Source organism: Emys orbicularis, chromosome 3 (assembly GCF_028017835.1).
Source record: "Emys orbicularis isolate rEmyOrb1 chromosome 3, rEmyOrb1.hap1, whole genome shotgun sequence".
NCBI classification, from domain to species: domain Eukaryota; kingdom Metazoa; phylum Chordata; order Testudines; family Emydidae; genus Emys; species Emys orbicularis.
Genome location: NC_088685.1, coordinates 10736303 through 10878750, shown reverse-complemented (window position 1 = coordinate 10878750; position 142448 = coordinate 10736303). Strand labels below are relative to the sequence as shown.

At 48.6% G+C, this 142448-nt stretch overlaps 4 protein-coding genes across 6 annotated transcripts; 1 reads left to right on the top strand and 3 right to left on the bottom strand.

Moving 5' to 3' along the window:
• Positions 1-31436: 31436 nt before the first annotated feature.
• On the top strand, positions 31437-55993 carry CTSB (cathepsin B). Its single transcript, XM_065401294.1, has 10 exons — positions 31437-31494; positions 44264-44415; positions 45454-45539; positions 46548-46662; positions 47513-47631; positions 49346-49431; positions 50925-51071; positions 52757-52873; positions 53837-53965; positions 55108-55993. Exons 2-10 carry the CDS (start codon positions 44290-44292, stop codon positions 55203-55205), a joined length of 1023 nt encoding a protein of 340 aa, XP_065257366.1. The 5' UTR covers positions 31437-31494; positions 44264-44289; the 3' UTR covers positions 55206-55993.
• Positions 55994-58363: 2370 nt separating this feature from the next.
• LOC135876112 (squalene synthase-like) lies at positions 58364-86440 on the bottom strand. Of its 2 annotated transcripts, XM_065401292.1 has the most exons (8): positions 86295-86440; positions 81762-81859; positions 72557-72740; positions 67585-67713; positions 66152-66343; positions 65085-65261; positions 64658-64810; positions 58364-60948 (listed from the first exon to the last, which is right to left on the bottom strand). In XM_065401292.1, the coding sequence occupies exons 1-8, from the start codon at positions 86394-86396 to the stop codon at positions 60727-60729; spliced, it is 1257 nt and encodes a 418-aa protein (XP_065257364.1). In that variant the 5' UTR covers positions 86397-86440; the 3' UTR covers positions 58364-60726. The 2 variants fall into 2 exon arrangements, with proteins under 2 accessions (XP_065257364.1, XP_065257363.1); XM_065401291.1 differs by lacking the exon at positions 86295-86440 and having other exon boundaries at positions 81762-82081.
• Positions 86441-89375: 2935 nt separating this feature from the next.
• Positions 89376-98507, bottom strand: NEIL2 (nei like DNA glycosylase 2). Its single transcript, XM_065400676.1, has 4 exons — positions 98370-98507; positions 92720-93087; positions 90200-90396; positions 89376-89695 (listed from the first exon to the last, which is right to left on the bottom strand). The coding sequence occupies exons 1-4, from the start codon at positions 98505-98507 to the stop codon at positions 89376-89378; spliced, it is 1023 nt and encodes a 340-aa protein (XP_065256748.1).
• Positions 98508-103879: 5372 nt separating this feature from the next.
• On the bottom strand, positions 103880-123787 carry FDFT1 (farnesyl-diphosphate farnesyltransferase 1). 2 transcript variants are annotated; one of them, XM_065401227.1, is made up of 8 exons: positions 123686-123787; positions 119815-119912; positions 111346-111529; positions 109334-109462; positions 107891-108082; positions 106515-106691; positions 105806-105958; positions 103880-104101 (listed from the first exon to the last, which is right to left on the bottom strand). In XM_065401227.1, the coding sequence occupies exons 1-8, from the start codon at positions 123785-123787 to the stop codon at positions 103880-103882; spliced, it is 1257 nt and encodes a 418-aa protein (XP_065257299.1). The 2 variants fall into 2 exon arrangements, with proteins under 2 accessions (XP_065257299.1, XP_065257300.1); XM_065401228.1 differs by lacking the exon at positions 109334-109462.
• Between the last annotated feature and the right edge of the window lie 18661 nt (positions 123788-142448).

The window sequence follows — 142448 nt, the reverse complement described above, 5'->3', positions numbered from 1 at the left end:
CCGGCAGCACTGAAGGACCCGCTGCCGAAATGCTGCCGAAGACCCGGAGCGACTGAAGGGCCCCCCGCCACCGAAGACCCGGACCGCTGCTGGGTGAGTAGCCAAGGAAGGGATTCTCGGCCAGGGCTCACAGGGCCCCTGTGGGGCCCGGGGCCTGGGGCAAATTGCCCCACTTGCCCCCCCCTCTGGGAGGCCCTGTCCACATTTCCCCAAAAGTGCGGCATCCAGAATTGGACACAATACTCCAGCTGAGGCTTCCCCAGTGCCGAGTACAGCAGGACAGTTACCTTGTGTGTCGTCATTCTGCACTCCTGTTAATATACCCCAAAATGATATTAGCCTTTTTCACAACTGCATCGCATTGTTGGCTCATATTCCATTTGTGATCCACTAAGACCTGTCCAGTTATTCCCCATTTCATAGCTGTATATTTGATTTTTCCTTTAGTGAAGTACTTTACACTTGTCTTTATTGACTTTCATCGTGTCAATTTCAGACCGATTCTCCAATTTGTCAAGGTCATTTTGAATTCTAATCTTATCCTCCAACTAGCAACCCCTCCCAGCTTGGGGTCATCCTCACATTTTATACACATACTCTCCACTCCATTAGCCAAGTCATTAATGAAAATATTGAATAGTACCAAAGCCAGGACTGATCCCTGTGGGACCCCACTAGATCTGCCCTCCCAGTTTGACAGTGACCCATTGGGAACTGCTCTTTGAGTACGGTCTTTCAACCAGTCGTGTGCCCATCTTATAGTGATTTCATCTAGACCACAGTTCCCTGGTTTAATCATGAGACTGTCATGTGGGACTGTGTCAAAAGCCTGATTAAAATTAAGATATATCATGTCTACTGCTTCGCCCCTCTCCACAAGTCCAGTAACCCTGTCAAAGAAGGAAATTAGGTTGGTCTGTCATGATTTGTTCTTGACAAATCCATGTTGGCTATTATTTATTACCCTGTTCCATAGGCGCCGACTCCGTGGGTGCTCCGGGCACTGGCGGCTGGGGGAGCCACACCCCTTTCACCCAAGGCTCCACCCCTTCCATGCCCCCTGACCCCACCGTTGGATCCCAGAGCCCGCCCCACCGCAGCCGCTGGCCCCTACCCCAGGCTAATGCCCCCAGCCCTGGAGCGCCCCTAGCCTCCCCTCCCAGCCCTAGAATGGGTGGTGAGGCCACAGCCTCCCCAGCCCCGGAGCACCGGGAGAGCGGGCAGCGCGGCCCAAGCCAGGACCACCCCGGGACACTGGAGCCACACCAAGCGGAAGCGGGGGGGTGCTGTGGATGGAGTGTGGGCGTGGCCACGCCTGGCTGTTTGGGGAGGCACAGCCTCCCCCAGCCTATGATACCTGCCGCCCGTGACAGAGATGCTATAGAGTCACATGGCCCTACTTTAGAGAGTTTCCAGGATGTGATGTACAAGCTGGGATAAAATTCTCTTCAACACAAAGGAGCCGCTGAGCCATAACGCGACATCTACGTTAGGGAAACACAGAGTGAGAAAAAGGTGGTGAACCTGTGGACCCCATGTTTTGAGCCATTTTCCAGAAGTCCTAGATCATATGAAATTCACTGGAAAGTGTTTGTTGCATCCCTCTTCAGTGGTTTGGCTTCTAGAGGATAACAGCCTACTCCTACTTGTAGCTAACGAAATTATTCCTTTTGTGCAAGAATAAGGATCGATGCTGCAGTACTAAAGATCTCAGGTTCATATCTGATAATCCATCTCGTCTGGGATGTTACAAATGTACTAGAGACATGCTGTGGGGAGAGAAGTCTGGACTGCCCACAGGAGAATGGAATGGATGAGCTAAAAGGTCTTTCCCACCTCATGCTTCTGTTCCAACACAGAAAATTATGTTAAAGTGGAATTAAGATTGAGAGTGTGTATCAGTGACTTAAAGATAAAAATCATCCGAAAACCAATTATTATCACAAAACCAAGCATTACAAAGCCAGGGAATTCACAGCTAAGGTTACACTTAAATGAAATCAAAACATATTAAGGGATGGAAATGCAGAGATAAGGCATCCAAACAACCTTAACTCTGCCCTGTCGTGATACTATGCAATGACCATATATTTTGGATTATGGCATTCTAGTGTGTGGTCTTAGATTAGATTTCACTGATTTTGAAGGACCTTTTTACATACTTTTTCCCCTCTGAGCTTTCAGGGCTTCCCCTGTGCTCTTGTCTCAGTTCCCCTAGCAATGCTGACTTGGCGGGTTTTGGAACAATAGCAGAGTGCCACAAGTCTTTCAAGAACTGATGACCAAGATAGCAAGCACACACAGAACGTCTAAACACAGTGACAGCTGGGTCAAGTCATCTACCAGTGAGAACTCATGACATGTGTCCAGTCCCCCTCATCTCACTGACTCATCACAGCCAATAATATCATTGCATGCAAATTAGTTGTACAGGAGGTGTGGTGATTGGCTGAGTTGCCTCTCATATCAGAATTGCCTCACTTAAGAGTTACCTGAGCTGTTGACATGACCCTGTCTATAGCCTGTTTAAGACAATTAAAATAATTAGATACAACAATAACTTAATTGCAACTGTATTTCTTCAAATGTAGTCTGCGCACAAGATTTCAGTTAATTTTTGCTATGTGAAAAAATCTGAAGAGTTTGTGTTATTCCGTTATTGAGATCATTCTGGACAATGAAATGGCTGACACAGCTGCTCAATTTCTTAAAGGACCCGTTAGAGTGACCAGATGTCCAGATTTTATAGGGACAGTCCCAATTTTTGGGTCTTTTTCTTATATAGGCTCCTATTAGCCTTGACCCCCATCCCGATTTTTCACACTTGCTGTCTGGTCACCCTAGGACCAGTTAATATCATGAAAGGACCCACTAATATGAGCTCATGAGCTAAGTAACAGATTTATTTGTACATTTTCAGAAAATGCATTCTGTTCTCAGAGAGTACGTGCTGGAAGGTTGGGCAGGGGACCCTGTATTTTTCATGCATAACAAAGAGGTTGGATTCCTGGTGGGGTTCCAAAGTAGAACTCAACACTAGCTATGGAGCCGTGACCGGTGTCTCCCCTAATGTTTCTAGCACGAATGACAGGAGATGCCCTGTAGGTATTTTGTATTCTCGTGCCGCATAGATGTGAAGAAGGTGGGGGTCTCTCTTTATCCACCAGACTCCTTGGAACAGCAAAACTGTCCTCCTGTGTCCCAGAACAGTATTATTCATTATAATCAGGGCTTAAATTCAGCTGGAGCTGTCCAGATCAGAGCTCTGGTAAATATTTTCAACCCCCCTGGAGTTTTTATAGCATGTTGGGGAGGGGGCAGGGGCGCATGGAGTAGCACCTAGAGGCCCTGGGTGAGATCCAGCCCTAGAGACATGCCCTGCCCCTCACAATCTAAATAGACAGGATAGATAAAGGATGGGAGAAAGGAAGTATTATCCCCTCTTTACTAGGGGAAAACTGAGCGGTTAGGGCCCAGATCCTCACAAATATTTAGGCACCTAACTCCCACTGAAATCAGTAGGCGTTAGGTGCCTAAATACCTACAGGGAGTGTGCATCCTAGCTGAGAATCGAATCCAGATTGCCTAAATCCCAGGCCTTAATCACAAACACATCCCTTTGAAAATAGTCCCATCCATTCATTCCACCCTAGTGCAAACTAGCTGTGGATAATATGTGCTTTATACATAGGCCTTTCAGCTTTGGGAACACAATGGGTGACTTTACTGCATGAGCTGACCAGGAATACCCCAGTGTAATGCGTGTGGCCCAGAAAACGATCCTAACACTAGAGGCAGGTTTGCTCAGTTCATTTGTGCCTGGGCTGAGCCTGTCTGAGTGGACTGTGCGTAACAGGAACACAACGGGACAATCGGTGCCGGCTGTGTGATAGCAACGGTAAAGGATCAAACAGCCTGGGCAACTTTTTTTTAAATATACAACACGTATTCAGAATTATTTGCTAGTTGGGGGAGTAAAGATGTTCTTAAAGCACAGGGCCAGGAGTGACTCTATTCCAAGCTCTGTCACTGACCTGCAGCGTGAGCTTTGGCAAGCCACCTAATTACTCTGTGATTCCGCTCACCCATCTCTAAGACAAGGTTTCTGAGCTTCCACTCCACACAAAGATGAGGCAAAGCTAAATTCATGAATGTCTGGGGAAAGCTTTAAGATCCTCTGATGGAAGGTGCAACAAAAATGCCAAGTGTTTTTATTATTTGCGCTCAACAGTAGTTTGGCCTAATCTACCTTGATACGAGGAATTAGGCTGGTCGAAAAATTTGCTGTCAAAAGATTTTGTTACAGAAAACTGGGCTTTCAACCAAACAGAAGTCTCTGCTTTCGTCAGAAAACTAAAAACTGGAAGAAAAAAAACATTGGCTGAAAATTTGACAGCTTCTGGCCTAAAGTCAAAAAATTTCGGTTTTCATGGCAAAAAAAAAAGGGGGGGGGGTTGAGTTTTCATTTGCTACTGAAAATGTTAATGAAAATCGAATATTCGTTTACAGCAACATTTGCCAGTGGAATAAATACCCATTTTCTAAGCAGCCCTAACAAGGAGGTACCTCCCCTCCCCACCAGGCATGGAAGCCCTTAGGAAGATAAATAGGTAGACAAGAATTAGGCCAACACCGGTCTGGGACAGGATCTGTAATGACAGCGCCCATAGACTGGCTGCCTGGATCGCTCCCTCTCCTCTCCCTCATCTCTAATGGGCCTGAGCGATGCCTGAAGAGGCCGTGGGAGTTTGGCTACCGTTATCCGGCCCTTATCACCACTAATGTGCAGCTTGTCACTGATCCCACTTTGCTCAATGACCAAGATGCGACCCCGAGGTCAGGCCCGTCTCCAGAGAACCGGCGCTATCTCCGTGACCGGCTGAAACCTTGGCAGGAGCTCAAGTTTTCTGACGACAAAGAGCCCCCCTCCCCTTTATTCCCCCCAACTCCTCTCCGGTGTCTGGCACAGACCCGGGGAAGGCTCCACTCATACTTACTGAAATAGCAACACAGATAACTGCCCCAGACAGAAACACGCTGACAAATGTCCATTCAGAAAACAGCCCTCCCCCACCCCCGGTCTGCTCACACCAGAGTTTGACTCATCCCAGCTGTCTGTCAAGCTCCTGAAGAAAAACACGGCTGGCTGTGTGATGTGGATGTCACTGCCGACCCCCACCATTGACTCCAGTGAGGCAGGACCAAGCCCATGCTGCAGCCTTTTTTCATCATGAACAGCCACCCTTGGCACCCCTTCAGGGAAGGCTCATCGTCACATGGGGAAACTGAGGCACAGCAATTTCCCCAAGCTGGGAAGAAAACCATAGACTCCATGGTCCCCTGCTCTAACAATGAGGCCACCCAGCCTTGTGTGGCTTTCCGAAGGGCTAAGACGCTCTCCCGGAAAGCCAGCCTGCCATTCGCAATCCTTCCCTGCGGCAACTAGAGTCTGGTGACATTAAAGCAGAGGCAGTATTGAAAGAGAGAGGACGAAAGCCAACCTGCTTTAGTGAACAGGATGTTTCATCTGGGATACACCCCAGCACGGTGCCTGAGCTGGTTATTTCCTGCCTCTGGGTGACATTCACCCCTCTGCCAAGGGCCTGCTTGCACAAGGCTATGTACTACTTACATCCACGCGGAGGGATAGAAATCCCCCCTGCTTCAAGGCATTACACTTAGCAGTAAACTTTCCTGGGGGCAGTTTATCCCAACACTGCCCACTAGGGGGCATCTTGCACCTTCCTCTGAAGCCACCGGTGCTGGGGATGGGATACCGGACGAGATAGACCCCGGGTCCGAACTGGTCTGGCCAGGCCCGTGCTAGGAACGATTTGTCATTATAATCACAGTCACTTTTTTTTTTTATCATTAAGGTGAAATAAGCTTTTAAACTGTGCTTTCAAACAGGAGTTGTTTTGGGGATGTTTTCTGGCCTGTCTTATCCCGGAGATCCGACTAGACCATCCCAATGGGCCCTGCTGGTCTTAGAATCTATGACTCGATGAAACTACGAAATCAAGTTTAAATCCAACACCCAGCCCTGTGTCTAGCCAGGGCCCCTCCCCATCCATCCTGCTGAGAAGGCTGGGAAAATGCATGGGCACTGCAAAGCCAGAGGAAAAAGCAAAGATTTGGCCACAAACCAGCATGCCAGAACGACCAAACTAAGCAAGTGCAGGCGCCACCATTGGAGGCCAGGCTGGGGATGGGGTGTGGTGAAGGCTTCCTGTTTTTTGCTGTGCGTCAAGAGCTGGGTGCTAGGCCGAGCGGCCCCTCGGCAGACTGCTTCTCTGTCAAGCCGGAGGCCTTCTGTCAGCTCAAGGCCTCAGTGAGAGATCACTAAGAACGTGCTTGGTACGGCTACCCCATGCACAAACATATTGTACCTAAGCACTGAGGAGCCAGCTAGTCTGCCGGATTCACGGATCTCTGCTCTGCCGACTCCGCTGTCTGTGTTTGCCATATTGCCAACCCCAAATGTTCAAAAAATCATCGGGCCCTAAAACTCATGAGATTGCCTTAAAAATACTGGGATTTATTTACCACATGAAGGTTCCTTTCATTTGCCTTCTGGTTTTTCAGCTTTCAGGGTGCACTCTGGTCACATTTTCAAGCTTTTCTCCGTAGCCATGAGGAGCATAGGCGCCGACTCCATGGGTGCTCCGACCAGCTGTTTGGTAGCGGGTGGGAGGCACTGGTGGGAGGGGCAAAGCGGGGGCGGGAAGAGGCAGAGTGAGGCGGGGGGACTTGGGGGAAGGGCCTTGGGGCAAAGCGGGGCTGGGGCCTTGGGGCAAAGTGGGGGTGGAGCACCCCCCGGAAAGAAAAAAGTCAGCACCTGTGAGAGGAGTAGCAACTTTTTTTTTTTTTAATAATTAAAGCTTCTCACTTATTGACACGTCTGCAACAGCTGGGGCTTCGAGTAACACATCACATATCTTGAGTGTTGGCAATACGGTAACCACCACGAAGCTTGCCGATCTGTCACAGTTAGACAGCCAGCTCAGAGGGTGTTTCACAGCTCACTGTGTGGATCCTGGAGCACACAACTTCACTAGAGCACACCCTTCCTTCCTGACAGCCCTCTAGTTCTGAGCCGTGTATACTGCAGTGTACTTAAGGTGGGGATCCTGCCCTTCTGCAGCCAATAGGCGTGTTGCTAGTGTTTCAGTGTGTGCACAGGATCAAGCCCTTAGTATCCCTGCAGGATGTTATGTGGAGCCAGGGAGTCTGCATCCACCCCAATCCCCTCTATCATGAAACTGGGCAGCACTAGGTGTGATCACAATCCACTCAGGTAATAATGGGGGCCTCACTGGCACAGTGTTTGAGCACCTCATAAATTATAATTAAGTTTAAATACATGGGAAACTGAGGCACAGACCAACTTGTGTAGCTTGCCCAAGGTCACAAAGGAAGTTGCTGGTAGAGCTAGGAATTGAAACCAGGGTTTCTAAGTCCTAGGTCAGCACCCTAACCACCAGACCATCTGCCACAGGGTGACTGGCCCCTTTAAGGGGGAGATAAGGCCAGCCACACCTGTGCCATTATTAATTAGCTGCTTCCAGCCTGACGGGGCAGGACTAAGGAGGGTTAGGTGCTAGCTCTCAAAGGTAGCCCAGCACAGGCTAGGAACAGGACCCCAAGGATGGGCTGAAGAAAAGCTCTGAAGGGCAGAGGGACTGCTCTGTTTTTTTGAGATGCTTTAGTTGGGCATTTTCTACCCTGGAAGGGGTTATATTTTTTTATCAGTTGGCCAGAGGGGGACCAACTTCCTGGAGGGAAACTGAGTCAGGGGGCCACCTGTGCCACACCTGGCCTGCAAGAGGTGCTATGGGGCAGCCATGTCCTAGGACACCATCCTTCCTCTTCTCCAGAAAGCCTAGAGTAATGTCATGGCGGCTGGGTGGTGAAACAAGGTCCATTCACTCCTGGAGCTTCCAGTGTGATTCGGTTAAATTTTTGGACACTTATTAATCAGGATGGGCCCCTATCAAAATCTGGAATTGCAATACCCCAATTTGGAGAAAGTTCAGACCCGAAGCTGGGTCCAAACTTTGAGCGCCAGGCCCGTCTCCACTGGTTAAGCCAGGATTTGGATTTAGTATTAGTACTTTACAATTGCATACAGGTAAAGCTTGATTCTGGGTCTGACGTCTTTGAGAGCCTTTTACAAGCATCCCAGGGGAACCTCCAAAACCTCTGTAAAAGCCAGGTGTTGATTTTTCATATGAATTTTGGAGGATGTGGGTATTTGGGGTTCGTTGATCCATATTTACCAAACACCCATTGAGTGTGGTGGCTTCTATCCGTGTTTCCCATCCAGAAAGACACCAATGCACCTTTCAAACTAGCATCTGTGTACAGGAATTGCTGCCTCCACTGCTGGGGTGGCAGCTGGTTCTCAGGGCCCAGCATCCCTACACAACAGATCCTGAAAGACAGTGATGAAGAATATCATTGATTATGCTTATTACTATTATTATTTCTATTACCGCGGTGCTTAGGATCCCCAGTCATGAGCCAGGACCCCATTGTGCTTGGCGCTGTACAAACAGAACAAAAAAACGGTCCTTGCCCTAAAGAATTTACACTCTACGACAAGAGACGACAGAGGGATACAGACAGGCAGGAGGGGCACATGGAATCAGGCTGTGGTCTCGGCACACCGCCAGCTGTCCTCAAGGATTTTGTAGGCGTCTGGGCAAAGGAGAGTTTTAAGGAGGGATTTGGGGTGGCTGATTATGGGGAGGTCCCCCAAGCGTGAGGGGCAGCCTGGGAGAAAGCATAAAGATGGAGGCTGGCATCATGGGCCAGTTGGAGGTGGGCGTCGACATCTCAATAGTGAATGAGAGGTGGTAGCTAGGGTGGGCAGTGACTGTGAAGGGCCTTCAAAGTGACAATAAATAGCTTATGGTTGATGCAGGGGCAACGCCAGCTTCTTCCCGGTGGGGAGGCTTAGGTGGGTCAGACAGCAAAATGGGGGAGCTGTGCTCCCCCCTGGCCACGAGGCCCTGCCCCCTCCGTGGCCCCACTCCCTCCATGGCCAGGCCAGAAGCCAGAAGCTCAGCTGGGTAGTGCAGGGTGCTGGCTGCTCACAGTTGGTAAGAGCTGCCTAGGTGTAGGAACCTGGCTCTGGGGACGGCAGAGCCCTCAGGGAGCAGTGATTGTGAGGGATGGTGTCCAGGAGCCTGGGCCAAAGCGGGTCAGTCCGGGCTGCTGTGGGGAGCCCTGGACCTTCCACCTGCCCTGGGCAGGGCACCCCGGTGGACGGGAACACGGGCCAGGGACTAGTCTCAGGCCCCCCAGCCTCCCACCTGGTCTTATTTCTCTGCTGCTGCTGGAACTGGGCATCCAGCCAGCAGCCGCCTCTCTCCATTCTGCCTTCACAGCTGGGTGGCTGGAGAGCGGCAGTTGCTATGGGGTGGCTATGGGCAGGCGGGTAAGACAAATTTTGGGGTGGCTATAGCCCCTTCAATCCCCCCACAGCCACTGCTGGTTTGATGTGAGAGAGAAGGGAGAGCCTGTGGAGGGATGCAGAGAGAGGGGTGACATGGTCAGAGCAACGGGCTAGGAACACGATCTTGGCAGCACTATTCTGAAAGGCGATGAGCAGGGCAAGACTGCGTTTGTGGAGGCCAGAGAGAAGGACGTGGCAGTAACTGAGACGCAAGCTGACGCGGGCCTGGACGAGAGTTTTTGCTCTGTGGATGGACAGGAAAAGCCATAACTTAGAGAGGTCATGCAGCAAGAACCTTCAGGATTTAGTGAGAACTGGGTTGTGAAGACCTAGAGAGAGGTCCGGATTGAAAATGACGCCCAGCTTACAGGTCTGAGCAACAGGCAGGATGCTGGTGTTGCCCACGGTGATGGAGAAAGGAGGAAGGTAATTAAAATAATCTGGGGACTTGCAGCAGGAACTGTGGAAGGCAGAATAGCATTACCCAGGATGGAATCTGGCCGAGACACCAGGGCTAATGCCTGCCTACTCTTGTATAAAGAGCCATGGGATATTTAATTAGCACAAGCAGCGAGGCCCTTGGGTTTACACAAGGCCTCACGCACCCAATGGCACCTCCATGGAACGATGCCGTGCTGCGGCCATGGCTCGGTGCAAAGGGCGCCACCTACAGACTCACGACCACCATTTCACCCCAGGCTATTCTCTGAGGTCTCTTCTCCAGGCACCATGGGAGCTGACGAGATCCCAACCCGGGGCGGGGGAGGGGGAGGGGGAGGGGGAGAGGCTGCCTCAGCATCCCCAGACCCCCTCCCTTGCCATGTAAGTGGAGCCCTGAGCACTTTGTTGTTTGGGGCTTGTTGTTCTGACCCGCCAAGGAAGACGGTTTTGGAGCTGTCTTTGTCTTGGCTGCTTCCTCCAGCGGCACGATGTCTGCTGTGCAAGAAGCCAGCATTTCCATTGCCCCTTTTCCCCTTTATTCTTCTACATTCTCTTCCCGGCACTTTTCCTTATCTCCTGCCATTTTCCTGTTTTCCCTCCTGACCTGACACCCTCCGGTCTCCCAGGCAGCTCCGCCATTGGCTGCTGTCGAAATGCTTCCTCCTCGGACAAATGGCTTCCCTGATATAGCTACAAACGGCGTCTCAGGACAGGCGTTCAGGGAGAGCTCCGGCCCTCCAGTGCCAACCAGCCGGACCCCCTAGGAAGAAGTGACCCACCTCACTCAGAAGCCAAGACTGAGGAGGTCAAAGGCTTTTGAGTCCTAGAATATCTCCGCAAAGAGAGGCTACACTGGGTCTACATGTATACGGAGATCAGCAAAAATCCTAACATGTTGGGCAGGGTCAGGGCTGATCCTTTCAGATGTGTATTCATTTTCTGGCATAAACAACTTGCCTTTCTTTCCCAGCACGTCCCAGTGCCTTCGTCTGGTTGTCTCAAATTGTTTTGCAGTCTGCGATCACCTTTGGCCGGGAAGGTCAGTGGGGCGGAGCAGGGGAAAGATGCGAAAGGGAACTTTGCAAACACTCAGGGCTAAGATTCTGCAACCTTCCCTCCCACTAATTAGCACTTTGCCATACATATCAGTGGGACCACGTATGAAGTAAGGTACTCCTTGGTGGGAGTGAGGGATGCAGCAGAAATCTGGGCCTTAGGAGTTAATCTGACTCCACCTGGGAGGTAGGCAAGATTCATTTTACAAACAGGGAAATTGAGACATAAAACATGGATTTAAGTGACTTGGCCAAGGTCATGCAGCAAGCCAGTGGCGGAGTCATTAACAGAGCCAGGAGTCCTAACTTCCAGTCCCCGGTTTAACCACTAGACCACACTCCTCCCTTCCACAAGACCCTACACCTTTTCTTCTCAACATCAGTGGGTCACGGGCTGCGTGTGTCCTGGACCTGGGGAAAGATACCTCTGAACTTCCCAGTTCTGGCTGGTTTGGGAAGCAGAAACGCCAGACACCTTGTTAGAAAATCTGTCCTGTGAGATTCCCAGCACCCTTCTGCAGATTCATTAAGAGCCTGCTATTTTCACAAGCAAAAGGCTTTTGGGTGTGTATTGAACACATTCCAAACTCCATCCCTACTATAAGGAACGGTAATATGTTTTTGGCATGATTTGGAATTTACAATGGTAACACAAGAAGATTAGATATATAACTTGGCCCGAGTCACTTAAATGTTTTTCTGACTCAGTTTCCCTATCTGTAAAATGTATCTTACATACCTTGTAGTTAAACAAGATACATTTATATCTCTCACTCAAGCTGGCTATAAAGCTGTTGTCGGAGAATAAGCTGTTGTCTCTGCTTCCACACTGTCCAGCTCCAGATGTTACATTTCGCCTGAATCTCTATGCTTCACTGAGCCTTCAATACAGCAAATATTATGCTGTAAATATATGCTTAAATTTAACCATGTGACACTCCCATTGAAATCAATGGGTCTACTTGCGAAAGCTGAGCAGATCATTGATTTTTTTATTTCAGGGGCCAAACCTAAAAATCTGGGGGGGAAATCATTTCATTTTTACCTGAAACTGATTTTTTATTTTTTTTCTTGCCAAAATGAAAAACAAACAAAAGCCTCACTTCAAATTGGAAAAAAAAAAAAAATCCCACAAAATGAAAAACCAAAACTTTTTTTTTTTTCAGTTTTTGTTCATTTAGTCTTTGGGCAGTTTCACCTTTTAGGGTTTTTGGGGTTTTTTTTAAAGAAATATAGCTAAATTTCTAAACAAATCATCAATCTGAAATGAAAAGTCAAAACATTTCATTTCAAAAGGGTGGAAACAAACCTTTTTGACTTTTTCAGGGGAAAAAATCCATTTTTTGTCTGAAACTTTTCACCAAATTTAACCCGAATTCGCAAATTGTTTTGTTAGCCTGAAAAATGCATTTTTCAACTAATGTACTATTGCTGAAAAAAATTCACCCAGATCTACTTGCTACCCACATGCCTAAAGTTAAGCACGTGCTTGAGTGCTTTGCTGATCAGAGACTGATTCAGCCTTTCTTTTCAAGTCTCAGCTGAACGCCTCTTAATTTCTCTTTCCTTATCCTAATATTTAATGCTTAACAGAGTTGCAGAGTATTTAAGGTTTCAGAGTAGCAGCTGTGTTGGGAAACCACTACATAAAATCAAACCCATGAAACTACAGTATCTTGAACCAGCTCCCTCTGCTGACCAAATCTAGCTGTTGCAGACAGCCATTATTTCTTCCCAGCCAGTTCAACACGGAAGCAGAGTTTTTGGCTGTCCGCATTTACAATTATTCATTGAATGAATCGTTTTTACTTTGCAGGTGACGTTTAATTTTTTGGCGCCTAGGAAGGGGATGGGAGTATTTGCATGATTGGGATTGGCTATTTTTCTCTGTGCAAGTGACCTGCTCCACTATTAAGCCCGCAGATATCTTGGCACTGAGGGCCTACAAATGAAACAAGTCCCGTCAGGCTGAGTTGGTGCCACTCTTTCTGCTTGGTGGAATAGAATCCAGTTGCTCCTGGCATCTCAGAGTGCAGAAGTCAGAGTTAGACGTTCTTTCCCTGCACAAACATGCAGGCATCACACCTTCAGTTGCACTTGCAGGGGATCTCATAAGAACATTATCTCTACACTGCAAAGAAAAAACCCCAGCACCCAGTCTGAAAGCCCAAGTCAACTGACTCAGGTTTGCAGATCTCAGGCTGCGGGGCTAAGAATAGCAGTGTAGATGCTCAGGCTCTGGCTAGAGCCCGGTCTCCGAAACCCAGCAGTGGGGAGAGTCTTGTAGCCCAGGCTCCAGCCCAAGCCAAAATTTTAAAATTTTATTAAGATGATGTTAAAAAAAAATTGTGAACAGAGTTTGAGCATAGAAGTTTCTGGTTATCAGGGAATAACATACAGATTATCGAGGGTGCAAAGTTTGGTTTAAGATAAAGTGGCATGAGGAATACATAATCCGCAATATCCCCGATTGGGAGTAAAAGGTTGATGGGTCAAAGTACAGACATTGAGATATGAGGGTATGAAGTTCATAAAGTGGCTATGTTCGGGTGTGGAGTATAATGAGTGGATATGATGAGGAGGATGGATTGACCCTCATTTGGTGAGATTTAATGTTCAGGGAGTTTATGGTTCCAGTTCATATAATCCAACGGAGAAGGTCACTTGGTCCCTTTCTCGTAGTTGGAGAACGATGTCACTCTGGCTCACGCCTCCTGGTACTGTCGGTGGCCGGTGATGTGCTCGATGTAGATGTCCCTGGACCATCGGATCTACACTGCTATTTTTAGCCCTGCAGCCTGAGCCCTGCAAGCCCAAGTCAATTGCCCTGGGCTCTGAGACTCAGTGCTGCAGGGGGAGGGGGGCACGGAAAGTTCTTTGCAGTGTAGGCATACCCATAGAAACTGTGGTCCTTCTAGCCCAGCATCCTATCTCTGACAGTGACCAGCACTAGGTAGTAAAGACGAAGTCATACTTCCTCCCTATCCCATCCTCAAGTGCTCTGAATTGTGGAGTACTGGACTACAGGGGAAATTGGTTCCCGACCCCAGAAGGACTCCAGCTTGAGCCAAACAATGAAATGGATTGCCCTTGTAATGAAATTTCAGACGTTATTCTTGTTCATTTAAAGGTCTGATACTTTTTTGAAACTGCTTAATCGAGTTGCCTCCTGTGGCAATGAGTTCCACAGGTTAGTTACATAATAAATATATCACTAATTACACATATTTCTATGGAAGGAAGCCACCCTATGGGAGAAGGTAACCTGATGACCTCTTGCTGCAGGTGTTTCTCTGCTACCTCCACACAGATCTTTTCTCAGCAGAAAACCCTGATTTCATTGACTGACCGGTAACAGGAGCACCACTTGTCTGTTACTGATGCCTTACGCACCGTAACGGAAAGCGAACTGGCTTTGCAAGCAATTAGGTCTCCCACTCCACACTCCCTGGGACCATTGCTACCTCCAAGTAATGACCATGTGCAGCACCCCTGCAGGAACTCCCTCAGATACACGAGCTCTGGCACCATGCTCAGAGAGTGGCTGATCCTGTGAGTGGGAGGATGGTCCAATATTTAGAGCATTAGCCTGGGACTTGAGGGGACGCAGGAAAAGCTCCCTACTATGCCACAGACTTCCTGTGTGCCGCTGGGCAAGTCACCTAGGTCCAGATTGTCAAAGGTCATTAGGAAATCAGTGGGAGTTAGGCACCAACATCCCTTTGAGGGTCTGTGCCTCAGTTTCCCTTTAGTAAAATGGGAATAGTCACACTTCCCTACCTCCCTGGGGTGTTGTGAGGACAAATCCAGTACAGATTGTGAGCTGCTCAGATACGAGAGGGGAGGGATAGCTCAGGGGTTTGAGCATTGGCCTCCTAACCCCATAGTTGTGAGTTCAATCCTTGAGGGGGCCATTTAGGGAACTGGGGTAAATATCTGTCTTGGGGATTGGTCCTGCTTTGAGCAGGGGGTTGGACTAGATGACCTCCTGAGGTCCCTTCCAAGCCTGATATTCTAAGAGGGGCCATATTAGTACCTTAGGTTAAATCAAAACTCCATTCTTCCCCACACTCACAATGAGGGCTTTAACTCGGTCTGGCACGTGCTTACAGCACGGTTCCCCAAGCACGCTGGGTGAAATCCTGGCACCTCGGAACATCACGTGGCAACAAGCCAGGCTAGCTGGTTTCAAACCAGCCGGGCTGGATTCCGATTCCACTTACCCCAGTGTCAATCAGGAGTAACTACATGGCAGTCACTGGTATGAGAGGGGGGTGAATCTGCTCCAGTGAGGTCTGCAGCATAAACTAAGATTTCATTGGGATTTGTTTTCCATCCAGGCAACAGAGATTCATTCCATCATAGTACTGGAAATCCCCGCCTGGCCACCAGATGGTGCAATAGAGCAATATAATACCTGAGAGCTCTTTTCTGCAGTACTGGCTAGACACCTGCTGCAATCAGCACCAAGGAAAGGCTTCCAGGGCAGATGCTATCTTCCCTTTTACCCTGTGATATCCCAGTGGATGTCTGTCAGAGCAGAATCTGTCCCTGGATGTTTTTCTTTGTGCCTGCGGAAGATTTCTCATTCATTTCACCTCTATCAATGTCACTTACAAAAAATAGCCCTCTGGATAGTCCATGAAGCCTGCCTGGGGTATCCCACAGAGGGTGGAGCCTGGCCCACCTTTTTAAAGAGACAGGGAATTAATGCTTGGATGGACAGTGCTTTAGGATTGGAAATTGCTTGGCAAACAATTCCTGGCAGAGTAAAAGGATCAAGGGACAGGAGCAGGAGTTAGTTTCTGTTTATCACTCGCCTAACTCAGAGCACGGACAGGGGAGAACGTCCTTACCCCACCCTTGTCGCTGCATCGGTCTTTCGTTTCCTCTTTTCACTTGATTTTCTCCTCCAGCGCTGGCCTGAGGTTTTATTTGTAACCACAGCAGCTGACTTTCTGCACAGCTAGGCCTTTTGTGTTGTTTTCTCATTTTAGCACATGGTTTTTGTTGCACAACCTTGTCATCCGAGCAGGGGCTGACTGCGATGGAGCAAGAGGAGAAGATGCCAACTCAGAGCTTTTAACCACAAGTGCAGAGAAAAAGACAGAGATTTCAGGCTGCAGCACCTACTACACAACTAGAAGTTGAATGAACAAGGTCTATGGATGGGAAGGTGGGGGCCAGAGAGAAGGTGAACGATGCATTTGTCTCAGCTGTATCTCGGGCTCGGCAAATTATCATCACTATTCTCTGCTAAGGCGCAGGGCCTGATTTTCCTCTTACACTGGTGTAAATCAGGAGTACAAGTCAGTGGCGTAATGCTGGTGTTTGTGGAACTAATATCAGGCCCTGAGTCTCTGCCCCAAGGATTGTACTGCCAAACTCTGACATACAGAAACATGCCAGATGCAGAGGCCCAGATCCCCAGAGGTATTTAGGCATCTAACTCTCATGAGCATCGGAAAGGGAGATCCTGAAAGGTAGCTGGGCGTCTAACTCCCAGGGACATTGACGGGAGTTAGGCGCTTCAATGCCTTTGAGGATCTGGGCCAAATGGAGCGTGGGTGGCGCTGTGAACCGAGGCTGTGGGGGACGTCAGAGCAAGGTGACGGCTTTGTGGAAGGAGTGTGCTTTCATGAGAGGGAGGCGCTGCAGCTCCTGGATGGAGGAGTTGGGGATTGTCCTCAGAGTAAGCAGCAGCATGGGGACAGACGTGACGGGAGTAGGAGAAGGATACAAAGGGGGCTGGGGAGAGGGTGGCTTGGTTGGGGGGCGTATTTCAGGCCAAGTCCCTACCATTTCTTGAGTCACATAGGCCTTGGAGGTCCCGTCTGTTGTGGGAATGCAGCGTATGGAGTGAGGAGACCAAGAGAGGGAGCAGGCAGGGCCGAGAGCAGAGAAGGGGAGCCAGTGAAGGGGCTCCTGGTGGGTGGGATGTGGTGAGGGGGACGAAGGAGTCAGCAGCAGCATTTTGGACACTCCACAGGGGAGTGAGGTGGGTGTCTGGGAAGCCAGAGTGGAGGGGATGGACATCATCAAGGGGTGAGATGACCACATTGGGGACAGGACTTTTAGCCAGGGCAATGGGGAGGGAAGGACAGAAGATAGGGGGGTTGTCGTGGAAGAGCCAACAGGGTTTGGCACCAACCTGCTCTGGAGGGAGAAAGAGCGAGAGGAGCCCCCAGTGACAGGTGATGGGGGAGCGGGAGGGGAGAGCTGCTGTGAGCAGTGATGGAGATGGGAAGGCTGGGGAGGGCAGAGAAGGGGTCCCGGCTTTGCCCCGTTGAGTTCAAGCTGGCAGCAGGGCATCCATGGCTTGATGCCGCAGAGACAGTCAGAGGTGGGAGAAGGAACAGGCTGGAGTTGGAAGGGCGGATCTGGGATTCGCACTGAGGAGATGACAGCTGAAGGCCTGAGAACAGATGAGGTGACCTGTAGAGGAAAGAGAGAAGACGGCCCAGGAGAGATGCCAGCGGGAGAGAAGAGGATGAGCAGCCACTGAAGGAGCAGCTGGAGAGGAAGGAGAATGAAAAGAGACAGAACCAGGAAACCTCCAGGCGAGGGGAGATCAGAGGAAGAAGGAGCCATCCGAACATGGTTGGGAGACCTAGGAGAACGAGCCCCAGAGTTTGGCCAGGAGGAGATCACTGGTGACTCTGGCAAGAGCTGGTGTCCGTGAAGAGAAGGTGGGAGCAGAAACAGTACTGTAAGGGAGCACATCGAGCAGTGGAAGGAAGGCCGCCAACCCCCCAGGGAGAGCAGGTCTCAGGGAGGAAGGAAAGCGGAGCATGGTCCAGACTGACCACATCTGCAGGGCCCCACACCCACTCGTTGATGGAGTCTCAAGACACAGGGTCCCCACTGAGCAATGCACGGTCCCCGCTGGATAATTTGTGGGTCCTTTTGAAAAGCCGAGGTCCCTTACAGAAGACCGGGGAGCCCCTTTGAGAATATATGGCCCCTTTGGAGTGCATGGCCAAGCTCAGCTGATCTGTTCTCTCCTGTCCTGTTCCACCTGAGACACGTGCTGTCTGTTAAGCTGACAACATGTTCCCTGGCTCACTGCGCTTCGTAGCACTGGAAGAAAGAAGGCGTCCCCCTTTGGAAACAGACGGGGCGCTGCATTTCCTGGCTTAGGGACGCCAGTTCCATTACCCAGGCAACTTGTACTTAGAAGTAACTTGAAGCCAGTCTCTGCTGGCCACAATGCTCACTAAGCCAAGCCAAGCCAAGCCCTGAGAATCCAGCTAATCTGGCTGCCTGTCCGTGTATTTACATTGTGCTGTCAGTGCCGTATCAGAAGGCCTGATCCAATGCCCACTGAAATCCAATGACAGGCTCCCATTGATGGATCCAGCCCTGAGCAAGCACACGTAGGACTTCAAGAGAGGATCCTTTCAGATAAGGGCATGGATGGCGCTAGTGGAGACTCTCACTGCACCTGACCTGGAACAGGAAGCTTCCTCTGTGCGGCCAGCCCATAAAGCGTGTGAATGCATGTAACAAACACCCACCTATTTCACACACACGACTGCATAGAGAGAGCAGAGACTTTTAACGTACCTTTTTTCGCTTTTAATTTTCCAGGGAATGAGAAATGAGGGCATTTCCCTTCCAGAAGCTATTTCCAATCCGTGCCGATAGGGAACAGAGTTTCATATACAGTAGAATGTGGGTTCAGTGCTTGCCACCATCCGTTCCTTCAGCTATGGATCAGCCAGGTCTTGGATGGACTGATTAAATATGTCAAACAGTGACAATAAGACCGCACCATTAGCCTGTCTAATTTGATTCAGTTGCAGAACACATTGGCTTTCCCTTTCTTATGCTGACAGTGGAATTCTTGCTATAAGGACTGATTGGAGTAGCCTTGAGTTGATTATTCTGTGTGACCCCTTGTAACACCTCCCCCTGCACACACACACACACACACACACACACACACACACCATCTCCCCCTACCCCCACCCCACCCCATCTCCCCCTGCGCGCGCACACACACACACACACATATTAGGCACAGACTACATCTGAAGGGTGGCAAAATCTGCCCTTAAGTTATTTCTTGGGCATCTGCTCCAGAGTGAAGTTCTACCAATAACTGTTGAGCAACTTTGAACAGTGCTGTGGAGATGGCCCTGCAAAAGCAAGAAAGGGCTGAAAGGTTTCTGCCCCGGAGGAGAAAATAACGTTTGGACTTTGAGGCTTTAAAGTTATTTTTCAAACCAGAGGGGGCCAAATGGTGCTCCCAGCGGCACGGACGCAGCCCTTCGACTGTCCTTGGGGTTGCGCCAGCGGAGCTGAGAAGAGAATTTGGCTCGTGGACTTTTGTACAGCTCAGACACGGAGTAGCTGATTGCATTGGCTCTAAGTCTGAGATGCTCCAGAGAAGGGGAGTAGCCCACAAGGAAAATTAGATTGGATGGACCAAAAAGATCCCCCATCTGGTACAATGAATGATGCAAAGGTACTAAAAAGAGCTTTTATGGAAAAGACAGAAAATACCATCATGGATGGAAAGGAGCCAGACTGAAGCAAGCTGAGGCCCTGATTCCACAACCGATCCACATTTGTACTTGCACGGAAACCCCTGGACTTCGGTGATGCTCCGCACAGGTGCAGCGGTGTATCTGAGCAGATCAGACTGCAGGAGTGTGACCTTGAATGTTATTCCAGTAAAGAATTTGCATTGCCAACTGTTGTGTTTTTTCACTCACACAGAGCAAAGCATCTGCTTTCAGTTTGTTTTCCTTTTATTTTAGAGTCAGGAAAACAGCAAGGAAAGAAAGAACAAAAGTAAAGGCTCCAGGAGAGGGCATGAGGGATGTGTCTCCTCTGTGACAGGGCTGCAGTGACTGTAAGGACAAGATGGAAGCTGCCTGGGCACACAGGAAGAGCTGGTAGGAAAAGAGAGACTGTGATTTCAGAGCTGCACAGACTATCTGACGTGCATAAGGATAATTATAATAGTAATTAGAAATGGGCCTCAGTTTCCAGAGGCTGTATTGTATACATTTCCAGCACCCCCTTATACCTACTGAGGGGAGGCTGTGTGTGGTAGTGGATAGGACACTGGCCTGGAACTCAGGAGACCTGGTGCTATTCCCAGCTTGGCCACTAGCCTGCTGGGTGATGTTGGGCGAGTCACAACACTGCTCTGTGCCTCAGTTTCCCCATCTGTAAAATGGGAATGATGCAGCTGACCTCCTTTGTAAAGCACTTTCAGATCTCCTGATGAGCCCCTCTCTGAGGTAATGGAGTGGGAGCCAAAGGTTGGAACCAGAGCCAAAGGAAGCCAGAGGTACTGTGGAAGCACAGAGCCTGCACACAGCTGGCCCTGTGGATCCCGGTGGATATCCCAGGCTATCTGCAGGGCTTGTGGGCCACATCCTCACTTTCTCCTTCAGGGGGCAAACCCTGCCTTCTAACAGAAGAATGCAGGGGGACCTTGTGCCACCTTCCGCCCTAGGTAGTAGTCCCTTGTATAGGTATGATCTGCCCTCGCCTGGAGGGCCCATTAGAGACAAGGGGCCCTGGCTCTAAGGAGTGCGTGGCGAATGCAGGCTGATCTCGGGCTGAGCCCAGCGGCTGGTGGAGGGTGAAGTGTTGCCTCCTGTTGCTGAGGATAAAGGAGGGCTCTGGGCTGAGGTGCTGCAGGGAAGTTGCTGCTGTGAGCAGCCCCAAGAGGAGATCCCAGGAGACCATGTGGTACAGAGGCCGCTGGAGTGACAAGGTTAGTGCGTCACTGAGCGTTTTCCTCCTGTGCCCCCTTCCCAGTTGGTGATGCCATTGTCAACGTCACAACTCCACGACTAGTATTTTTGACCACCGGGGCTCTGCCCTCCCTGCCCTTCTGCTGATCTGAAGCCAGAGCCAACCGCTTAGCTGCACTTTTCCAGTCTGTGCTTGTGGGAACAGATTCTTGCTTCGGTCATCGATTCCTCATTCGTCTTCTCGTAAAATAGTCAACTTCCCTGAATCATGTGAGTGTCACCAGCGAGCTGCCCAGCCAGAGTTCCCTGTGAGCAGCAAATCAGGGGACAAAGGCAGCTGATCAGCTTCTTGAATTATGGAGGGGTCCCCAAATTACCCCGGGGGGGGGGGTCCCACTTGGCACCTGTCTACTAGTGATAGCAGGGATTTCCCTACACTCCCCTATGGGGGTGTATACCCCCCCTGAATTTCCCCAACCCCCCCCCCAGTTTTGTGAACTAGTTACGTGCCAACTTAGTGATTGTTTGGAAATTTGAATTGAAATTGAAACATTAATACACACTTTAAAAGCATATACAGTGTATGATAAGATATGTGTATCTGAAAAAGTAGAATAGATTTGAAAAGTATGAACATAGACCAGCTTCCTTATACAGCTGTTGTTTTTTATGACAGTGTCAGTGCATTCATTTTAGTGATATTGGCCAACCTAATAATTTCAAATTATGATTTGTAAGCAAAGTCAAAATGAGCTCTCCCTGACTAGTGATGAGCTGGGGGGAAAGGCTTCAGGACCAGAGTGTATTTACATTTACATTCACACCTAATCTACCTAGGTATCCAGCAAACAGAGCTGTGTTGCCCAAGTGATAGATTTTGGCTGGGGTTGGGTTACAAATCACTTGAATGCGGCGGGGCGGGGGGGAGAGGGGGATAATGAAGTGTTGTTGTTCTTATTGTATGAGTAAAGGGCAGTAGAACTGTACTTAACCTGTACTGATTGAGGGCATCAAGAGAGAGGGTGGGGACAGGTGTTTTGCTTGATGGTCTGCCTGAGTCACAAGTACTATTTGACCTGCTCCTCTCCACTGTTTAAAGACAGAGCTGATTAGGCTCCATAGATAGTCTTTTGTTTTGTTAAGTGACCACTACAGCTGAAATCACCGATAATCAGGTCTAAGTGCTTAGTCCTGCTGTGGGGACAGTGTTCCTGTGGGGACAGTGTTTTTGTGTAAGAGACAGCCCAGACTGCACTAGCAGCGAGGTTCCCCCACTGAGAGCTCAGCTGAAATCACTGAGATCTGGGTGGAACCTCAAGAGACCAACTCGCAGAGGTCAAAGTGGCAGGTGGCAGCAGAAGGTGACGGCGCAGAGCCATTGGCAACAGAGTGGTGGAGTGAACGGTGGCACAACGAACAGCAGTGGCCAGAGCGAACAGTGAGTAGCTGGAGGAACGAGCAAGGTGCCTTCTTGCCCCCCACCTGGGAGGTGTACTCACGTGAAAGCACCTCTGAACTCTGAGTCTCCACTGACCAAGGACAACACCGGTGAGTGGGGTGTGGTGGAGGGAAAAATGAGGGGCACGTTAAATAAACATTTGTTTGTTGGACTATATTTTAGTGACTTTGTTCCAGACTGCTAGATTTATGACTGGGAATGGAAACTTATATAAATGTGTTTCCTAGTAGGCCAAGATTTTTAAAATGCATTATTTGCCAAGATTGTTATCTCAACTCGTTGCTATCTTGAGAGGTCATTATGTTGGGGAGTTTCTGTACTAAACATTTTTATTATTATAATTAATTTTTACATAAGAATGGTCATACTGGGTCAGACCAGTGGTCCATATAGCCCGGTATCCTGTCTTCCGACAGTGGTCAAGGCCAGGTGCTTCAGAGGGAATGAACAAAACACGTAATCAAGTGATCCATCCCCTGTTGCCCATTCCCAGCTTCTGGCAACAGGCTAGGGACACTCAGAGCATGGTGTTGCATCCCTCCCCATCCTGGCTAATAGCACTGATGGACCTATTCTCCAGGAATGTATCTAGTTCTTTTTTTAATCCTGTTATAGTTTTGGTCTTCACAGCATCCCCTGGCAAAGAGTTCCACAGGTTGACTTTATGTTGTGTGAAGAAGTACTTCCTTTTGTTTTTTTAAAACCTGCTGCCTATTAATTTCATTGGGTGACTGCTAGTTCTTGTGTTATGTTAAGGATTAAATAACATTTCCTTTTTCACTTTCTTCATACCAGTCAAGATTTTATAGACCCCCCCATCATAATCCCCCCTTAGTCGTCTCTTTTCTAAACTGAAAATTCCCAGTCATTTTAATCTCTCCTCCTGTTTCATACCCCTAATCATTTTAGTTGCCCATCTCTGTACCTTTTCCAATTCCAATACACAGTAACTCCTCACTTAAAGTAGTCCCGGTTAACATTGTTTCGTTATTAGGTTGCTGATCTATTAGAGAACATACTCGTTTAAAATTGCGCAATGTTCCTTTTTACGGTTGTTTGGCTCGCTCCGCTCCGACCCGACCCCACTCCCCAGCAGGAGCGCCAGGCGGGCGGAATGGGGCAAGCCCCCATGCCCTGACCCCACTCTCTGGCAGGAGCGCCAGATGGGCGGAACGGGACAAGCCCCCTTGTCCCGACCCCACTACGCCCCTGCCTCAACCAAGCTTCACAATCATCATTGGTGAGTACAGTATCAAATTGTTTGTTTAAAATTATTTAAAACTATACTATATATGACAGGTTTCAGAGTAGCAGCCGTGTTAGTCTGTATCCGCAAAAATAACAGGAGTACTTGTGGCACCTTAGAGACTAACAAATTTATTAGAGCATAAGCTTTCGTGGGCTACAACCCACTTCATCCGAAGAAGTGGGTTGTAGCCCACGAAAGCTTATGCTCTAATAAATTTGTTAGTCTCTAAGGTGCCACAAGTACTCCTGTTATTTATACTATATATGTATATAATGTCTTTTGTCTGGAGAAAATTTTTTCCCTGGAACCTAACCCTCCCCCATTTACATTAATTCTTATGGGGAAATTGGATTCACTTAACATCGTTTCGCGTAAAGTAGCATTTTTCAGGAACATAACTACAACGTTAAGCGAGGAGTTACTGTATCTTTTGGGGGATGGGGTGACCAGATCTGCACACAGTATTCAAGGTGTGCACATACCATGGATTTATATAGAGGCAATATGATATTTTCTGTCTTATTATCTATCCCTTTCTTAATGATTCCCAACATTCTGTTTGCTTTGTTGACTGCCGCCGCACATTGAGTGGATATTTTCAGAGAACCAACCACAATGACTCCAACATCTCTTTCTTGAGTGTTAACAGCTAATTTAGACTCCATCATTTTGTATATGTAGTTGAGATTATGTTTTCCAATGTGCATTACTTTGCATTTATCAACATTGAATTTCATCTGCCATTTTGTTGCCCAGTCACCCAGTTTTGTGAGATCCCTTTGTAACTCTTCGCAGTCTGCTTTGGACTTAACTATCTTCAATAGTTTTGTATCATCTGCAAATTTTGACACCTCACTTTTACCCATTTTTCCAGATCATTTATGAATATGTTGAACAGTAATGGTCCCAGTACTGACCCTTCAGGGATACCACTATTTATCTCTCTGAATTCTGAAAACTGATAATTTATTCCTATCCTTTGTTTTCCATCTTTTAACCAGTTACTGATCCATAAGAGGACTTCCCTCTTATCCCATGATGTCTTACTTTTCAGAAGTCAATTTAAATTAAATACATTTTTCTTTAAATTATATATTTTTAAAAATCTAGAACTGTTATGTGTTTTGGTGTATTTTGCATTATCCTTGTGTTAAATTTGCATTATCCTAACAAAACATTTAATGTATTCATATCTCTTTTATATGTTGCAGGTCAAAGTGAAAATGAAAAGACAAAAAACAATACAACAATTTTTCCACTCAAAGGCCTCAAAAACTAACCAAGGTGAAGAACACATCAAGAACCAAGAATATATCAACATGTCATCTGAAGGGTCAAGTGGTGTATATACATTTGACCAGCCCGAAGCACAAATACAGCTACCTACTGAAAAAACAGTGTCTCCAAAACCTAAAGGCAGTTCCCGATGTTTGTTGATCAAAGTGTTCCCATTTATTGAAGTTACAAAAGATGGCTACTGGTGCACCTCTTGCAAAAAAGCTTACAAAGAAGGAAAGTTTTCCAATGCTATAACTGGTAAAAGTGGAGGAGCTTGGTTTGTCAGACCGATCAGCAAAGCCAATGCTGACAAACTACGTGAAAAGGCAGCAAAACACCAGGCCTCTGGACTGCATCAATATGCAGAAAGCCTTATAAGCCCACTTTCAAAGCCAATTTTAGAAGTACTTAATGAGGCTGTTAAGAATGCTGGAGACACAACACAGTTCATGTGAACAAACATGGCTGTGGCATCCTACTTTCTATTTAAGCAAGAGATACCACACACTACAAACTGGAGGCCAATGTTAAGTGCATTGTCACTTGTTCATCCTGAAGTTGAACACTGGTTCCAAACAAGACCAGCAAATGCTCACTATCTTTCTGCAAGAAACTCAACTTACTGGCTAGAAGCATGCGGTGCAACAGTGAAACACTCAACAGTTGAAAAAGTGAAGAACTCTCTCACCACATTCAAAAAATTTGCATACATGGCTGATGAATGCACCGATGCAAATGGGCATCAAGTATTAAGTCATTGTTTACCTTATCTTGATGTCAGGGGTAGGCCAGTAGATGCATTTCTAGATGTTCAAATTATAGAAAATACATCGGCTGCATCTGTGACAACCCACATCTTAGAAAAGTTAAATGCTTGTCAATTGGACCCCAAATAGGTGGCTACTTGTGCATCTGATGGAGCTGCAAACTTCTCTGGAAGACATGTTGGAGTACAAGCTTTGCTCAGAGAAAAGTGTAACCCTAATCTCTCCTATACACACTGCAGAGGCCATCTACTCCAACTAGCACTAGTACAAGCTGCAGAATCTTCAAAAGACATTAAAAAAGCTATAAATGTAATGTCTTCATTATATTCTTTTTTCAGCAGGAGTCCAAAAAGACTGATTGTCTTGGAAAATATAGAAGATACACTGGGACTGAAGTTCAAATTAGTCCAACCTGAGAAAACCCGCTGGCTTTCTCATGAGCGATCCTTGGCTGTTGTCTTAAAATTACTCCAGGTGTTATTACTGGTTTTGGAAAGTATCTACCAAGATGGGATGGATCTAAGTAGTGAGGATGGTGGATTACTTTTGCTACTACGTTCAGAGAAGACTACTGCCATTCTCTCTCTCGTAAATCTATTGTTGAAACCACTTGGGTCATTAAACAATGCCATCCAGGCATCTGCTGCAACAGTAGTAGATCTTTGTCCAGCAATAGAAGCTACATTTGGAACAATCAGAGAGCTAGCCATTGAAAAAGTACTGGAAGAAGCAAAGATTTCAGTCCAGAAGTTGACTAATTATATTGAATCCTTAAGTGAAGAGGACAAGAAGTGTTTGTTAAGACAACTGAAAAAGTACACAGACTTGATTCTTAAAAATCTACAACAGTGACTTCTAGATTCTACTCAACCTCTATGTAGCTTTTACAGATGCCTGTCCTATAAAACACCGACAGTTGAGTGGAGTGAGGCACTACCAGCAATGGGGCTGCCATGTGCTCAGGACAGAATAGAGAATTTGAACTCAGAGTAGAATATCATATGACGAATGAATGAAGATTTGTCTTCAACTTCTTTTTTATCTTCAGTAGTTGCTCGACAGGATCTTTGTGCTATGTTTCCTGGGATGAAAGAAGTAGGAATTCATCTCTTGCTACTCCCAATCACAACAGCTACAGTTGAGCGTTCTTTTTCATCATTGAATAGAATTTTGTGTTCTGAAAGAAGTCGCCTTCTGCCTGATCATGTGAATGAACTAATGAGCATATCAATTGAAGGAATGGAAGTACCGGACACATGAGAAGCCACCGAAGATGAACGCATTGCATTCGAGAAGTTCATTAACAGAGTTGTGCAAAATTATAACAAGAAACCAAGAAGGATGTAGACTTAGTGCTTCATAGAAGGCTTGAGTAGCCAACTTTAATTTGTGTGATTTTAAAACATGAGTTAAATCTAATAAAATGGTCATGAAACATTTTTCAGTTTTTACTATGGAATGAAGAAATTCACCCTCGCAAGATCCTGGTGAGGTATGGGAGTATTACTGTCCCAACTTTAAAGAGGGGGTAACTGAGGCACAGAAAGGCTAAGGCCAAAATGTCATGGTTCTGTTGAATTTGGACGCCCCAGTTTAGACACCAAAATCCAACACTTCAAAAACAGTCACTGGCTGTGGGTGTCCAAGTTGAAAATATGTGGGGTTGTGGTTCAGAGGCGCAGAGCCCCCACAGCTTCCAGTGACTTCAGCTGGAGATTGGGATGCTCAGTGGTTTTTAAAAGCAAACCAAGAGGTCTCAAAACTGAGGCATCCTGAACCAATGCCTACTTTTGACCTACATGACTTGTCCACAATTATATAGCAGCTCAGTGGCAGAGCTGGGAAGAGATCCCAGTTGTTTTGACCTACAAGACCGGTGACCTCTGTGGTGTCCAGCGATTGTACAGTGCTTAAGATGCTTGCAAGAGCTCTGCTTTATTCAATGTCTGATTCTAACTGGCTGGGCATAGCAACAAGAGCTTTACAGTATGTTGCCCAGACTCTCTCTCTGGGAAGCTCAGCCCTCAAAGGCAAGGACATCATTTGCTACTGAGCAGTTACTTCCCCCCAACTTTTCTGAGGTCTATATGCTCCATTATGTCTTCCACTCCTCTAGCCCCAACTTTGCAGGTTATGAGATGTAAGCAGAGTCAGAATGAGCTCTACCCTGACATCTGGTGATGAGCTGTGGAAAAGGACTTCAGGGGCTGATGTCGTTTGCATGGGCACACCCACCCTGCCTAACATGATGGACTGCCTGCCCAAATGGTCACTTTGGCTGCTTTGGGATCCCCAGTCTCTTTGTTATTGGGGCAGGAGATTGTAATAAAGGGTTGTTATCCTGGTTATGTGAATCAAGGACAGTAGAACTGTACTTGGCATTTTATGATGGAAGGACTCACCCTCAACTAAGCAGCACTTGCTAGGCAAGGGACATGGGTCCCAAAACCCAGTGAATGACAAGAGGCTAGGGATAGGTATGTGTACCTGTTAGTGTGGACCCTCTCTAAGGGCCCTAAACACAATTTTGACCCCCCCCCCCTTCTCTCTCTACTCTGTAATAACAGAGCTAATTTTTACTCCATTAGGTATCTTGTTACATGCTATAAAGCTGAAATCATGATACCCAGGTCTAAGCATTAGACCTAATTTGGGCTAATAGTGCACCAGCACTGAGGCTTCCCTACTATGAGCTGAAATCACTGAGAGCTGTGTTAAGTGGGGGGTGGGGCAGCCTGCGGGGTGGTGAGTGGCTAGCAGAGCAGCTAGTGGGGAGGAGCGCCTAGCAGGATGGCTAGTGGAGTGGTGAGCGGCTAGCAAGATGGCTAGCGGGGAGGAGCGGCTTTCAGTGAAGACTGTAGCAGAACCCCACGGAGAGGTGTGGCAACCGGCTGTCGACACAAGCGGAGCATGTAAGCTGCCCCCCATACCTCCCTCCACTTCCACCCAGGCTGGGGGGTAATCTCTGCAGATGAACTTCTGAACTCTGGGGCTGCACTGACCAAGGACAGAAACTGTAGGTGGGGTGACTGTTGGGTTGCTGGACTTAAGACCCTGAGGGGAAAAGGACACTGCCAAACTTACTTGGGGGTAGGTCTTTTGCTCATGGTTTGTGTTATGAATCCTGTTTGTGGTGTTTCCCCAATATAATGCCGCATTGTTTCCCTCCCTTATTAAAAGGCGTTTGCTACACTCAGACTCCATGCTTGCGAGAGGGGAAGTAGTGCCTCTTAGAGGTGCCCAGTGGGGTGGTATGTAATTGTCCCATGTCACTGGGTGGGGGCTTGAGCCGGTTTTGCATTGCGTTATTGAAATGGAACCCCTAGATACTTAACCCGGCCCTTGTTGCTGCCAACTCTGACGGTCAGAAGGATTACAGTATAATTACATATAATGTACATATGCTGATACATCCTTGCCTCGCGCACCCCCTCGATTTTTCCGTGCTTAAAGGCAGAGTCCCCACTACCACCTCTTCCCTGCTAAGCCAAAAATTAATAATAATAATAATAACACTTTAAAAACCACAACATTAATATAACACAATTACAAATACTTATAAACAAGACTGAGGGAAAACAAACATAAGAGGTAAATATCAGTTATGAGCAAACAGCTGTTACTGATTTTTGTATCTGGTAGGATTCCTGTTGCTTTATCCACACCAGATAAGCAATTGTCTAAATGGTTTCCTTCGTGGGCCCCTTTTCTCCCACTCCATCAGACCCTGCATTCTGCCTGGTGTGTGTAGAATTTTGAAGTGAATTATATACATTTAGAAGACCGACTTTGATTGTTTTACGTCTATAGATTGCTTTTCTTTTCTGGGTGTTTCTAACACACATACCTATACACATAATTACCTTTTTTAATAACTAAAAAAAGTTGAGTTAAAAATGTTAGTTTCAAAAGTGACATCCTTGCTTAGAGAGACAAGGGGGGCGAGGTAATATCTTTTATTGGCCCAGCTTCTGTTGGTGAAAGAGACAAGCACAGGCCCAGATCCTCCAAAGTATTTAGGTGCCTAAATCCATTTGAGTATCTGAGCCAGCTCCTAATACCGCATCCTACACATTGGGCGGCCTCAGGGGTGGGCCACCCGGGCGACCGCCCAGGGTGCCGTGATCAGGGGGCACCATGCAGCAGTGCAGAGGTGTATGCTGCCGGAGTCGTATCAGAAACTGCTCCCAGCTGCCAGGGCAGCACCGTGTGGTGGGGGGCCCAGACTTCTCCCTGCTTCCTCCTGGTGGAGGAACATGGGGCAAGGGACGAGCAGTGATGCATAGATACTGCTCGCTTCTCCCCGCCCCCCAATGTTCCTCTACGTCCCCGTACGGGGCTGTGAGGGCGGGATCAAGGAGCAATGCCAGGGCTCCCTGCATCCAGGTCACTTTCCCCACCTGGGCTGTGTTGTGAGGTGAGCATCAGGAGCTGCTGCTCTCCAGGCCTGCCCTCCCCTTACACAGCCCAGGTGGGGAAGTGACCTGGATGCAGGGAGCCCTGGCGTTGCCCCTCACTCCCTGCCTCACAGCCCTCTAGGATCCAGGTCAGTTTCCCCACATGGGTGCTGGAGGGGGGTGCAAGGTTGGAGCACAGGAGGGGAGTGCAGGGGTTGGGGCAAAGAGGGCACAGAGCAGGGGTTGGGGTGCAGGAGGAGAGTACAGGGGTTAGGAGCAAATGGGGCACAGTGCAGGAGTTAGGGACGAAGGGAGGGGGAAGCCTGGGGAGCCCGCCAGGGCCAGAGACAATGGAGGGGTACCCACAGGGGCCAGGGGCAATGGGTTGGCACTGTGCCCACAGGAGCCGGGGGCACCAAAATACAAGTTCGCCCAGGGTGTCATTTTCCCTAAGGCCAGCCCATTACTATAGTGGACTTTGGTAATAAACCAAACGACCTGATCAGTCTTTTCCACTTGGGAGTTGTGATTCCATGAATGTTCTATAGTGTTATTTCGGGGCATATAAACGGAAGGACAGGGCTCTGCGGGGCATGGGAGATAGGCTGTTGCTAGGAGCAACGGCTGCAAAAATAAACGGGGACTTTTGCCCAGCACAGCAAATGAATTTGGTCCAGGGGCCTGAGCAGTCCTCTGAAGCATGAGGTCATAGAGATTCTACACCTGCCTTTGCTCTGGGAGCTTAGGGAAAGCACTGTGCCTGGAAAATGAGGGTAATAGCTGGGATACTTTATCATTTAATAATGGTGACGCTGGCAATCACTATGCAGAGGACTGTACATTTTGTCTGTCACAGGGTTCCGTGTGATGCATCTTTGCAATGCCTGGCCGGGGGGGGGGGGGGGGGGAGGTGGCTTTGCAGGGATGCACCCTTGCAATGCCTGGTGGGGGGAAGGGGGGTGGCTTTGCAGGGATGCACCCTTGCAATGCCTGGAGAAGGGGGAGGGTGGCTTGCAATGCCTGGCCGGGGGGGGGGGGGGTGGCTTTGCAGGGATGCACCCTTGCAATGCCTGGAGAAGGGGGAGGGTGGCTTGCAATGCCTGGCCGGAGGGGGGGGGTGGCTTTGCAGGGATGCACCCTTGCAATGCCTGGAGAAGGGGGAGGGTGGCTTGCAATGCCTGGCCGGAGGGGGGTGGTGGCTTTGCAGGGATGCACCCTTGCAATGCCTGGTGGGGGGAAGGGGGGTGGCTTTGTAGGGATGCACCCTTGCAATGCCTGGGGAAGGGGGAGGGTGGCTTTGCAGGCCCCAGAAGGGACGCTGGGAGCTGGGGCTGTGCTGCCAGCTGGGGTGCACGATCCCCTAGATCCCAGGCCGGTGGTGCCCCTGGGAAAGGCCTAGCTGAGCTTGACAGTCCCAGGGCGGCGTGTGCCGGGGCGAGGGGAGGGGGAGTGACGTCATAGGGGTGGCCGCCCAAAGCAGTCACATGACGCGGGGGGGGGCGCAGTCACATGACACGTTAGCAGGGTCAGGCGCTGCTGTTGCGGGCTGCCTCGCGGGGGAGCCACGTGGGGTGAGTCAGCGCCGGGCGGGGGCCGCCTGCAGATAAGGAGGGAGGCGCCGCGGAGCTGCGGCGTTTGCACGCAGGGGCCGGTGGAGCGAGAGGTTCCTCCGGTAAGTGCGGGGTGGCGGCGGCGCCCTGGGGTGGGGCAGTTTGTCCGGAGCTGGGGCGGGACGGATGGGACAGTTTGTATGGGGGAGGGGAGCTGGGGCAGGATGGATGGGGGAGGGGAAGTTTGTATGGGGGGGATGATCTGGGGATGGATGGGGGAGGGGCAGTTTGTATGGGGGTGGGGAGCTGGGGCAGGATGGATGGGGGAGGGGAAGTTTGTATGGGGGGGATGATCTGGGGATGGATGGGGGAGGGGCAGTTTGTTTGGGGGTGGGGGGGATGATCTGGGGCAGGATGGATGGGGAGGGGCAGTTTGTATGGGGGTGGGGGGGATGATCTGGGGCAGGATGGATGGGGGAGGGGCAGTTTGGCATGGGGGGAACAGCTCGTTGAGGGAGGGTTTGCAGGGATTCCCATGCGCTCTGTGGATAGGATTTCTGGGTGGTGAGGGGAAGTCTCTGGGCAGGCGTGTATGCAGGACAGGAGGATGGGGGGCGCTGGAGGATGTGTGTGGGGGGAATGGTTGGCTGTTGTCCCATGCCACAGAGAGCTGTTGGGGGCTGGGAGGGGAGAGGAGCTGCGGAGGGTATGTGTGTGGGGGGGCATGTTTGGAAGGTGCAGGGGGATGGGTAAGGGATTTCCCCTGTCCCCGAGCAGGGGACTGTCCCTGGCTGCCCTTCCCGGGTGGGTAGGGGAAGTAAGGAGACTAGGGGGGTGTTGGTTCAAATTGTGCAACCATCCTGGAGTACCAGGAAATGTAAAGCAGGGGATTTTCTTGCCCTGTTTAACCTTTCCCGCAAGGCACAGGTCTAGCCTCTCAGAGGTGTCTGTATTCGCAAATGGACATTGTACCCCATGAACACACAGCCTCTGCTACTGCCTCTTCCCCTTCTGGCTTCTGATCTGTGAGTCCAGATTCCTGCTGGAGCCCCGGTAGTGACTGCAGAGCTGGGGTAACCACTCTACTCCGGAGCTTGCAGATGACATTGACAGCCATTTCCGTTTGCTGGCGCTGAGCTGCCTTCTGTGTGCTGAAGTATAGCCAAGGTCTGTGTTGTGTTGTTTACAGGAGATGACTTTCTAGCAGCAGGTTTGATCCCTCTGAGGATGTGTGAACAAATCATGGCTTCTAGGGAGCCCCAAATGAGTGATCTTGCTTCTGGGGAAGTCATTCCCCTTGTGAATTCTGTGTTGGCCTGTTGCAGGTTTGGGTTTTTTTTAGGTACAGCTGTCAGCAAAAAGAGAGAGTCTGTAGATTCGACCAGCTAACGGCAGAATTTAAGTATCTTCATCCTTGTCTGGAGGGGATGAGGAGCATACAGTTGCCAGGCAGCTACAATTCTGGGCAGCAGTAAGATCTCTGCTAATACTGGGGTTTTGCAGAAATTTTGCACTCTGTGGTATTGTTGGTAGTATCTCTGGTGTAGTGCATGGATAAACAGTCAATACACAGGGAGGAAAGGTGGTCTTGTGGTTGAGGTACTGAACTGGAATTCAGCAGATGTGGGTTTAATCCTTTTCTCTGCTGGGAGCATCTGGTGTGACCGTGGGCATGTCACTTTGAGCCTGATTTTTCAGAATTACTGAGCAGCCACAGTTCTCATTGAGTTCAGTAGGAACTTGAGCTGTTGAGCACCTCAGAACATCAAGCCCTTAATCTCTGGCCAGCATCTTCAAAGGTATTTAGGCACCTAACTGCCATTGATTTCAACATAAACACTTTTTGGGATCTTAGCCTCCACATCTCTGTGACCCACCACTAAAATGGGCATAATACTTCCCTAGTTTACAAGGTAATTGTGAAGGTTAACTAATGTTTGTAAGCCACTCTGATGGGGGGACCAGGGCCATGTGAATAAATTTTGGATGGGGCAGGGAAGGGTTCTGATCCCTCTAAGTTTGCAGAACAGGCAACCAAAGGAAGAGGAACTGCAAAGAGCAGAATCTGTGGTGTTTTTAATGGACTTAATTTAGGGCCATCTCTTACTGAATATTGTGTTTTGGCAGCAAGATGGTGGACACCAGCAGTTGACACTGGCCAAACTCCTTACTTATAAATACAACCAATTGGTTTTAGAGCTAAAATGTAGGGTTGTCCTTTTGTAAGGATTACTGAGTCAGGTGATTCCTGTGACAGCTGAACATGGGCCCTGGTTCTGCATGGTGGGGCTCTGTGCTAGCTGAGGAGGGTGCTGCTCCAGACCAAAGTCCCCTCTTGTTTGTGGTCACTTGATCTTGTGCTCCTTGCCCCTTATCCAGATCTACCTACCTGATTGAATTGGCTGGCTGCCTCCCCCATTGGTAAATATCAGTGCTGGTTGTAAAGAAGGTCTGAAGTCCACTTTCCAGTCTGGTGCAGTAAAATCAGATCCCAATTTGGAGACCGCCACTCTTGGAGAAGCTTCTTTCTCCTCGTTGGCTGTTCACCTTTTCTGACTTGCCTGTTTTTAATCTCATGCTGGATATTTTGTCACCTTGGTTTTAAGAGTTTCACTTAGCAGAGAAATCACACAGCGACAGCTGCTTCCCCCCACCCGCCCCTGTGGTTCATTACCTTTACATTCTCACAGCCTTTGCATTGCTTCTATCTGGTGTACAGGATGAAAACAGTGGCTGCTACCTTATGCTCTAAGAATGATTAGACACAAGCTTTCTGCAGCCAATGGGACATGCAACTTGAAGTCTTCAAATCATGATTTGGGGACTTCAACAGCTGAGTCAAAGGAGAGAATTATTCCAGGAGTGGGAGGGTCAGCTTTTGTGGCCTGCATCATGCGGGAGGTCAGACTAGATGATCATAATGGTCCCTTCTGACTTTAAAGTCTATGAGTCTATGCCCAAGAGTAGTCCTTGTACAGTTTATCTGCTCTGATGTTGGTCCCACCCTTCAGCAGGAATCCAGCTGTAAAAGGCGGGATAAGTTGAGGCCATGTCCATATGAGGGCTTCAGTCACTGGTGTAGTTACCCTGGTGCAAACCTCCTAGTGCATGTAGATGTGTTGCACCACACAGGCTACCCCACTGCAGTAGAGGTTAGCACTAATCCAGCTATCCCCTAATGTAGACAAGGCCTGAGGAAAGGGAGCGTTAACCCCTGAATGTGTGGTACGTTTTTAGATTGTGAAGGCATTTCAGAGGTGATTCAGTCTAACATAGGAGCTGCTAAGAAGGATCCTTGGGGCAGGGACTGTCTTCCTCTGCCTCATACAGTCCCAAATGGACTGTGCACAGCCAATCAGTAATGCAGCATATTTTAGGACTGGTGTATCCAAAACATGGGAACCTGATTGCACAGCTTTGGCTTGAAGTGCTGTTGAATGCATGAGACTGGGCTGCTCCAGGCTAACTTTGCCAAAAACGCCAATCAGTTTTTAAAGCTAAATCTACGTGAGGAGTGCTTCACTGATATAGGAATGCTGGTATATCCTACTGGCAGCATACTTCTAGTGTGCACACAGCTATACTGGTATAGCTGTGTCTAACACTAGGGGCTTTTACTGGCCCAGGTGTGTCTGTCAAGGCTCACGCCTGATTGACATGGCTATATCTGCAGAAATCTGTAGTGTAGACGCAGCCTAAGAACTGGGTCAGCGAATGATTTTGTAATTGGTTCCATGAAAACTGTTCAGACCACATGGAAGCCTCTTCTAGGCCAAGGCTTCAACTGCTTATGAAACCAGTTTAGCTGAACTGGCTTTGAAACTAGTTAATTCTTGAGAGGGAGCGGGGAAGGCAGGCACCAAGCATTTGGGACCCTGGCGATAACTGTTTAAGAGACTATCTTCAGGCTATTAACCACAACTAACCTAAATGCTGCAGCAGGGTGGAATTTCTAGAGTCACATGCTTCAGTGTTCAGGTTTTCTTAAGATGCACCTGAGATGTCTCTAATCAACAGACTGGAAAGGGCCAGTCTCCATTCTTACCTAAAGGACATCGCTTCACGTAGCCGTGAGTTACTGCATGAGTCTTTAATAGCAGTTCTTGTGTAAGCTTTCCAGTCTGTTCAACTGGAATCTAGGACTTGGGTAAGAATCTGGGATTTAATTTGGTTCGTACAAAGCCTGATTTCATTCACAAGGGTTAATTTTAAAGAGAAGCAGCTTTTTAACATCAAACAAAGTCTCACTCTGTTTAGACAAGATCTGAGAGTGGCATCCGGTTTTGCAAGGATAGAGTATTTTGCTAACTTTCTAACCTCCATAACAGATGGAGTTTCGCAAAGAATGATGGGGAGATATGGCTGATGTGAGTTTAAAGCTGTTAACCTTTGGTGATAATGCAGTAATGGATACAATAAATTGGGTCTGCTAGCCGCTTTATAACAGTATGAGTTACCAAGTTAAGCTGGCAGTTCATCAAGCAAAGGAATATTTCTTTGTGTATATGTTTGCTTTATCATGGCTTTAGTGTCCTGTAAAAAACATTGGCAACTAATGCAACAGCCTTAACTGAGGGACAAAGTTCAGATCTGCTTGTCAGTTGGGGAAATAGTTGAAATATGGTTAGGTGGGTGGGAAACACTACAGGGCTAGTCTCATGAGCTGAAGGCAAGTTTCTGGGTCCAAGTATCTGTTCCCGTTTTCAAAAGACCAGCTTCCTAGAGGCGTCTGGATTTCAAATTGGACGGTATGACACAAAATGAAACCATTGATCACATGTCTGAAGTGTCCTTCACACAGCTGGAAGTGAAATAACCACTTTGGAGGCTTCTGACACGCATTAAACGCGTGACCAGGGATGAGAGAGCTGGGGAAGTGTCTGCAGAGTTTCTGGGTTTTTTAAATATGTGGCTCCCACTGGGCCCTAATTGTGTCTTAATGTGAGATTATCACTTTGCCCCCTTCAAGCCAAGTGGCGAAATTCTCAACTCAGCATTATACTTTGACTCCCTTGCAGAATCAGACATCAGGGCATTGTTCTCCATTGTAAAGGTTACCTGTGCTATCAGAAGAGCTAGACAGTTTAAATCTATGGAGGAACTCTTCTATGTTCGTATTATAGTAGTTCATAGAGCTAGTAAAGCAGGGAGCATTGTGCTAGATGCTATATAGTAAAGCAGGGAGCATCTCCTATAGAGCTTACCATCTTAAGACAATGGGTAAAATGTTCAGAAGCACCAAGACATAGGGCTTGTCTACACTACCAGCCAGATCCACAGGTAGCGATCAATCCAGCATGGGTCGATTTATCGTGTCTAGTATAGACGTGGTAAATCGACTGCCGATCGCTCTGGTGTCGACTCCGGTACTCCACCTCAACGAGACGCGCAAGTGGAATCGACAGGAGAGCGTCTCCCGTCGACACACCGCAGCGAAGACGCCGCGGTAAGTAGATCTAAGTATGTCGACTTCAGCTGTTGTTCACATAGCTGAAGTTGTGTAATTTAGCTCAATTTCCCCTCTTCCCCCCCCCCTCCCTAGTGTAGACCAGCCCTTAGGAGCCTAAATACCATTTTCAAATGTGACTTAGGCGCTCTCGATGCTTTTATCCAAGATCTGTCTCTCTCTTCCCCCATCCTCGCTCTTGTGTGGGACATACGCAGTTGCATGGGGACTTGCAAGTGGTTGAACAGCCCGTCAATCACTTTCTCCTAACACTGTTTTGTTAGAAAGAAACTTGCAGGAAAATCAAATGCTGCCATGAGACTTGTGTTTGTAAAACCACAGGTGGGTTCTGCTTCCACTTGTGTTTGGCCTGAGCTAGGAGCATCCGCAAACTGCATAAAGGTTGGGTGCAACCTACTTTACCTGTTTACTTGGTCAAAGCATGATGTCTGCAGAGGTGCTCAGCTTGATTAAAGATGGTTCAGTCAATTATAGGACTGATTCTAGTGCCGAAGACTCTCTGTTGGGGTTTTAGCTTTTCTGTTTGACGTGACCCTGTCTGCATTGAAGTCTGTTGAAGATACTTACCTGTTCTGTGCCTCAGTTTCCCTATCTGTAAATATGGAGATAACACACTGCAGCCATGCCAAGAAGTACTGTATATACTCGTTCGTAAGCTGATTTTTTTTGGTAAAAAAGTGAAGCATCAAAGAGCAGGGGTCGGCTTATCAGCGGGTCTACACCAAAAGTTGACGATTTTAAGCTCTTTGAGTTGAATAACTTAGAGAATTTTTTCACTTCAAGGTCCCTGAAACAAAGGCAAGGTTTTCATCTCGAGGCCAAAAGACCAAAACATCAAGACACTTGATCACGGCCTTGGATAGACCAAGAGACTACCTACACTTGACCAGAGCTCAAAGAGCCGGGAAGCGATACATTGTCATTGTAGATCAGGGGTCGGCAAACTTTGGCTCCCGTCAGGGTAAGCCGCTGGCAGGCCAGGACGTTTAGTTTACCTGGAGCGTTCGCAGATATGGAGCCCTGCAGCTCCCACTGGCCACGGTTTGCCATTCCCAGCCAATGGGAGCTGCGGGAAGTGGCAGCCAGCATGTCCCTCAGCCCGTGCCGCTTCCCGCAGCTCCCATTGGCTGGGAACGGCAAACTGTTGCCAGTGGAAGCTGCGGGGCTCCCTGTCTGTGGACACTCCAGGTAAACTAAACGTCCCGGCCTGCCAGCGGCTTACCCTGATGGGCCGGGAGCCAAAGTTTGCCAAGCCTTGAACTATAGGGTCGGCTTATGAAAGGGTCATACAGTTTTTGCCTTTTTTACCTATCCATCTTGGGGGGTTGGCTTATAAACGAATGGGCTAATGAACGAGTATATACGGTAAGTATTTGTAGAACAGTCTAGTCCTGAGCGTTGTAACATGCAAGTCTCAATAGCACTGTGCTTGGGACACCCACAATCCTTCATCTAAGGGAGAAACCCTTCCAGGCTCTGCATTTCCTACTCTTTAGGGTGTGATATCAGCTGGTAAAAGAGAAACTGATCAACTGCAACTAAAAAAGAAAACTGTGCGGAGAGAAGAGGAAGTGGTGGGGGCAGGGCAGAATACTAACCAGTTACTTCAGTGTGTAATCCAACCACACCTGGGGTGGGGGGATTGGGCACAGAAACAGGTGCTTAGCTGAGTCCTCTTTTCTGCTTTGCCTCTCACCTTAAACAGACTTAAAGCCTCTTCAGAATCTTTATGCCCCCAGTGAGCGTGTGGAAAGCTGGCAGGAAGACTTCAGCGAACATTCAGCTATTTGATTCTTGTGAGAAACTTAGCAGCAGCTTCTCCTGCCAGACTCACTCACTGATACACTTGGGCTGTCTCTTAAAAATAAAAAAAATCGTGCAAAGTACTGAATTGCTTCGCTGAACAAATACAATAGAAGAATCGGGCTGCTTAAAATCTATACATCTCTCTGGCTGCGGCCCAAACTTAAACGCAGAGAACGTGTATTTGTTTTCAGTTTGGTTCTGGCTCACTGGAGAGCAACGTTCTCTCTACCTCAGTGTCTCAGATTGTGGAATCCGATACCAATTCACAAGCTTCTCTGTCTCAGATTTTGTACAAACAAAGTGTTGTCGACTAAACCTGAAACTCCGTAGAGCTGTCTTTGAGTCCCACCAGTTGCCCCACTATCTAAAAACAAAACCCCACAATTTACAAAGCGCTTTTATATCTTAAATGCTGGACAAATGCCAGTTACGTATTCTGATCTTTTTGAGGTAGGAAAGTACATGCAACCTCCTCTTACAGTAGCAGTTCAGTGACCCGCTCAAGACTGCGGAGGGAATATTCGATTAGAACGGAGTTTTAGGCTAACACGCATGCTTAGGGCTCTTGGAAAATCTGGCCCTCAGACACTGCCTCTCTCAACTAAGAATTTGGCAAAAGTTTGCCTGACCCAGCAGTTCTTCCATAGGATGGCACAACAGCCTGCAGCACCAGAACAGAAGTGTCTGGTAGTCTACATCTGAAATGATCGCCTGTAAGAGTCTAGCCCTTGTGGCTAAAGCCATCGGGATTTGACTCAATGCAGCGCTGGTTCGCTTGGATCTGCAGCCGCTCGGGGTCTGATTCAGCGTTACCCTGTGCGGCCTAGCCACTTACGTCAGTGGTGAGTGAGTAAAACTACTTGATAGTGAGTTACGCTAGCTTTCCACTGACATAAATGACTACTTGAGGCACAGGGTATTAGTGATTCAGCCCAGGCGTTGACTCTGAAACCTAATGACATTATTGCTGGCTTGCTGAATGTTTTTTGCTAAAATAAAAGCAGTGGAATGCTTATCCATTCTGTTGGCAGTGGCAGCAGATCTAGCATGTGAGGCAGCTTCTCGGTGCCTTCTGAACCCCCTTGCCCAACGGTGAGTGGAGGTGGGGAGAAATGAGCCCTGTCTCTCTCACTAGCGAGTGATGCTGAATGCAATAGCTAAGGGATAGTCTAGTTATACGATGGCCAACTCTGCCTCTGCAGGCTGGAGTGGTGGAAGGAGGAGGCGGTTGAAGTAGAGAAGGGGATCTGGAAAGTACAATGTAGATGAGGCATTGAATGACTTGTGCTTGTTATAGTTGGCATTGGTGGGCTCTGTAGTCAGGTGACCTTGGATCTGAATTAATGGAAGCTTACTGTTTGGGAAATAGCATCTAAGAAATCTATTAAAGATTTGGCCAAAGTATCCACCTGTAACTATCAGTGGCTTGACTATTTTGGATAAGGAGGCGCCAGGGGGTGTAATTAAGTAAGTGTTGCACCTTTAATGGCTACTGGGAGCTATGGTTGGGTGTCGAATTCCTGCAGTCTCTCCCCTGCAGCATAATCTAAAAGGGGATGATGAGGAGTGCTCCTTTCGGGGCATTGGGTAGGACCAGTACAGGCTGGCCCAGGGGTAGGCAACCCATGGCACGCGTGCCAAAGGCGGCACACGAGCTGATTTTCAGTGGCACTCACACTGCCCAGGTCCTGGCCACCGGTCCAGGGGGCTCTGCATTTTAATTTAATTTTAATTGAAGCTTCTTAAACATTTTAAAAACCTTATTTACTTTACATACAACAATAGTTTAGTTATATATTATAGATTTATAGAAAGAGACCTTCTAAAAACGTTAAAATGTATTACTGGCACGCGAAACCTTAAATTCGAGTGAATAAATGAAGACTCGGCACATCGCTTCTGAAAGGTTGCTGACCCCTGGGCTAGCCTATGTGTTGATCAGGTTGCCATGTGTAATTAGAGGATGTTTACAGTTTAAAAATCACACTAGTGTTTGAAATATTCCTACAAATAAATCCCAAGAGCTAAAAGTGACTAGCAGCAAATAGAATATTTTTTTTCTCGTCGATATTTGTGAGTTTGACAGTGTGTTGTGTATTGTCAGTTTCACAATCCATCCCCTCCCCCCCCTGCCATGTTGGTCAGTTTCCCCTATTTGTGTAGGTCTTCTCACAAAGCAACAGGGGAGAGAAACATCTTAACCATACAGGAAAATGTGACTAAAAACCACAAACTAGAAGGGGATCAGGGAACAGCATCTGAAACTACTAACTTCTTGTGAAACGGCACCTATATTTCAAGTTGTGTCCCACTGAAAGTGCTGATATAAGAAGGGTTAGGTTAAAAAGAAATAACATTTACAAGGTCAGAAACTTTTCTTCCAGGGGAGTTCTTGTGGTTTCCCCTCTCAAAGAAAAAAGTACATGCAAACTCTGGAAATGGCCAGAATGACGTTAGCAGTAAAGATCATCCAGAGATGTGCTCTGCACAATGATCAGTCTTTGGCAGAAAGCAGGGCGCTCCTGCTGGCACGTGTCTGGAATCTTACCTCTGAGTGGGAGGAGGTAGCCGATGGTCAGTGAGGGTACGTCTACACTTACCTCCGGGTCCGACGGCAGGCAATCGATGTTCTGGAATCGATTTATCGCGTCTTGCCTAGACGCAATAAATCGATCCCGGATCGATCCCGGAAGTGCTCGCCGTCGACGCCGGTACTCCAGCTCGGCGAGAGGAGTACGCGGCATCGACGGGGGAGCCTGCCTGCTGCGTCTGGACCCGCGGTAAGTTCGGACTAAGGTACTTCGAATTCGCATGAATTTGCGTACCTTAGTCCGAAGTGGGGGGGTAGTGTGGACCAGGCCTGAGTGCCCTTCACTTGAATCGATCTCTGCATACAGGACTCCATCAGCACCGCTAAAGCTACTGGCATTGGGTACTTGGCAGGCCAATGAGGGTGTGTCTACACCACGATTAAAAACCTGCAGCTGGCCCATGCCAACTGGCTCGGGCTAAGGGGCTGTTGAATTGCACTTAATTGGCCTCTCAGACTTGGTAAGACAACTCCCACCTGTTCATGCTCTCTGTATGTGTGTATATATATCTCCTCAATATATGTTTCACTCTATATGCATCCGAAGAAGTGGGTTGTAGCCCACGAAAGCTTATGCTCTAATAAATTTGTTAGTCTCTAAGGTGCCACAAGTACTCCTGTTATTTTAGTGTAGACGTTTGGACTTGAGCCTGGGGTCTAAGACCCTATGAGGTGGGAGGGTCCAACCGAGCTGCAACCTGATCCCAAATGTCTACACTGCAGGTAAACCGCCTCATAGCCTGAGCCCCTTGAGTCCAAGTCAGCTGGCACGGGCTAGCTGTGGGTATGTGATTGCCGTGTAAACGCAACTTTATGTGTAGTACTTGCCCCAAAGAGCTTTCTGATTGTCGTCTGTGCAGGGCTGTGTATAGTTGCAGGGTTCGAAGCATGTTCAGGCTGGGATAATCTGCTGTCTGGTTGGGATGGGAATCTGGCCTCTAGTGGATGGGGAGCTACACTTGGCGGTCTCTCTTCATCCCTTGTTAAAATGGCTCTCGTATGGCTTGAGGTGCATTTCCCTGGGCCAGGAACGGGGTTTGCCGAACAGCTCGGCAAACGGGGGTTCTGGCCCAGCATAGCTGAGTCTCTAAAACCTGGTTCAAAGCCCATTTGAAGATGGAGTATTTCCACTGACTACATGGGACCTCAAGTCAGGCACTCTGTGTTCAGCAAAGAACTGGTGCTTACCCTGTTAGAAGTCACTTCATGGGTTTGACACCTTTGGCACCCTTTCCCATCCTGAACGGTGGATGAATTAGGACCTCGGGCATAACTGAATCGATAGCCACTGCTAACTGCCCTGGGATTGAGTTCAGAATGGGGCTTTGCAGAAGTTCTGTTGTACCAAAAAGCCATAAAGAGAAGATACAGGTCACTTGTCTTCATTTTACATTTCCTCTTTGCAGTGGAGAATATTTTTGTTTTGTTTTAAGCCAGTTACTCCATGGCTTGGGTCAGGGGATTTATCTGGAGCCTTATCTATATTGGAAAAGTTGCATGAAGATAACTAGATCAGTCTTTAAAAGCAAACTTTTGAAAATTTGACCTTTTGTCTGTATTAGAAAAATGCCCGAGTGATTTAAGAGCCTGCGTTTCATTTTCAAGTTGCATTGACTCATTAGAAGTCGGCTCCTGAATCACTTCTGAAATTGGACGCTTCAGTGTATACCTGGCTTTGGTGTTTGTGTGCAAACCAGTTGAAGTGCCTGGATGAATTTGCTTTCGCTGGCTGCCCGCACTTTACCAACATGACGCGCTAGAAAAGTATTGCCAAAGTGGTAAAAAAGTGACAGACCTCTGAGTCTCTGTCCAAGGCCGGTCTGATCCATCCATAATGGGGGGTTTGATCACTGTGTCCATTTTATCAATGTGCCCCATGGTTGGTGGTTAGCAGGGGTTACCTCTGCGTCTTAAAGCATGAGCTTCTGTTGCCCATGCTAAAAGACCCAGCTCTTAGTCAAGGCCCGTCAACCTTTATCTGTGACTCAGTTGTCACTAGAGAGCAGCGGAGTTCCACACGGGGCACATGTGGGTTACATCAGCCATGCCCTTTCCTGACCTGGGGGACGGTTGCTACATGGTCTGAGATGATCTCTGCTGTCTGTCCCCTCTTCTGGAGTTAGGTATAGCTTTTCTGCATTGCTTGTTACCCCTGTGAGGTACCAAAAAGGCCAAGCTGGGATCACTGCAGCTCCCTCTGGGGTGGAACAGAAGAAGGTTCACCAGTGCACAGCAATGCTACACAGGAGGCAAATAATAATGTAGCTCGTTAAATGTTGCTTGTGGGGGAGGGGATGCTGGGTAAGCACAATGGAATTTCCTGAGCTCGAGCTTCCTAAGACGCACAGAGGTTGACTCTCTGTCTCTCATGAGAAGGCCTTTAAATCCTGTCTGTGCTAGGGGGGTTTTAGCAAAAGATTCCTGCTGCTGCTAAAATTCCCCAGTGTGGGCAGGGCTATGCTGACGGGCCATCTCCAGCAGTACAGTGAATCCTTACCCATCCTGCTGGGGCACTGATTCAAAGGGGAGAGCGCCACCTACTGATTTGCCATGAGCACTTTGGGTTGCAGTTTGGGATTGAAGTTTGGGGGGTGAGGGAGAAATTGGAGAGGGGGGGTAGTTCCTGTTAACTAATTTGCCTTGAAAACAGGAGGACAGTCCTTTCACAAAGATCCTTTGGCATTCTATAGAACAAATGAATGGCTTTGCACTGAGTTTTATTTAAGTTGTTGGCAGGGAAGAAGAATGAATGGGTGCAATTCTGGAGGTCTCTGCATGTGATCTTTCTGGCAACCAGGGAGGTACTGTGAATCTACCAAAGCAGCACAGCCTCCTCCCTCCAATATCCTTCTCTGCTCACTTGGAGTATGTAGTGTTACCCTGCTTGTAATCACGTGACCGGCTCTGCCTAACAATAGCTGGCATCTGTTTCTACAAGTCCTTGCCAGGAAGAATGCCAGTTAGGAAGGGGTTAGCTGTGCCTCTAGGCAGATACAGTGCGTGGATTGACGTGCGGATCTCTTTCCAGGTAACGAGTACTGCTTTGTGGCCAAGATGTGGCAGTCTGTGTCTGCCCTGTGTGTCCTGGTGACCCTCGTGAGTGCCCGCAGCGTCCCCTACTTTGCTCCCCTCTCGCACGATTTGGTCAACTACATCAACAAACTCAACACTACATGGCAGGTGAGTAGTGGTGCTTTTTCTCCTGTGCGCTCGGGGCCTGTGGCCACGTTGCCGATGGAGATCAGTGGCCCTGTGCGCTGGTAGTGCCTGCCTGGATGGATGGGATTACTGCCACGCAAGCGTGTTCCAGCCCTGACTCAGAGGGACCATCTCACACAGCCAGGATAGCTGTCTAGGCGAACTTTGCCTCTCCTAAGGTTGCCTGCCGTGGCTGGATTTTGCTGGCAGCTGTTCGCTGGGGTCCGAAATCCTCTTGCATATGTCACTAAGCAGCCATTAATGTACGTTTTCACATAGCACCTCTTCCTTGCCGAAGATCTCAAAGCACTTCGCAAACTGTATAAGAAACTCGGATCTGTGTCAGCTGTTCAACAGCCCCACAGCAAAGTAAGCAGGAAGTGACAAATCCTATAATGAACGTCCTGCTGGCAGTGCCAGTTAGGTAAACAGGATGTTAATAGCGCACCTGGAATTTGTCCAGGTCCGATGTATATTTGGGGAAACAGGAAGGGGGGCTTTAAGCACGTGGGCGCCGCTTGAGAATTCCCGTCCTGGGAGCAGCACAGTGCCTCCTTTCGCTGTGTTAGGGCACTGGCTCGCTGAACTGCTATCCCCACTCCCTGCAGCCCCTGGGTCGTCTGTGAAAGTCACCCAGCCAAACGCTGACCAGGCCTCTATATTCTTGGCTTACAAGATTTGATGCAGTCGCAGCCAAAAGTGGGTGTGATGGCAGATGGTAACTACTCTTGGTCACTGTCCTGGAATCCAGTGGCCTTTGGGAGGCTGTGTTGCCTAGTAGATAGAGCACTGGAGTAGGGGACCTGAGAGACTTGGGTTCTATTCTTGGCTTTCCCACTGGGTGATCTTGGAAAAGTCACTTCAGAAACTTGGCAATTGTGACTATAAAACCCACATGAATGGGCAGAGGGAGGCTCTAAGGGGCAGGCATTGCCCCTGAAAATGCTTTGGCGTTCCTCCTTGGAAAGCTCACTGCTGGTGCAGATCTTGGGGTTCAGGCCTCTCTCTCTCTCCACCCAGGCTGGGCACAATTTCCACAATACTGACATGAGTTATGTGAAGAAACTGTGTGGCACGTTCCTGCATGGGCCCAAACTGCCAGTGAGGTGAGTGCTGTGGGATGTAACACTTGGGGCTCTTTTGAAGGGTTGGAGAGGAGAGGTTTCCAGGCCAGGAAACACCTACAACGCTTCAGATCCTCCTCTTCCCCCTCCACTGTACCTCTGCCAGCCTTTCCCTGCACAAGAGCCTCGTGTTGTGGAGATCCCGTGCTGGGGTACTGAACAGAACTCCCTCCAGAACTTGGCTAATGCCCACTCGTGAGTTGCCAGCGTTTAGTGTTTTTTGAGGATGTGTGAAACTCAAACTTGGGGCCAACTTAGGACCGTCCTCTGTCCACGCCTCCACATCTTTCCTCGCCCTTTCCTGCACCTGTCTCTTAATACTGCAGTGGGCTTCGATAGCTCCTTCATCCAAAGATCTGTGCTGCGCTCCCAGACACCACCCTGTATCTTATAGACATGGGGTCGGAGGAGAACTGAAGCAAAGTGACACGTCCAGCATCCTACCGGAAGTTTGGAAGTGCTGGGAATGGAACCCAGACCTGACACCCAATCCTGCGCTTTCGGAATCCTGCTTATATTTACACAGCCAATGTCCATCTAGCTCGGCCCTGGATGCGGGAATCGCATGGTGGAATTTTCCAGCCTTATTTTGCAGCAGGCCAGATGAGAAGTGCAGTGGACCCTTCTGGCCTTAATCTGTGAATTGAACTACAGTAAAACCCCATTTATCCGACCATCCTGCTCTCTGTATTGACCGAACAACCACTGCACGCAGGTCCAGAAGTGGGCCATTTCAACTGTGGCCATTAGATGGCGCTGCAGCCTTGCACTTCCCGTTCTCTGGATTATCCGAGTTTTTGATTATCCGATCTGGCCCCGGTCCCAACTAGATCAGATAAAAGGGACTCTGCTGTACTGTAGAGTGTAATACTTGGGGCTCTTTTGAAGGGTGGCAGAGGAGAGGTTTCCAGGCCAGGAAACACCTACAAGTGAACTTGGCCTTACGACATTAATCCTCCATGTAACCTGGACGGCTGCCTTCCATTACAGGGCAGCGTTTGCTGGAGACGTGAACTTGCCGGACAGCTTTGACTCCCGGGAACAGTGGCCGCATTGTCCAACCATTAACGAGATCAGAGACCAGGGCTCCTGTGGTTCTTGCTGGGTAAGAGGCTCATACTGCTAGAGGGTCGGTCTACCCTGCAATCCGCTGGGGTTGCGGCAGTGTCGATGTACCTGAACGAGCGAGATCAAAGCTAGCTCCAGTAACAATAGCAGGGAAGCTGTAGCGGCATGGGCTTGCCACTCAACTCTGTACCCAGAGTCCTGGGCAGGCATGGCTAGCTTGGGCCACCGCCTGTGCGACTGCGGCTTCACTGCTGTTGTTTCTGCTGGTTTCATTAGCTCTGCATGCACAAAACATGCTGCTCAGAATTACTCCGGGGATGTGTGGGTTTGCCATTAAACTGCAGAGAAGCTGTCTCAACCCATGGCATAACCACTGGGGTGCAAGGTCTCATGTCTCACAAAAGGAGGGGACCTGTCAGTCTGTGTAGTGGGAGGTGAGTGTGTGTGATCTATGCTGCCTTATATTTCCAAGAGAATCCGAGCCTCCGTGGGCTGTGGTAGCGTCTCTATCTCCAAACGACTGGACTGAGACACACACTGATAAAAACTCCATCTTAGAATAGCCCTGCGCAGTGATCCATGGTCCACCTGTCGAGGAGGGACACAGTGCTGCTATTACCTAGTAGTGAATTTAACAGCCACCTGCAGTTGGCTCTCTAAAGATATGCGGCTCTATTTGTAGATTGGCTGAAATGTCCATCAGCCCAATATGTGCAGCCTTGCCCACACGCCCCTCCGGCCCAGCCAGCAATCACCACAGTCAGAACAAATTCCCTTGGGGCTAGAGCCACCTTAGTGCGTGGTCCAGTTGTGTCTCTCCTTGGTAGCAAACACCCCAGCCCCTTCCCTTGGAGGGTGTGTGATGCTCTTCCTCTTGTGTTTTGTAGGCGTTTGGTGCAGTGGAGGCCATTTCGGACAGAGTCTGTGTGCACACCAGCGGCAAGATAAACGTGGAAATCTCGGCGGAAGATCTGCTGTCTTGTTGTGGCTTCAAGTGTGGGATGGGGTGAGCAATTCTCATGCTTCAAAGAAATGGCCAATAGGACCTTTGTGCCACCCCAGAATATAAACCAATGAGCCAGACCATGCACTGCACTGACCTCCCCCTGACTTTCCAGTCTAGGATCAATAAACATGAACGTTCTGTGTAGTGCCTAGGGTGTAAAAGGGAGACCTTGTGTTCTCCACTCTGCTGCCGAGGACCTTTGGTAATGCTCATCAGGCATCTCTCTGGGTTCGAGGGGGAACAAATGGCAGCAAAACCTCCGTGGTGGTTGGATGCGTGCTCCCTCCAGCTTAAACAGCTCAAACCCCGCACCTCTGCAATGTTCCGGCTCGACTAGCTCCCTTCTATCCTCTGGTACTCACTGTGCCTCTGAACTGTGTCGACCCGTTGGCCCTAGTGTGTCAGCGCCATTCCTTCTTCTCCTTTCTGTGTTGTACTGACATGGAAGCAGGCACACAGGGGGATTTCAAACCAGCTGTAGCCAGACTTGCCAAGTGGCAAGGTTATTAGAACCTTGGAAGAATGCGGTATTGGAAAAAGACTCCCATCTTTTTTGATCCCTCTTAGTGCTGGTCATTGCAGATCTTACCACTGCGTAAAGTCCTAGCTCTAACTTGCGACCTCCAGGCCATCTCCCTAAATTGAGGCTTTGACAGAAATGGAATGAGTTGATACCCTCCCCTTTGAGTTGGGACTAGAAGCTTCAGTGTTACGGCCATGCTTTTCTGTGACTCCTCTCCAGACTGGAACGTTGGCAGAAATATTAAATCGTGCAAACTCCAGGGTGTCAGATTAGCTTCCCCGTTGCCTGGCTGGTGGAAGACCCTGCATGAGAGGGAGTTAGTGTAAAGCCTTGACCTGCAAGCAGATTGTGCCTGGTCTTAGCTGTGAGCACATGTGGACTCCCTTTTGCTGCAGGGGGACCGCTCCTGTTCTTTGAGTTAAGCGTGTGCGGAAGTGTCTGCAGGCTCGGGGTCTGTGACCACCTGGGCCCTGTGCTAACCCCAGTGTTGCTGTATTTCCCTGTCTCACGTCCCGCACAAACTGAAGCGTTACACTTGGAGAGTGCAGAGCAGGCCCTGCCTCTTAGACCAGGAGCTTGGGAGTCAGGACTCCTGGGTTCTCTTCCTGCTGCTACTGGCTGTATGGCCTTGGGCATGCCTAGTTCGTTAGCCTTCAGTCGAGTGGGCACGGTGTTCCTTGGGGGCAGAGGCATGCAAAGCAGCTGATGAAAAGGTGACGCAGGCAGCAAATGCTGCTTGTAACCGAAGAGGAGGCAGTGGCCAGCGTACTGACTGGGAGACCTAGACTCTGTCCTCAGCTCTGCCACTAGCCTGCTGCGGGACCACGAGCAAGTCCCTTCACCTCTGTGCCTCAGTTTCCCCATCTGTAAAGAGGAGCTGTGTATTGCTACCCTCCTTTAAGCACTGAGATCTAGAGAGGCAAAACAGCTTGGAATAAACCCTCTCACCCACCTGGCTACTCCAAGCTGTAACAGTTCTATTGTAGTGGGAGCCTGACCATCAGCGATCCGCTTCGATACTCACGGAGCATCTGAATTCTCTAGTGCGTGTGCTCGAGTGTTGCTAGATGAACTGGCTTGTGTCGAAAGCAGCCCGCTGGCTGTGCCAGACCCCTTCACTCAAAGCCCTATGTGGAAGCTAAGCGCTGTGCCTAGGATTCGTGACTGACATGCCTGTGGTGGTTCTTGCAGGTGTAATGGCGGCTATCCTTCTGGAGCTTGGGGATACTGGACTGAGGAAGGCCTGGTGTCCGGCGGGCTCTATGACTCCCACATGGGTAAGCCAGAAGCCATGCAGGCTGTTGGTGCTAATCAAGGGAGTTGGACTATGTGGGTGTCACGGTTACAGGGCTAGCCTCTGACCCTTTCTCTGGTCTGAAAGCACCCACCCACACACCCTGAAACAAGCATGAGGCCTTATGCCCTCTTCTTCCTTGGGGTAGAATCCCACAATCTTCCCACTCTTAGACAGGGTCCTGGGCTGCAGTCCCCTGTGCATGACCCCCACTTACCCCAGCAGCCCTTTGCCCTGGTGGTTCTTCCCTTTGTGACCTATGGTGAGCACAGTGACCCGAAACAACCATCTTGAAAACCCAAATATTGTTTGTGTAGCCACTGAACCAAGCATAAGAGAAGAGTTTTTAAACCAGAAGGTGTCTGTCTTACCTAGACCTGTTGGTCTTACTCCCACCCCTCCTGACCCCTCAAGGTCTGGGTTCAGCTTGGCTCTCTCCCTCTGCCCTTGAGGGACTGACTTTTAAATGCAGCCAGAGGCTTTCTCTCTCTCTTTCCTGAGCTTGGCTTTGCTGCCAGTTAGAGCTTGGCAGGATGTTGGAGGCAGCGCTAGTGTTTGTTTTTTAAAGCGTACTGGAAAGGATACATGTACACACTGACACCCACTCTTCCTTCCTCTTCGCATTATCAGACAATCGCCCCGCATATACACACACGGTAAGCATCCTTACAACACAGCCACAGCATTCATAAACGAGTGCAGGGCAGCTCCAGCTCTGTCTCGCTAGGGACCAGCTACTAGTTCATCTTTTAGAGATGACGACTGGCTCTGATGTAAGGAATGTAGGGGTGGAAGGTTTGGCTTTAACAGAGACATGTCTCTTAGGGTAGCACAGGCAAGTCGCCATGAGTCATTCTCTTCCCCACGCACTGGAAAGTTTGTGGTGCATAATTGCCAGACCCCCATGGTAAACTGGACCTAAATTCCTAAGGTCCCTGGATTCTGCAGCAGGCTGGGATCTCTGCAGCAGTGTTAAACATTTGAATTATGAAAGCTAATACATCAACTGTCATGCTAATATTTGTGTCAAGATTGATAATGCTGCAGACTCTTGTACTGACGACACAGACATTGGGGAGAGGGGATGGAAGCGCTAGTAACTGGGTTGGGGATGCTTGGCCCTAGGGAGGCATAAAGGAGGTTGTTTGAGAATGTGGGCGGAGTGCATTTGCTGGCTGTTCATTTCTATCCATCAGCAGTGGAGGTATCAGAGATGTGACTTGGTTTATCATTAGGTTTCAGAGTTAACACCCTGAGATGCATGGGTAGGTTACGTGTCTGCAGAAGGAGCTGTTTCAGGCAGACTCTGGAAGATATCCCTGCATCACTTTACACTTAGGGATTCGAGAGCGTTGGGGCAAGGGGCTGTGGAGTGGTGGGGTACGTGGGGCCCTGCAGCACTCTGGGAGAGCAGCCTCTGAAAGAGGTTGGTGGGGGGGGGAGAAGCTGTCTGACCTCTTCTGTCTAACCCAACAGGCTGCAGACCATACTCCATCCCTCCATGCGAGCACCACGTCAATGGGTCACGACCCTCGTGCACTGGGGAGCAAGGGGACACCCCGAGGTGCGACAGACACTGTGAAGCAGGCTACTCGCCTTCATATGAGAGTGACAAACACTTTGGTAAGAGGAAGCCACTTGCCCTGGCCTACACTAGACCAGTGCCCTTCTCTTGCCTTTAGATTCCGAAAGGCCTAAGGGCCTACCTGTGCCGGGTCAGTGCCGTGGCCTTGGCTCATAGCCTGTCGCTGGGAGTTGTGAGCATTACGTGAACAGGAGGACTCAGCCCCTAGCATGGCTGATACCTTAATGGAAAGTGTGTGTCGCACCCACCGGCCTTCCGGTGCAGGGGTGGAATGTCCCTCTGGCAACCACGGCACTTGGGTGTCCAGTGTAGTTTGAGCTGTTGCTTTTTAATGTGCTGCAGCAGCTAGAAACAAGAGCCAGCGCCCCGTGGGCCAACAGCAAGTGTCCCCAGACCAGCGTGAGACCCTCTGGCTGTGGGTGGACAGGTGACTGCGCTTAGAACCACAGTAAAAACGTGCCCCTGCTGAGAGAAGAGGAACCGCACGGGAGCCCTCTATTGCATCCCTTCACGGGAGAGCCATTCAGAGTGCACGGGCACTGCGCTCCGGAGCTCTGCCTCTGACGTCCGCAGGCACCGGACCAAGCCCCAGTAGTGCCCTAGCCGTGGTGCTGTGCTGGTCTAGAACCCAGCGCGGAGGGCACTCTGGCAAAACTTCCATTGGCTCTGGGGTGGTCTCTATTCCTGGGATCAGAGTAGCAGCCGTGTTAGTCTGTATCCGCAAAAATAACAGGAGTACTTGTGGCACCTTAGAGACTAACAAATTTATTAGAGCATAAGCTTTCGTGGGCTACAACCCACTTCTTCGGATGCATATAGAGTGAACCATATATTGAGGAGATATATATACACACACATACAGTTCATGCTCTCTGAATGTGTGTGTATATATATCTCCTCAATATATGGTTCACTCTATATGCATCCGAAGAAGTGGGTTGTAGCCCACGAAAGCTTATGCTCTAATAAATTTGTTAGTCTCTAAGGTGCCACAAGTACTCCTGTTATTCCTGGGATATTCACATTCCCAAGGAGCTCTTGCCTTGAAACCTCCTTCCCCAGCTGGATTAAAACACAGAAGGGGTTTGTTGTTTGTCAGCTGAGGTTAGTCCGTGCCAGAGTGAACCCCATATTGGAAGTTCCCTGAACTCTCCATGTGTGTCCCTGTACTTGGGCTTAGCCAGATGGTGAAACTGAGGCACGTTCTGCTCTCACTTGTACTGGGCACTCTAGGTTTTGCAGGAGGTTCTGTCTAGCTGCATCCCTGCAAAAAAGCCCAATATCCAACATCTCATAAGTGTCTGTAAACTGCACTGGCAAATCGGTACCTAGAGTGGCATGATGCTGTATGATGAGCCCTCTCCTGCTAGAGCAGACTGCCGCTTTCCTTTACTATGCAGGAAAGTTAGATCTGTAAGATGGAGGAAACTCATCCCCTGCCACGAGGGGTAGTGAAGCGTGGCTCAACCAGTTTGACTGACCATTGTCCTCTTTTGTTTTGTTTTTGACTGGGAGCAAAGTCAATGAGTGGCTTCTAATTTCACATCCTCCAGTGCTCAGGAGTACACTCACCCCTCAAAGGCAGGGTCCCGCATGGACCTCAGAGCAGACTGGCTCCCAGTGAAGCTACTAGAGGCTAACTGCTGCAGCTTGCACTGGCTCTGGGTGGGTTGATGTAGGTGCCCACAACTTCTGCTGAGGTATATCTGCTTCTGCTCTGCAGGAGCTACGTCTTACAACGTCCCTTCCAGCGAGGAGGAGATAAAGGCTGAGATCTACAAGAATGGCCCAGTAGAGGGAGCATTTGCCGTGTATGAAGACTTCCTCATGTACAAGTCTGGTAAGCATTACAACCAGGCCTTGGCGTGTTAGCTGAGCAAATGCTTCACTGACGGGGGTGAGTGTCGCTGGGTGAAGTTCTCTGGGTTGTGTTAGGAGGAATGTCAGACTGATCACAAGCACCCTCTCTTGGCCTTTAAAATCAACATGCTGGGCAAGTGTGACACTTCACACTGGGTAAGGCACATACTATTGTTTGGGTACATGCCTGGCGCTCATCATTGTAGTTTATCATGTATTTGGGGAAACTCAGGCAGAGGTTTAGCCAAATTTTAAAGGGCAGCCTTTGATTTTTGAGTGCCTAACGTGAGAACTTGGACACAGCTTCCAGAGGCTTTCAGCCATAGCTGCTAATCCCTATGGGAGTCTGGTTGGGCACCTCTGAAAACCAGGCCCAAGTCAGGCACCCAAAACAGGTCAGTATCTTCAAAAGAGTGACCAAGTGCCTTGCCTGAAGGCACCCAGTGAGTTAGTGCCCAAAGTGGGCACTGAGATCATGACTCCCAAGACTATGCTGCCTCTAGAATAATTCTTCCCCCCCCGCCCCCCAGTCATCTTTGAACATGGATTGAGGGTTTGCTGCTGCTTTCTTTAAGACTTGGCTGTACAGTGTGTTAAGAACACACAAAGCCCTAAGGCCTTTCTGGAGTTTGGCAATACTAGGAAAGTTATCTCTGGTTTTGTATTGTGAGAGAACTTTCATAACTTCAGGTGTGTGTTTGAATTAAGATTGCCTTTCCCAAAAATGTCCGTTGGTTGCTGAAGTTAAATGGAAATTGGTTTTAAAAAAAAAAAAAATCTTCCCCCTCATTTGTGCTTTCTTCATCTCTTGGTGATACCATAAGAATTTGAAATAGAACTGATGTCATTTCATTAGTTTTTTTAAGTCCCCCTAAGTGGAGTCCTTGGTAGGAAAACTGGGGCCTTTGACTAGGATCTCCTCGTTTCGTATCACCCCCTGCAGGTGTTTACCAGCATGTCTCCGGAGGAGAGGTTGGTGGCCATGCTATCAGAATCCTTGGCTGGGGTGTAGAAAATGGCACCCCCTACTGGCTGGCTGCAAACTCCTGGAACACTGACTGGGGTGACAATGGTAAGCAGCCGGGATGTACTTTGGAGCAGACCAGAATGGTGGATTTGTTTTTTCTTTCTAGCGGGTTAATCTCCCTATCTTTAAACCGTGGTATAACTGGAGCTCTCATAGGAAGCAGGAGTTTAGAGAAGACCCTCTCTTCCTTCTAGCAGGCTGGGTAGGAATAGCCAGATTCTGTATGTTTAGCAGGAAAGTACTGACCTAGCTGGCAGAGCCTGGAGCTAAACACTGCACAGTCCATGAGCTTGTGCAGTGGGCATTTCACGCGGTGCTGCTGATCTGGTTGTATGACCCTGTAGGACATGGGTGATTGGGTGTCTCCGGCAGGGCTCTCCAGATACTGACTGAGCCTGCCTGTGTAGGCCTTTCTATGGCTTTTCCTCACCCTGGTGCTCAGAGCATCTCCCATCTGTCCTCGCAACACCCCTTTGAAACAGGGAAGCCTTCTTCTCCACTCTGAGGGGGAACTGAGACTGAAAGGGACCTGCCCACGGTCAGCTAGGAAGTCCTTCCCAGTGGCATTTTGGACCCATGGGAAGTCCCTTGAGTTTGGGTTTTGGTGAGCCTTACCTGCCCCATGGCTTCAGACCAGGGGGCGAGATGAGATGGAAGTAGCTGATCAGTAGCCTTCATGCCCTTAATTGTGTGACTGACACCAGAGAGGAGAAACGGTGGCTGAAGCAACTCTGCTGGGGAAGGGAAGGGTGGTGTATTGGGTAGTTCACTGGGCAGGGGGTTCCTGGCTTAGCCAAACTCCCTGTGTGATCCTGGGCCAAGTCATTCTCTACCCTGTGCCTTAGTTCCCTCTGTCAGAGCTCCCTCCAGGGGTGGGGAGGGGATAAATCCAATGGTTGAGGCACTCTGTGGCCCTCATAAGCATAATAAAAGGACCTCATCTGGCCTGACCTGGGAGTATTTACACAGATGTTGTAATTGGGTGTAACAGGGAGCCTCAGCAGAAGTGCAGTCATCTAACAAGTCTAGAGGGGTGCCTGGGGCTCTCATGCCTAGAAGGAACTCGAGCCCTCCTGCCACAGGGAGTGTTTGATGCCAGTCTGGAAAGTAAGAATGCCCTAGGTTGTGAGTGACTTTTTTTGCTCTCCCATGTGGGATTAGTGACTCTCTCTTTAAAACCTCTCCAGGTTTCTTTAAAATCCTCCGAGGGCAGGACCACTGCGGAATCGAATCGGAGATAGTGGCTGGCATCCCCAAAACAGAACTGTACTGGAAGAGGATCTAACCCCTGGCTTGGGTGCAACTGAAGAGATCAAACTACAAATAATCACGCCTCTGTTTCTTATATCCAGGAGCAGGCTGGGCACAGAGCCTGCACTCTTGAGACTATGGTTGAAGCTACTTATTAAAGCCTTTTATCTTGTTTAGTTGTGTGATGGGGATGAAGGAGGTGGTTTCTGTATGGATGCGCTAGCTGCCTTTTCTACTGGAGCGCTCTGCTCCCAAGCCAGTTTGTGTGGCATCGCTACACACAAGCATTCCCTTCTCAAAGGACTGGGCTAGTAGTGACATAGCTAATCACTCACCACAATAGTGGGGTGACTGAGAAACTCTGGCTTTTACCAGCCTAGTTCAGTGAACCCTCTTGTCCAAGCTTGGGTGGAAACACAACAGGATAGGCCAAAGTACCTGCATGGTCTGGGTGGCAGGACTGGATGACCTAGGGGGTCTCTTCCATCTCTGAGATGCTGCAGCAGCAGCCTTGCTGGCTGCTGTCCCCAAGTTTGACTTCCGCACTGTCGTGTGCCCAGAGACCTAACGGCTCAGAAGTGGGTATGTGCAAACCCTTGTCTACGTTGTAAACATTGCACATGCACTTCTGAAAGCACGTGCCTAGGTTTATTTGCTAACCTTGTTTCCTGAGTGGGGGGGAGCCTATTAATGACATGATACTGATGGGGGCTGGCTCTGTATGGAGTAGAACATGGCTCTTCCACAACTTAAGCTTTTCATAAATATTTCCTCTGCTGTTCTGTTTAGTTTTTTTTTTAAATAAACCACTCAGCTCCTCAACCATTTGTTACAGATCTGGTGGGTGATGTGATCAACTAGCCTGTTACACTGGCACATGGATGCTAAGAACATCTAACTGAACTAAAGCAACTGTGGTGTTCAAACGAAGGTCAATGTGGGGCTTGCAGATAAAATAAATTGGGCAGGGTTGCTGCCTCTCTTCTTCTAGGCAGATGCTTATCTCAGAGTGTGGTTCATCTGGGTTCAGTAGATTGGTTGGAAGCAGACTTTGGGCAGTAGGCTGACGACTGCAATGGCAATTCTGTCCTATGGTGCTTTAGTGACTGCAAATTTGAATTCAGGCTGGGTAGGGGAAGAAGGTTCCGTATGACTCTAAAGGCTTGTCTGTATGGTAGGGGAATGTACACTACAGGGGTGAGACTTCTAAAGTCTACAAACCTAGAAATGGAACTAGGTTAAAGTGCCCAGGAGAACCTTGAGCATGCATCAGCAGGGTCTACATGGACAAATCAATGCACGTTAGAATCCTTTAGAAATCACACACCTGTGGTGCTACTTGCCTGTGTAGACCTAATTTCTTAACTCACTTGCGATGACTGATAATCTAGCTTTTTTGCACACAACCATCTTATTAGTTGAGGTTTTTTTAAATAGGGAATTGTGTTACTGCTAACATTTTAGCTGAGGATAGGAGGGGAAAAGGAGATGGATGTAGGAAGAATGGTGTGAGCGTGGGAGGTAGTGGCACTAATTCAGTTACCTGCTGCTAGTGTAACAAGCTGGAAGAGCCTGGGGGGTGTTTAAAGCACAGGGCAGGTTTTGCTTACTGGAGAGATCCCCTGCTCCTGCAGTGAGTAACACTGAAGCACCTGTGGAGTAGGACACTTGCAGTTTGTGTTTAAATATGGACTCTAACGTCTGTTGTAATCACTTACCCAATAGTAAAATGGCTTCCGTGTAGCTGAGTGGAACAATTGTGCCAATAAAAGATTTCTCCAAGCTCTTGTACTGTGTTCCTGGAGGCAGTAACAGGAGAGAGTTCACCATGGGCCTCGCTAGTTAGGCTTGAAGTGGGGCATGGGCAAAAAAATCTGATTTCATCTCTGCAGGTAGGTGATGCCTTTCACAAGGGAGTTCTCCTACCCTGTGCAAGTTGTAAGGTACTTGTGGTCCCTATTACTATAGTGAGCACCTCCAGTGTTTGTCCTCAGCACTCCTCTGCATCTCCCACAGCCATGGGGCTAGCTCCACCATGGGGATTTAGACTGCAGTACCTCAGTCTTGAATTAAGCAGCCAGGATCCCCCTCCAATGCCTGGTCAGAGTGAAGTAAGCCAATTGGATTTATCCAAGCCAGTGTGATGAGCTGGGGCAGTGCCGAACTAGCCTCTAGGAAATGAGGGGCAGGGCAGAGGCACACTGAGGGAGCTTTGGGCATACCCACCAGCAGGAATTTAGGTTCTGGCACGGTTAGGCACCAGCTGATTGGGTGGTTGAACCCTTAATGTTGGCTTTAGGTGCTTAAAGTGACAGTTGTCCAAGAGCCTGTAGTGCAGCATGGAACTGAAGTGAGATGTACAACCCCAGGCTCCTGCTCTAAGCATTGCCTCATCCTTCCCTACCTCCTAAACTCTTCTGGCATGAAACCGTCAGCAACTGGCACTACCCCCCCCCCCCCCATAACAGATCCCTCTCCACATCTTTAAATGCTTGGCCCAGGGCAGTGATGTATGATAGCTCAGGATTGAAGAAAGCAGCACCTATCAGTGCACAACTTGTTCTTCACTAGCCCAGCAGCTGCCTCATGGTTTTAACAAGCACAGTGAATAAACCACCTCAGCTGTTAATTGATTGAGAAGCTCAGAGTGAAGGGACCACAGACTGAAGCTGAATGTATAATACAGGCCATAAGACTGCCACATACTAATTCAAGCAGGAAGTCTCTTTTTGAAAAACATCCACTTGTTGATTTAAAAGTTGCCAGCACTAGAAAAACCATCACATCCTTAAGTAAGCTGTTGCAATGATTAATTACCCTCACTGTTAAAATTATACCTTAGATCTGGTCTGAGTTTATCTGACTTCAGCTTCCAGCCATTCTATTTTGCTCTGCCTTTGTCTGCTAGACTGAAGAGCTCATTACATATGTTCCCCCTACACCTACTGATTAAGTCACTGCTTAACATTTTGTAACTTAAATAGTTTGAGATCCTGCAGTCTACCACCATCAGGCGTATCTTCAATTTATTGTGCTGCTTTTGCTTTTTAAGTGTAGAAGTGTTCACACAGGAAGACTGATCTCTTACTGTGTTGTGCAAAGCTTTCCCAGGTAGAGTAACTTCTTCCCACCTGTCAACTAAGATTTCACTACATGGTGTCATTAGCCAGCTGAATAATAGTACCTGAGGACTTCTTGGTAAAGAAATTATTTATTGTTGATAAGGGAAGCTGAGAACTTAAGCCCAGACCTCTCTGCATCAAGAGCAAAACAACAATACTCACATCAACATTGAATTAAGCAAAGTATGTACACGGATCCCCATGGAGTAGAGCTTGCCATGTAATAGCATTGTTGTGCAGTACTGGTCTTGCACCCAACCACAAGACAGATCCTGGTAGAGATCCCAACTCCTAAACTTCAGTTACCTTTCCCACAATGGGTGCACATCTACAACTCCAGCTGCTTCTGCTGTTTAAAAGCAGCCACATCAAGCTTGCTTTGGGGAACAGAAGGTTTAACAGGGAGAGAGTTGCTTCCCAGAACAGCACTGATAATCGCTCCTCAGCCCCCTTCTCCAGGGCCGTACTCCACCAGATGTTAATGAAAAGCAGGGGAGTCACTCAGCACACTAGTCCACAATGTAACAGCAGGTGGGGTGAGTTAGAGCAGCAGCAAGCACCTGTCTTCCTTAAACACACTTACCTCTATTCAAAGACACGGCTTTAAAACTTGAGCTGTGCTAGCTAAAAGACGACTGGAGGGAGGGTTAATCTTGAAGACACCCGTCCCCTCTGAACTGAAAGCGAAGACGGCCGACCCACCTGCTTTTAAACAGACTTCCTGGTGCCAGCCCTACTACTTCTACAGTCATCGTAGGAAGAGCCTTTAAAAGTCTGTTTCAGAGCTGGTGGGAGGATTTTCTTGAGTCCAGAGAGACCAGTGTCTGTTTCCTTCATGAAGGTTCTTCAAGACCGATTTGTGAAGCCTGCCACCCGCTGAAACTGGCAGGACAAGGCTAAGTTCAGAGCTGCTGTAAGTGGAACTCTGCCAGCGCAGCCCATACGTCTCAGTCTGAAGAATTTCCATTCTTGTCTCCAGCACAGGCACTTTGAGTTTTACAGGAGCTGGAAGCAATCGACAACTAGCACAGATAACAGTATTCACTGTCGACTACTTCATCTGAACAGCCAGTGTCCCGAAGGACACAGCCACAAGGTGTCAAAACCAGCATTGTGTGCATCTTTATTGCTGACAGTCCTGCAGGCTGTATCTGCGCACCCCAAAGAGGGCATGGGTGAAAGGAACGCTGGTTTAGCCACAGAAAATAGTGGCATGTGAGGAGTCATGTTTCCAAAGGAAGTTTGAATGCACGGAGAGCAGGTATGCAATCACCCTCCTTCCAGAGCTGGTTAGTTACCGCTCCAAAGAGGATACCTGTGCCTCTAGGCCATACTGTCAGCCTGGGTGGGGGCACAAATACAGGAGAGGGACTGGGGGAGAAAGACTCCAACATTCCCCTTGTTCTCTCCAGGTCAGGAAGGTTTGCTGACTCAAGACCCACCTCCTTGGTTCCCTTACAGCTCAGCTAGCAGCTTTTCTGCCTCCCACTCACGACCACAGCTGTAGTCCCTTACTACAGTGCACCTCCTTTGCCCAGGCAGGGGCAAGGGGACCCTCACTGCATGGTTTGATGGGGAAAACCATCCCCAAGGGATGGATCAGGAGCTACCTTTTATATCTCAAGACCCCCATTGGATGGCTTGTTACTCACTAGCAGTACAGCTGTATCCTACCAGACTTAGCAGTCATCATCCAGCCTGCCCACACACATTCCCCACCTTCACTTTCGCTGAGAAATAAGCTTTGCATGTACTGCCATCTACTCGGCTTTCAGCATCTGAGCTCTAAACTGTACAAAGCGATCTCACTGGAAAGCTACATCCACGATATTACAGTAGCTCTACTATTTAAGGCTAGTATCTCTTCACAATTCTTTAGTACGAGGATGGGGAGGCCTAGAACTTATGCACTCATCTCTGTACTGTAAGATCCCCAGTGAATTGAAGATTTCATCCACCTGAGGGAATGGTGGCTTCCAAGATGGCTGACTTGCTGGAAACATTCAGTTGCTGAGCAATGAAGGTACTGAGGTCAGAACACACACAGGGCAGATGAGAGAACGTAAAGGCTCATGTCATGCAACTTTTTACAGGAAGGAAGTGTCAAAAATTACAAGTGACAGGCAATTTAAAAATATCCTGGCCAGAATTCAGGTAAAACAGTCTCCCACAAAGAGGAAAAGTGAGTCTCAACCAGTCTTATTTGTAACGTGTTCTTCCGGACAGTGAAAGCAGCCAAATCCAGCTGCTAGCTAGTGGCTGCAACACACAATACTGCGAGCCAACCGACACCTTCAAACTTGCCATTCCATTCACGGCTTTAAGGGCCCACACCAGTCTGGCATCCCGCAGGGCAGCAGATCCAACAGGGAAGAGAGAAGAACCTGTTCCCAACATTATCCATCCACTGACCTTTGCTCTCCCCACCAACCCTCAGTTCTCGCTGGCCTGTACATACTCCTCTGATGCCTTTGACATCGCACTCAGATACTGCCAGCTCAGTGCTGCCAGAAGCATGGCGCATGAAAGGTAGATGGGGGAGTAATGGTTACGGGATACCTCGACGCCATTGGGCAAACTCATTGTCCGGATTGAGACGATGATCTGCTGGGTCTTGTTAGAAGAAGGGTCTGTGCTTGGGACCTTCTGATAGATCTGGAGAGAGAAAAAAAACCCACACAAGGTTAGGGAGCAACCCTGAAAACCACACCCACAAGTCCTATGACAATATATGGCTTCTGTGGAGGAGGTGCTATGCATATTCCAATAGGATAACACTCGTTACCAGCAATCCAGCCAGTTTTTAAACCAAAGGGGGATCAGAACCGTGCTAACTTCGCTCTAGGCAGGGAAACTCGTTAAGAGGTAATATTTTACCTGAGCACTGTGCTAACTGAACTGAGTTTAGAGGATACACCCCCAGGGGTCAGTCTGCAAAGGAGTTCAAGCCACATTAGCCAGAACTTGGTTTAATGTTTATTAATCCTGCCGATTCTCTGTTAGGGTACCTACAGCCCTGTAGAGGAGTCTATTACATAAACAGGGCCCTACCAATTTCACATGAAAAATGGGTCATGGACTGTGAAATAAGCCCTTCCCCATGAAATCAGATCTCCCCAAAATCTGCTAGTCCAGCCAGGCTGGGGAGGACAGAACTAGTCCTTCCCCAGCACAGCCATTATCAGGGGGGGAGATCAGACCCACCTCCATAGGCAGTGCAGACGTAAGGGTGGTACACCCTCACGTCTGCGCTGCAACAGCCCCGGAGCTAGGGTCCGGGCTTCCACCCCCCACAGCTCCTGCCGGGGACTGGGATGCTCAGGGTCAGGGCTTCCTGCCCCCTGCGACTCTTGCTGGGGCTCCAGGCATCTGGACTCAGGACTTCTGTCCCCCGCAGCTTGTGCCCAGGCTCTGGGCTGGTGTCCTCCACACAGCCCCAGCTGGGGCTTGAGGCACCTGGGCTCAGGGCTTCCCTGCCCCCGCGGCTCCTGCCTGGGCTCAGGGCACCAAGGCTTGGGGCTTCAGTCCTGACGATTACTGCTGGTGCTCAGGGTTTCAACCACCCCCTGTGGCTCCTGACAGGGTTTGGGGCATCCATTTTTCAAATGGCCCTGGCCCCTGGGCACAGGCCCATAGGCCTGTGCGTTAATCCACCACTGGACATGACTAGCAACTAGGAGCCCCTGGCTGGGGCGCTCCCAGGAGCATGGGGGAGATCGGACCCACCTCCGGGAGCCCCCTCCAGCTGCAGGAAGCTCCGCGGTTGCTGCCTTCAGAGCCCAGCTCTGAAAGCAGCACAGAAGTGAGGGTGGCAATCCTGCAAACCCGCCCCTCCCCCCCCGGATCCCTTTTTGGGTCAGGACCCCGGCAGTTACAACACTCTGAAATTTCAGATGTAAACATCTGAAATCATGAAATTGACCAATTTTAAAACCCTCTGGTCATGAAATTGACCAAAATGGACCATGAATTTGGTAAGGCCCAATATATAAATCTAAGTAAAGAAACATTAAAATGGTTTTTGCTTTGAAACCTTTGCTAGCTGCTCCAAATCCCAATTAAGACAGGACCTAAACGTGTTGTCATAAGTCATGTTATTCCTATGGTTAGGTCAGGTTAGGCCAGAGCTGCTAGGAATCTGTACAGCCACTAGGAGCTGTCTGACTCAAGGATTTGGAAAAGTATTTGCACCTTGCTAGCAAGGTCTATTAGACAGCTAACTTTGATTGACAGAACCAAGGTACTCCCTGGCATGGACTGACAATACTGTTCTCAGACACACTGCAGACAAGATTTTCACACAATGCAGGGAAAATATGACAGAATGTTGTCAGTAGCAGCCACAGACACAACTGTAGTTGGCCCTGCCCGGGGGGGATGTGACGCCACCCTAAGCAGCTTCTTCCAAGAATCAACGTTGTGTAAACAGAATTCTCGGTTTCTGCCTTCAGATGGAGGATGACAAAGGGTGAAATCTGGGCCCCGGGGAGGCAGAGAGTTTTGCCCTGGACTGTAACGGAGACAAGATTCTCCCAAAGTCAGCAAATGTAAATACTAACAAAGGGATTGTTTAAAGAGAGATTCCCCAGCAGAGAAGGGGCTAATAACCCAGCTGATTTTGTCAGGCTTGTACCAGCCCTTCCTACACCTCCCTTTCCATCCAGCACGGAAAAGCCACAGAAGGCTTTATTCCAGCCTATTCTCTATTGAACTGCACAACAAAAGGTAACTCCAGGCACCGGAAAAGGCTGCTTGGCTTGTACAATAGACACTTTGGTTCTTCAGCCTAAATAAATATGTGAGGACCCCAGGGACATGGCATACAGCGTTTGTGATCGGTTCATTCAGACACTGCACAACCACATCAATGGCTTGGCGAGATTGGGGAGCTAGCCTATTTTTGTAACCCCTCCCCTACCTTCCCCTTTCACCATCTTCTCCCTACTCATCTTGCTTGGGACATGTCTAACTTCAGACAGTCAACTCCATGCCAGGGACAGCTGGCCTGATTTTCTACGGTAATGCAGCTCCCATTGATTCCAATGGGAGCTCTGCAATAAGTGCAGTGGTACCTATATTATTAGGTATGCACCACCCTGAAAAGACAGTTTTAGAAACAGGTCAATCAGATCACTAATGTTTGTCCCACAGACAGGGCAACTGACAGCCACAGCAATTAAAGGTCTTTATTTTACATAACATAAGAACATAAGAAAGGCCGTACTGGGTCAGACCAAAGGTCCATCTAGCCCAGAATCTGTCTACCGACAGTGGCCAATGCCAGGTGCCCCAGAGGGAGTGAACCTAACAGGCAATGATCAAGTGATCTCTCTCCTGCCATCCATCTCCATCCTCTGACGAACAGAGGCTAGGGACACCATTCTTACCCATCCTGGCTAATAGCCATTTATGGACTTAGCCACCATGAATTTATCCAGTCCCCTTTTAAACATTGTTATAGTCCTAGCCTTCACAACCTCCTCAGGTAAGGAGTTCCACAAGTTGACTGTGCGCTGCGTGAAGAAGAACTTCCTTTTATTTGTTTTAAACCTGCTGCCCATTAATTTCATTTGGTGACCCCTAGTTCTTGTATTATGGGAATAAGTAAATAACTTTTCCTTATCCACTTTCTCAACATCACTCATGATTTTATATACCTCTATCATGTCCCCCCTTAGTCTTCTCTTTTCCAAGCTGAAGAGTCCTAGCCTCTTTAATCTTTCCTCATATGGGACCCTCTCTAAACCCTTAATCATTTTAGTTGCTCTTTTCTGAGCATGCATGCATTTTCCATGATGCACTGGAAATATACGAACTTACCAGACTGGCATAAAGAAAATGAGAAATCCTCCATTACATTTGCTCAGTAGAATACTGTGCAACATCTATACAAACCAGTATGTGGGGTTAAACACCCATACATGTTACACAATTCCATAAAAAATCTGAAAATTAGGAGTGAGGCCACAGGTTTATACTGGCAGTTAGTCATCTCAACTGTAGTTTTCACTTTTGCAACAGCTATTATTATATTCCCTGAATTCAGAGGAGTGGCTTTCATAATAAATTCGGAAGTGCTAACACTTCTGGAGAATACACTTTAGACTATAAGGATTAACAGCACCAGAGTAGGAAAAAAAAAAAAAAAAAGCCACGTTTCAGACTTTACTATTTCAAGCTTTTTCATGCTAATGTCCTTGTTCCTAGAACATCTTCAACAATTTTAGCTAAAGCAAAATGGCAGTTGCTAAACTACTGGATATAGTGGAAACCCCAGCTTAGCCCTAACAGCAGAACACAGAGGATTAAAGAGGGAACAGCTACATTTGAATATGAGTCTTTCAAAGCAAGCCACCAAACCTACCTCTTCCACATACTGGTACATTATAGCCTTGACAGCTTGTATGTTTGTGGCGTCCATCATTAAAGTGACAGCTTGTCCTTTCCGAATCTTCACTAGACCTCTAAACACCTGTTTGTTATTGTAACAGGCCGCCAGAGTGGCGATGGCCATCACCTAGGGAGAAATGACAAACAGCACTGAATAGCATATCTATCCAAGAGTAGAGTCATTCCTCTGGGGAAAGACCCAATCTCTCAAAACGAGGCAACAACTCAAAATGCTTGGCGATCTCCATGTTGAATTTATTTAATATCAGAGAGAAAAAGAAGACTAGTATTAAATACTGTGTATAGAACTGAGAAGACATCCAGCCCCAAAGGGGGTGAAGGTGGGAGCGGGAAAAGACAATGAAAATATCTGGTTCAAACATCTGGAAACATTAACCTACCTGCGGAATAGCGCAGAAGTTGAAGACACTTTGGTTTTTCAGTTTAGATAAGTAGGTGAGGACATCGGGGACGTGGTGCAATGCATTTGTGATCAGTTCATTCATACACTGGACGGCCACGTCAATGTTCTCTGGCTTGGCGAGATCCGACAGCTTCTTAGCATACCTGCTCCAAACCTGGGAACGCCAACAGTACATAGTAACACCACTCAGCCGTTAGCACTTTTCAGACATTCATATTCATAAGAGGGCCCGTATCAAACTGTCAAATACAAAGATCTTATTTTACTGCACCTAATACTTGTAATCAGACTTTGTTACAGTCAGAAGCAAGATCCTTAACACACAGTTCACTCTGACCTACTATTCCATTCAGATAAGGCACCCTGGGAAAGAGAGAAGAATTGGATCCAGCTGGCAGCTCTGAAGTTAAGCATCCATGCCTCTGATTCAGAAAGGCACTTACACACACTTTAAAGCACGAGTAACTGCACCGACCTCGGTGGGACGTGCTTAGAGTTACACATGTGTGTAAATGCTTTTCTGGACTGGGGCTGGCACAGCAGAGTCCCCATGTTATGAAGATGGGTCTCCAAATCTGAGTTTGGCCAACTCTTCTTAGATTACAGGAACCCTGTCCCATCCTGCGAACAGGGCTGGTGCATGGAGCAGAGCGACGGCATCCAAGATTGTCTGGAGAAACCTCCGCTGTCACAGACACACTGCTGAACAGATTTTATCCATGGGACAGGCATGCTGACAATTGACCTTTCAGCTATACTACTAAGATCTCTCTGACAGAAGAGTTTTGCCTAACTCCCTACAGACAGATTTGTGCAACTTCATTTGAAAAAACCAGAAACCTTCTATATCCGAATAAGAACCAAAAGATAAATTCTGTGAAATGAGTCTCCTAACAAGTAGTCCTGCCTAACTCTGTATCAAAGCAGTAACAGTATCTCCAGAGCTCATCAGAAAGGAATAGGAGTCTGCATCACAGCGCTAACACTTCCTAACAAACCGTATTAGGCTGAAGTTGTCATGTGAAAAGTGCTGGTTTCCCTTACCTCTCTGGGCCAGAATTCTCTTCCCTCCACCTGGTCCTCCAGATAATCACGAATGATGTTGGTTTTCTGAAGAAAGAGGCCCATGGAATTTGCAAGCTCTGTGTCCTGTCCTACGATAGGGTCTTCTAGCTCTGATGCAGAGAACAGACGGGAAAGGCCAATGCCCACCAGCCCAGCAACATAGTGACAATACTGCAAGGTTTGGAAAGAACAAAATGAGTTGTGAAATGTCTCTCTCTCCATGTGGCTACATCAAAATTACTCCCCTAGGTTATTTATGGTTATTGGTGTCTTTCGGGGAACTTTCCCCAAGATAGTTCCCATGCAGTTCAACTTGCTGCATATCAAGCCCATTTTGATAGATGTGTCAGTGGTATTTGGGTTTGGGCTTGGAATACAGAGCGACACTGAGCGAGGGCTTCTGGCATGTGTCTTCGTGCCAGTGCTCAACAGCCAACATCCGCATACCAAGAATATGCTTCTACAGTGTGGATTCTACCACCGGAACCATTGCTCCACGCAGGAAAAATAGCAAGCGTGTCATTCACAGCTGTTAACAGCACTGGGCTTCCATGGAAGACCCAAATGAGAGCAGATGCTCATGTGGCCCATTTTATACAGTGCACGTTCCAGGAAAACTGCTCAAAACCAACATCAAGGCTTTATGGTGCGTACTTGCATTTCAATGAACAGTCTGGCAGCCAAAGCAGGGGACTGAGAGTACTTTGTGTTCGTAGTCAAGGAGTTAAGTGGGCAGGGGGTAAGACGGCCCACCTAAAATTCTGTACTACCTATCAATAATGCACACAGCCACCGTCATCCACAAGGTCAGTGATAAAAATAGCTAATCAATGCTTTGGGAAATTTACGCAGGGATCTCATCGCTCAGATAAATCTTTACATTCACATGGAAACGGGCTGCCCACCAAACAGCAAGACTCAGAGTTAACACTTTGTCCTTTACTCATCTTGGATACCTATGTATGGCCAGGGTGAGCATTACAATAAGCAATTGTAATCATCATGAGGGAGCGGCAAGTGCAGAATGCCAGGCCTCCAGCAGGGGCTATGTGCGTTGCCCTGAGCATAGAATCATAGGACTGGAAGGGACCTTGAGAAGTCATCTAGTCCAGTCCCCCGCACTCATGGCAGTACTAAGTATTATCTTGACCATTCCTGACAAGTGTTTGTCTAACCTGCTCCTAAAAATCTCCAGTGATGGAGATTCCACAACCTCCCTAGGCAATTTATTCCAGTGCTTAACCACGCTGACAGCTAGGAAGATTTTCCTAATTTCCAACCTAAACCTCCTTGCTGCAATTTAAGCCCATTGCTTCTTGTCCTGTCCTCAGAGATCAAGAACAATTTTTCTCCCTCCTCCTTGTAACAACCTTTTACGTACTTGAGAGCATGGGCTCTCAATGCTCGCTTACCTTATCCCACTCATGCTGGGTGTCAACCTTCTTTTCCAAGAACTCGGCCATTCCAGCTCCCATCTTGTGACAAATATCTACAATCACATCTCGATACACCTTTGCAAGGTTTCTGAACTCCAAGGAGATCTACAGAAACCACAAAGAAATATACATTGTGCTGAAAGTGGCATTTGTCACTAAACCAGGAAGGGGGGGGGGGCGAGAAGGTTATAGGCTACTGGGGTCTAATCCTGCTCCCACTGAAGGGGCTGACAAAATTCCCACTGGCTTCAATGGGAACAGATTCAAGCCCCTCAGCAGTAAACACAAATTCAGCATGTGCAGAAACAAAAATCCCTATGATCTCTGGCCACAGCTCAGATGCAGCTTGTAATTTCTTATAGGCAGTACGGCCTTGGACAGCATCACTTGGGAGCTGGTGCATGAAGGAGTTACAAAACAAACTCTGTACACCAAGTGTAACTTTATGAAAGAGTACCACCAAGTGAACAGCTAGTAGAATGATTCCCAGTGTTTTATTGCAGCTCTGTTCTCTATGGGTTCCCAAAGGCCCAGCTCTCCCAGACTTCAGCATGTGCAATATTTCACAGTTTAAATGCCACAAGGGACCATTATGATCGTCTAGGCCGGCGTCCTGCACAACACAGGCCAATTCCAACCAGTGATTCCTGCTGCCAGCCCAACCATTAGTGGTTGAACTAGGACACCTGTTTTAGAGCACCCAGTCTTGATTTAAAGGCTCCAAATGATGGAGAATCACTACATCACTGGGCAATCTATCCTCATTGTTAATAATGTGCATCTTATTTCCAGTTTGAACTTTGGTGACATCCACTTCCAGCCATTTCATTTATTTATTCCTTTGCTATGTTAAAGAGCACTCCAGCATCAGAACTCTTCTCCCTGTGTGGGTAATTATAGACAGCCTCCTAGCAGTCTTTTTAAAATAAATAAATTGAGAGATTAAAGAAGCTCAGAGGAACTCAACTGTGGACAGAAAGAACACTGGGCTGAGACTGAGGAAACCTGGACTCTATTCCCAACTCTGCCACTGGCCTGTTGAGTGACCTCGAGTAAGTCACTTCCCCTCCATGCCTCAGTTTCCCAGTCTGTAAAATGGGGATAATGATTCTGACCTCCTTTGTAAAGTGTTGTGAGATGTACTGATGAACAGTGCCATGTAACTGTCTGGGATTATTATTCAGCAGTTTGAGACCTTCTGTATCAAAGTTGTATTGTAATATAGTTTGAACGGGAGTGGGTGTGTTAGAAGAGCAGGCCAGTTACATGAACGCTGCAAACAAAGATACTTCACGGAACAATGCAGCCCCCGTAAATACCACTTACGAGGACAGATCTGCTAAATTAACAAGTTGTTTGTGTCCTAAGCCTACATATTAAACTCTTTTGTACTGTAGGAACATTTCTGAGCACTGCAGCAATTCTCCGACAAACAGCTATTAGCATCGATGCCTTCAGGCCATTCACAGCAATCACTGGACTTCCCAAATATTCCTTTGGGCTGGGATTATCAGAGGGGATTTACGGGAGTTAGGTGCTCAAATCGCACTGAAATTCAATGGGATTTGGGCACCGAACTACACTCAGGCTGCTATGAAAATCTGAGCCTTAATCTTAAATTACCATAAAATTAGCAACAACTCCCCCACCTAAAAACATCACCTCCCTCCCACCCTATGACTTCAATGGAAGTAGAATCCAACCTTTAACTGATCAATTAAAATTCAAAATATTTACAAATCCTGTAAATTAACTGAATTTCTTCAGAAACTGTACTGCTCCTGTTCTTGTGAGAATTACTACGCCATGGGTGAAGTGCACTCCTTGGAACGCTAACCTAAAATCTACCACAGAACAGCCCCATTCAGTGAGTGAATCCCAGCCTGGTCCCCGGCAATGGCTGCTCGCCAAATCCCAGCACGGCTCTCAGCTGGAGTACTGAAATCATGCTGCATCTAGAGGGCAACTACTCCAGTATGAAGCATGAGTCTTGTTCCCATGCGCATTCCCAGATGGTGTTTGGGTGGCAGAGCCGGGAGAAGAGGAATTTTACACCAACAGAAATAAGAAAAGGGAGGGTGAAGTTAACTAGACCCCAATAAAATATAAGAGTTAGTTTATTAAATTACATTTCAATTATGCACAAAGCTTTTTGTTAAATTATTGGTAAATGGTTCAGGAAACTTGTGCTACAGCTCTATTTATACAGCCCTTTCATCATCTGGCATCTGAATGCCGCAGCAGCATATAATGCAATGGAAGTGTAAATGTGTGCTGTTGCAAATCAGTTTAAAATTGTGATTACTTTCATATTAAGAAATCTTGCGTGAACATTTCAAAAGCACCTAAGTGACTTGGCATCTAAAAGATTTACTCTTTGTCAGGTTTTTGCATTTCTTGACTTTGCAGTTTTCATGATGCTTCGTGTTGAATACAACACAGCTTTTTGCATTTAATTCCCTAGGTTGTTTTATTATGCGCTGGTCAGGCAGATCATCAGAATTATAAACTCGTCCTTAAAAAGAAAAAGCAAGAGGCAGAAGCGGACAATGGAATATTAAACCATAGAGAATATAAATAAAGTTTGTAAGAGCTGCTGCCCTGTTCCTTTACTTTTAATGTATTCTGCATGATGCTCACTCAAAAAATTTTTCAGCTACTGTTTCTGCAATAGATCTAAGTGTTTAATAGTTAATACAGTAGAGCTGACCTCTTGCTGTCAGCCACATAGTGAAACATTCTGGGGCTAACATTTTCCCCTCTGTGCTTACACACTTTAGACTGAAACTATCAGTAAGTTCAACTGCTGGCTCAGCAAGGATTGAGGCCTTCATCAATTCTGAGGCCTGGGGGCACCACTATGATCATCTCATCTGACCTCCCGCATAGCACAGGCCCAAGAATTTCACTCAGGAATCCCACATCCAGCCCAGTAACTCTTGGTTGAACAAGATCATAAGACGTCCAGTCTCGACCTAGAGACTTCAAGTGACAGAGTCCACCACATCCCTGGTTAATTTGTTCCAAAGGTTAATTCCCCTCACTGTTAGAAGCGTGCACCTTATTTCCAGTCTAAATTTGTCGAGCTTTCCTTTTTAGTCATTGGGTTTTGTTATGCCTTTGTTTGCTAGATTGCCCTCCACAGTATCAGGCATCTTCTCTCTCTACAGGTACTTACAGACTGTGATCAAGTCACCTCTCAACCTTCTCTTTGAGAACGAGGTCATTCTATTTAGCTTAAGCCCCTCATAAGAAAGGAACAGATTCTCCAAAGCCACCACCCACATTACTCCCTCCATTAACTGAGCAGCTTGCTCTCTTATCTGCTGCCATCATCCCCCTTTTCTCCAGGGGGCAGGGCCAATCAATCCCATGACACACCTGAACTCTTCTGACATGGAAAACAAGAGTTTGCAAGTCTGCCATTTTGCTGTGTGAAGCTGATCTGCTTTTTCAAAACCCGAGGGAATATAGAATAGTTAGCGCCAGGTTTTCGGAGGGTGGCGCCTCATTTGCATACATGCAAAGTTTATCAACATTCAGTTTTCCCAATTGTGCATGCAGTCTCATACGCAAGTGAGTAGCCCTCTGAACACCTAGTGGGGCACAGAACTGCAGTGAAACATACACAAATGCAAGTGGGTGAATGCATAAGCTCTTAGGCCTCTGTTCTTTAAAATACAGCCCTCAGTGTCAAAACTGAGAAGTGCTGGAAATTCTGGGACAGTTTAGAGTTACAAATGAGTTGGTTTTCCACATCCCTTACTCATCTATTGGGCAATACAGTCAAACAGCAAACCCAGGGACACATCAGCAGCCGCCACCAATGACCGCATCCTCAGTCATCTCCAATGTACAACCAAAGTGAAGAACTATCAAACCAGGTGGGTTTTGGCATAGATGGCAAAAGCCATTTCTATCAGTACTGATCAGGATAGCACCACAGTGGATCATGCACAGTGATGAATCTGATCATGAAATATCCTCCTTTATACAGACAGTTTTCCATGTTTTGAGCTCTTCCAGTAAGACCGGTAATGGAAATTTGATTATGAGTTCCACAGTCTGCTGTTATTATTAACTATAAAAATTTTGAGACTGGGATATTAAGTCTTTGGCTTTGAGACTTGAATCAATCTCTAGCTGTTAAAGATCATGTTGGGTTGCCTCCTGGGCACAGATTATCCCACATCTACTTAATACTTAGTTCCTGCACATTCCTCTGAAACAGATTCATAGATTATAATGCCAAAAGGGCCATTGTGATCATTTAGTCTGACCTGCATAACATTGGCCATAGGACTTCCCTGAACTACTTCCTGTTTGAACTAGAGCAGATCTTTTAGAAAAACATCCAACCTAGATTTAAGAATTGCCAGTGATGGAGAATCCGCCACAAGCTTTGGTTAAGTTGGTTCCAATTAACTTCACTATTAAAAATGTACACCTTATTTCTAGTCTGACTTTGTCTAGCTTGGACTTCCAGCCATTGGATTTTGTTATACTGCTGCCTGTTAGGTTGACAAGCCCATTAACAAAGTTTTATTCCCCAAGCAGGTACTTACAGGCTGTAATCAAATTACCCCTTAGCTTTCTCTCTGTTAAGATGGATATAGACTCAAGAAGCTCAATCTATTAATATAAAGTATGTTTTCCAATCCTTTAATCATTCTCATGGCTCTTCTCTGCACCCTCTCCAATTTATCAACATCCTTCTTGAATTGTAGATACCAGAACTGGACAAAGTATACCAGGAGTGGTCGTACCAATGCCAAATATAGCATCTGGTACTGGCCACTGTTGAAGTCAGGTTACCGGACCAGGTGGACTTTGGGTCTGATCCAGTCTAGCAATTCTATGTATCAAGATGCAAAGAGGTTTAAAGTAGGTACCTATATAATCAGCAGGTTATAATTAATAGATTGAAACAAGAAATCTAACAGCTCACCGTTGGGAAGTCCTCAAGCACCTGCTTGTCCTTCTCCTTGCTCTCCATGTATCTCCAGTCCGGCTGATACAGATAGGAGTGGAAGTCATGCAACATTGGGACCTTGGTTTCTAAGTTGATGGTCATATCATCTTCTACAGTGTCCAGAGCTCGGAGAACCAGATAGAATATGCACACAGCATGACTATGGAGGGAAGGAAGGATTTCCTATTTATCAAGATTCGCTATGACACAGGCAAGTAGTTAAAAATCATCATGTGGCTTTTGTGAGAGACATTGTTTAATTTTCAAAAGGTCTTTCCAATTCTGCATCCTGGAAAGTATTTCTAGTTCTGCATACAAATCAGAGATGGGCTCAAGCCATAAAATTCATGTCAATATTTCGAACATCCCAAGCGTTTGAACATGTCAGAACCAGGGCTCTGATTCAGGCCCATATCTACCAGAAGGACATTTACAACTAAAAAAATCATGAGGCAAAAATGTAATTTCATACCATAATCTGTCTTTGTAGTAGCTATGCTAGTACCAGTGATCGCCATTAAAATGTGGATACCTTTTTAAACAATTTAGTGGCAACCACTGTAGATACAATTCAAACATATTTAGATACTACATGTGCCTAGACAGAAAATCAAGAAAGGATCCCCTACAGATGCTGGAAATTCCTGGCCCCCCGATACACCTGGGCTAGGCATTCAGATGCTAGAAACGAAGGACAGTCCAGTAGCTAGAGTGCCAGCCTGGACCATGGGAGACCCCGGTTTAATTTTCTGATCTGCCACAGGCTTCCTGTGTGACCTTGGGCCAGTCACTTAGGGAGCTGAAGCACAGAGAGACTATAAAATGGGGATAACAGCACTGTCCTACCTCACAGGGGTGTTTTAAGGATCACTACACTGAAGGTTGAGGTGCTCAGATGCTACAGTAAGGGAGGCCATGTAAGTATCTTGGATAGTCACAGGAAAATCCTCTCATGATGTGTGGGTGAGGCTGAGCAGTCCACTGCAAATCTATCATTCACCTCAGCACTAATCACAAAGGAAAGTGCCTTGAATCTTTATGCTGTGGGTTTTATGTGCTTACACGTGGAATCTTCGCGCTATGGGGCACAACTAAGTGACTTGCAATGTGCAACAGTTTCTTTAGACACCAGAGTAGTTTCTCCTTCAAACCGAGTTTTGTTGTTTTGGGGCTGGGTGGGGGGGAGGGGTATTCCTTTTTCTTTTTGCTGGGGTGGGAGGAGATGGAAAGCGGCGCTGTTTTTTAAAAATAGATTAGTAAAGATACTGTATCATTAACAGACTAATGTAATACTGATCCAAAGTGCCAAGAGCAGCATAATCCACTGCTGTACTGAGAGATCCAAATTTGCAACAAGTCTTGGGAGGGCTGGCCAGAATAGCGGTAAAAGAAAAGTTACTAAAACCCAGCGCCCACTAGGACCCAGGGGAAATAAGACTATGTGAGGGGAAGGATAAACTCTTATCTCTGTTCCCTTCTCTTCCAGCTGTCCCTCTGCTGAAGCAGCTTCTCTTTCCTCCCACTGTGTTGTAACCATGTATTAGGATCAAAGCAAGAAATCATGGCTGATTTGGGGGGCCCAAGCAGAAAAAGTCTGAGAAGACTGGAATAGTAGACTGATCCTGGGGCCAGGATCTAGGCAATCAAGGGGCCATATTCCGGGTGTGTTTTTAAGCACTAGAATCTATGAAAATAACAGGAGTACTTGTGGCACCTTAGAGACTAACAAATTTATTAGAGCATAAGCTTTCGTGGGCTACAACCCACTTCTTCGGATGCATATAGAGTGAAACAATATTGAGGAGATATATATACACACATACAGAGAGCATGAACAGGTGGGAGTTGTCTTACCAAGTCTGAGAGGCCAATTAAGTAAGAGAAAAAAAACTTTTGAAGTGATAATCAAGATAGCCCAGTACAGACAGTTTGATAAGAAGCAAGTGTGAGAATGCTTACAAGGGGAGATAGATTCAATGTTTGTAATGGCTCAGCCATTCCCAATCCCTATTTAGCCCTGAGTTGATTGTGTCTAGTTTGCATATCAATTCCAGCTCAGCAGTCTCTCTTTGGAGTCTGTTTTTGAAGTTTTTCTGTTTTAAGATAGCCACCCGCAGGTCTGTCAAAGAATGGCCAGACAGGTTAAAGTGTTCTCCCACTGGTTTTTGAGTATTATGATTCCTGATGTCAGATTTGTGTCCATTAATTCTTTTGCGTAGAGACTGTCCGGTTTGGCCAATGTACATGGCAGAGGGGCATTGCTGGCACATGATGGCATATATCACATTGGTAGATGTGCAGGTGAACGAGCCCCTGATGGTATGGCTAATGTGATTAGGCCCTATGATGGTGTCACTTGAATAGATATGTGGACAGAGTTGGCATCGGGCTTTGTTACAAGGATAGGTTCCTGGGTCAGTGTTTTTGTTCAGTGATGTGTGGTTGCTGGTGAGTATTTGCTTTAGGTTGGGGGGTTGTCTGTAAGCGAGGACAGGTCTGTCTCCCAAGATCTGTGAGAGTAAAGGATCATCTTTCAGGATAGGTTGTAGATCTCTGATGATGCGCTGGAGAGGTTTTAGTTGGGGGCTGAAGGTGACAGCTAGTGGTGTTCTGTTATTTTCTTTGTTTCCTCGTCCCCTAACGCCCCTACTCTACTTGCGCTACATTGATGACATCTTCATCATCTGGACCCATGGAAAAGAAGCCCTTGAGGAATTCCACCATGATTTCAATAATTTCCATCCCACCATCAACCTCAGCCTAGATCAATCCACACAAGCGGTCCATTTCCTGGACACAACTGTGCTAATAAGCGATGGTCACATAAATACCACCCTGTACCGGAAACCTACTGACCGCTACACTTACCTACATGCCTCCAGCTTCCATCCAGGACACACCACACGATCCATTGTCTACAGCCAAGCTCTAAGGTATAACCGCATTTGCTCCAATCCCTCAGATAGAGACAAGCACCTACAAGATCTCTATCAAGCATTCTTAAAACTACAATACCCACCTGCTGAAGTGAAAAAACAGATTGACAGAGCCAGACGAGTACCCAGAAGTCACCTCCTACAAGACAGGGCCAACAAAGAAAATAACAGAACACCACTAGCTGTCACCTTCAGCCCCCAACTAAAACCTCTCCAGCGCATCATCAGAGATCTACAATCTATCCTGAAAGATGATCCTTTACTCTCACAGATCTTGGGAGACAGACCTGTCCTCGCTTACAGACAACCCCCCAACCTAAAGCAAATACTCACCAGCAACCACACATCACTGAACAAAAACACTGACCCAGGAACCTATCCTTGTAACAAAGCCCGATGCCAACTCTGTCCACATATCTATTCAAGTGACACCATCATAGGGCCTAATCACATTAGCCATACCATCAGGGGCTCGTTCACCTGCACATCTACCAATGTGATATATGCCATCATGTGCCAGCAATGCCCCTCTGCCATGTACATTGGCCAAACCGGACAGTCTCTACGCAAAAGAATTAATGGACACAAATCTGACATCAGGAATCATAATACTCAAAAACCAGTGGGAGAACACTTTAACCTGTCTGGCCATTCTTTGACAGACCTGCGGGTGGCTATCTTAAAACAGAAAAACTTCAAAAACAGACTCCAAAGAGAGACTGCTGAGCTGGAATTGATATGCAAACTAGACACAATCAACTCAGGGCTAAATAGGGATTGGGAATGGCTGAGCCATTACAAACATTGAATCTATCTCCCCTTGTAAGCATTCTCACACTTGCTTCTTATCAAACTGTCTGTACTGGGCTATCTTGATTATCACTTCAAAAGTTTTTTTTCTCTTACTTAATTGGCCTCTCAGACTTGGTAAGACAACTCCCACCTGTTCATGCTCTCTGTATGTGTGTATATATATCTCCTCAATATTGTTTCACTCTATATGCATCCGAAGAAGTGGGTTGTAGCCCACGAAAGCTTATGCTCTAATAAATTTGTTAGTCTCTAAGGTGCCACAAGTACTCCTGTTATTTTTGCGGATACAGACTAACACGGCTGCTACTCTAGAATCTATGAAGAGTTCTGCTAAACATGGATGATGCAATACAGCTCCTGAATTTGAATCCTGTCTCTGCTCTGGCTTGCTGTGTGGTTTTGGTCAAGAAATCATCTCTCTGCTCTGCTCAAAACTCATAAATCCTAGTGCCTTCAATGGAAGTTTTGGGAGTGTGAGGAATGCAGGTTCCAGCCCTAGGATTATAAAAAAATCCCTAGCTGTAAAATTAGGATAACAACTATTTTAAAAAAAGGAGTTACTGCAAAAGCAAATTAGGTACTGTGTCTCTAACCATTTGGAAATGTTTAAATGCTAATTAATAAAGAACAGCATAAATGAGCTAGGACAACAATGAGTAATAAAAGATTATATTGTGACGTTGTGCAGTCTACATGGTTTTATAAAAACATGATAAGTGAATATAATGTAACTGGGATAGTTTTATAAAAAATTTGATAATAAGTGACTATAATGCAAATGGGATATGCTTTGTGCAAAAGGTCTCTTGTAAGGTATCATTACAAAGCTCATAATCTACTGAGTGTGATCATCCTATTTGTAGAAATGTACCACTCTTGTATCTAAAACTAGAAATATAAAATGTAACTCTGAGGGCCTATTGTAATTATGTAAAGTGTGGGCCATTAATGATGGTTTGGAATCTTGATGACTCCCATTGTCTGCAGATGGCTGTTTACCTGTGAGTCTCCCTGTATATGTGTGTGCTGGCAAGTGAGTAATGAAGTCTTGCAGTGACATGTGATCATGTCACCTGAACTGGAATCCATCTTTAACCTGGTGCTTTTCCAGTGAGGGGAGGGGGTGGAAACCCAAAGGGACAAAGGGTTCCCGCCTTATGCAAAAGATATATAAAGGGGTGGAAGAGAACTGAGAGGGGGAGAGGAGCCATCATGGAGAATCCCCCAGATAACACCTAAGCTGGAACAAAAGCTGTACCAGGGGAAAGAATTGTGCCCAGGCCTGGAAGGTGTCCAGTCTGAGAAAAACTTCCTGAAGCATCTCTGAGGGTGAGATGATCTGTATTTAGTTTGATTAGGCATAGATTTGCGCATTTTATTTTATTTTGCTTGTGACTTACTTTGTTCTGTCTGTTACTACTTTGAACCACTTAAATCCTACTGTCTGTATTTAATAAAATCACTTTTTATTTAGTAATTTACTCAGAGTATGTATTAATACCTGGGGGAGCAAACAGCCGTGCATATCTCTCTATCAGTGTTATAGAGGGCGAACAATTTATGAGTTTGCCCTGCATAAACTTTATAAAACGGATTTATCTGGCTTTAGACCCCATTGGGAGTTGGGCATCTGAGTGCTAAAGACAAGCACACTCCTGTGAGCTGGTTTCGGGTAAACTTGCAGCTTTGGGACTAGTGATTCAGACCCTGAGTCTTTGTTAGAGCAGACTGGAGTGTCTGGCTCAGCAAGACAGGGTGCTGGAATCCTGAGCTGGCAGGGAAAACAGAAGCAGGGGTAGTCTTTGCACATTGGGTGGCAGCTCCCAATGGGGTTTCTGTGATCCAACCCGTCACAGTTTGGATCACAGAAACTTGGAGGTGCCGCGGGTGCTCTGCGGTAGGGCCGGGGATGGCCCAGGGGTGCCGCAGGTGCTCGGGGGGGGGGGGGGGGAGAGGCGCGCGGAAGGGGGCACCGTGGGTGCTGGGGGGGGAGCAGCCTGGGGGCGCCATGGGTGCTCTGAGGGGGGATGGAGGGAGGGGGCAGCACATAGCCTGGGACCCCGCTGATGCTGGGGGAGGGGGAGTTGGCGGGGCTGGCAGACTCCCTACCCGGCTCCCGCACTGCTCCCAGAAGCAGCCAGCATGTCCCTGTGGCCCCTAGGTGGAGGCGTGCCCAGATGGGCTCCGCGAGCTGCCCCCACCCCAAGCGCCCGCTCCGCAGTTCCCATTGGCTGGGAACCATGGATGCATTTTTTTTTTTTTTAATTTTTCAGGCATGTTCTTATCACACTCCATTTTTACATAATCTCTCATATCACCTTTTATTCCCAAAAGGAGTATTGGGAGCTGGGGTTGTACATTAAGGAATGCTAAAAATATGTTTACAAACCTGTTACCAATTTAAGGGGTAATATTTAAGTGGTGCTTTAGCTCTGGGCTACTATAACCCACGTTGCAAAAATTCCAAGCAAAGCTTTCCAACATTGTTACGTGCTAGTTTCTAATGACAGTAATTGGAGACATTCAGAGTTAAAACTGGATCTCTGCCCTTGACACACCCAGGATGGGTGTCTATACTGCACCACAAGGAACATGAACACTTGTCCACTGTTCAAAAACTCCTGAGACAAATAGCTATTGGCTAAAGTTTTAAAAAAAACCAACCAAACACATCCCAGCGCACAAAGCTTAACTCTGAATTCCCAGGCTTATTATTAGTGGCTATAGTACCAGTACTACACAGCACCTATGAACCCCAGTCAAGGACCAGGACCCCTGGGGCTGCATGCTGTACAGACAGAACAAAAAGACTGGCCCTGCCCCAAAGAGCCTAAAATCTAACTAGAAGACAAAAGACAAGATGGATACAGACAGACAGAAGAGGGTGCATTAAAAAATAAATAAATAAATAGTGAGATAACACTGGTCAGCATGATAGGCTTGTGGGTATGTTAAGGATTCAAGACTTTACATTTTTATTTGGTTTGTTTACAGTGCAATTCTTACCTTATACAAAGTATATATCTGTGCTATACACACGTATCTGTAGCTAATCAAATGTGAGAGGGAACAGAGGTTCTCTAAGCACTGCCGTAATTTATGGTGCACAGAAATAATTTAGGACTTTCATTCTATAGTACGAGGAGTTTCATCATTTCAAATGAGAGTCCTGTGGCACCTTTAAGACTAACAGATGTATTGGAGCAGAAGCTTTCGTGGGTGAATACCCACTTCGTCAGATGCATGGGTGCCACAGGACTCTCCGTTGCTTTTTACAGATCCAGACTAACACGGCTACCCCTCTGATACTTGACATCATTTCAAATGTTACTGTAAACTGAGTAGAGATAGCTATTAAGAATTACATAACATGGTAAGTCTCTAATGAAAGAACCCTAAAACTGAGGCCCTCACCACTTTGGTTCATTAAAGTCCCATGATACTTTTTACAAGAATTAAGGTGTTACCTGTGCTGGTGTAGCCATATTGAAAGTTAAGTAGTTCTATTTTGAACTCCATCCTTTCTACCCTAAAATGTTAAAGAGTGTTACAGTGCAATGTTATATAGCTGCCTTGATCCACTCGAGTCGGCTATATTACAGTGGCAGGAAAGGCAATCCATTACTTAAGCAGGTGTTGCAAAGCTTTATAATTATTTGTATTATGGTAGCATCCAGAATCTTGATTCAAAACTGGGGCCCAATTGTACTGGGCCCTTTACAAACACACTATGCACAGACAGCCTATGATCTAGATATGACCAGGAAATGCAGTCACTGACACCAGCTATGGGCATAAATGGCAAGTTTCAAAGTGTTGTTTTTTTTAAAAACCATCCAGAAGAGATTAACCAATCTCTACAGTACACCTCTACCTCGATATAACGCTGTCCTCGGGTGCCAAAAAATCTTACCGTGTTATATGTGAAACCGCGTTATATCGAACTTGGTTTGATCCACCGGAGTGCGCAGCCCCGCCCCCCCGGAGCACTGCTTTACCGCGTTATATCCGAATTCGTGTTATATCGGGTCGCGTTATATCGGGGTAGAGGTATAGTTAATGTTTACAGAGTATACTGAGGGGGAGAAAGGGATGGTCTTTTGGTCAAGGCACTGCACTAGGACTCCGGAAAGCTGGTTTCAGGTCCCGGCTTCACCACAGCCTTCTGGCATGACCTTGAGCAAGTCACTTAATCTCTCTATGCCACCCCGTAAAACAATAGCAGTACATCCTTGCCTCACAGGGGCACTGTACAGTGCTTAGTAAGTGATTACAGGGACGAGGGACATAAATGTACCAAGACAGAACCTTGGATGAGAAGTATTGAATGTAATGGGTACATTTTACTAGTGTACTTTGTATGTTGTTTTGGGGATCCAATAAATAAACACTACATATTAAAATACATGGACACCTGTATAAACATAAGCCCTGTCTGACTGTATCCATCTGTTGTTTCTTGTCCTACACTTAAGACTGTAAACTCTTTGGGGCAGGGACAATCTTTTTCTTCAATGTTTGTACAGCACCTAGAACATGGGGTCGTGGTCCATGACTAGGGCTCCTAGGTGGTGTGGTAATACAAATAATAACTAATCTGCACGATCATAGACAAGGCCTGACTGTTGACATCAACATATACTGTATCACCAATAACACTTGCAGTGTCTCTTACATAGGATGTTATATTGATATTTGTAAAGTGCTGCATGACCATTATGTGAAATGCGCTAGAGAAACGCAGGGAATTTTTACACTAAATTAGTACATTTTCAAACAGCTCTGGTGAGCCATTTGCATGGAAGGTGCTGAATACAAATGCATGAGTGAGACGCAGACCCCAACCCAGCTGGAACTAAGAATCTAACTCCACCGCTAGGCCTCATCCCCAATGATCATATCAAAATCCAGATCCTGAATCACGATGGGTAACAAGCACTCAGGTAAAAGTAAGCTCAGGTATAGATCTCAGACAACCCCCTGCTACCAGCAGACTGTGAGAACAAGCACGTACCTTGCATATGGCCAGTAACACATGGGCTGTCTACGGGCTAATGTTTAACCCTCTCCTGGCCAAAGCAGCCAGGGCTCCTGCTCCTAGGATAACCCTTAGATGCTCGTGCAGTACGGGCCTGGTAGGGTGACCAGATGTCCCGATTTTATAGGGACAGTCCGGATATTTGGGGCTTTTTCTTATATAGGTGCCAATTACACCCACCCCCTGTCCCGATTTTTCACACTTACTATCTGGTCACCTTACCTGGCCAGCACGTTGCACCAGTGATCTAGTCCCTGTGCACGGCTGGCTCCTGCACGAGGTTGCCCAGTTAACCCTCTCCTATCCCGGCCAGTCTGTGACGGGCTCCTGCTGCAGGGACACGGGCTAATTAACCCCTGCGAGCCCACAGCCCCCCGTCCCGGCGGGCACTCACCGCAGCTCCCCGTCCAGGGCCTGGATGACGGCGGCGAAGCTCCGGCTGGTCTGGTTCAGGTACCGGTAGCAGATCTGGAGGCCGTCGCTGAGCGCGTCCTGCGGGCAGAGCAGAGGGGACACGGGCTGCTGGAAGCGGGGCGAGGCCGGGCAGGCCCCCGGCGGGGAGCCCTGGTGCAGGAGGCGGCTGCCCCCGCGGCGCCGGCCCCCCGGCAGGGGCAGCGGCGAGGACGAACAGCGCTGGCCGCCGCCGGGGCACCGCGGGGGAGACAGCGCCAGGGTCCGCTTGAAGAGGGCCACGGCCTTGGTGCTGGCGGCCATGGGGCCGGGCCGCTGCCCAGCCGGAGCCCGCGGCCGGGACGGGGCCAAGCAGAACCAGGAGCGCGGGGCTCGCTAGGCCACGCAGGCTGCGGCCGACACACCCACGGCCGGTCCGGGAGCCGCGCCCTCCGCTCCGCCCCCGGGTGGGGGAACCGCCCCGTTAACCCCGCGCGTCCCGGGGAGAGCGAGACTTCCCCGCCCCCCGTTAACCCCGGGGAGAGCGAGACCCCCCCCCCCGCCTATTAACCCCGCGCGTCCCGGGGACACCGAGACTCCTCCCCCCCCCCGTTAACCCCGCGCGCCCCGGAGAGCCCGAGACTCCCCCCTCCCCTCCCGTTAACTCCGGGGAGAGCGAGACCCCCCCCCCCGCCTATTAACCCCGCGCGTCCCGGGGACACCGAGACTCCTCCCCCCCCCGTTAACCCCACGCGTCCCGGGGAGACCGAGATTCCCCTCCCCCCCCCCCGTTAACTCCGGGGATACCGAGACCCCCCCCTATTAACCCCGCGCGCCCCGGGGAGACCGAGACCTCCCCCGCCTATTAACCCCGCGCGCCCCGGGGAGACCGAGACTCCCCCCCCGTTAACTCCGGGGAGACCGACCCCCCCCTCGCCTATTAACCCCGCGCGCCCCGGGGAGACCGAGACCCCCCCCCGCCTATTAACCCCGCGCGTCCCGGGGACACCGAGACTCCTCCCCCCCGTTAACCCCGCGCGCCCCGGGGAGACCGAGATTCCCCCCCCCGTTAACACCGGGGAGACCGAGACCCCCCCCCGCCTATTAACCCCGCGCGCCCCGGGGAGACCGAGATTCCCCCCCCCCGTTAACTCCGGGGAGACCGAGACCCCCCCCCCCCGCCTATTAACCCCGCGCGCCCCGGGGAGACCGAGATTCCCCCCCCCCGTTAACTCCGGGGAGACCGAGACACACACCACCCCCCGCCTATTAACCCCGCGCGCCCCGGGGAGACCGAGACTTCCCCGCCCCCCGTTAGTTCCGAGTGCCCTGCAGAAACCAAGCCACACTCCGGCGCGCCCTAGCGCACCTCTTCCGTATTTACCAGAGGAGAACCGCCCCCTGCCCCCCCTCTCTCCTCAGCTGGGAGCCACCCTCCTTCTCGTTAACCCTGTGTGCCCTGGAGAGCCCCGGGCCCCCCACAACACTGGGGAGAACTCCCCTTAAGAGACAAGGGCTCAGGCACTAACAGCCAGACTGCCCTAGGTACTTGCTGACACTCCCACCACCCTCAGCATTTAAACAAAAACCGGTTTCCAGCGGCTCCTCTGTTAATCCTATAAACTAGCTCCCCACGTTCCTTCATAATATCCGGCAGCCTCAACACAGATGTTAAATGCAAAAGCACCTTCTCTGTGCTCTACTGCAGTTAAAGGCTTCATGAAATATAAGCATAAATAGCTAACAAAGGAATGCAGTCACCTTGAAATCTAGCTGATTTTTTTTAAGTTAAAGTTAATTTCAAGTACTAGACTTTCCTGGGGTCTGCTCATTTATAGTTTCACATTTTCATTCCTTTCCCCACATTTTTCAGTACCCTAATCTTTGGAAGGCCACCTGCTAAGGGGAAATGCTGAAACTGACTACACAGAGTTTTACTCTTTGCATAGGACAACACTTAAGAGGGGGGAACAAAAAACAAAATAATATTTTTCCTCTTTAATCTGTTACTGTACTCTATCATTTATAACAAAAGTAGGTAAAATTACTGATATTGCAAGTAGGGACCAGTGTTTTGTCTTGTGTCTGTACACTGCCTAGCACAATGAAGCCCAGCTCCATGGCAATACAAATAGTAATAGTAAAAAATTTTCAGACAGATTCATGATGTTTTAGGATAATGGTGCCAGTTTAATATATTTTACTTAACCAGTAAAGAATTTTACAATACAAAAGTTTTCAGACCAAATGCAGGCCTTTATATACTGAATTATCTGTGTCCCCACATAATTTAGACAGACCATTCACTATGTTATCTCGGCATTATCTCCCCTAGATTTTAACTGGATGAAGACTTGAGACTTGTTTGGAAAGAGTGGGAACGTTTAAGATATCTTCCCCAAGGTGAAGGACTCACCTCAAATTAATTTCTCATAGGAAGTAGTATAAATGTGAAGATAATTGGTCAATTAAAATGAGCATTTATGATCCTACCACCCTTCTGAAGAGTAACTGCTAACAGTCACCAATTTGGGAACACAAAATAAGGTCTAGATCCTGTTAGCCGATCAGCATAGATGGAACCCCACTGAAGTCAGCACAGCTGGCCACAGGCACAGAGATCTACCTGCATCCAGCCCCATTGACCCACACTGATCACACCCACACCAATGAGTGAAGTTTCCACAATCAATGTCTTAAGCTCCACTGGTTCTGCAAGTGACTCTGCCCAGGCAGATGCCTGCATCCATACAGGGTGACGTGCAGTATCAGGATCTTAAGTAAAACTAGTTTCAAGAGTAACGGACTATGGGATTAATACAGCACTGAATTCTGTATTCTTTAGGACCAGGGTTCAATTCTGGTCAGTAGTGACCAAGGACCTAACCTTGCATCTGAAGAAGTGGGTTTTTTACCCACGAAAGCTTATGCCCAAATAAATCTGTTAGTCTTTAAAGTGCCACCGGACTCCTTGTTGTTTTTAAGGACCTAACCCTGTTCCCACTGAAGTCAATGGAGTTTTGCCACCGATTTTAATAGGAGCAGGATTGGACTTCAGTAGCTGTTACCCTCTGACAGTTACTCATGGCTTATGTGAAACTACTGACTGAAAGATGAATTGATGAACCTCACGTCTCTCCAACCATTTTCTTTCATTGATCCTGAGTCCTACACTCTGGCCTTAATGAAGACTGTGTGCCGCAGGCTTCAGTTCAGAGCCTTGTCTTGGCCAACAGTCAGGTGTCAAGGTCCATTCCATTTAGTTGATAATATGCTATAGACTTTTACTGGCCAAGAAAAAACATCAAGCCCTACTCACTGAGGCCTCAGAGCTGATGGGAGATAGCCTTTGGTACACCACAACAGACCTAGATGGATACACCAAACTTCTATAGGGCTCAATGGGTTAAAGGAACACTGTCAATGTTGGGAAAGCTACCTTGCCACCCCACACATGCCAAGCGATTATAATTATTAGCAAATTCCTAGTAAATTCTATGTCTCCCTCTTATCCTAAAGAAAATACTTCAGTACAATAATCCAGAATTTATGACCAACCCTACAACGAGCCAATAGCATGTTCACATATGTGAAAAACGAGAGAGGTCTCGGACATGAGCACAATTGGTGATTTATTTAGGACTGATGTATGTGTCAACAAGATTGACCTGATCTTCCTACAGGCACATTGGCAGGTGCCTTGGTGTTTGTGTTTTTCCTCCAAGAGCACTGAACAGAGATCATCCTATCTGAGAAAGAGAATTACAGGGATAGTGAAGAACTGTTGAACGCTGGTCTTTCCCATCTTTTGTACTACTATAGAAATAAAAAAGGAAACAGGACCAAGCTTTCAGAATATGGGAGGGGGCATGCTATAAAAATCAATTTTGGGCAGAAGGGGGGTTAACTATGAAACAGTGCCTGTTTCTCTCTATTTGACTGACATACTAAGGTCCCCCTCCCGCAAAAGGAATAGGTGGCTATTGACATCAATGAGACACTGTGTATGTGCCCATTTGTGTGTGCCAGAGGCAGCACAATTCTGATATTCCAAAATGCCTTGCAGAAGATCAGTGCTTGGGATAAATGCACCGAACAGCCTGCTTTCCAAGGAACACGACTGATCTTCAATTAATCCCGATTTGAGGTTAACCAGAGGTTAGATAATCATGCGCAGGATTGGATTTTAAACGCTTGGGTTACAGCCCCAGGCGTATCATGAGCCCGAGCCCTATGGGCAGCACCCTGTACCCACAGAGGGCCCCACTGATTTCAGTGGGGCACTAGGCAGGTGCACGGTTCTGCTTGCAGGGAGACGATTATAAGATCGAGGCCCAGGTGGGTTATTAGGTGGCGCGGCAGGGAGCTGGGAAGTGAGTGGGTCACGTCCCACGGGGCCCGTATTACGCAGAGAGGGGCTGGGGAGATGCGCTGGGCGGAACTACCCGGACCAGAACCCGTGGATTTCTCGGGTCAGCAGAGAGACGAGACGCCCCGGGGCCAGCACCCCCGGCCCGGCCCAGCCCGCTCCGCTCACCTGGTCCAGCGGGGGCATCACCGCCGCGCCGCCGCCCATCTTAAACCGCAGCAGGTTGTAGATCTCCCGGGGGCGGCCCAGCCACTTCCCCACCCGCTCCATGGGCAGCCGCGCGCACCGGGGCTGGGAGTCCCGTGCACTGAGTAGCTCCCCCCACCCGCTCTACCCAGCAACCTGCCCCTCGGCGGCTCCCCTGCCGGGGCATCTTCCGCGGCGCGGAGAGGAAAGACGCGACCCCGCCCACCCCCGCTGACACCGGCCTATCAGCGTGCGGCGCTCGTGGCTCCGTGAGTGGACGGGCCGCTCATTGGTCGCCCCCTTCTCGCACCAGAAGGACGCTGGCCAATAATCCGGCTCCGGGGCTGGTGTGACGGATGTCGAATTCCTCTGATTGGCTGAGAGGGGAAGGTACCGCCCACCCATCCCTCGCGAGGGGAGCAGGCGAGGAACAGGCGCCGGGTTTCTTAAAGGGGCCGCGGCTCATTTCGGAGACAGGGAGGCTGCCGTGTGGCGGCCTTGCGGGGAGGGGGCCTCTAACAGCCCGAGCAAAACCCACCCCAGGGGCAGCGTGTCCTGCCCCTGCCCGACATAGCCCCGTCCCCATCCCTTGCCAGACACCCCTAGTTCCAGCACCTGTGGACAAACTGCTTTGATTCCCCAGAACCAGCCCTCAGCAGCCCAGCTGCTGCCAGCTGTGATGGTCCCTGTGCCTGGCACCACCAGCCTGTCCTACTTTGTCACCCATCACCTTGTGTGTGCCCTGGAGAGCCCCCTCCCTGCGCTGCATCCTGCCGAGACCCCGCGCTGGTCCTGATCCCGCTGCTGGTCCAACTGCCCTCTCCCCTCGTCAGGTCAGCAACTTGCTGCAACCCCATGGGTCAACCGCATGGTCTCTGGACAATGGCTAGTGTCCCTACAAGGGCAATGGGGGCCCATACAACTACCTGAAATAGATCATCTGACCTCACCACCTCTGCCCCAGAGGTATTTCTCCATTGCTTCTTTCTAAGCCCAGCATTTCAAGCACCCTTTTGATTTGGTTTTCACCTGCGTCGGCCTAAAGGGACAAGTGACTGGCTGCTAGTCGCAACGTCTGGCTGGAGGTGTCAGGCTGGTTTGCACTTTAAATCATGAAGATTTGAATTTGTAATGCATCATTGCCTCTTACCAGTGTTTCTGCTCTGTACTAAATATGAATTATTAATAGAACAGTGTGTGTCACTTTTGGAGCCTCCTTTGTTCCAGGAGTCCCTGCTGATTCCAGTGGCCAGTTGTGCTTTTCTCCATCTGTGGGACAGCATGACCCCTGGGACCACATTTCTCAGATGCAGATCAAGCCACAGCTATTCAGGTTCTTTTGACCTCCAGGCTGCATTGCTGCAACGGGTCCTACAAGGAGCTATCTCAGAAGAACAGTCAGAAGCTGTAGCACAGTGGCTCTCAAACTTTTTTACTGGTGACCCCTTTCACATAGCAACCCTCTGAGTGCAACCCCCTTATAAATTAAAAACATTTTTTTATAGATTTAACACCATTATAAATGCTGGAAACAAAATGGGGTTTGGGGTGGAGGCTGACAGCTCGCGACCCCCCCATGTAATAACCTAACGACCCCCTGAGGGGTCCCGACCCCCAGTTTGAGAACCCCTGCCGTAGCAGGTGCAGAGTTCAATGAGCCGGCTTGGTAGGGCAGATGGAGGAGGCACATTAAGTGCGCCACACTGCACTGGCTTCCCCGTCACTTCCCAATGCAATTTGAGTTGTTGCATTTGGTTCATACAGCTGTATACGTTTAGGGTCTAGCTAAGGCCTGATCCAAAACCCAATGGATTCCCAGGGCTTTGGATCAGAGTTTAAGTGAAAGAGAGCCTTTTCCCCTGTACACTGCCACAGCACTTCCAGTCAGCAAATTTGGAATGGCTGGAGCGTCTGTTCCCAGTGGAGGCCTTTGACTCTGACACTCTCTCCACCCTATTGGTCTGACCCAGCCCAAGTTTATTAATGTCTAGTTGCAAAGCATAAAGACCATGGGCCAAGATCACCCCTGGTGTTACCCCATTGAAGTCAAGTTACACCAGGGTGGAATGTAGCCTCTTCTGTTCATTCAAGCTTTTGCCTCAGGAAGGCCAGCAGGTGATGCAGTTTGCAAGTTTAGGGAGTGTCTTCCCTACCTGTTAGGAAATCGGGATTATTTCTTATAATTATTTCTCCAGAATCAAAGTCTTTGGGAATAGACACATCCTCTTAAAAATAGTTGACGCAGCAGCGTCAGCACCTGGTGAGCACATATCTAGCACGGATCTAAGCCACAATGCAAATGAGTTGATTGTAACATCTTAAAGCTGATCAAGAGCATGATTTCTTTCTACAACAGCGCAGGCTGGTGTTGGAAGAAAAGAGTTTCTCATTGAATTGCAAGAGCTCCGCGTCAGAAGCTAGCACAGGCAGTTGTAGTAAAAGCTTTCCCCACTCTGCCCTGAGCTGGAAGGACCACTTCTAGCCCTGGGCTCTCGGCTGAGAGTGCCAAGAAGGGTGCCAATGGTTTTGGGATGTGAACACATGGTGCCAACCTGTTAGGGTCATAAGAATGCTTAATCACCATCAAGCCGGCTGCATGTGAATCGCTGGCTTAGGGGAGAAAAGTTCTACTTCCCATTACTCACTCTTCCCAGCCAATTGGTTTGGCAGAAGGTTTGCAAAACAGTCAAACAAAAGACAATCACACAGAAGTTATTTATACTGCTTCGCTGGCAGAAGAAAAATTGAACATATTCAACTTTTTACATGAGCAAATCTGAAGGTGCCAAGTATTTCAGTGGCTACAATTCCTAACTTCTGGGGGAGATTGACACCTACTACTGTTTGCCTTATTTCTCTTCATAGCTCAATAATGACTAGGGAGGGTCACAAAAACATCCCCTCCCTTTTTAACGAAGCTCTATTTTCTCTCCACATTTTGCCTTCCAGGATAAGTGATTTCTGCTCAGTACAACTGATAGCCTGTCACAAAAAGACCAGAAGGCAACGTTCTGCAAGAAAGGAGAGTGTGTTCATAATCCACATTAAGGCTGGCATATTTGTTCACTCAGCGTGTAAGCGATTTGGGTCATTCCCTTCAGGAGGTACTAGAGGCTGGCACTGAGGACACCACCAGCTAAGCCTCTTAAACCCATCTCGGGGTCCAAAAGTTCCCTGCATCACCTCATGCCCAAGAGGACATTTTTCTTTCAGGTAGATCTGATAGTGTAATCCTTTTCCAGCCAGCTTCTTATGTAGCCAGTCTGTGCTGAACTGAACGGCATGATCCAGCAAGGATTCAAGATCTGAGAGAGCCAAGAGCGAGCCTTGCGATAATGGGTGGATCCTTGCCAAATATAAGATCTCGTTCTTAATGATGTTCCCTGGATCATGGGGCGAGAAGAGAGGTTCGTAAACACAGGTGCAATAGTGAGACAGTGAGAACCAATCACATGAATAGAAGGCACGGTCTAGTGGTCTGAGTGCTTGTCTAGGAGGAAGAAGCTATTGACCTCTCTTTGTGCCTATGATTCCAACTCCCTCTGTGGCCTTGGGGAAGTCAGGTAACCTCGCTGTGCCTCTGGTTCTCTGTCTGTACAGAGGATAATACTCATCTACCTCTCAGGGGGATTATGAAACTTAAGAGCCTGATTTCCAGATGCGCTGAGCAATCACAGCTCCCATTGAAGTTGGCACTCATGAGAATTGAGTCCTAACAGGTTTGTTTTCATAAAGAGCTGAGATATCAGGGGATATCAAGAAGAAGTCATGTCTCTATGCTGACATTTAACATGCGGGGTTTGCAGCTAATAAATCTGAGACCCATCTCTAACTGGCCCAAAATATCACTATTTCTGGAGGGTATTCCCCTCTCTGGTGGAACATACCCAGACCGGAGAAATATCTCTGGTCCAGAAGAGTGTAGCAGATGGACGTCGGCTGGCGAAGGGCTGCCAAGGCCTGCCCCCGATGGAACTTGGGAGACAGGATGTCAGAAGCAGGTTCCACAGCGGGAGAGGTGCACCAGTGGATCCGGCAGTTGTAAAAGACGAGGAAGCCCCCGCGGTCAAAGTGCAGAACCAACCTACAATAAACAGGATGGAAATTAGAGTGAGAATATCCTGGTTTTGCAGTGTCAATCCAGAAACATGACCAGAACAATCATGTTCCAGTCTAGCCGAATGCGCATGTAGAGATGGGAGGAAGGGGATCAAGAAAAAGTTGGCGACCAAGGAAAATAGTGGGAACCGGGTGGAGAAATGGTGGAAGAGGAGGGGAAACCCCTATATATTTGCTAGCGGTGTCAACTGCTCAGCCTTTGTACCCAAGCCTCTGAAATCAATGGGAGTTGAGGGCACTCAACACTTGGCAGGACTGAACCCCCTTGTGAGCACTGCTGTGTTTTCCTATATCTACTACTCCAGACACCTTACATGCCCCTGGGCTCAAAGTTTGGGGCTTATTTCACAGTGTTTTTTCAGAATTGCCAGCCCTGGATGTTCAAAAATCATGAGCCCAGCCTTCTAAAAATCATGAGATTGGCTTAAAAATCATGAGATTTAAAAATAATAATAAATGTTACGTTCTTTTTAATTTGCCTTTTGAGTTTTGAGGGTTTAGGGCTCCCGTTTTCAAGTTTTCCTCTGCCACTGGGAAGGCTAGAAACTTTTTTTCCCCAATGAAAGCTTGGAGAGTCTCACACAATAACATGACTCCAGGAGCTGGGGCTTTCAGAAACAACACCAAATCTCACAACAAGTTGGCAACAGCATAGGGGAGGAAAGTGAAGAGGCAGTCAAGGGGGGGAAGCCTTTCAAATGATATTTGAAAATACATGGAGAGGTGATGAGCTGCAGATACACATGGGCTGTTTTACAAGGCAGGAGCTGCAGGCAGGGCTGTGCACTGGGAGTTAAGACTGAGGTAAGATAATGATATTGGTTATGTCTACACTACCGCGGTAAATCGACCTATGCTACGCAACTCCAGCTATGTGAATAATGTAGCTGGAGTCGACGTACCTTAGGTCGAGTTACCGCGGGGTCTACACTGCGGGGGGTCGACGGGAGAAAATCTCCTGTCAACTTACCTTACTCTTCTCATTGGGGGTAGACTGGAGAGCAATCTGCAGTCGATTTGGGGGGTCTTTACTAGACCCACAAAATGGACCCGCCGGGGCGCTGTAGTGTAGACCTGCCCATTGTCTCATAGCTTCCTTGTGCTCCCCCATCTGTCTGGCTGTATCCATTTGTCGTCTCTTGTCTTATACTTAGACTAGAAGCTCTTTGGGCCAGGGACCATCTTTTGGTCTGTGTTTGTACAGCACCTAGCACCGTGGGGTCCTGGTCCATGACTAGGGTTCCTAGGGGCTACCGCAAAACAAATACTACTACCGCTAATAATAAGACACATCAGAGAAGAGGTTTGTGCCGGACAAATGGAAGGGGGAGATGAATGAGGTAAAAGAGCAACCGATTGCTTCTTACGAGCAGTTGTGTGATCTCCCCTAAAGTGCTTTAGGGGTGACCTCAACCTCTAATTACTGGGGGTTAGGAGGAAAAATTCCCCTGGGGCAGGTTATTCTGTTGCACCATCTGGCACTGACCCTGTTGGCGACCCAATATTGGTCCCCAGCTCTGATCCTGTCTGGCCATTGCTATCTTCCTGTGTAAAGGGGAAACCTTAACTTTTCCTCTCGGTAAAAGATTTTCTAACAAACAGATTTACTTTCCCACCCAACAAAGAGCAACATCAGATCCACTTCGTTCCAATAAGGGGAGGGACCATCCTAATCAAATTTTGATTGTATGCCACCAAAAAACCAAAACCCCTCTATGTGGCAACCAATAAACTTGATTAGAAATTACCGAAAGTTCCATTAACTGTAGTCTTGGGATTTGTGTGCTGAGACTCAACTAATTTTAGGTCTCCATTCATTTTGCAGCAGACACAACACTGCATTCAGTCATTCAGAGCCAGATGGGACAATATACTGTAGTGACCAGAAAAAAAAAATAGAGTGTTGCAGAGGAGGAGAGGCGCGGGGGTGGGTTGACTGGGAAAAGGAACCTTGTCTTTCCTGATTTGCAGTCATGTGGATTTAGTCAGCATCTCCGGGGGCAGATCTTCTAATGTTGTTTACCCCAGGGAGATTACATCCCTATTTATGGTTAAGCATCGCTTGTCTTATTGTTTCTTCTTAGCTTGAGAAACCTGCCAGTTTCATAGGCACATTCTGCAGGAACCAACACATGCAATGCCCAGGACTGTCACGTTGAGACATTAAACAAGCAAGCAATAACAAAGCCTCTTTTGCCTCTTTAGAAACTGGGCATTGGGGGTGGGAGGCGGGCAAGGAGAGAAAAAAGAGAACGGTGTTTGCCATTGACAGAGGATTCAGTCAATACCTGGGCACGGGATCCTTCCAGTCCCCTCTTTTGTTCGCCTTATTAGCTCTCGAGAACTCATTCGCCCGGATGCTGCCAAACAAACCAAAATGGAAGCGCAGCCATTTCCAAGTGTCTCCTGCTGCATCTGCGGCATCAGGCAGTGAACATTCCGTTTCCTGCTTTCTCGGCACACTGTATTCTTTGGGGCTTAGCTGAGAGACCTCATCCTCCTGTCCTTCCTGAGCAAGGGTAAGGGAGCATGCCCCGCGGTCAGCCTCTCCTTGGAGGGTTGGCTCTTCTTCCACAGGACCTGGAGATGGGCTTCCACCCATGGTCCATGCTTCCAGAGCGGCACCGAATGCCAGGAATAAATTCTTTCCAGAGGCCTAAAAAATAAAAGTCAAGGGAAGTGTTTGAGGACGTATGCATTTGCAAACAATGAACAATTTAAGGTAAGTAACCCTCAGCGCCTAAAGGCGAGGTTCAAAGTGAAGGGCATTCAGTTAACATGAGGGAACTGAAGGACTCTCTGGGAGATATGAGCTAGCAACATTAGAGCAGGGACCCGCATCCCAAGAAGTGTTGTTCTCTTTGCCAGTCTAACTAAAGCGTCAGTAGGGCAGCTATGGGCATCAGTGCATACCCCGCAGGTAGTGTAATGAATACCAAACTGTATTATACTGATCAGCCACTAGGTGGTGCTGTATGTAACATGCCTTATTTATGCTAACCTGGGCCATACCTGGCAGAGCATTAAAGGATTTTATAGTGAGCACCTCTGGTGTGTCTCTCTCTGAGAAGTAAGCTCTGTAGTCAGTCTAGATCGGACACGGAAGCCTGACTTGCTAAGAGCAGCCCTGCAGTCTCCTATGTGCAAGAAGTGCATGACAGGTAGAGAGATCGTTTAGAAGCTGAAGAGGCCCTTCAGCTTGGAACAGCTACCCTAGGAAGCCCAGTACAGCCACAATGGAAGCAGTGACGTTGCCTCCGGGACTGGAGCATCCGTGGGAGAAAAATAGGGGGTGCTCGGCACACATTAGGAACCCACTGATCAGCTGTTCAGTGGGCCCCGCCAATCAGCTCCTGCCCCTCCGCGCCTCCCTACCACCACCGATCGGCTGTTCAATGACAGGTGGGAGGCACTGGCGGGGAGGAGCGGGGGTGGGGAGAGGCGGAGCGAGGGCAGGGTGCGCTCGGGGGAGGGGGCAGAGCGAGCGTGGGGCCTTGCGGGAAGGGGTGGGGTGGGGGCTTGGGGCAGAGCACCATTGGGGACAGCTGAAAGTCTGGGCCTGTGAGTTGTGGGGTTGTGTTGACATAACAACGAATGACATCAGACTCTGATGACCTAATGGTTCTCCAGCAGTTCCCCTCTTCCACTTGGCTGTGAGGAAAGGTCTCCTCTCTGTTCCCCTTATCCTTATTTACTGCAAAATGGGCTGAGGCCAAACTAATCTCACGTGCTCCTAAACCACCAAACAGCTGCCAGGTGGAAGTTATTTTTGGTTACTAAGGGACCTGGCCAGGATGGGATAGGATCCCTATCCCCTATCCCAAAGCCATGCTGGAAGTAATGTGCATATTCATTGTGGACTTTGGTCTACAGTCATGGCAGCATAAATTTAAATGTGTGACAATTTCTTTAGGTCAAATCCTGAACTTAGAGGAGCTTATAAATGTAAGCAGGAGAATCTCTGAAGGTTTGTGTGTTCCTTAATCGTTTGTAAGAGGATATAAAGGGGGTGGGGATCGGTTCAGGGACTTCGTTAACACTGAACTGGCTACAGCAATTGCTAGTCTGAGCTGAGGAGAGGAGCCATCCTCGGCTGACGGAAGGAATATCCAGCCAAGCCAACAAAGGCTCATATGCACCTATACATATTTGTTACAGTTCCAGGGAGATTGCCAGAATGGGCAGCAGACTTCAGTGATTTTGCCCAGCATGCCTGGTTTCTAATCCTGCTTCAGGGTCTCCCATGGAAGATCTGGGACTGTAAGAACCTGTACAGATAGAACATGGGACCAGAGGGGTGGTTCTGGGCCTCTGATGTGTCAACGTTGCCACAGGCTAGGTTCCCACTGGAGAACACTGTGACGCTAGGCTTGGCAGGAAGTATCGCCCAGCAAAGCCCGAGTGGTGGGCCCTCACTGCCCACTGATTGGCCAATACCAGTATTTAAACCAGGAAGTTAGCATGTCGAGCTGCCTGGACAACAACACTGCCCACCAGCTTGCCTGCGAAAGACCCTGGAGTCTGGCTTCTGGTTTGACCTTGACTTTGCTATTTGACTGCTGTCTGTAACCTGGCGCCTGACCCCGACTTCCTGGTATCCCGACCTGGCTCGACTGACCCTGCTAGACTCTGTCTGCAGCTTGGTGCCCAACCCTGACTTCTTGGCATTCTGACCCGGCTCACTCCTGACCCTGCTACTTGTCTCCTGATTGCAACTTAGCAGCTGACCAGGGCTCATCCAGCTGCCCATGGCCCGGCCCTGACAGGGACATAGTGAGCGTAGTTAAATATTGCACCGAAATCTCATCCCTGTTTAATGCACCGGTGCTCAGCTTGCGGCTTTCAAGCTGCTTGTCAGGTATAGGAACCTATGGGTATGTCTACACCGCCAACGAAAAGACGTGTCAGAGCCCACGTCAACTGCCTCGGTCTCGCAGGGCTCGTGCTATGGGGCTAACTATAGCAGTGTAGCCATTCCCGCTTGGGCAGCGCCTGGGTTCTAAAACCCACCCCCTCCGCCAGGTTTCAGAGCCTGGGCTGCAGTCTGAACGGGATCAGCTACACTGCTACTTTTAGCTAGGGTGACCGGATCAACACTATAAAATATCGGGACGCAAGGGGGGGGGGGGAAAGAGGGGGGGCGCGGAGCAAAAAAAAAAAAAAAAGGAGTTTCAAAGGGGCCGGGGGCATTAGCAGGCCCCGGCCGCGCGCGCTGCCCTCTTCGCAGAGCCTCCCGCCCCCTGGCCCGCCACGGGCATATGCGGCGCACGGTGGGTCCCGGCGGGGGCAGCGCGGAGCGGGCAGGGGCTCAGCTCTAGTCCCCCGTGCCTAGTCTCCCTCCCGCCAGGAAGGAGCCGCTGGACGTGCACCACCCGGCCCCTGCCCGCTCCGCGCTGCCCCCGTCCGGACCCACCGCGCTGCCCCGTGGGCTGAAGGGCTGGAGCAGCCTCCAGGCTGCGCTCCCGGCCCCGGTGTGCAGCGGCCTGGGCAGGAGCCCTCTGGCGCGGCGGGGGGCTCAGAGCTGAGCCCCCCCCGTCTCCCTCCCTTGCCAGCTCCCCTTTGCCCGCCCGGTGCCCGGGTGCCGGAGCTGACTCACCAGCTCCAGGATCCAGGCACCACCGCCACCCCCTCCCTCCAGGCTTGCGCTGCCATGCAACTGCAAGCCTGGGAGGGAGGAGAAATGCTGCGTGGTTGGGGAAGAGACGGGGCCAGGGCGAGGTTTGGGGAGGGAGCCAATGGGGGAAGGAGGGGGCGGAGCCGGGGTGGGAGGGCGCGAGCGCCAGAGCAGAGGGCAAAATTTCTTGTTTGTCCAGTGTCCCGACCAAACATTGGTCGGGACGCGGGACAAAGAAGCAAATATCGGGACAGTCCCGATAAAATCGGGACGTCTGGTCACCCTACTTTTAGCCCAGTTGTGCGAGCCCACGTCAGTCAACCCAGGCTCACTGTGGCAGGTGGGTTTTTTGGGCAATGCAGACGTACTCTGAATGTAGCTCTTGCAGGCCTGATCCATGTGAGCTCGCTTGGCCTCCGGTTCGGGTGGAGCACAGATCACAGGAGCAACCCCCTGCTGCCGGATACATACCAGGCAGAGCTGAACACACTCACTGGGGAGGGAGTCAGGAGTTGCATTTCCACCCCACACCTCTGGGGCTTGGGGAAGATACAAGGGAGAAAAAAATTCTGTGAGCCACTAGAAGTCCCCCTGCTCCCCTTTCCCTTTCAGCATCAGCAAGGAGGGAAGTAGAAGGAAAGAGTGACACTTCCCATCTCAGCAACTGGGGGTAGGAGAGAGAATGGAGACAGTATCACAGAGCCAACAACTTCAGAGTGTGCCCATCACATAAGAACGGCCATACTGGGTCAGACCAAAGGTCCATCAAGCCCAGTATCCTGTCCTCTGACAGTGGCCAATGGCAGGTGCCCCAAAGGGAATGAACAGACAAGTTATCATCAGGTGATCCATGCCCTATCACCCAATCCCAGCTTCTGGCAAACAGAGGCTAGGGACACCATTCCTGCCGATCCTGGCTAATAGCCATTCATGGACCTATCTTCCATAAATTTATCTAGCTCCCTTTTGAACCCTGTTATCTAGCCTTCACAACACCCTCTGGCAAGGAGTTCCAGAGGTTGACAGTGCGTTGCGTGAAAAAATACTTTCTTGTGTTTGTTTTAAACCTGCTACCTATTAATTTCATTTGGTGGCCCCTTGTTCTTGTGTTATGAGAAGGAGTAAATAACACTTCCTTATTTACTTTCTCCACACCAGTCATGATTTTATAGACCTCTATCATATCCCCCTTTAGTCGCCTCTTTTCCAAGCTGAAAAGTCCCTGTCTTATTACTCTCTCCTCAGACGGAAGCCGTTCTATACCCCTAATCATTTTTGTTGCCCTTTTCTGAACCTTTTCCAATTCCAGTATATCTTTTTTGAGATGGGGCGACCACATCTGCAAGCAGATGTCACGGGTCAGGTTGTCACAACACACATCAGTCGATGAGGTTGCCTACCATGGCATGTAGCCAATCGGTGACTGCTAGTAGCAAATATCCCCAACGGCCAGTGATGGGACACTGCATGGGGAGGGCTCTGAGTTGCAACAGAGAATTCTTTCCCAGGTGTTTGGGTCTTGCCAAAATACTCAGGGTCCAGCTGATCGCCATATTTGGGATCATGAAAGAAATTTTCCCCTGGGTCAGATTGGCAGGCACAAGGGATGCGAGGAGGTTTGCCTTCCTCTGCAGCATGGGGCATGGGTTACTTGCAGGTTTAAACTAGATTTTCCATAACTTGAAGTCTTTAAACCAAGATTTGAGAACTTCAGTAACTCGGTTAGGGGTCTATTACAGGAGTGGGTGGGTGAGGTTCTGTGGTCTGTGATGTGCAGGAGGTCAGACTAGATGATCACGATGGTCCCTTCTGGCCTTAAAGTCTATGAGTCTGTGATTATTTGGTGGGCCTCTGCATGGCATTCAATGATGCTTTGGCCCTTGACAGTGAAGCCCTGTTGACTTAAATTCCACTAGGAAGTTAATTTATTCTGGGTTCTGAACAGTCAAAAAGCAAAGCAATCCGGGTATTTTCCCGGTGCGTACCCTAGTTCCCCCACGTCCCTCCCTTTCTGCAATTCTGACCCTCAGCTCAACCTTCTCGATATAGAGTGGCCACTGTTCACAGCTGAAGGTGCCTTCACGTTAGTCCTGTAGCCATGTGGGTAGTGCCTAAGTCTGTCTGTACAGCACCTGTTTAGAGCTGCAAACTAGGGACATGTTCCACACTGAGCCCAAGAGGCTACTCGGATGTTACTATAGGTTTTCCCATATGCCAACACCCTGCACCTTTGCAGCACCAGCACTGCAGTTAGGGCAGGGAAGGGGAGGTTTGTGAGGCAGGGCTGACATCTCCAGACAAAGCTACCTTTTAGCATAGCTCACCTGAGAGTCCTGGAGCCTCATTGCTTTCAGATCCTTCAGGTTTCTCTGCCTGCTGCTTCCTCCCACCTTGGCCACTACCTGCCCCACAAAAGGAGCAGTCAGCAACTGGAACCTCTTCACAGACGGGCCTTCTGGCATCTCTGGCTGAATTCAATGGACGCTGCTGGGGGTCTCACACAGGGTACCCTAGAGCTGAGGTGCATAAAATCAGTGACTGCTTAGGGAAATGTGCTTGCACATAAACAGGCCATTGTCCCTGGTCCTCTCATCTTCCGTGATCATGCTCCTCACCCCTATGGGAAGGGTTATAGAAACACTCCGATCATTTCCCTTTCCCCACTCAAACTCCAGCTGCAACAGGAAAGTCTGCAGTGGGCTGAGCCTGGCCTGTGTTTCTCAAGCTGACAAGCAGGAACACTCTGGTTTAAGCTTATGCTCTCCCATTAGATTCAATGGATGGGGCTTTTATCCTCATCTAGGGTGACCAGATAGCAAGTGTGAAAAATCGGGACAGTGGGTGGGGGGTAATAGAAGCCTATATAGGAAAAAGCACCAAATATTGGGACTGTCCCTATAAAATCGGGACATCTGGTCACCCTATCCTCATCTCAGCACGGTCATTATACAAAAAAAAAATACTGTCCTAGTTCCCCTGCTACAATGTCCCTGCCTCCCTGTTCCCTCACGTGGGATGTCATTGGGCATGCCCTGTTGAATACTTTGTGATGTGGATACTGGGGAACCGTGTTGAGACCACCAAACAGCCAGCAGATGGTAACAGCTTCCAGTCAACAGGTTCAAGCCGGGAAACTAGAAGTGAAGTGCCAGTCCCATCATTCCCAGTCCCCTAGAGCCATCCACTCCACCCTCCAAAACTATCCTCTCTTTCTCTCTTAAAATGCATTGGCATGAGACAGCCCATAAGTCAGAGGGGTGGATTGTGCAGCCCATCTGAACAGTGACAGCAAGGGAGCAAAACCACAGCCTTGTTTGCAGAACTGCACCGTGTGAATTGTCCCTGCTTCTGTCACTTAAAAGGAATCAGTGAGGGCTTGATCCTGGGACATCAGTGAGAGTTGGCAGAGTGAGGAATAGGACCGAGGAGTCTTGACCCACCGTCCCCTGCTCTAAGCACTAGGACATGCTGCCTCCCTCTGGATTAAATAACAAAATAAAGTTAGTGCCACTTGATTCTGAACAAACTAATATAACCAAAGCCAGATAACAACCCATGAGAGGAGAGATCTTAAAACAGGTTTGTTTGCTTTATATCGTTCTCAACCATCGCGTTCATCCCTCCCACAGCCCTTGTTTCAAGGGGCAGCACTCATCTCACCGCCAAAACTCACTACACTCCCCAAAAATCTAGTACCCCTCATTTTCCCTGCCGAGAACAATTCACATCAGAAACACAAAACCCCAGCACTGAGGTGAGAGAGTTATTAGCTCTGTAGGAAGAAATCCCACAACACTGGGAGTTTCCTGCATGTCCCTCCTGTTGGGTCTTTGTCGCACACCACATCCCGCATTTGGGCCTTCCTCAGCTGACAGCAGGGCTGCATCTATTACTGGCCAGGCAGCCTGGGGGCTTAAACACCAAGGCTCTTTCTAATTGTCTTCAATTTGGTGATGTCACACGCAATGAAGACAGGAAGAGCCTCACTGATACTCACTGTGTGCCTGTTAGGACAAGCCACAGAGGGGAGCAGAGCCCTGCTAATCCCAGCCTCTGCTCTTGTCCCACGCCTGACCACACCCCAGATCTGCCACTGTCTGAGCTCTCCCTCCTGCCAGTTTCACACACCACACCCTCTGCAGGCTTTGCACAAAATAGTACCCATTTGTCAGACCCGCTTAGTCGAATACCTAATTACAGCTCTCCAGAGCAATCGAGCCCAGAGTTACTAATTGGGCCATGTTTTTGTTCTGCATCGGGGGTAGCCCTGTTAGTCTGTATCCACAAACACAACAAGGAGTCTGGTGGCACCTTAAAGACTAACAGATTTATTTGGGCCTAAGCTTTCGTGGGTAAAAAAACTCACTTCTTCAGATGCATGGAGTGAAAGTATATTTGTTCTGCATATTTGGGGGGGGGGGAGAGTCAGATCCTGATGCTCCAGAAAATCATGGAATTAACTTAAACATAGTGAGATTTTTTTTTAAAAAAGTGTTGGGGTCTTTGTCTTCTGGTTTTTGAGCCTCTCGGGTTCTTGTTTTCAAGTTTTCTGTGCAATTGTGAGGGCTAGAAACGTACATGTTTATTTAAAAAGTAAAGCTGATATTTGCACTTAAGAATTATTATGCTCATGGTCAGGGTGATGATGTTTCTTAGGGTAGTGCCGAGGGGTACTAGGCTGACGTGCAAACACAGAGTAATAAACAAAGTCCTGCAATCACATCCCTCCAAGGAGCTTGGGTTTTAAGAAGCCTGCCGGCAATCATGAGACGCGTCGGCAACTCTGCGCCTAGGCTTTGATTGTGCCTGTGAAGCGCTGGCCCATGCTGGGGGCTCTGCAGAACTGCGCTGCCCCAGGGGAGTTCCAGAAACCATTGTGCTCCAAGAAGGAACAAGGCCTCCCAGAGCAATCAGTGCACCAGGCAGCTTCCCCACTCCCACTGCCTTTAAAGAGGCACGTGCCCGTCCCAGCTGGCCGCTCTGCTAGCCAGTGGGCAGGTGAGGAGGAAAGCCAGGACTGTCTTCCTGCCCCTCCGTGAACTTAGCTCGAGCCACTTCCCCTCCGCACTCTGATGTACTCCCACCCCCATACTTCCTCCCTCTTTTGTTGTTTGAGGTTTTGCCTTTCCCAGCTTTTCAAAATGCAAAAATGGGACACATGCAGGAGCTCTGGCCCGCCACTCCTACCGGGCGGTGGGGCTGCGAGCTCCTGCTGCTCTGAGCAGCGTGGTAAGGGGGCAGGGAGCGGGGGCATTGGGTAAGGGGCAGGCAGTCCCAGGGGGCAGTCAGGGGACAGGGAGGAGGGGGCGGTTGGATAGGCGTGGGAGTCCCGGGGGGCCTGTCAGGGGGCGGGGGTGTGGATAGGGGTTGGGGTAGTCAGGGGATGGGGAATGGGGAGGGTTGGATAGGGGGGCTCCTGGGAGGTGGTTAGGGGCGGGGGTCCCTGGAGGGGGCGGTCAGGGGACAGGGAGCAGGGGGTGGTTGGATGCGGCGGAGGTTCTGGCAGGGGTCAGGGGACGGGGGGGGGTTGGATAGGTGTGGGAGTCCCGGGGGGCCTGTCAGGGGGTGGGGGTGTGGATAGGGGGCGGGGCAGTCAGGGGATAGGGAGCAGGGGGGTTGGATAGGGGTGGGGTCCCAGGGGGGTGGTTAGGGGCAGGGGGGAGTCCGGGAGGGGGCAGTCAGAGGACAAGGAGCAGGGGGGATTGGATGGGTTGGGGGTTCCATATAGTTTCGCAACCTCGATGTGGCCCTCGGGCCAAAAAGTTTGCCCACCTCTGGTATATATACTTGTATGGCTGGGGGGGGGGGCGGAGAAATTAATGCAGACACAAAGAAGGGAGGTGTGATCAAATAAGTTTGAGAACCACTGTTCTAGATCTTTAATCATTTTTGTTGCTTTTCTCTGGACTTTCTACAGTTTGTCTATATCTTTCCTGAAATGTGGCACCCAGAACCGGACACAATACTCCAGCTGAGGCCTAATCAGCCAGCGCAGAGTAGAGTGGGAGAATTACTTCTCGTGTCTTGCTTACAACATTCCTGCTAATACATCCCAGAATGATGTTTGCTTTTTTTGCAACAGCGTTACACTGTTAACTCCTATTTAGCAGTAAGAGGTAAAAGTGAAATGGGGGGGGAGGGGTAGCAAGGAGGAAAGGATACAGGGGGAGGGAAAACAGGGGAGTGGCATATCAGGGGAAAGGAGCCAGGCATGGTGAGAAATCCCCACATTTTGTTAATTGTTTCTAGGATGCCAGTGTGTTCAGGTCAATAGGCACTTGCCCCTGTGCTTAATCTTGAAGTTTGTAGGTTTAAAAGCGCAGAAGATCTCTAGTAGTTTGACACCGCTGGGTGTTGCTTTCTTCAGGTCATTCTGGTCCAATGTAAATTCAGATCAGATAACTGTGCCCATAACGCCTGTGTTTCAGGTGCAATGTGGATTTGAAGGTGGCATAGTTCGTGTGGTAATGCTCATTTGCAGTGCCCCTTCTCTTAAATCCAGGGAAGGGGCTTAAGTGACCCTGGTGAGCAGTTATGGGTAAGTCAAGTGGGGAATACTTTTTCTCGGGTGTTAAATTTTCTTGTTGGGGATCCTTTATTTTGGTGGTGATGGGGGGGTGGACCTTTCAAAGTGGCAGATGAGGTGTGATGGCCACATGGCATAAATAGCTCAGCTTTCCTGCATCCAGACAGCTCAGCGGCACAACCTAGTCTGTCTCCCTGCAATCTGTAGTCCAAGGATGGAATGCACAGCATGCACCCACTTGTTGGTGTCACTAGGCATAGCTACCAGGTAACTCGGGGGAGTGGAAGGCCAGAAGAGCCGATGAAACTCCTTTGCTCTGGGTCTAAGTGAGCCACAGTGACTCCATCTTGTAAACTTTCACCTACTTCTGTGCTAACTGCTTACATGCTGAAGCAGAAATGTAAGGGTCAGCTTTTCTAGCAGACAGCTGCTGTTTCATTCACACTAACAAGGTCAAAGATAAGCAGACGAATGGGAATTTTTCTAACTGTAACTGCTCGAGGAGGGAGGGGTGGGAGGGGTAAGAGGGAGTAACAGACAAAGGCTTACACAGAAACAGCTTGGAATATAAAATGGAACATTTGCTGGTATGTGCTGCGCTTGATTTGAGACATGTTGGTCTCCTAGTGCCTATTCAGAGCTCTTGAATAAAGTTGTTTTGCTTCTCCACCCCTGGTGTGATTATTGGCGTGAAGCACACCAGGCAACGAACCTCGCTGCTGCCTCCTCGGGCCCTTTTGGGCTGGCAACACACTCATCACTGTAGTGGAAGGCCACCTCCTTTCTAGACAAGGGGTCAGAAACCAGAGATTCCCCCGGGGTACTGAAGAGTTCCTCAGTCTGAGGAAGGTTAGCTTCCAAGCCCAATGACGCAAGTTGGAACCGTTACAATTGCTGAGCAGTGGGGTAAGAATACGAAGCACAGGAAGAGGAGAGAGGAAAACCACAAATGCTGATGGCACAGAGCCTTGTATTGGAAAAGGGTGTCAAAATCAAGGGAGGCAATCTGAATTTCTATTTAAAAATATCACAGTCAGAATTCAGGTAAAACACCGTTTCCCACAAAGAGACTCCAACTGTCGCATTTGTAACCTGTTCATCCGAACAACGAAAACATCTGACTCTGGCTGCCAGCTACGAGCTAGTGGCTGCAATACACCTAATAGCTGCAGGTCAACCAGCAGCTTTCCATTCACAGCTTCAAGGGCCCATGCCAGTTTGGAATCCCACAGGGCAGCAGACCCAATAGGAAAGAGACATGAACCCGTTCCCAACATTATCCAACCACTGCCTTCACCCAACCAACCCTCAGTTCTCATTGGCCTGTACGTCCTCCTCCAACGCCTCTGACATCGCACTCAGATACTGCCAGCTCAGCGCTGCCAGAAGCATGGCGCACGAGAGGTAGATGGGGGAGTAATGGTTACGGGAGACCACCGTGCCATTGGGCAAACATATTGTCTGGATAGAGACAATGATCTGCTGGGTCTTGTTAGAAGACGGGTCTGTGCTTGGGATCTTCCGATAGATCTGAAGAGAGAAAAAAGGCCCACGCAAGATTAGGAAATAACCATGAGAACAACACACCATCTTGTAGCCCCTCAAATGTGAAACGGGACCTCCCGCCCAGGAGCCGTATCACCGCAGTGATGCCATGGATATTCAAACAGGACAATACTCCCCAGGAATGGGAAAGCTGCCCGGTTTGAAAGCCGCACTGGGATCAGAACGGTGCCACCTTAGCAAGATTCTAGTCCCATTTCCCTGGGAAGGTTTTGTGGGAGAACTGTGCTCCCGGCTGAACTCAGCTTTAGCCCATACTCCTTAGGAGTCAGTCTGCAATGGCGTTTGAGCCATTAGCCTGAACGAGGCCTGTTGTTTTTTAATGCTGCCGGGTGCTGTTTCTGCAGTAGGGCACTTTCAGCCGTGTGCAGGAGTCTATTGTTTAAAATTAAAGTAACAGTTCCTGCTTGGAAGTCCTTGCTAACACCGCCTGCACTCAGATTTGAAACAGGGACACATTTAAAAAAGATATATAGGTGCCTAATTCCCATTGGTTTCAGTGGGATTTAGGAACATAAGTACCTTTAAAAAACTGGGCCATGGGGCCTAACCTTTTTGTAACCCCTCATAAGCCCTGTTATGAATATGGTTAAGTCAAGTCAGCCCAGAGCTACTCGGAGGTCATACAACCACTACAAAGTGGCATCTAACTCAGGGGCAGCGTTTGCCTCTTGCCAGCAAGAACTGTCTGTGAACCAGTTAGCTCTGATTTTAACAGGGCCCAGGTACTCCCTTGCATGAGCTCACAATATTGTTCTCAGACACTTTTCAGACCATTCCCATCCACACGGTCCAGGGGAAACATGACAGAATGTTGCTAGGGACAACCATAGACCCAAGCGTAGCTAGCACTGTTCTACAGTGGCCCTGCCCATGGCTATGTGGCATCCCCTGAGCAACCTTCTTGCAAGAACCATTTTGTTTACTCAGAATTTGGTGGCCTGGTTTTCAATGGTAATTGATGCCAGTGGGGCCAGCAGCTTCTCACCAGCTCCTCAGAGATGAGGACCATATCTTTATTTCTGTATAGCATCCAGTGCACTTCTGAGAACTCCCATTGACTGCAGGGGTACCTGCATTAAGGGACTGTGGCACTGTGGGATGACAGGTTTAGAAATAGGTGAGTCAAGCCACCAAAGTTTTGCCCTACATATCGGCCAATTTGCACAGTCATAGCAACTAAAGGCCATTTGTTCTCCACGATGCTCTGGAAAGATACAAACTTTCCAGACAGGAACTGTGAAATTCCCCATTAAGTTGACTCACTAGGAAACTGTACAGTATTTATACAAACAAATATGGGGTGTTTACACAAATTGTAGCATAATGCAAGACCCTATTGGATACAACTGTGTAATATCGGTGTTGCATTATGCTACAGTTTGTATAAAATCTGAATGAAACCTGAGACAGAAATGAGTGAGGACAGAGAATCTAAAGCACCAAGGAAAACAGCTGCATTCCAGACTTTACTACTTCAAGCTGTTTCATGCTACACTCGTTTCTAGATCTTCAGCAATTTTGGTCAAAGCAAAATGAAAGTTACTAAACGGCTGAAACAGAGAGTTACGGTGGTACCCCCAGTTTAGCCCTAACTGCATAGACCTGAGGAGGAAAGAGGGAACATCTACATTTGAATATGAGTCTTTCAAAGCAAGCGACCCAACCCACCTCTTCCACATACTGGTACATTATAGACTTGACAGCCTGTATGTTTGTGGCGTCCATCATTAAAGTGACAGCTTGTCCTTTCCGAATCTTCACCACCCCCCTAAACACCTGTTTGTTATTGTAACAGGCCGCCAGAGTGGCGATGGCCATCACCTAGGGAGAAATGACAAAAACAGTATTTACTCTGTGCTGTAAGCCGTGCACAGGGGGTGAAATCCTGGCTCCATTTGAAAATCGATGGCAAAGCCCCCATTGATTTCAACCACAGTGTTAAAGGCAGAGCTTAGCTTAAAGCAGAGGATAGAGGAACGATTTCTAAAGAAGCAATGCTCACAATGGAAGACTGAAGCAAAGACAAGGAAGACAGAACAGAAAGGTTCCTAATATTTTCATTAACTATGTAGGATTGTCTTAGTTTAGGAGAAAAAAGAGTCCTGTTTATTTACATTCATCTGGCAGCACCCCTCTCCAACCCCCCACACCATATCCAAAAGCAGAGTCATTCCCTTGGGGAAAGACACAATTTCTCAGGGGACGAGGCAAACACTCAAAATGCATGGTGAGCTCCACGTTGAATTTATTTATGTACCGTTATTAAATAATGCTACTATTAAACACTATGCATAGACCACAAAAGACATCCAGTTCCAAGGGAGAGGATGAAGCAGTTAGAAGATCCTGTTTAAAACATCTGCAAATGTTAACCTACCTGTGGAATAGCGCAGAAGTTGAAGACACTTTGGGTTTTCAGTCTAGATAAGTAGGTGAGGACATCAGGGATATGGTGTAAAGCATTTGTGATCAGTTCATTCATACACTGGATGGCCACATCAATGTTCTCTGGCTTGGCGAGATCCGACAGCTTCTTGGCATACCTGCTCCAAACCTGGGAACGCCAACAATACATAGGAACACCACTCAGCCGTTAGCACTTTTCAGACATTCATATTCAAAGGGGGCCCGTATCAAACAAAAATCCTATTACTGAACGTCACCTCAGTCTCATAATCAGACCTCGTTGCAGTCAGAAAGAGGACCTTTAAAACACTTGAGTTTACTCTGGCCTGCAATTCCATTCAGCCCCATGACAGGGCCCCTCTCAATGAGACATACTAGGATACAGAGACTAACTTCTAGTAGAGAGACCTACCAACGTGGTGAATTTCTAGACAGGCACAAATCAAAGGCATGTGGATCCCACTCTGCTGAGAAGCATTTGACCCAGGTGGGAGCTCTGAAGCTGAACACCCAAGCCTCTGATTCTGCAATGCACTTACACATTTATTACAATAGTGATGTCATATCCTGCCAATGGTACTGGTGCAATAGCACCCAGGGTGTTCTCTGACAGCAGAGGTTTCTCTAAATGCTCTGCTGAACAGGTGCATGACCAAGGACAATAAGCCTGGTCTCCTAGATCGCAGCTTTGCTCCATGATAGGGGGAGAGGGATGGCTCAGTGGTTTGCGCATTGGCCTGCTAAACCCAGGGTTGCGAGTTCAATCCTTGAGGGGGCCATTTAGGGATCAGGGGTAAAAATCTGTCTGGGGATTAGTCCTGCTTTGAGTAGCAGGTTGGACTAGATGACCTCCTGAGGTCCCTTCCAACCCTGACATTCTATGATTCTATCACAGGGAGACAAAAATAGCACCAGCTTCTCCTCTGAGTTTTGCTTTAATGTACACATTAATGAGATGTTTGGATGTGAATCATGCACTTGCCATCCCTTCATGTGACAGTTAGTAGCATGCAAATTTATCAATGTTAGCAATAGAGTTTAGCCCCTGTGGGGGACACACTGCCAAATGTGACTGCTCAGAGCTCTAGGGCAGAAGCGTTTGGCCTAACTCCATACAAACATACTTGGGCAAGTTTTTTTGAAAAAGCCCAGAGATCAGAATAGGAACTGAAAGTGAATTCTGTGAAATGAGTCTCCTAACTAGTTCTGACTAAACTGCCTCAAAGCAGTTCCAGTATCTCCAGTCCTGTCCCTTTCAGATGAGCTGTCTGCATCACAACACTAACACTTCCTAATGAGCTGCATCTAGCAGAAGTTCTCATCTAAAAAAGGTCTGGTTTCCTTTACCTCTCTGGGCCAGAATTCTCTTCCTGCCAACTGGTCCTCCAGATAATCACGGATGATGATGGTTTTCTCAATGAAGACGCCCATGGAATTTGCAAGCTCTGTGTCCTGTCCTATGATAGGGTCTTCTAGCTCCAGCACAGAGAACAGACGGGAAAGGCCAATGCCCACCAGCCCAACAACGTAGTGACAATACTGCCAGGTTTGGAAAGGGAAAAAAATGTTTATCAATCTATATCCCCTAGTCCGAATGGCTACATCAAAATGACACCTGTCGGTTACTGAGTGTGCTGTGTTTGCCTTTCCTCGTTTTGATGACTATGTCGGTGGTATTTGATTTCGTCTCTGAATTCAGAGTTACATAGGCTGAGCATTCCTAAGCATGTCTCTTCATGCCTGTGCTCGACAGCCAACATCCCTACACCAGGAATATGCTTCTGCAGCATGAAGTCTACCACCAGAGCACTGCTCCACTCAGGAAAAATAGGAAATGTGTCATCCACAGCTGTTAGCGACTCAAGGGTTCCACCTTCCAGATGAAAGACCCATATGAGAGCAGCTGCTCCAGTGGCCCATTCTAGTCAAAGAGCTCCAAAACAGCATCACAAGAACGTAAGAATGGCCATACTGGGGCAGACCAAAGATCCATCTAGACCAGTATCCTGTCTTCTGACAGTGGCCAATGCCAGGCACCCCAGAGGGAATGAACAGAACAGGTAATCATCAAGTGATCCATCCCCTGTCACCCATTCCCAGCTTCTGGAAAACAGAGGCTAGGGCAGGGGTAGGCAACCTATGGCACACGTGCCAAAGGTGGCACGTGAGCTGATTTTCAGTGGCACTCACACTGCCCGGGTCCTGGCCACCGGTCCGGGGGGCTCTGCATTTTAATTTAATTTTAAATGAAGCTTCTTAAACATTTTAAAAACCGTATTTCCTTTACATACAGCAATAGTTTAGTTATATATTCTAGACTTAGAGAAAGAGAGCTTCTAAAAACGTTAAAATGTATTTCCGGCACGCGAAACCTTAAATTAGGGTGAACAAACGAAGACTCGGCACACCGCTTCTGAAAGGCTGCCGACCCCTGGGCTAGGGACACCATCTCTTTACAAACACGGTCATTCACAAGGATCAGTAACAACATACAGTAGCTATTCAATGCCTGGTGAAATTTACACAGCGATCTCATCGCTAAGATAACTCTTTACATTCACATCGAAGGAGGCTGCCCAAGTAGCAAGACTCTGAGTTAACACTTTGTCCTTTGCTCATTTTGGGTACCTATCTACAACTGGGTGAGCGTCACCAATCCCAGGGGAGAAGAAGCTGTAATGATCATGCTGATGGCTGCGGCAAGTGCAGAATACCAGGCCTCCAACAGGCATGCTCAGAGCAACAGTTGCTCTGAGCATGCTCTCCATGCTCACTTACAGATTTACTTACCTTATCCCACTCTTGCAGGGAATCAACCTTCTTTTGCAAGAACTCTGCCATACCAGCTCCCATCTTGTGACAAATATCTGCAATCACATCTCGATACACCTTTGCCAGGTTCCTGAACTCCAAGGAGATCTACAGCAGAAACCACAAGGAAATATACATAGTGCTGAAAGTAAAGCAGAATTTGGCATTCATTAACAGGCTAAGAGAATGATAGGTTACAGCTTAATGGGGTTTTATCCTGCTCCCCACTGAAGGGATTGGCAAAATTCCCCACTGGCTTCAATGGCAGCAGATTCAAGCCACTCAGCAGTAAACACAGATTCAGCAAGTTCTTAAACAAAAATTCCTCTGATCTTTGGCCACAGCTCAGATGCAGTCTGTATCTTCATGAAGACAGTATGACTTTGGGCAGCATCACTTGGGAGTTCATGAATGACGGACTTACAACAATAAACTCTGTGGGAAGAGTCCCAGCAAGTGAACAGCAGGTAAACTGATGGGAACAGTGAAAAGAAAAGATCTCCAGTGTTCTTTTGAAGCTCAGCTCTGTATATCCTCCCCAAGACCCATCTCCCCAGATGTCAGCATGTGTGGATTGCCACTGGATGCCTTTCTCCCAGGCAAAGCAGCATGCTCACATCACTCCTAGCCTCAAACTGCTCACACAGCTCTCCATGTATTCCAGAGCCTAGTTCAAAGCTGCCCTCCTTGTTCTTAAAGCAACCCATGGACTTGGTCTTTATCTTCCAGACCTCGTCTCTTTCTTTTCTCCACTCCCTGAATCCTCTATTCACCTAGCTTCAGCCTCTCTCTCTATCACTTCACTCAAACCTCCTCTTCTGACAGCTGAAGGAGCCTCCTTATACTGCTATTCTTCTGGCCTATCCTTGGTACCGTGTCTCTCTCTATGATTGTAGTTTTCTTTTAATATTTCATAGACGTGTGGCCAGAAAGGACCACTAGGATCATCTGGCCAGACCTCCTGCATAACACAGGCCAGAAGTTTCCATCAGCAGCAGCAATTCCATCATTGAGCTCAGTAACTCCTGGTTGAACTAGACCATACCTTTAAGAGAGACATCCCATCTCAATTTAAAGACTTCTGGTGACAGAGAATCCACCACATCCATGGTTACCTTGCCCTAATGGGTAATTCCCCTCACTGTTTTAAAGGTGCATCTTATTTCCAGTCTGAATGTGTCTAGCTGTACCTTTCAGTCACTGGATCTTGTTATGCCTTTGTCTGCTAGATTAAAGAGCTCTCCAGTAGAGTCTTAACCTTCTCTTTGATAAACTAAATAGAACAAGCTCCTCAAGACTCTTGTAAGTAAGTAACAGATTCTCCAAAGCCTCCACCAAGGTAACTCCCTCCATAAACTGGGCATCAGGAGGTCACAGAGCAACTTGCTATCATTCCCGTTCCCTCCAGGGGGCAGAGTAGGTCACACCTGAGGTCTATTGACATGGAGAGCACGAATTAACGAGTCTGTCATTCACAGTATGAAGCTGATCTACTTTTTCAACACCCAAGGGAACATATAATTTTTAGAGCCAAGTTTTCAGCGGGTGACCCTCACTTGCACACACGCAAAGTTTATCAGCATGTAGTTTCCCCCCAATTTTGAATGCAGTCACATGTGCAAGTGACTAGACCCCCTAAATCACCACAATTACACACAACTGCAGTGAAATGTACATGACCGTAGGTATGTGAATGGATATGATTTTGGGCCTCTAAAACATAGTCCTTGGTGTCAAAGCCAGGAAGTGCCTCAAATTCTGGGGCAGTTTAGAGTTACAAATAAGTTGTTTTCTGCATCCCTTATTCATATATTGGGCAATGCAGGCCAACAGCAAACCTGGTGACACTCCAGCAGGCATTGCCAATGACCATGACTTCAGTCAACTGGCAATTCCTACGTACCAAGTTGCAAAGATGTTTAAAGCGGATACTGGTACTAGTCAACATATGGGTTATATTATAGTTTGAAACATGGAAACTAATGTCTCACCGTTGGGAAGTCCTCAAGCACTTGCTTATACTTCTCCTTGCTCTCCATGTATCTCCAGTCCAGCTGATACAGATAGGAGTGGAAGTCATGCAACATTGGGACCTTGGTTTCTAAACTGATGGTCATATCATCTTCTACAGTGTCCAGAGCTCGGAGAACCAGGTACAATATGCACACAGCATGACTATGGAGGGAGAAAATGATTCCCTATTACTTGGGATTCCCTATTACTCAGAAAAGTAGTTAAAAATTATCACATGGCTTTTGTAACAGACATTCTCAAATTAAACAGTCCAGCAGCAAAGTAGGGGCTATCCAATTTATTGCACTGAATGCAGCATGTATGATTACCTGCCTTGTGGGCAGGTGACATGTGTGTGCATTCGGTGCAAGAAGCTCAAGACCCTCAGAGACTGAGTATGGGCTCTGGACACCAGAGTGGCTGAACTGGAGGAGCAAAGGGAGGCAGAGAGGTAGAACCATAGAATCAAAGAGTTAGTCTAACCCCCTGCCACGATGCAGGGTTTGTTGCATCTAAACCATCCCAGACAGATGGCTATCCAGCCTCCTTTTGAAAACCTCCAGTGAAGGAGCTTCCACAACCTCCCAAGGTGTCTGTTCCATTGTCTTGCTGTTCTTATAGTTAGGAAGTTTTTCCTGAGATTTTATCTAAGTCTGCTATGCTGTAGTTTGACCCCATTGCCTCTTGTCCTGCCCGCTGTGGCAAGAGAGAACAACTTTTCTCCGTCTTTTTTATGGCAGCCTTTCAAATATTTGAAGACCACTAACATATCCCCCTTAATCTCATCTTTTCCAAACTAAACATACCCAGTTCCTTCAGCCTTTGCTCGTATGGCTTGCATTCCATCCCTCTGATCATCTTTGTCGCTCGCCTCTCGATCTTTTCCAGTTTCTCTACATCCTTTTTATACACTGGTGACCAAAACTGGACACAGTACTCCAGCTGAGGCCTAACCAGCGCCGAGTAGAGTGGTACTATCACCCCCTGTAACTTGTCTATTTCTCTGTTAATGCAACCTAAAATGTATTTGCTTTTTTTGCAATAGCATCGCATTGCTGACTCATGTTGAGGCTTTGATCCACCACAACTCCCAGATCTTTCTCAGCAGTGCTGCTGCCAAACCAGTTATATCCCCATTCTGTATTTTTGCATTTGGTTTTTCTTCCCTAAGCGTAGCACCTGACATTTGTTTTTGTTGAATTTCATTTTGTTATCTATAGCCCAGTTCTCCAATTTATCAAGATCCCACTGAATTTTAGTTCTATCCTCCAAAGTGTTGGCAACCCCCTGCCCCAGTTTTGTGTCATCTGCAAATTTGATCCGTACGCTCTGTATTCCCACATCCAGGTCATTAATAAAGAGTTAAACAACACCAGTCCCAGAACAGATCCCCATGGAACCCCACTTGGGACTTCCCTCCAATCCAACATCATACCATTAATAGTTATTTGTTTGCGTTTGTTTAACCAATTATGTATCAATTTAATGGTAGTTCTGCCAAGCCCACATTTCTCCATTTTATTTATCAGAATGTTATGTGGGACTGTGTCAAAAGCCTTGCTGAAGTCCAGCTATATTATGTCAGAAGAACATAAGAACAGCAATACTGGGTCAAACTAAAGGTCCATCTAGCCCAGTATCCTGTCTTCCCACAGTGGCCAATGTCTGGTGCCCCAGAGGGAATGAACAGAACAGGTAATCCTCAAGTGATCCATCCCCTGTCACCCATTCCCAGTTCCTGGAAAACAGAGGCTAGGGACACCGTCCCTGCCCATCCTGGCTAATAGCCACTGATGGACCTATCCTCCATGAATTTATCTAGTTCTTTTTTGAACCCTGTTATAGTCTTGGCCTTCCCAACATCCTCTGGCAAGGAGTTCCACAGGTTGACTGTGCGTTGTGTGAAAAAATACTTCCTTTCGTTTGTTTTAAACCTGCTGCCTATTAATTTCATTTGGTGGCCCCTAGTTCTTGTGTTATGAGAAGGAGTAAATAACACTTCCTTATTTACTTTCTCCATACCAGTCATGATTTTATAGACCTCTGTCATATCCCCCCTTATTCGTCTCTTTTCCAAGCTGAAAAGTCCCAGTCTTATTAATCTCTCCTCATACAGCAGCCATTCTGTACCCCTAATCATTTTTGTTGCCCTTCTCTGAACCTTTTCCAATTCCAATATATCTTTTTTGAGTTGGGGCGACCACATCTGCACGCAGTATTCAAGATGTGGGATTTAGATAGAGGCAATATGATATTTTCTGTCTTATTATCTATCCCTTAAAGGTTCCCAACATTCTGTTCACTTTTTTGACGGCCGCTGCACATTGAGTGGATGTTTTCAGAGAACTATCCACAATGACTCCAAGATCTCTTTCTTGAGTGGTAACAGCTAATTTAGACCCCCATCAGGTAAGGATGAAGCTTTGGTGAAGGCTGGAGCCAAGGGGAAGTGGCCCAGGGAATTGAAGGCAGTTTTGCTGAAGGAACACGGCACCATGTGGCTGCTATTCTTAGAGTTCCCGGGCTGGGACGGGGAGTAATGGGCGGGCCTACAATTGGACAGTGCCAGCGAGAACCCCCCAGAAGGGGATCTGAACTACTTAGTGGCCTAGCTGGAGAAAGGGCAAAACCATTGTCTCCAGGGAGGAAGCCCTGGGGGTACAGGCTGAAACCAGGGCCTGGACTGTTTAAAGACTCCAGACACACCTGACCAGAAGGGGGCACTCGTGAGAGGTGGCTGCCACACCATTACACCTAGTAAAGAGGAGAGGATAAAAGTTGATAAAGGACATGTAGAAGCTGAAGAAAAACAGTCAAATGAAAAAGAGGCCCGTTCAATTACATCACATGAAGGCCAACAACTAAAAAGGGACAAATTTTAAAAGTGCTTGTATACAAATGCTAGAAATCTGAATACTAAGATGGGTGAACTTGACTGCCTGATATTAAATGAGGATATTGATATAATAAGCATCACAGAAACTTGGTGTCACTATGACAGAGGTGGGCAAACTACGGCCTGCGGGCCACATCCGGCCCGCGGGACCCTCCTGCCCGGCCCCTGAGCTCCTGGCCGGGAAGCTAGCCCCCGGCCCCTCCCCTGCTATTCCCCCTTTCCTGCAGCCTCTGCGTGCCGGGCCGCCAGCGCAATGCTCTGGGCGGCTGGGCAGCGCAGCTGCAGAGCCCGGCCTGACCCGGTGCTCTGTGCTGCGCTGTGGTGTGGCTAGCTCCAGCCAGGCGGTGTGGCTGTAGCGCTGCCAGCCACCGGTGCTCCAGGCAGCACGGTAAGGGGGCAGGGAGCGGGGGGATTGGATAGAGGGCAGGAGAGTTTGGGGTGTGGATATGGGTCGGAGCGGTCAGAGGGTGGGGCACAGGGGGGTTGAATGGGGCGGGGGTCCCGGGGGGCAGTCAGGAAGGAGAAGGGGTTGGATGGGGCGGTGGGGGACAGGGAGCGGGGTTGGGGTTCCGGGGGCAGTCAGGGGACAGGGAGCGGGGTGGTGGTGGATGGGGCAGGGGTTCTGGGGGAGCCATCAGGGAAAAGGGGGGTCGGATGGGGCAGGAGTCCTGGGGGGGGGGGCTGTCAGGGGCGAGAAGCAGGAGGGAGGGATAGGGGGCAGGGGCCGGGCCACGCCTGGCTGTTTGGCGAGGCACAGCCTCCCCTAACTGGCCCTCCATACAATTTCCAAAACCCGATGTGGCCCTCAGGCCAAAACGTTTGCCCGCCCCTGTACTATGATAAAAATGGTACACAGTAATACCAGGGTACAAAATATATAGGAATGACAGTGTAGGTTGTGCTGTTGGGGGACTGGCACGATGTGTGAAAGGAAACAAAATATAGTAAAAATCTTTAAAGAATCAAACTGTACCATAGAATCTCTATGGATAGAAACTCTATGCTTGAATAATAAAAGTTTATTAGGAATATTCTGCAGACCACCTGACTAGACTGGTGATGGTGACTGTGAAATGCTCAGAGATATCAGAAAGGCTATAAAAATAGAAAACTCAATATTAATGGTGGATTAAACAGACATCCCAGCAATAATGAGGGATTTCAACTATCCCCATATTGATTGAGTACATGTGTAAGCAGAGTCAGGATGAGCTCTACCCTGACATCTGGTGGTGAATTATGGCGAGTGTGGAAAAGAACTTCAGGGGCTGATCTTGTTTGCATAGGCACATCCACTCGCCTGGCATGGAACAACAGCAACTGAAAGTGGTTACTTTGGCTGGTGTGGGATCCCCAGTTTCTCTATTATTGGGGCAGGAAGAATAAAGTTTTGTTACCCTGATTCTGTGAATCAAGGCCAGTGGAACTGTTGTATGACAGAAGGACTGAGTGAGTCCTTCACCATTACCTAAGTAGCACTTGCTTGACAAGGGGCATGGGTTACAAAACCCAGTGAATTGAGAGAGGATGGGGACAGGCTTTGAGCTCTGGTCAAGTGTAGGTAGTCTCTTGGTCTATCCAAGACCGTGATCAAGTGTCTTGATGTTTTGGTCTTTTGGCCTTGAGATGAAAACCTTACCTTTGTTTCTGGGACCTTGAAGTGAAAAAATTCTCTAAATTATAATTGTACCTGATGGTATGGGCCCCCTCTGAGGGTTTGAAACACCAATTGCACCATCTCCTCTCTCCACTGTTGAATGTCAGAGCTAACTTTGATTCTATTAGGAGTCTAGTTACAGCCTGCTGAGCTGAATTCACTTTGGGCCAATGGTGCACCAGCACTGGGGCTCCCCTACTATACAATGAGCTGAAATTGCTAAGAGCTGAAATCACAAAAGAGCTAAAGTTATTAAGAGCTGAGATCACTGAGTGCTGTGTTAACTAGTGGGGGAGCCTGAAGCTATATTGCTCAGCAGCTGGCGGAGCAATTTGTGGGGACGACTGGAGGAGCAGCGAGCGGCGCGGGGCCGGTTGGAGTGGCCCAAGGAACGGCGAGCGGAGCTGTTTGCGGGAACGGCTGGAACGGCTCACAGGTCGGTGAGCGGAGCGGAGTGGAACGGAGCAGCTTGTAGAGCGGAGCAGTTCGTGGGATGGCAGGAAAGTGGACTGGCTTGTGGTGAAGGCTGCAGCGGAACCCCCACGGGGAAACAGACGGCTGGCCAGCCTCGGATCACGTAAGGTGCCCCTTAACACCCTGCGTGCCCCCCCCTTTTACTCTGGGGCTGCACTGACCAGGGACAGAGACTTTGGGGGTTGTTGGACTTTTGGGACTTTGGGTGGTTGCTGGACCCAAGAGACTTTGGGGGTGTTGGACTTTGGGGACTCTGGGTGATTTTTGGGTTGTTGGATTCAAGAGCCAAAGGGAAAGGACACAGCCCAATTTGCTGGGGTGGGTTTTGCTCATGGTTTGTGTTATGAATCCTGTTTGTGGTGTTTTTCCAATTTTATGCTGATGTCGTTTACCTCATGTTATTAAACATTTTCTGCTACACTCAGACTCCGTGCTTGCGAGAGGGGAAGTATTGCCTCTTAGAGGTACCCAGGGGGGTGGTATGTAATTGTCCCAGGTCACTGGGTGGGGGCTCGAGCCGGTTTTGCATTGTGTTATTGAAACGGAACCCCTAGATACAGAACCCGGCCCTTGTTGCTGCCAACTTAGATGGGCAGAAGGGTTACACATGTCACCTCAAGACAGGATGCAGAGATAAAATTTCTATATACTTTTAATGACTGCTTCTTGGTGAAGCTAGTCCTGGAACCCATAAGGGGAGAGGCAATTCTTGATTTAGTCCTAAGTGGAACACAGGATCGGGTCCAAGAAGTAAATATAGCTGAACCACTCAGTAATAGTGACCATAATATAATTAAAGTTAACATCCTTGTGAGAGGGAAAATACCAAAGAAGCCCAATACATTAGCATTTTACTTCAAAAGGGAGAACTGCACAAAAATGAGGAGACTAGTTAAACAGAAATTAAAAGGAACAGTCACGAGTGAAATGCCTGCAAGCTGCATGGAAACATTTAAAAACATCACAATAGAGGCTCAAATTAAATATATACCCCAAATTTAAAAAAAAAAAAATAGTAAGAGGATCAAAAAAGTGCCACCATAGCTAAACAGAATAAAAAAGAAGGTTCCAATCAACAAGGCATTCTTTAAATATCTGAGGTCAAATCCTACTGAAGAAAATAGAAAGGAGCATAAATTCTGGCATATCAGGCGTCAGTATAATTAGGCAGGCCAAAAAAGAATTTGAAGAGCAGCTAGCACAAGATTCAAAAACTAATAACAACAACAAAAAGTAAGTATATGACAAGCAGGAAACCTGCCAAACAATCAGTGGGACACTGGACTATCGCGGTGCTAAAGGCGCACTCAAGGAATACAAGGCCATTGTGGAGAAGCTAACTTAATTCTTTGCATCGATCTTCACTGCAGAGGATATGAGGGAGATTCCCACACCTTGAGCCATTCTTTTTAGGTGACAAATGTGAGGAACAGTCCCAGACTAAGGTATCAGTAGAGGAAGTTTTGGAACAAATTGATCAGTTAAAGAGTAATAAGTCACCTGGACTAGATGGTATTCACTCAAGAGTTCTGAAGGAACTCAAATATGAAATTGCAGAACTACTAACTGTGGTACATAACCTATCACTTAAATCAGCTTCTGTACCAGATGACTGGCGGATAGCTAATGTGACGCCAATTTTTTTAAAAGGGCTCCAGAGGTGATCCTGGCAGTTACTAGCTGGTAAGCCTGACTTCAGTACCAGGCAAATTGGTTGAAACTATAGTAAAGAACAGATTTATCAAACACATAGATGAACATGATTTGTTGGGGAAGAGTCAACATGGCTTTTGTAAAAGGAAAATCGTGCCTCACCAATCTACTAGAATTCTTTGAGGGTGGTCAACATATATGTGGACAAGGGTGATCCAGTGGATATAGTGTTCTTAGACTTTCAGAAATCCTTTGACAAGCTCCCTCACCAAAGGTTCTTAAGCAAAGTAAGCAGTTATGGAATAAGAAGGAAGGTTCTCTCATGGATCAGTAACTGGTGAAAAGATAGGAAACAAAGGGTAGGATAAATGGTCAGTTTTCAGAATGGAGAGAGATAAATAGCAGTGTCCTCCAGGGATCTGTACTGGGACCAGTGCTGTTCAAAATATTCATAAGTGATCTGGAAAAAGGGGTAAACAGTGAGGGGGCAGAGTTTGCAGATGATACAAAATTGCTGAGAAGAGTTACAAAGGGATCTCACAAAACTGGGTGAGTGAGTCACAAAATGGCAGATGAAATTAAGTATTGATTAATGCAAGGTAATGTGTAGTGGAAAACATAATCCCGACTATACATACAAAATGATGGTGTCTTAATTAGCTGTTACCACTCAAGAAAGAGATCTTGGAGTTCTCTGAAAACATCCGATCAATGTGCAGTGGCAGTCAAAAAAGCTAACAGAATGTTAGGAACCATTAGAAAAAGAATAGATAAGTCAGTGTCTATATTATTTTCAGTCTTTACAATGGAGCGAATCATGGTATTCACTAAGTACTATCAGTTTCTATTGTGCAGAAAAGATTTTGCCTTCGGGCTTGTCTACATTTGAAATGCCACAGCAGCTGCACTGCTGTAGTGCTTCCGGGTAGACACTACTTACGCCGACAGGAGGGGTTCTCCTGTCAGGGTAGGTAATCCGCCTCCCCAAGTGGCAGTAGCTAGGTTGAGGAAGAATTCTTCTGAGGTCTACCGTGGGGGTTAGGTCGGCTTAAGTACACCACTCAAGGGGGTGGATTTTTGACAACCCTGAGTGATGTAGCTGGGCCGACTTAACTTTTTAGTGTAGACCAGGTCTGAGTTACTTTTGGTTCCAGTTTAGCTAGAAGGTGCAGAGAGGACATTTTCTTCATCTGGACTAAATCATTCAAAGAGGGGAAACCAAGCAGGAGCTGAAAAAGCAGGAAAGCCGATTTCTTCTTCCAGTCTATGAATAAAACCCTGGTGTGAAAGGATGAGATCTCAAAAGTCTACCAACTTGAAGACCGTGGGGCCAGATTTTCAAAGGTATTTTGGCTCCTAATGATGCAGATAGGCACTTCTGAAAATGCCACCAGGCTCCAAAGCAGGTCAGGTACTTATCTCCCACTGACTGTGCCTATTTGTGGCCAGGACACTCCATTAACCCCCTCCTGGCCCACTCAGCCAGGTGCTTCTGCTGGGCTCTTGCTGCTTGCGTAACCCTCTACTTGTTAACCCTCTACTGACCAGCTAAGCTAGGTGCTCCCATGGCATGGATACATTTACATTAACCCTGTCCCAGCCAGCCCAGCTGCACTAGTGACCTTCCCATGTCCAATACCCCCCAGCCACTCCCATTGCTTAATTAACCCTCTCCTATGAGGTTTAGGTGAGGGAATGACTGGCCCCTGCTGCACAGCCTATGCCTATTAACTCCCTCATGTCCAGCTCCCTGCTGTGGGCACTCACCGCAGCTCCCCGTCCAGGGCCTGGATGACGGCGGCGAAGCTCCGGCTGGTCTGGTTCAGGTACTTGTAGCAGATCTTGAGGTTGTCGCTGAGCGCGTCCTGCGGGCAGAGCAGAGGGGACACGGGCTGCTGGAAGCGGGCAAGGCCGGGCAGGCCCCAGAGGGGAAGCTGTGGTGCAAAATCCGGCTGCCTCTGCAGAGCTGGCCTAGTGGCAAGGAGGAACACACGCTGGATACCCCACTGTCCCTGGCCACCCTACCACAGGGGGAGCAGCATGGTCTGCTGTGCCTCCTAGCAGAGCTCCAGGGGGCCTGGAGAGAGCACCCATCCCGCTAACCCTGTGTGCCCCAAAGACACTGACCCCCAACGACTGATACTGGACCCCCAAGGAGAGTCCCCTCCCCATTAATTCCATGCACCCTGGAGCAAACCGTGACTTAACTCTATGTGAAATGGCTGCCTCTGGTGTCACCTACCAGGATATCTTGCAGCCTCAATACATATGTTCAATGCATAGCACCTTCTCTGTGCTGCTAGATGGTAAAGATTGGTTTAAAATCTGTAAGCGAGTTATTTGCCCGTCCACTAGTGCACTGCAAGGCTTTATGGAATATGAACATGCATAGCTAAGAAAAGAACACGGTCAACTTGAAATCTAGTTGATTTCTTAAGTTGAAATTAGTTCCATGTACTACACTTCCCTGGGTTCTGCTGCTTTATGGTTTTACATTCACATTTTCCTTCTTTTACCTATATTTTTCACTCCCCTAACCTCATCTGGAAGAACAACACAAACAGGGGCAAACTGATTGGCTATGCAGAGAAATGCTGAAAGTAATTTAACACCAACAGACCCCAGTTGTCGGGATTGAACCTGGGATCTCTGGAGCTTAGTGCATGAGCCTCTATCGCATAAGCTAAAAGCCAACAGGCTGTTAGTTAAGGCTGTAAAGCAGACTCATGATCTCTCTCTAAGTGGTCTCGGTGCCACTAGATGGGACAGAACACCACATCCAGGAGGTGTGTGGGTTACAGTAACTTGATATGAAATGTTATATGCAATGAGTAAAGCTAGGAAGGAAACCCCCAGAATAAATGGGTTTTCCTCTGATCTCTGTCTGTTACAGTACTCTTTGGTATTACTTGTAACGCTAAATAGGTCAAATATTTTCAGACAGGAGCATGATAGAAGGTGAAAGTGTTGGTTTAGTATCTTTTATTGACCAACGGAGAATTTTATAACACAAAAACTTTCAGACCAAGAGGGATCTTTCCATATTGAATTCCCTATATCCATCCATATTTTTAGACAGACCATTCCCCATCTCATCTCAGCTGGAGAGATGGGATAATTAAACCCAGGGGAGATGATCAGCCCTAACTGTAATAGAGATTGTTTGGAGGGATACGGGGAACATATTTTGAAAGTGTTTTCTCCAAGGGGAATGACTTGCCTCACATTAGTGTCAATGTGAAAATAGTTGATTAAAAATAGCACTTACCATCCTTCTGAACAGTGACTGCTAGCAGTCACCAGCATGGGAACCCAAAGTGATGCCTCAGTCCTACTAGCTGATCAACACTGGTGTGCCCCATTGGGCTGCAAAACAGGCAAGATCTGCTCTCAGTGAGCCCCATTGACAATCACTGATCACACCCACATAGATCAACTTGCAGGACCTGTGTCTTAGGCCACAGCTACACTGCAAACTTTGGCTGACACAAGTTTCATTGGCGCACCGCCGTCACAGTTAGTATATTGCGTGTGTGTGTGCATATGTAACACCGACCAGACCCCGGTCGTTGGCAGGTGGGATCAAACAAGGAGTAATTGACAGAACAAGGAGTAATGGTCTCAAGTTGCAGTGGGGGAGGTTTAGGTTGGATATTAGGGGGGAAAAATCACTAGGAGGGTGGTGAAGCACTGGAATGGGTTACCTAGGGAGGTGGTGGAATCTCCTTCCTTAGAGGTTTTTAAGGTCAGGCTTGACAAAGCCCTGGCTGGGATGATTTAGTTGGGGGTTGGTCCTGCTTTGAACCAGGGGTTGGACTAGATGACCTCCTGAGGTCTCTTCCAAACCTAATATTCTATGATTCTATGAACCTGGGACCTCAGGAGCTAAATGCATGACTCTCTACTGCATGAGCTAAAACCAGGTGGCCCTAGGGCTGTAGCAGGCTCATTAATCTCTAAGTGGTCTCAGTGCCACTAGAGGGAACAGAGCACCACACCCAGGAGGAGTGTGGGTTACACATACTTGGCTCCTTGTGTCGGCGCTGCGCATACTTACCAGGAGCGCTTGTGTCAATGCACAGTGCAGTGTGCCGTGGGTAGGTATAGCAGTGTGCAACTCTCCACCTCCAGCCCACTGTCCTTTGGGAAGCATTGGCAATGCATGATGGGGCAGAAACGAGTCGTGCAGGGGTGCTGGGAGCAAGGGGTAAACTTCCCAGGGTGCAACTGTCTCCATCCCATAATGTCATCTATATTGCATAATTTCCGCACCTTTTTTTAAAATTCCACAAACCCGCATTGCCATTCTGCACCTTTGTCACAAGCGTTGCAAGCACAAGGGGCATGAGCCTCCGGTATTTGCAGAGCCATAAGAAGAATTGACTCAGTGGGGGACGTGACAGTATCCCTTCTTCTGCATCCCCCGTGCAATCTGCTCATAGATGTCCACTTCTCTATGGATGGTCTGGAGTTGTGCCTGTACGGCCTCTTCTCCCCACAGGCCCAGGAGATCCATCCAGTATCTCCTGTCCACGCCCAGCCAGAGCTGGGCAGCGGCACACAAGGGAGAGCTGCTAGGTGTGCTTGCCAAGCTGGACAATGAGGAAAAGGCATTTCAAAAATTCATGTAACTTTAAAGAAGAGGGGGGCCTTCTGGTCTCTGTGACCTGAGGGCAGTAGAGTTCACAACTGTGACCAGAGCAGTTGGTGTCTGGCATTGTTGGACAGGTGCTGGAGGACTGTTAGGGTTGACATAAGTAATGCAATGTCTTCACTCACGCTATGTCTACATTGCTATATCGACCCTGGCTCAGTGCCACTTGGGGAGATGGTGCTACTGCATCACTGTAATGGGGCACTTACATTGGTGGGAGACAAATTTAAGTGTAGACACATGCACAACTAGGTCAATGCAAGGTGGCTTATGTCGCCCTAACATTGTAGTGTCGGCCAGGCCTTAGGCTCCACTGCTCCGGCAACTCATGGTGCCCAGGCAGACTCTGCATCCAGTCAGGGTGACTTGCAGGATCGGTGCCTTAGCCAGTACAGCTGGCTTTATTGCGGGTGATTCATGGGATTAGTACAGTGGCGACGGAGTCTTTCACCTCTAGGACTTGAGTCTGATCCTGCCCCAGAAAGAAGTGACCTGTTCCCACTGAAGTCAGTGGGAGTTTTGGCACAGAATTCAATAGGAGCAGGATTGGACTTCAGTAGCTGTTACCATGGGCCTACGTGACATTAACTGCTGACCGAAGATGAACTTTGTGTCCCTCCACCCATTGTCTTACCTTGATCCAGTGTCCTTCACTCTGACCTCAGAATGAATATTGTGCCACAGACTCCAGGTCAGGGCCTTGCCTTGGCCAGCTGGCACATGTCAAGACCCTTTCCATTCAGCTGGAAACAGTCAATAAGACTTCTGAGAACAACAGTGTTGCCCTCAAGCACCAAGAGCCCCACCTAGTCCCACTAAGGCCTCCACTTCAGAGAGATAGCGTTTGGCACACTGGGAGCACCAAACATCTGTAGGCATGTACTTGTTAACAGGACAGCATCAAGGTTGGACACTGGTTTCCTGGGTCAGACGAGACGCCCTGTGGCCAGCACCCTCAGCCCGCACCCCGCCCGCTCTGCTCACCTGGTCCAGTGGGGGCATCACCGCTGCGCCGCCGCCCATCTTAAACCGCAGCAGGTTGTAGATCTCCCGGGGGCGGCCCAGCCACTTCCCCACCTGCTCCATGGGCAGCCGCGCGCATCTGGGGATGAGTGACAGAGGCATAGAATTTCTACGTGGTGCTGCTGCCCAGCCGGAGGATCCTCCCAACGCGGCGTTAGGACGGGCCTCATCCCCGGCTCCTGACTGCACCTAGCAGCGAAGCCTGGGGCGCGTGTTGGCAACGGATGCTTAAAGGGACTGCAGCTCATTTCGGAGCCAGAGAGACTGTAGGGTCCAGCCCTGTGTGTGGCACCCCAGGGGCCCTGTGGGGAGGGGGCATCCGGCAGCCTGAGCAAAACCCACCCCAGGGGAGCGCGTCCTGCCCTTCCAGACACCATTGCCCCAGCCCCATTGCCTGCCACTGCCCCCACCAGACAGGGAGCCCCCCACATCCCAACTGCCCCACTGCCCCGCCCCCACTGCCCTGCTGCCCGACACTGCCCCCTGCCAGACATTGACCACCCCCACCCCCACCCCAACTGCCTCGTCGCGCCCCCGGCCAAATACATCCTCCCCAGCCCCTCTGCCTGACAGCACCTTCCCTGCCTGACACTGCCTCCCCACATGACATGCCCCCCCACCTCTGCCACATACAGCCACGCCCAACACTGCCCCACCCCCACCAGACACCACCCCCACTGCCCAAACACTGACCACCCCCCCAGGCACCGCCCCATCACCCCGTGCTTTTCCCCGCCCCTATACAGACACACTCTCCTTCTACCCAATTCCCACTGCTGTTCCCGACTCCTATACCAATAAACTGCTCTGACTACCCAACACCAGCCCTCAGAAACCCAGTTTCCATGTAGACTGGCGCGATGGCACAGTTGCTGTGATGGTCCCTGTGCCTGGCACCGCCGCTGTCCCGTATTGTATCCCATCACCTTGTGTTACCTGTGTGCGCCCTGGCGAGCTCCCTCTCTGCTCTGCGCCCTGCAGAGACCCCTCCCGGCCCTGATCCTGCTGCTGGACCAACTGCCTGAACCCAACTGCCATCAGCAACAGATCCTCTGGGGGGAAATGTCATTGTCTCTGCTTCTCACGCTGTCCGGAGTGGTTCACGACCGGGAGTGCCAATGTCAGGGCAGACTGACAAAAGCAGGGCAGACCCCTCAGTTCGGGGGGTATGTTCTATAATTCGATTTCACCCACCCAGTAACAAATGTGAACTCCTGAGTCACGGTAGCAATCTTCCCGCGGGTCTCCCCCTCCATCTTTTGTCCTTACTCAAGGGAAATGGAGTCCGGTCCGGTCCTATCATGACCGCATAGGATAATGACTTTACCACACCTACTCTCTGCCACTGAATCCTTCTTCCTACCTTCAATGGGATGACAGTCATGGAGCAAGTATCCATGCACACAGTGAATGGTTATCGTCACCCCTTTCTGTTGCCACGGCGGCCTAACCAAGGTGCTTCAGACTAGGGAACATGAAGCTGCTGAGTCTACGACTCCTCTTGTGGCTTCCTGGCCTATTCTGATGGGAACTGTCTTTATCCCAGACTTGCCTTTTACACCGGCCAACCCACAGAGTTCCATGAACCCGCAGTCCATGTATGGGCAGTCTTTCTTTTTGGGTCTTTTGCTCCCACCCTGGTAACAAACTACTGCGCCAGTGGTTAGAACACTTGTATTCGCCCCTTGCATCTCTTTCCTGGGTTTTGATGAAGGAAGCACTGGAATGGGTTACCTAGGGAGCATAGGCGTGCGCAGCACATTTCATTAGGGTGTGCACCCAGGGAGTCCCGCCCAAGCCCCGCCCCCATTCCAATCCACACCCTCCTACTTCCCGCCCCCTGACTGCCCCCCTCAGAATCCCAATCCCCCCTGCTCCTTGTCCCCTAACTGCCCCCCAGGACCCCACCCCCTATCTAAGCCTCCATGCTCCTTGTCTCCTGACTGCCCCCTCCTGAGACCCCCCCACTCTAACTGCCTCCTTAGGATCGTACCCCCTACCTGTCCCCTGACTGCCCCGACTCTTAGCCACACCCCCGCCCCCAGACAGACCCCCAGGACTCCCACGCCTATCCAACCACTCCCTGCCTCCTGACAGGATCCCCAGAACTCCCAACCCATTCAACCCCCCTGCTCCTTATCCCCTGCCCGCCACCTCCAGAGACCCCCCCTGCCCCCAATCACCCCCCAGAACCACACCAACTATCCAACCCCCCTGTCCCCTGACAGCCCGACCCCTAGCCACACCCCTGCCCCCTGACAGGCCCCCTGGGACTTCCACACCCTATCCAACGCCCCCATTCCCCGTCCCCTGACTGCCCCCGAGACCGTCAGGCCCATATCCAACCCCCCTGACCCGGCCCAGCCCCCTTACCACGCCACCGCTCAGAATAGAGTCCCCACCAAATCCCACCCCCTGGACATCCCCTTGACCAATGACGTGATGGCACTTACGGGGCAGGCGCAGAGAGTGCCAACCAAGCTGGAGTGCAATGGTGAAAGAGCGCTATGACTGACGTAAATCAAAGGTCACGTGTAGTGCTGGGGAGGCAGCGATTGGCTGGGTGGGCCCGGGTGGGAGTATAAGGGGGGTCTTGGTAGCAGCATGGGGTTCACTGTGTGACACAATTACAACAACTTTGTGCAGCTGCTGGGGAAGTTTGTATAGGCAACAAATACACCCTGTGCAGGCAGGGGGGACCCTGCCACCCCGACTCATAGGTGCTGACTTTTGGTTTTGCCGGTGGGTGCCCCATCCTGGCTTCACCCCCTTATCCAAGGCTCCACCCCCACTCCACCTCTTCCTGCCCCATCCCTCTAGACCCCCCTGAAAACCTCCTTCTTGCAAACTCCCTCCCCTAAATGCCTCCCACCAGCTGCTCACTCCTTTCTGCCCCTCCTGCCTTAAGGGCGAGGTGTGGGTGCTGGAGGATTACTCTGCCAGTTTTGAGGGGAGGCTATTTTCAACATTTATACACTTTCATTCTAGTTATTGAAAGTGTGTCTATCATTGGTATCTCCCCTTCCTGATGTTTCCCAGTTCTTGCTCTCCACCTGCGTCCCTTTTCCCATCTCTCTCTGCTTCCCACTTCCTGGTAGCTCTGTTTAACAGCTGCTCCCACCCACGCACTCAAAGCAGCTCTGTCTTCCCTGAACCCCACCCCCTGCAGCCAGCCTAGAAACTACATGCCCTGACACAGAGAGAAATTTAATTCAACAGCCCAGCATAGAAATGGCCCATTCATTCATCCTGCTGTGTGGCTGCTGTGTCGCTCCAGCTCTTCCCAATCCCAGGGCTGCAGCCCACCCCCGCTTTGACTCCTTCACACACTCTACAACTTTTGTGGGAGGGGAGCCCCTGGTGGGACCATGGCCAAAGGCAGGGGAGTGGGGGCCAGTTGCTTACTCCACCGGGCTGCAGCAGCCCAGCACCCTGAAGCAAGAGAAGCTCAGGTGTCCCAAGGTGAAGCAGGGCAGGAAACCTACTTCCACATACTCCTCCATTCATTTTAGTGCAGCGTCTAATGATTCTGGTGGATGCCTCCAGACCCAGACCCTAGAAGCCTCGGGGAGGCTCTGCATAAATTGCTCAAGGATAATTGAATCCATCAGGATCTTTATGTCCTGCCGATCTGGCCTCAACCACCGAGTTGCCCAGTCTGACCTCTTCTGTAAGAATGCCCTGGGACGTATCCCACCATTCCACCTAGCCTCTCTACATTTCTGGTGGTACCTCTCCGCTGACAGGCCCACCCTGTCCAGAATAGTGGCTTTCGGAGGGTCATAGTCTCTGGTTTGGGGTTCGCTCAGGGCCGTATAGGCTGTTTGACCCTTGCTGGTGAGATAAGGGCCAGTTGTAGCACCCAAGTACCATCCAGCACAGGCAGCCACCCGCTAAAAAGGCACTCAGGCCCTCTCACAGGGCCATTTTATGTCCCTGGCCCACTGCCCGGTTTCCAGTTCCCTCACTGAAAATTACTAACAGCTGCAGGAGCTGCTGCTGTGTTTGAGACCTCTCCTTAATAAACTCCTGTAGCATCCGCTGCTGCTCTGCCTGCCAACTCAGGAGAACTCCTCTCTCCACCTGCTGCATCTTCTGCATCTCTATCTGTTGCTCCACTAGCCAGTGCAGCATCTCCTCCACTGTGTCCAGATCCCCCTGCCCTAGCTCAGGTCACCCCTCCAGACTCCTTCTCCAAACCAAGAGGGTTAGGATCTCGGACAAGACCCCATGTGTCACAGAACTCTTTGGTTAGCTACTCCCAAAGGAAGAGTAGCCCCCAGCTTGCAAGATTCAACTCAGGATCCCCACTCTACTTAACACACAGCATTTAGAGATAGACACCGTGAACACAAGAGTAAGTTTAGTATCACAGAACAGAGATTCGCGTGGTAGAAAGTAAAATATTGGAAACACATGGTTACAAAATCATAACACGCTCTCTAGAGCCTAAACTTAACTAACAAGCCATTCCCCTATCTTCTACAAGAAAGCTTACCCTTTTCTCCAGCATTTTCAACCAGTGTGGCTGAGATCCCATCTAATAAGATCCACTCTTGTCCTCACAAATTGAAGGAATAACTGGGGGTTCACCTGCACCCTGTAAAAACAGTTCGCCAAAATCATTGTTTTAGTTTGCAAACAGGATAACCCCCAAACCCATCCCTCATGGCTTGGTTTTTCCTGTGTGCTTCTTTTCTGTTGGTTTCAAATCCCTCCATTGGTTTCACATCACCCCCATCCCGGCTAGCCTGCCTCAGGGCAAAAGCTTGAATAAACAGATGAGGCTACGTTCAACCTTGGTGCAATTGACTTCAACGGAGTAACACCAGGGCTGATCTTGGCTCATGTTCTTTATACTTTGCAACTAGAAGTTAACAAACGTGGGCTGTGTCAGACCAATAGGGCATTCCTTGTAGAACACATCGCAGGAATGCAGCCTAGCGTCACAAGAGCCTGAAGAACTGTGGCTTGGTCTGCATCCGAGAGAAATGGTCCCAGTGGTCATGCTGTCCCAAAGATGGAGAAAAGCACCATGAAACCAGCAGAAAGTCCTGGTGCAGAATTCAGTGAGCCAGCTACTTGGTAGGGTAGACAGAGGAGGCCCATTAAGTGCTCCACACACCGTACTGGCTTCCCTTTTACTTCCCAATGCAATTTGAGTTGTTGCCTTTGGTTCATACAGCTGTACCTGTTTAGGGTCTAGCTAAGGCCTGATCCAAAACCCACTGGATTCCCTGGGCTTTGGATCAAGGCTTAAATGAAAGAGGGTCTCTTTCCCCAAGCGCGGCCACAGCAGCCCTGGTCAGCTGATATGCTCTTGCTGAGCATTCCCAAGTTTGGAGTGGCTGGAGGCCGTCTGTTCCCAGTGGAAGCTTTTGACTCTGACACTCTCTTCATCCCCATTGGTCTGACAGAGCCCAAGTTGATCAGCTTCTAATTGCAAAGTGGAAAGACCCTGGGTCAAGATCACCCCTGGTGTTACTTTATTGAAGTCAAGTTACGCCAGGATTGAATGTTTCCTCCTGTGTTTATTCAAGCTTTTGCCCTGAGGCAGGCTAGCAGGGCTGGGGGCGATGCAGTTTGCCGTTTCAGGGAATGTCCTTCCTAAATGTTAAGCAATTGTGATTACTTCTCTGTACACATAGCCAAAGGCTTCAGGGATGGACCCAGGGCAGGTCTACACTGCAGCTGTACCGCTATAGTGCTTAAGTGAAGATGCTTCTACGCCGCCAGAGAGCTTCTCCTGTCGGCAAAGTTAATCCACCTCCCCGAGAGGCGGTAGCTATATCAGTGAGAGAAGCTCTTCTGCTGACATAGCATTGCCTACACAGGGGGTTAGGTCAGGGGAATGGATTTTTCACAATATAGGTCTGTTGTGTAAACAGATGAGGCTACATTAAATCAGGTGTAGTTTGACTTCAATGGGGGTAACACCAGGGCTGATCTTGGCCCGTGGTCTTTGAAAAATAATTGTATTCAGCACCTGGTGAGCATTTGTGTAGCAGGGATCTAAAGCCACAAAGCGGAGGAGGCGATTGTAACACCTCAGTTCCTTCACGCTGATCAGGATCATGATTTCCATCTCCAACAGCGCCGGCTGGTGTGGGCAGAAGGGAGTTTCTCACTGACTGGCGAGAGCGCCACAGCCCTGAGACAGAAGTCGGCACAGGCAGTTGTAGTAACAGCTTTCCCCACTCTGCCCTGAACTGGAAGGACCACTTCTATCCCTGGGCTCTTGGCGAAGAGTGCCAAGAAGGGTGCCAGTGGGTTTGGGATGTGGACACGCATCTGCATGGAACTGAACCACTAGCACCTCATTTTACACCAGGTGCCAAGCTGTGAGGGTCATTAAAACGCTTTATCGCCGTCAAGCCGGCTGGACGTGAATCCCTGGCTTAGGGGAGAAACGTTCCAAGCTGGCCACAATCTGCAGGGAAGGTGCAGAGATGTAAGTCAATTTGCTGCTTGCCTGACAGAGGTGATTGACTGCAGCTATTCTCCACAAACGGCTCCTGACCCACCTGCAGCAGCTTCTCGGCAACATGACTGACGAGTCATGCAGGGCCCCAGTAAAGAAAACCAGCTTGTGCCAACAGCCCACGTACTGGCCTCAAGTGAGAAAAGTTTGGCCCTGTCAGCGTCTCATTGCACAAGCTGAGAGATTGAAATGTGTCATCCTTTTATCACCTCTGAACATCAAGAAACTGAGAAGACAGGACCACACCTGAGCAGAAACACACCCTGGGCAGGAACATCCAAGAAAACAAGTAGCAGGGAAGTAGGAGCCCCAATCACAGAGCAGGACCCCATTGTGCTAGGAGCTGTACAAACGCAGAACACAAAGTTGGTCCCTGCCCCACAGAGTTTACAGTTTAAGTATAAGAGAAACAAATGGATACAGACAGACAAGGGGAACACAAGGAAACAACAGGTACGTCTACACCGCAATAAGAAATCCGCAGCACTGACCCTCAGAGCCTGGGTCAATTGACTCAGGCTCAGGCTGCGGGGCTAAAAATTACTGTGTAGACATGCAGGCTTGGGCTGGAGACCCACCTCCCTCATGGGGTTTCAGAGCCCGGGCTCTAGCCCCAACCCAAACCTCTACACTGCAATTTTTAGCCCCGCAGCCCAGACCTGCCAAGCCTGAATCTGCTGACCAGGGCCACCGACAGCGGTGACGCAGGTCTTTTCTTGCAGTGTAGACGTGCCCAATAAGACAGTAGTAGTCAGCATGATAGGTAGTGATCTCAGCACTCCAGGCAGCTCCACAGGGAGGAGAATTGCCGAAATCACCATCTTCAAAGCCCTTATAACATGAAATTATACTAAAAGTCTGAGTTCATCACATGGCTTTACATTCCTAGACTCAGGCCAACTGCTGCTGGCTCTGTAGCACACTCCAAAGGCAGAGAGAAGGCTCTGAGGGTGTGTCTACACTGCAATTAAAAACCCGTGAGGAGGAAGAGTCCCAGACCCCAAGCCCAAAGGCCTAACAGCCCCTTAGCCTGAGCCCAAGTCAACTGGCACAGGCCAGCCAGGGGTTTTTATTGGCAGTGTAGACATACCCTTGGACTGAGATCTTTATTCCTGTCTGAAACTGCACAATCCTCGCTGAGAGGAGAAATTCGCAGTCACCTTCTGCTTTGAAATCACAATTAGGAAGTCAGGAACATAGAACTGGAGGGGACCTCCCGGGTCACTGAATCCAGTCCCCTCTATCACAGAAACCCTCAGCATGGAATCCTTAATCTCCATACGTGAGATGTTGATCTCACGCACTGTCGGGCAGTCCCGTTATTAGAACTGCCCCATTCTCTGGGTTGGGGGAGTGGTCCAATGGCAGGTCCAATGGCATCTCAAGGTGGGGGATTGTGGGAGGCAAGAACATTGTAGCAGAGGATCCAGGGGAACCAGGCTTGCATTTGTTTCTATAACGACCATGCCACAGTGAGGATAAAAGGGAGGGCCTAAGCTTAAGACAGAGTATTGCTACTTGTCGTCTTGGTGAACACAAGTCAGACTCGGCCCCCTGCAGACCTTCCTGTTGCAGCAGAAATCAGAGTGGGGAAAGAGAAGTGATCTGAGCGTTTCTATAGCCCTGCCCGTCTGGGTGAGAAGCACACAGTCTCAGAAGATGAAAGGATGCGGGACAACATAAAATACCCAGAATACTTTGCTTTTTGACTAGTCACAATTCACAGAATAGAGTTTAAGCCAGTGATTCTTCACCTTCAGGGGACAAATTTCCATGTGACATTGTCCGGTGGTTTACAGCATGTGAAATGAGGTTGGTCTCAGCCCATTTTGTAGTAAATAGGATAAAGGGAGCAGAGAGTAGACCTTGCCTCACAGACAACTGGAAGAGGGAAATCGCTGAAGAGCCATTAGATTATCAGAGTCTGGGAGACACATTGTCATCCCTTGGCACGCCAGCACCCGCACAGCACTATAACTGTGCTGCCGTTGTGACTGCACTAGGCTTCCTGTTCCATGCTGAACAGCTTCTTCAGCTTGGAAGGGATCTCTCTATCCGAGGGGTGCGCCCTGGTGTCCATCATCGTAGCTGTGATGCTGGAAACCCAGCCCTGGCCAAGGCTGTAGGCATCAGCTGAAAGGTGCTGTGTGCCAGAGCTGCGCTGGGAGCGGTGAGACGCCGGCACGGCCAGACGGTGCTGTGTGCCAGAGCTGCGCTGGGAGTGGTGAGACGCTGGCACAGCCGGACGGTGCTGTGTGCCAGAACTGAGCTGGGAGAAAATACTGAGTATGGGGTCATGAGTCCTCAGTGGGGCCAGAATTTGACCCCATGTGAGGGATGTGGCCTTTATGGAGCAGTTAAACTTGTGGTCATTATTTTTTATTATTTGTTTAGGATCTTACCGCACTTTCAGTATCCCCGAGTGGGGAAATCTGCTCCCAGTTGAGACAAGTGGGACGCCTCTCTGTTGGTCACACTGATCGGGCTTCATTAAAAACGAAAGGCCTCTGAATTCTTAGTCATTCCGGACAGTGGCAGGTTCTCCTGGGTTAAGACATTTATGTTCCAAATTTAGCTCATTGAATCTCACCTTCTTTCAAGAACCTTCTCTGAGCAGATGACAGCAGATGTTGACAGCAAACTGGACATAAACAAAGATGCTCATCTCCAGTGTGATGTAGATGTCTCATTAGCCTGGTGGCAATGGAGATAAATTCATCTGAAAGGCTGAATCAGGGCATCAGTGATGGAAAAGGACCTCTCGGTCACTATAGCACAGCGGTTCTCAAACTGTGGGTCGGGACCCCAAAGTGAGTTGTGACCCCGTTTTAATGGGGTCACTTGCTGGGGCCCGGGGCTGAAGCCGAAGCCTGAGCCCCACCACCCGGGGATGAAGCTTCAGCCCTGGGTGGTGGGCCTTGGGCTTCACCTTCAGCCCCCCAGCCTGGGGCAGCAGGGCTCAGGCCACATCTTTGGCTCCCCACCCTGGGCAGCAGGGTCTCGAGCTGGCTCAGGCTTCAGTCCCCCGTCCTGGGGTCACGTAGTAATTTTTGTTGTCAGAAGGGGGTCGCAGTGCAATGAAGTTTGAGAACCCCTGATCTAGCATAATCTCCAGTCCAGCTCTCAATGATTGCAATGTTGTTTCTGGACTTGTAGAGTGCTATGAAAATACAGCAGTGATCAGAACAGGTTCTGGTCCAAAGGCCGAGCAAGTGACCCAGCTAGCAATACCTCTGCTGCATATATATAGGTTCCCCCTCCTCTTCCACTATTACCCCCTCTCTGTTCCCCACATTCCTAGCTCACCAATTTTTTCCAATCCTCTTTCTCCTCTCTCTAGACACTCCCTCTGTTGGAGTGGAACACGATTGCTCTTGGTGACCAGGATCTCTGGCTGACAGAGGTGCAAGCAAACTCCGAGGGGCATTGGGATTGGCAGGCTTTAGGAGAGGAAATAGAGAAATACCTCGAGAGCGAGACATGGGGGGTTAGAGGATAGATCTATGTAGGTAGTTATATGGCTCCCATTACCCTTGTATGGACAATAACCATTGTACAAAGAGCAGAGACAATGACATTTACCCCCAGATGATCCATCGGATCGCACCGTCTTGCTGATGTAACCAGGGGAGATGGCCGTTGGATTTAGGCAGTTGGGCTCAACAGTTGGATCAGGACAAAGGAGGGGTAGCTTACGGGCACAGAGGAGAGAGAGAGCTATCCAGAAGTCACAGAGTTAATACAATGGAGTTAGATACAATATTGGTCAGTGGTGGTCCTGTCCCCTGAAAGTCGTGTGCCCCATGCACTTATGCCTTTGTTTATCCAAAACACCAGTTGAATCGGGGTGGTTCTGTCATAATAATTCAAGGCCCAAATCTTGCAAACAGACATGGGCACGTGCAGAGTCCTATTGACATCATCAGGCTCAGGGGGTTTCCTGCGTATAGCCTTTTGCAGCATGGGGCTCAGGGTGTTGGTCAAAGAGAGAGAATCAGGTATTTTTTCATAGTTAAAGAAGAAAACCCCACTGAAACTCTTCTCTTTGTACAGATCCCACCTCACATACGCTGAAAGCTCAGTCCTGTTTCCTTTCTGAGGTCTAGAGAAACCCAAAGATGGCAAAGACCAAGGTTCAGCAATTCTTCAGCATCCCTGCAATGGCAGGAAATAGGAGGTGTGGATCCTGAGGATGATTTCCGCTCACTGCTCTAGAGCAAAGTAGAGGGGGGGGGGAACCAAACACCAAGGGCCTTGAACATACATCTGTGGGCAGAACTGTTCAGTCTTGGGTACGTAAACAACACTCATCGTAGATAAATACTTGATTCTGTTTATTCCTTGAGATGGTTTCTGGTTTCTCTCACACTTGTGCAGACATTGGTTTATTATGGGGGTGCGCATACATTCTGGATGACTGTAAAGTATTGTACAGAAGCAGTTGCTTTAGGGGAAGGGTAGAGCATACAGAATGTACAGGGCCTTAGCTAATAGTTTTATTTTGTTTTCCAGAGATGGGGTGTCAAGGTAGGTCTCCCAACCTCACCAGGGTCCTTGTCACCGGTTAACCAGCTGATGCTTATAGATGTTTGGTGCCCCCATCTAGCGCTGTGGCAGCATGCCAAAAGCTGTCTCCCAGTAGTGCTTGATGGATTCACTGTTGTTCCTAGGCCAGTCAAAGCCTTATTGAATATTATCAGCTGAATGGAATGGCTCTTGACATGTAGCAGTTGGTGAAGGCAAGACCCTGTCCCAGGCATGCTAGCCTTAAATATTAGAGCTACTAGAATCAATAATTTGCATATTGCTTGCAGGTGAGATCACTTCCTACAGTTTAAAATATTTGTAGGCTGAAGGGCGTGTGCCCTTTCCTCTGAAATCTAGGCAATCCAGTTTGAATACTGCCGTCCTGATGGTGAGTAAAAAGTTAGCAAACAGATGTCTGAGGATTTAAAAAGTGGCTCTAGACCCACCCACAGGGGATGTTTTTCCCCCCTAAAGCCATGCAGGGAGGGTCCCCTCTGCCTTCCCATAGGATCTCCCTGGGTCTAGGTTCTACTGATGGAGGAGGTGCACTGCCCTGCACCTTGGGCAGTCTGGAGTGGGGCACAGAAAAGCTTCCAGAAGACAGCAGCGAGACTTCGGCGGCAGCTCCTTCGGGACATTGCGGGGCCCTCTTAGGGGTGCGGGGCCCGATTCCGGGGAATCAGCTGAATCGCCCTAAAGCCGGCCCTAGATTCTATGCCCTGGTTAGCAAACAGCCTGCAGCTCTGCTCAGCACCCAGGGGGTTGGACTAGCTGACCTCCTGAGGTCCCTGCCAGCCCTGGTATTCTATTCCATTTATTATCGCCTCTATTAGAATCATAGAATATCAGGGTTGGAAGGGACCTCAGGAGGTCATCTAGTCCAACCCCCTGCTCAAAGTAGGACTAATCCCCTGACAGATTTTTGTCCCAGATCCCTAAATGGCCCGCTCAAGAATTAAGCTCACAAGCCTGGGCTTAGCAGGCCAATGCTCAAACCACTGAGCTATCCCTCCCCACCACTGTTGTGAAGAGCAACAACATGGCAGACTTGCTGAGCTGGTCATGGATATACACTTCTACCCCGATATAACACGGTCCTTGGGAGCCAAAAAATCTCACTGCCTTATAGGTGAGACCGTATTATATCTGGTTCAGGCTGGACCGGACCGGCTTCGCTGGCAGTGATTTAAAGGGCCCAGGGCTCCAGCCGCTGCGGAGAGCTCTGGGCCCTTTAAATCACTGCCGGAGCTCTGGCAGCGGGGCTCGGGTGGGGATTTAAAGGGCCCGGGGCTCCCCGCAGCGGCTGGAGCCTCTGGCCCTTTAAATCACTGCCCGAGCCTGGCTGCCGGCGGGGCTCCGGCAGCCGGGCTCGGGTGGCGCTTTAAAGGGCCCAGGGCTCCCCACTGCTTTACCGCGTTATATCCGAATTCGTGTTATATCGGGTCGCATGCTATCGGGGTAGAGGTGTATTTGTGACTGGAGTTAGGTCACCAATTGCCCTCCCGTGCTGTGGGCCAGTCTAGCACAGGGGGGCTGAGGCCTCTCTCCAATTCTAGCTGAGGCAGCTTTTTTCCAAGGCAAAGCCACAAGTGCATGTGTTAAAAGGGGCCAGCCTGAGAGCTACTGAAGCAGGAGACGTCCCCCAGGAGAGCGTGGTGGGAGGGGATGGAGCAATGATTAGGGCGCTAGCCTGGGTCTCAGCAGGCCTGCACTGCCACAAACATTGGGTGACTTCGGGCAAGGCACTTTTTGCCTATCTTTGCCTCACTTCTCTTCACTTCTGTGCCTTGCCTTCACTAGTGATCAATGTCTCCATGTCTAGCTGGCAGCCGGTATCAAGCGGAGTGCCCCAAGGGTCGGTCCTGGGGCTGGTTTTGTTCAATATCTTCATTAATGATCTGGAGGATGGTGTGGACTGCACCCTCAGCAAGTTTGCAGATGACACTAAACTGGGAGGAGTGGTAGATACGCTGGAGGGTAGGGATCGGATACAGAGGGACCTAGACAAATTAGAGAATTGGGCCAAAAGAAACCTGATGAGGTTCAACAAGGACAAGTGCAGAGTCCTGCACTTAGGACGGAAGACTCCCATGCACTGCTACAGACTACGGACCGAATGGCTAGGCAGCAGTTCTGCAGAAAAGGACCTAGGGGTTACAGTGGACGAGAAGCTGGATATGAGTCGACAGTGTGCCCTTGTTGCCAAGAAGGCTAACGGCATTTTGGGCTGTATAAGTAGGGGCATTGCCAGCAGATCGAGGGACGTGATCATTCCCCTCTATTCGACATTGGTGAGGCCTCATCTGGAGTACTGTGTCTAGTTTTGGGCCCCACACTACAAGAAAGATGTGGAAAAATTGGAAAGAGTCCAGCGGAGGGCAAGAAAAATGATTAGGTGGCTGGAGCACATGAGTTATGAGGAGAGGCTGAGGGAACTGGGATTGTTTAGTCTGCAGAAGAGAAGAATGAGGGGATTTGATAGCTGCTTTCAACTACCTGAAAGGGGGTTCCAAAGAGGATGGATCTAGACTGTTCTCAGTGGTAGCAGATGACAGAACAAGGAGCAGTGGTCTCAAGTTGCAGTGGGGGAGGTTTAGGTTGGATATTAGGAAAAACTTTTTCATTAGGAGGGTGGTGAAGCACTGGAATGGGTTACGTAGGGAGGTGGTGGAATGTCCTTCCTTAGAGGTTTTTAAGGTCAGGCTTGACAAAGCCCTGGCTGGGATGATTTAGTTGGGAATTGGTCCTGCTTTGAGCAGGGGGTTGGACTAGATGACCTCCTGAGGTCCTTTCCAACCCTGATATTCTATGATTCTCCACCTGTAAATGGGGATAATAGCACTTCTCGACCTCCCAGTAGTGTTGAGGCGAAATATGTTAGCGGGTGAGGTACTCAGATACTACAGGAATGGGAGACAGATAAGTACCTCAGAGAGCTTGCAATATAGGCAGGGATAGTGCAAACTCCCCTACACTGCACCTGCATAACAGCTTCAGCAGGGGAGCTGGAGAGAGACCCATCCCACAACAAGCAGTTGCCTAGGCATTAAAGCACTCACTCCCGATGTAGGTGAGCTGTATTCAAACCCCGGCTCCAAAACAAGAATAAGGATTTGAACTTGAGCCTCCCACATCCCAGGTAAGTGCTATACAGTGATGGGCAGAAGATCAGATGTGCCTCTCAATCTGCTGCTGAGGTTGGGTTTGACATGAAGCACAGCGACAGCTCTCGGAGAGCAGAGGGTGCCCTCTAGTGCCGAGTCTGTGCCAATGCATTAGCATTCATTTTGGTTTCAAGCCATTGAGCTCCCAAGGAGAGCAATACACAACTGGGGAGAAACAAGGGAAAAGCTAATGGTCCAGGTAATAATGTAATAATACCTGGCTCTTGTACAGGGTGTTTCATCAGTAGATACTTTAAAAGGAAATAAATACCATTAGCCTCATTTAAAAGATGGCGAAACAGATGTTGCCTGCATGTCCCTCTTGGTCCTGCATGAAAACAGTGGGGTTTTCTAAAGCATCTAGGCACCTAACCCCCATTGAAATCAATAAGTTTTTGGCACTTAGATGCTTTTGAAAATCCCACTAGGCACCTAAATACCTTTGCAAATCTGTTCCTGGGTGCATTAGAGGACCCAGCCCTTTCAGGGAAATCATGTGGCAGACCAGCCTATGCTGGCCCTAGAAAAAGCATATGCAAATTTTCCAGCTCCCAAGTGGGCACCCTACTGCACAATCCCCTCAATCCATCACCCCTCTGGAACACACAAATTAGTCCACCCCCATATCCTATCACCTCTCCCCCTTCTCCATCTCTCTCCTCCTTCCCAAGTGTGGGACTCACCTCCCTCCTCCCATCCCCATCCCAGGCCCTCCCTTCTGATCCACACCCAGCCCATCAACTCCCTTTTCAGGTCCCAATTGTGCCCCTGTCGATTAGTCCTTGTCCAGGTCTCTTCTGTTCTCCCCTGTCCTCCTCTCTCTTCTTCATCCCCCTCCCACCCCAATCCCATCCTGCTCTTCCATTGTTTTCCAACCTATCCTTATACTCCACCCAATTCTTCACCTCCAGCAGTTCTTTAGTCTTCCTCCTCCCTCCACCTTCTCCCAGCCCCCTCAGCCCATACTCCTTTCCTCATCCTCTCCCAGCCCCCCTCCTTCTCTTCCCCCAGCTTCCTCATCCCATCAGTTCCCTTCCTCTTCCTTCTCCCTACCCCCATCCCTCCTCTGTGCCTCAGAGACTGGTTTGGGCTTCTTGCTCAGCAGCTGCAGTACCATCACTATGGCTCAACCAGTCTTCTCCCTGCCAGCTGCTCACCACTGCCCCCGCTCCAGGCCATCAGTGGCACTTTCATTGGGGAGGGGAGGAGCTAAATGTAGAGAGGCAGCCTGATTGGCTGGGTGGTGAAGGAAGGGTGGGATTACACACACTGGCCACACCCACCGCAGCAGCTGACCACAATCCTGAGGCTCAGCTGGGGAGAGTACAGGTCTGGAAACTTGTGCCTCCAGCCAAAACCTGGGGGTTACACAGGCCTGGTGTCACCGGAATAAAAACAAGGAGTCCGGTGGCACCTTAAAGACTAACAGATTTATTTGGGCCTAAGCTTTCGTGGGTAAAAAACCCAGTGTTTTTTTTTACCCACGAAAGCTTAGGCCCAAATAAACCTGTTAGTCTTTAAGGTGCCACCGGACTCCTTGTTGTTTTTGTGGATACAGACTAACACAGCTACCGCTCTGATACTTGGCACCAGACTAAAAGGCCCTGATCCTACAAAGACTCACACAGAGGCTTCACTTTGGGCATGTGAGTAGCCCATTGAGTTCCCAAGAACTGCTCAGGTGCTCAAACACGTGTGCAGCCTTGTTAAATCCTTTGGTTTAAAAGTTGTTTACTTCAGTTTAATTTAAAGCAGTTCCTGGTCAGCCTAAACTAAATCAATAGTATACTAAGAAAAATTTGAAAGACCGTTAAGGTTGCAAAGTCAAGCACTCAACAGTTAGGAAATGTCAGAACCATAATTCAACCCCCTTGTACATACGCATTATGTTGCAGTCTTACATGATCACATACTATTATTTTTCACAAGACATGCCAGGCTCAGGCTAATAGGTCACTGACACTCTACATCATCTGTACACTTATATATATTTCCAATCAATTCATTGCAAGAACTCAGCGTGCAAATTCCCGTAAGAAAGAAGCTTTATTATTATAATTTTTATTACCATTGTTTTATTTCCATTAGTTCGAAAGGTGTAGAAGTTATGTGGATTGGTAGCCATACTAATTCATAATATATTTTTTTTTACATCTTTAAATAATTACAGCTTGTTCATCCCCCCCCCCCCCCCTTACAAATAAGTGTCTGTTTTCATGGGGACCTTCCCGATGAGTTTGGGAAGCATCAAACTTTACAAAAGGAAAAAGAAAAACAAAAAACCCCACAACATAGTCACAGCTTCAGTTACATTAAGAATTGTTGATCAGCATTACAACTCCCCTTCAAAATTCCTTAACGCTTCAGAGACGTTCCAATCAGCCAGTAAGACTGCAGTCGAAATACAGATCTTTTCTGATCAAAAAATGCATCAGTGATTAAAGATATTGCACTTTCACAAAGAGGAAAGACAATTAGTACTGGTAAATGACCTTTCTAACCCACCAGTGTCCACCATGGATACCTTCTCCGCATGTCCCTATATTGCCAAAGGGCCCATAGCAGAGGTCTGATCCTACTGGTATTTGCAGCTTAGACCCTGATCCTGCAAACCTTTAAAGTACATATATAAATTTACTCATGTGAGGAACCTCATTGATTTTTATGGGGCTACTCGCATGAGTGAATTTATGCACGTGCCTATGTGTTTGCAAGATCGGGGCCTTCCAATTTTAAGCTCTTTAGGGCAGGACAGGGTGCTCTGTTTTTGCACAGCGCCTAACACAATGGGGCCCTGATTGAGACCACTGGTCATACTGTAATACAAATAATAAATAATCTTGTCTTTATAAGCTTTCAGTAACCTGCTCATCTTATTGTAATTAGAGATGGGCCAGAACCAAAACCAAAACAAGCAAATCCCCCCTTCCCCCCAACCCTGGATCCAAGCCCCTCCCCTCCAAATTAAAGAAGAGAGTGGCTGAAATACAACACCCTCCCCCCCCGCAATTTATAAATGGACCCTTGCTTTACAATGGGCTGTAGCAAATCTCCGAAGGCCGTTGCGCTCTGACCTCATCGCTTCATAACACCTCTTAGGAGGTTTCTCAGATCTCCATTTCTAGGATTCATCAGCCTAATAAATATGATCGCCTTTCTCAACATCACCCCCTGCTAAACTCTCTCCGACCCGCAGAAGGATCTGTACATGGTCCTAGGTCTTGCAACTGACATTCAGCCCACTGCTGGCTTTCGCAGACTAATTGCTTGGAAGCCTTGCATTTGAATTAATATGTCTATTTCCCATCCTGTGTTTGTAGAGCACCTAGCACAACCAGGTCCTTGTCCATGCTTGGGGCTCCTAGGAGCTAAAATAATACAAATAATAAATAAGAATAATAATTAGCTTAGTCTCTAGCTAATGTCTAACAGCTATTTAGATTGTGAGCTCTTTGGGACAGGGACTGTCTGCTACTCTGGGTTTATGCAGCGCCTAGCACAACGAGGCCCCATTCTCGGTGGATCCCTAGGCACTACCATCATAAATTGATTAAGAACAACGCTATTTGGTGGGAAGTAGTCTAGGGCTGTGGATCTAAAATATCTGAGAGCAGCGTTGGATGATTTAAAAGAGCAGTAGAACAAGAAGCTCTCTTGATTCATCTGTACTTCTGCTGTGTACAACGGAGAGAGAAATAAGGTTACATGAAGAATATTGAAACAATTCACTTTTCTGCTAACTGTAGCAAAACTGCTCTCCTCATGCCCCCAAAGCTCCCTGCTTCAGAGGTGGCTACGTCTCTTGGTGAAAAGACCCTCAAAAACTCCCTTACGCATTGCTTTTCCAGAAGAGTCCTAGCCCTAGCTCCAAAATCTCCCCCCAGACCTGAAGGACGGGCAGGGGCAAACCATTGAATGGACTCACAGAGAGAAAGGAACATTCTGTTTGCTTTGGGTCTTAGATTCCAGAGATGGCAAGCAGCTAGAAGACCATCTAGCCCTGCTCCCCATCAAAGTACGATACTTGAACTTCTACATTTACTAGTGTTTTGCCCAACCTACTTTTAAATGTCCCTGGATGTTGGCATTACTTTAGGTCAAGTTCAAGGTGTGTTTGTGTGAGTGTGCATCTCTCTAAGGGAAAGGAATGTATAGGGCAGTTTCAGGCACAGGTGGACAGCGAGTTCACCAGATTTAAAGAGGTGCTGTTACTCAGGGAGAAGGCTGGCTGAAGGATCCAGTGAAGGAAGGAGCTGCCTAGCCAGAAGAACCATACCCATGCTCAGGGAGATGCTGTCAGCTATTTGCTGCCTCTGTGCATTCATCTCAAAATCACATTGTCTTTTGTGTTATTTTCCCCCCAGGTGTATGAGCTTGTATTTTTCCAGCCTGAATGCCCCGTTGTTCTTTTCTGACCATATTTTTAACCTCGCTACGGGCCCGATTCAAAGCTCACTGAAGTCAACAGAAAAAATCCCATATATTTAATGAGGCCTAGTACCGTCTGTATTGTTTTTCTGTCCTCACTAGCATTCGCAACTTACTATGAGCT

What these genes read in the sequence shown, in the direction of transcription:
- CTSB (XM_065401294.1), top strand. Translation starts at nt 44,290, where the DNA reads ATGTGGCAGTCTGTGTCTGCCCTGTGTGTCCTGGTGACCCTCGTGAGT. An exon ending in GCTCCTGTGGTTCTTGCTGG is followed by an intron (nt 46,663 to 47,512) that starts GTAAGAGGCTCA and finishes TGTGTTTTGTAG; the next exon opens with GCGTTTGGTGCAGTGGAGGC. An exon ending in CTTCCTCATGTACAAGTCTG is followed by an intron (nt 52,874 to 53,836) that starts GTAAGCATTACA and finishes CACCCCCTGCAG; the next exon opens with GTGTTTACCAGCATGTCTCC.
- LOC135876112 (XM_065401291.1), bottom strand. Translation starts at nt 82,081, where the DNA reads ATGGCCGCCAGCACCAAGGCCGTGGCCCTCTTCAAGCGGACCCTGGCG. An exon ending in GCCCTGGACGGGGAGCTGCG is followed by an intron (nt 72,741 to 81,761) that starts GTGAGTGCCCGC and finishes TTCCCTCCATAG; the next exon opens with TCATGCTGTGTGCATATTCT. An exon ending in TGCTTGAGGACTTCCCAACG is followed by an intron (nt 67,714 to 72,556) that starts GTGAGCTGTTAG and finishes TGGTTTCTGTAG; the next exon opens with ATCTCCTTGGAGTTCAGAAA.
- NEIL2 (XM_065400676.1), bottom strand. Translation starts at nt 98,507, where the DNA reads ATGCCAGAAGGCCCGTCTGTGAAGAGGTTCCAGTTGCTGACTGCTCCT. An exon ending in TGGAAGGATCCCGTGCCCAG is followed by an intron (nt 90,397 to 92,719) that starts GTATTGACTGAA and finishes TGTTTATTGTAG; the next exon opens with GTTGGTTCTGCACTTTGACC. An exon ending in GAGATATTTCTCCGGTCTGG is followed by an intron (nt 89,696 to 90,199) that starts GTATGTTCCACC and finishes CCCATGATCCAG; the next exon opens with GGAACATCATTAAGAACGAG.
- FDFT1 (XM_065401227.1), bottom strand. Translation starts at nt 123,787, where the DNA reads ATGGAGCAGGTGGGGAAGTGGCTGGGCCGCCCCCGGGAGATCTACAAC. An exon ending in TGCTTGAGGACTTCCCAACG is followed by an intron (nt 109,463 to 111,345) that starts GTGAGACATTAG and finishes TTTCTGCTGTAG; the next exon opens with ATCTCCTTGGAGTTCAGGAA. An exon ending in ACTTCTGCGCTATTCCACAG is followed by an intron (nt 105,959 to 106,514) that starts GTAGGTTAACAT and finishes ATTTCTCCCTAG; the next exon opens with GTGATGGCCATCGCCACTCT.